We start from the raw sequence: 137,409 nt of genomic DNA, 5'->3' as shown, positions 1-137,409 counted from the left end.
CACTCCTGAATCTCCATGGTCTTCCCAGGCTGGGTTTCCTTGCCCATGTGTCCTTTGGAAAACTCCCAGCCTGGGATTGGGAAGCAAATCTCATGGGTGGCTTAGCTCAGATGTATTTTGGCCCAGGCCCAATCCTATGGAAAATCTGGGTGCAGGGTTCATCTTCTCTCTTTTCGCCTCTTAAGCATATTTTAAAATTAATTGAGCTAAGCGTTGGAATGAAATCATTGCCCTACCTTGAAAAAAAAATACAGACAAATTTTTTTCTTTAGAACATGCAGAAATAGGACTTTTTAGCTAGTCCAAAACTCTCTTTGATACATTTGAGTGTGCAGTTTGCCAGAACGTGGCCTAGTTTAGTGAGCTGTCGAAATGGGAAATCTGCTTGCCATCGCCATGCCCTGGGTCTCTCCCACCACTGATGTGCTCCGTGGTGCCTCCTCTGGAGAGCAGAACATGGCAATTCACCCCCAATCGACCACTCACGGGTCAAAATAGTGAAGCATCTTCTGGGAAACATCTCCTTCTGGAGAAGGTCTTATTGGGAAGGTCCATCAGCGGTTGCCAAAATGCTATTGCTCCCCTGAAAAGCACATTTATTTTTAATGTAATTAAGATCCTTTGGGGTCCTTCAGCCATGATGCCCAACAGGCAGGTGACCTCCTGGAGGATGTGTGTCCGGGAGCCTTGCGTGGGCAGAGGGGCCAAGCAACCAGCGCTTTGTATCGAACAGGTGAATGGGCTCTCTGCAATTAATAAAAACATGAATATAAATTGCAGAAATCTCCACAGCCAAGTAAAGGAGGCAATAATGCAGAAAGAGGAATAAAACCGGGCCAGTGCTCTGAGGGTTGATGAGGCACTCAGGATTTCAGTGGCTCTTGGAGAGTTTATGAATTGGGGTGATGTTTTTCTATTAACCTGGATGAGCAAAAGGATCTCTAGAAGATGAGCTAACAGGACAGATATGGATCTTTTTGGTGTAGGGGCCAAACCAAAAAGCTAGGAGGGGGCTGGCATAGGGAGTCCAAACCAGGCATGCTTTGGAGGTCTCAAAAAACTTAGATTTTTGAGGGCTTTTTAATTTCACTATTTTTAACAAAAGCTCTGAAAAATGCCTTGTCTGGACCCACCCAGAACTGCTCGTGGGACCAGCGCCAAGTTTATGCTTCTGGCATAGGGCTTGCTGTCCCTTTTGTGCAGCAATTTTTCTTCCCACTGAGGTCAGCCACTGAACAGAAAGCACTGGTTGTTTGGAAGCAGAAAGCTTCATGTAGAAAAACATCCAAACGAAATGTTTCAACACTGGGAAACCTTCCCTCCCACCCTGGCCCCACTTGGTTTCCTGCACAGAGCAGCTCTGATGCTCCCCAGCCCCCTCCCATTGCACACCCGCAGCTCATCCCTGTCCCCTTGCTCTGCTCAGGGGAAGGAGGCATCTTCCTACTGTGCCTCCTTCTCGGTGAGCGTTCGTCATGCCCCAGCCCTGCCTCCCAGTGCTTTAGTGATGAGCACGGCCATGGTGTGCTCTCCAGCATGAAGACATCATGCGTTCGATCAGCTTGCTGGGAAGCTTGGTGGGCTTTTTTCCTTTGGAAGTGAAGGAGATACTTGGATTTTTCTTCCCAAGCTGAAAGCAGGTGCCTGCCATGCTTGGCAGGTATTACAGAGGAATACAAAGCCACTGGGCTGGAATTGAGACAGCTCAGGTAATGCTGCACAGAAATCATCCATCCCCATGGAATAATACAGGGCAAACGATTCCCAGCCCATCTGTTCTCTGGATGGAGATGAGATGGGTGGGGAGGAGCACAGGCCGCCGTGGGCTAACTGTGATGCTGGGGGCACAGCTCTGCTTGGGCTCCATGGGGCTGGGGACATCCCGACGTGCAGCGTGCTCGTGGCTGTGTGCTCCTCGCCCTTCGCTTGGCCATGGGACATGGATTGCAGAGCCCCTCTCCGGGCATCTCCTCGGCCTGGAGCCCACAGCAGATTCATGGGGAGCTGGCTTCCCACCTCTGCGTCGCTTTGAAGTTGTTCTCCCTGGGTTGCATTTGCAGGTCACTGCCCAGTCTGGCGCAATCTTCCTGAGCTGGTCTTGCTCATTTCTCTGCTGAGACAGTCCCCGTTGATTGCAGATTTTCTCCTGGTGGAGCTGGGCATAGATGTTACGTTGCCATTAAAGACCTCCTGGCTCCCTTCTCTCCAAATTCCCATGAGCCACAGGCAGGACAAATTTCCAGTGTGTTGGCATGCAGAAAACAACCCCTTGTCTGCCCTCAATGCTCCTAAACCCAGGGAGGTTTTTCTGCCCCACACTTGGGCACTGCTGCTTCACAAACCATGCTCCTGACTTGCATCCTTCTTGTCCTTGTCATCCACAAGAAAGCAAAAGGAGGAGATATCACCTGGATGCATTATCACCCTGCAGTGACTTGGGCACTGCAGGGCGTCCAGCAGCCAGCGGCCGAGATGGATTGGCTGGGATGTGCGGAGCAGAGCCCACGGGAGCACGCATGTCGGCAGCTCTGAGGCCAGTGCAGACCCCACCACCAGCCAGAGGAAAGGCTGCAACAGGAGAATTGGAGGCTGCCCCTCCACCTCTTGCGGTGTCCCTGCCAGCCGGGGCTGCTGGTGCAATCCCAGGCAGTGCGGGTTGGTACCAGCAGGCTCCTGGCACTGCCAGGGCTCTCAGACATGGAAGCAGCTCTGGAGCAGCAAAGAAAACCACGGCCTTAATGGTGCTTTCCATGGAAATGGCAGTTTCGATCCCAAAGAGCAGCTCCGGCCTCCAGCACGGCCCTGCCCAGCAGTGTTTCCCAGGCTGCATGCTGCTTGGCATTTTGTAGTCTTTTCTAGTTTGTTTTTTATTTGTAACAACTGCCTTTATCAGCCAATTTCAGTGTTGCGGCTTTCCCAAGCTGAAGCCTCCAGTGCTGCCTCGGCTCTCTGTCACAGCTGGAGCCATTGATCCTCCGCGAGCAGGATGGGTCCCTCCGTGCCACGTGCCTTTGCCCCAACCCAAGCGAGAGCTGTCCCACTGAGGCTGCTGGGGCACTCAGGAGTCTCTGCTGGTCCCCTGGGAATATGCAAACCGGGGAGCTCGCCCTTCTCAAAGTCCTCCATCTCCACCCCGTGGTATGTGCCACTGCTTGTAGTACCTGCCATGTAGCGCATCTCTTCTGCGAGATACATGAAAAGAGCTCACAGGGATGCCTCGAAACCAGACAGAAAAATTTAGAGAAAAACTACCTTGGAATGGTCTCCTTGATTGCATTTCCATCATCCTCCCATACCAGCTGCAACCTGAAGGAGGGCAGATGTAATAAGCCGTTTAAAAAGTTATATTTCAAGTTAACTAACCTTTTCTGATGCTCCAGAACAGCCCGTGCTGGGCTGAGCCAGAGCCTTGGAAGAAAAGTGTAGTGTTGTTCTTGCTTGGTCTGAACCGGTTCGTTGAGTCATCCTCTTAGTTAATACCTGGCATCGGCACAGCGCGCAGTCCTGCTGGCGGGGAAAAACTCACTCAGGGAAAGTTCAAGCCGTTTGTGCTCCTCCGAACCGGGGGAGCAGACAAAGACTTCTTGTTTCACAAGCAGGGGAGAGGAGTGAGGAAGAGGAAAGCGAGGAAGGGCCAAGGGATGATGAGACAGGGCTGTTGGCCCCGGGCTGGAGAAGAGGCGGATCTGAGATGCCTGCCTGCAGCGTGCTGCTCCCTCAGCCCCAGCCAGCCGGGACACATTTTTGCAATGCTTGAGCTGTGTCAGGAAGAGGCATTCCCCACGCCAGAGGGGTGAGCGCCTTGATGGGGCAAGAGGAGACAAAGCGCCTGTCTTGGTGGGATGGGAAGAGCAGGGTTTTCGGAGGGATATGGGGTCCCTGGAGTGGTGCTGTAAGTGGGGAGAAGCCGGGATGGGAAGAGGGTGCCTGATGCATCACAGGTAGGCAGGGTTTCCTGGGCAGAATACACAAAGCATTTCCCCTGGGAAACCACTGCAGGAACCCTGTGTGCGAGGCTGCCACTGTCCCCCATTTGCCTTGAGAGCCTCTTCCACCTGCCCCCGGCCGCCCCATTCCTGCAAGACGAGGTGGTGGGAGAAGAGCAGCCGTTGAAGGACCCGTGTCCACGGTCATGCAGCACACACACCCACGCAGACCCAAGCTCAGGCACTGCGGGAGGTCTCAGCAGGTCAGGGCAGTGACGAGACACGTGGCATGGCATCAGGCAAGCCAGCCTCCTCCTCTTCACCTCCATTGCTGTCATCTAAGGTGGCAGGTAGGTAAACGCCTCCTGCTCTGCTGACTGACTTGTAAGGCTCTATTAGGAAGGCAAACCTGGTTTAATTAGGGATGCCTTCAAGCTGGCCATCGAGCAAGATGCTGGTGGGTCTCCAGGGGAGATTTATTAGCTCATACTATGGAGCATCACAGAAATTATTAGCCAGATCCAATAAGCAAATAAAGAATCTGCAAATCAGCCGCAGCACTGACAACTTCCTGCATTTACCCACTGCCCTGGAATTGCTCAGGGCAGTGAAGTTGGGTAATTTCTCTTGCCTCAAACTCAAACCAGTGTTGCTATATGAGGAGGAAACCTGCAAAAGCCATGGGAGGAAGGGGAAGGGCTCTGTGAGCAAGGCATCGTGACAGCGGTTCTCCTGGTCACCCCATGCTGCTGCCCCTTGGCCCCTCGTGCTCTTGGATAAGGGTGCATGTAGATGACCAGCTCTGACTTCTCCTCTGCTCCAGCCCATCCCCTTCAGCATAACTGTACCCCATGGGATGGGCACAGCAAGCCGTGGGTGAACTCTGGCTGGGCAAGGGCTAATATAAACGAGTCCATAAAATCACACCACTGCATCCTGTTTTGTCTTTATGTCTCTATTGTCCTTCTCATCTCTACGTACCTGATCATCTGAGTGGAAGTCTGTAACAACTTCTAGACCAGGTTGGAGATGGAGTGAATCATAAAAGTCATTTTGCATCAGCTTGCTCCTCGCATATTGCTAACCTTAAATCCTTACTCAGCTTTGAGCAAGGTTTCCACATTTAAAAGGGGTGTTCTTTTTTTATCCCAGTATGCTTCCCAAGTAGGCCTTCCCCAGTTGCCTCTGTTGGGAAATGAGGCCATTGTGTATCTGCGAGTGTGTGCCCAAAGTGAGTCCACAACAGACTTTTTGGATTTAACGGCTGATAGAAAAAAGAAACATAGCGAAAACTGTTCTCTTGGAAAATGGAAAGTCAAATCCACAGCAATCCAGAGAGGGGGAAGAGAAAATGACCATGAAGCCATCAGGGCTGCGCAGGGACAGCACGACAGCTTCGATTGCTCTGCAGAAAGAGTCTGCCTGGTGCATCTTGGCATGTCTGCCTGGGGAGGGCTGGGTGATAGCAGGGATTTTCCCTGCGTGGAGATTAATTACAGCCTGAGCAGCCAGCCCTGCATTTCAGAAGGGCATTGTCTTGGCGGAGAGGTTGTTATCCCTGGGGCAGGGAGGGCTATGCTGGGAGGATGAGACGTGATGTGCTGGGACCACTGGGTTTGACTTCCAGCTTTGGGGCTGCCTGGCATGATGCTGGACATGTCGCTTAAGGCTCAGCCAGTTGCTGTGTATATGGAAGGTGAATGTCACGCTACCAAATAATGTCTTTTTGGGGGGTTATTCATCTGAAGAGATAGCTGGATGGATGAGAGATCCCTCGTTTAATCCATTATTTTCTTTAAATTTGTATTATTCTTAAGCTCCCTACAAAATCCTCATCCCGCTGGTTTGGGTGCGCTCTGCCACACACCATTTCCCAGAGGTGATTTTGCAGCAGTCTCCGGATTATGGGTGAAAAGGCTGACGGCAGCTGGCCTGGTGAAACCCCCAGGAGCAACGCTCCACTTCATGGAGGCTTTTTGGTGGACAACTGTCTGCTGGGATCTCCTCGCCGGTTTTTAATCCTTTAATGTGGGCTTTATTGAGGCTCTATAGAGCTTAGGTTTTAACGGTGAGTTGAGGAGGGTGTCCCTGCCTTTGTTAAGGCAGTGTTACACCTGGCGCTCCTGGTGCTGGCACGTAGGAACAGTGGCTGGCTCCTCTTTCCCTGCCCACCAGAGCTTATGTTCTTCTCACTTGTGCTGATTTTCTCTTTTTTGTGGTCACTGCTGGCTCTGTGAAACAGTCCAGCTGGGCAAAACCCCACTAAAAGGGGAAAACATTATCCAGCATCTCCCACCTGCAAGGCATTGGGTTTCTCGGGGCTTTTTGTGTAGCTAAAGATGAGACTCCCATGCACTTTACAGCAAGGAGTGACATGAAGCAGGTTCCTCTGATTAATTAAATGGCTGCTTTCCTGGGCTTTCTCTGAAGCCAAAATTGCAACCTCCTGCATTGCAATGCTTGGTCACCTTTGGTGCGAGTCGCTGGCAGGCTGCGGTGGTATTTACAAGGATTTCTTGGGTTTCAGCTTCCCTCTGCCCTTCAGGACAGGCCTTCCCAGAACCCAGGGCTGCCCAGGCTGTTCCTTGGCTTTTGGGGCAATCTGGCAGCAAAATGGGTACAAGGAGCTCCTGATGCATCTGCGTCCCCATCCCCACTCCAGGCTCCCTTCCCTGTGTGTAAGGGAGCCAAGAAGCTGGCAGTGGAGTGTGACACGCTTGCAAAGGAGGGTTTGGCTCTCTGGTTTTTAGACCAGGATCAGCACAAAGCAGGCACGAACCCAGGAAGCTGTGGGACAGGAGCCCCTGCTAGTCACGAAAACCTTCTGGAACGGTGGCAGAGGACACCACCCCAAGTAATGGAGCCATGGAGGGACATCAGCCAGTGCTGGGAGAAACCCTCTCCCTCTTGCCTCAGGGTGGCTTAATTATAAGCTCACTTTGGTAGTTATGGGGCCCTTTGATGTGGGGAGCGCCCCAGACCTCACGCAGGTATCTCGGAGAGGAGATGTCTCCACATCAGCCAGCCGTCTAGACTCCCAGTGCAGAGAGGACTGGCTGGGAGGGTATGATTCAGCTCGGCTCACAGCCGATGTCTGCATCCCACCCAAGGTGACTCTTAATAAAGTAAGTGGCGATGAAATTGCAGCCCTGAATGGAAGCCACGGGGCTGCAAGACGCAGCCAAGAACCCGTCTGTGCCCCGGGCACAGGGCGGGCTGTGGTGGAGCAGGCAGGGCTGGCAGGTTGCTCTGCCTCCGATGGCTGCTCGTGCTCCGTGAATGCTTCCACGGGCTCCCAAATTCACTGCATGGGCCATTTTCCCTATATCCCAAATTATCCCTTTGCATCGTATGCAACGATCAGCAATACCACCCCAGTGTTGGCCAAGGGGGGATTTGTCCCCCAGTTCCCCAGGCTTGAGCTCTGACAGCACCGCCGCAGGCATTTCTCTGCACCGCTGGCCAAGGACAAGCCGTGCCTGGGTTCTGCACAATCTGGGGTGAAACCAAGACTTAATTGGAGCATGGGTGTCACTAGAATAGCTGTTGGCAGGCAGTCAGACTAATTAAAGTCCATTTAGGGGAAGGAGCTGCCTTTCCCATGGCAGGAGGCAGCAGATGAAGTCAGAGAGGAAGGCATGGACAGGGTCACAGATACGGGGATGCTGCTCATCAGACACCTTTGGGGAAGGAACCATTGCTTGTTTAATTACCTGGAAATAAAGGACCATTTCCCAGCTCACACCAGGTAAAAGTGAGCTGATGGCATCACTGGTCTGTAAGGGCATCAGGCGTATGGTCAGCGGAGTTCCTCTGGCAGTGAGCGAGAAGGAGCCCTGCCAGTGCCGGCGAGGGTGTCCAACACAGGGGTATGATAGCAAACACAAAATAAATGAATAAACCTTGTCCTGGCCAAGCTCCCTGTTAGGAGATGCATTTTCTCTGCATGCTGCAGGAGCCCCAGCGCACTGCAGCCTTGCAAAGTCTCTTACAGCCTGGGAGAGTCATCCTGCACCCCTGGGTGCCTCCTTTTCAGCTTTCCCAGTTCCCTAAACCCCTGGCTTTGGGTGCCTCTGCCAGTGTCTGGCAGCCACAGTGTCTCTGGAATGGGGATGTGCCATGCAAATTCCCTGCCCATCTGGGTGCTGCTCCCCTGAAATGGCTAACAGGCAGGATCAGACACCCAACCAAGCTCTGGGGAGACCACAGAGGGGCTCGCAAAGGGCACAGAGCCACCAAGGCTTAGCTGCTCTCCTGACGTTCTCCAGGCTCTCTGATGAGCACCCAAGAGCTTCTTCCAGACTGGTGACATGGAAAGCTGGTGTGGGGGCCAGCTGCAAAGCTCACTGGTAACCAGGCCGGGTTTCCTGGAGGTAGGGTACCTGGGGAGACCTGAGTATGATGAAGCTGAATTTGGAGGGTCCCAGGCCAGGATGTGCTGCTCTGCTTCGCCCCTGGCTCACCATGCACCCCAGGCCCGATCCTGGACATGAAAAATACACCTGCCCTCAGTCTGATGTTGACAGTGTCCTCACCAGCATCTCAGATCAGTGCAATGACCCCACCACGGCCTCCACCATGGCAGAGGATGCTTTGGAGGCCCCTGTTTCTCAGCAGATCCAGCTGCAGGGTCTGCAAAGCTTTGCTTTCCTGCCCTTCGTTGCAGTGCTGGGGCAGGAGGGCAGGATACACCGGGGGCTCTTCCACTCCAGCACTGTTTCAGCAACTCTCTGAGGCCGCCTGAGAAATTCCAGGGATGCACAGGGATGAAGCGATGTGGGACAACAGGTCCTGCAAAGCCAGGGAGGGGAAGCAGAGGAAGGGCTGATAATTCGGCCAGTGGCAAAAAACACAGTTCCTAAATCCAGAAAAGAAGCAGATCAGAGTCTCTCTACAGCTGGCTCCTGTGCTCGGCGGCATCTTCCCCACTTGGTGCTTTTCCCACTTTTGATCTTAAGAGTAAATAAAAACACCTGACAAGCAAATGACACCATTCCCTCCCTGCCCTTCCCTGCCATCTTCAGCGCGGGGATGGCATGTAACCGCTCCCCTCCAGGTCCTGCACCCCTGACCTTTGGGAGACTGCCACGGCTGGAGGCAAAGACTGAGGCTGAGCAGTGATTTCTTCCCCCAGTCTTGGTGGGCTTCGGGTCTGGTGTCCTGCAGACCAGCCTTGCAGGAGAGACTGAAACAAAGCAAACTCTGGCTTTCCACAACTGCCAGACCTTTCCTGGGGAAATGGCTCCATTTCCCCCCGAGCCTGCCCTCAAAGGGTTAGCTTAACCCAGACCCTGATTTCTGTCTCCCACCACTCGCCACTCCCCCCATAAAGAGCCACGTGACATTTATCTTGCCATCTTTCATTAAAATAAACCAATTAAGCAACGCTCAGGAACCTCTGATCCAGGCCAGCTCGGTCAGCCGGCGTATCCATGTTTCCAAAGCATCTTCTCGCCCTGCTTACCCTCACATCAAAGCAAGCTGGGGAGCAGCCCTGTCCTTGGAGCGCTTCAGCAAAGTATGTCAAGAGATTTGGGAACCAGCTGATTTAATGCCAAGGAAATTAGTAACCAAATGAGTTCTTAGCCAAACGGCTCCTCTTCTTGATCTTGGGAAAAGTGGTGTTTAAACTCTCTATCTCATGGTTTTAGACTCAGGAAATGTGATTACACATCTGTCATTATTTTACTCTTCTGTGTTGATGGCTCATATTAAACAAACCACATTCCTGCATTGCTTAGTAATCTCTGCTGTTCCCTTTCCTCGCTGAGGAGACAAGTCCCAGCTTGACATCAATGTACCTGTTGATCAGAGCTCCACTGTTAACCAACCGGCAGAGCTGTGTAGACACCAGCTGCGGGGAGCGTTCGCACCACCGGCCTCTTTTCTCCAGCTTGCTGCAACTTTGCATCTCCCTTTTTTCCTAACCATCATTTGGCCAAAGAGCAGGAGGAGGCGGGCGAGATCCACACCCCGCTGAGACCCATGTGTTTCTCGGAAAGGAGCTCGAGCCTTCCCCCGTCTTCCACCAAGCAGGTAAGAACATGCGCTTTGGGGTTGGACACCAGTCAAAAAGGGTAGGTCCCTCCAAGTAGAGCACGATTCCCAGGGATCCTGGTGCCTCCCCAGCCCAGGAGGACGTGGAGAGCCCCGCGGTCCCTCTGGCTCACAGGGGATGGGTTCCCACCAGCCGCGCAGGAGGAACCTGCCTTGAAACGTCCCACCCCTGCAGGGACACTGAGCTTTTCCCTTGGTGGCTTTATCTTCCAGCTCTGTTGAGATACCCGAATTCACCATGGAGCTGCTGGAGGAACCCGACTCATAGATGTTCCCAGCACCAGGTAGGAAATCGAGTACCTGTTTTTAATGGCGTTGGGCTGCGGAAGGGAAAGGAAAGGTGGTGCAGATGGTGACCTGGTGCTGGAGGGGCCATCTTGGCTGGCTCCCAACTGAGCCGTGAGGCTGCGGCATTGATTGAGAAGCACCTGTCCATGTGTTAACTGTGGCTTCCGAACAGTTGTAGACGATTTCCAGCTGCTGGTAACTCAGCAGAGGATCTCATGGCAATCGTGGTGTTATCAAGCTTTGTCTTCTCCTGGTGAGGACACGGTTGGCCAAGCGTTGGCAGCCGTGCTCCTCAGGGCCGCGTTTTCCTTTATCATGGCATTTTGGCACGAGAGCTGTGCCGGGAACGGCGCATGTCCTCGGGGATGCTTGTGGAGGACAGTGCTGTTCTCGGGAAAACCCCAGGCTCCTGCTGTGATGCCGTTCGGCTGGATCTGCTCGGTTTTCCCTCGGTTTCGTTGGTGCGATCTCCAGCGGTTGCCTGCGCCAAGCCCCAGATTTCTCCTGTCCTGGCAGCTGCTGGAGGGGGAAGAGCTGGGGTGGAGGCAATGTCCTCCCCGTCCACAAGCCCACCATGTTTTTGCCAGGGCTGATTTCCATGGGAGAAGCGAGGCTGGTGCAGCATCGGCCAAGTGCCTCGGAGACGAATCCATTTGTTTTAAAATAACTCCCTTTGTTCTCCGCCATGCAAGATGGAGCATTTTTCTCCATCAACCCCTACAGGACAAGAAGGGAAGGCCCCGGTAAAGGGTGGCTGAAATGAAATGGTGGTGGGAGTGGGAAGGCAAAGCACAGCATGGGCAGCGGCACTGCTCCTTGCCGTGGGAGGCTGGGCAAAGGGCTCGGGGCTGCCGGAGGATTGCCATCCCTGGGCACCTCTGCTCCCACCCACTGCACCCCAGCAGCCAGGAGGAAGCGGGTTCCCTTGGCACGGGGCACCGAGGGCTCACTCTTCCCCATCCGCCCACCCAAGGGTGCTCTTGGGGAGCGGGTGCAGCGCTCTGCCTCAGGGTCAAGGTGGGAGTTGTGGTGAGTCCCTGGTGCCGGGGTCTGCTAACAGCTCCTGCATGCACCATAACCTGGGAAATGAGCTGGGATTGCAGATTGCTGGAGTATTAAGCTGCCTGTAGCTTTTTTTTTATATATATTTATGGCAGCCGTGGCTCGGGCATTTTTGGCAGGCATCAACTCTGGATTGCTCAAACCATTGTGACATGGAGAGCTGATGGCTTCTTTCTGGCCACGGGGATGGGCAGACCGGGTGACTTGCTGGCTGTGCCACTGCGGTTTCAACCCCTCCTCGAAAGCCTGTGGCAATGGGAGGTCCTCCTGGCCACCCCACCGGGACCCTGCTCTCCTGGGCAGAGGGTTCACCTTCACATGGTGCTGGGGCCAGGGCAAAGGATGGGGAACCTCACGGCGATTCAGCGGTGGCAACTGGGGATCCCCACAGCGCAGACTTGACCCACTCTCTGCTTGTGGCTGCCCAGGAGCCAGTGCCACATCGCGCTGGACCTGTGGCAGATTGAGGTCTTCCTGGAGCTCTTGGGCCATCTAGAAATAACCTGCGTGAGGGAAGTGCTGTTTCTTCCGGACCAGTTTCACCCAGAGTCCCCACGGAGCCTCCTGCAGCCCCAGCTCGCTCCCCGGGGAGGAGGCAGCAGTGTGGTGCTGGGTGCGCTGGGCCACCCAGTTTGAGGATGGGGGTTTAGGAGCACTTTATGGCTCACTGCTGACTCTTGCTTCTTTGAAAGTATCTGCAAGGTGCAAGGCTGGCACCAACACTGGCAAACTCCTCCTGTCCCGGTGAAGCTCTGGGCCGGGTACTCTCGGCAGGCAGAGCAGCTCAGGAGAACGCCTGTAGGACGGCTCTTTTTATACAATTAAGAGCTTCTCCAGCTCATTTCCTTCCATGCCCTCACAGAGGAAATCAGCTTAATTAGCAGTCTTAGTGAATAATTAATTTTCTCAAATTTTTTTGATAGCTTCTTTAAGCTGAGAGGGCCTGAGCTGCTCCGGTAAGGCACAAGCTGCCACCGAGCGGCTCCCGGCACCACCGCGGCTCTGCCCGTTAGCCGGTGCCTGCAGACCCCGAGACCCGTTGCCTCCATGACGGGTGGTGGAAACAGCTGAAAAAATGGGGTGAGAAGGGATATGTGGCACAGAGCTGTTTTCCAAGCGGCTTTCCATCTCTGGCATCCCATGGAGATAAACGCGGTGTATGGATGCCCTGGCAGAGCATGGACACGTGGCCCTAAATCCTGCTGTCCCTCCTTGATTAGCCAGCCTATGGAAAGGGATTTGAGGCTCCTTAGCCATAAAAATCAGGTTTATTTTCAGCTTTGCCTCTCTGCTTTTAATAACAGGAGGGTCTGCTGTTGTTTAGACCTGAGCAGAGAGACTTTAATTACTACTTCTGTGCTGAGAAGGATGTAAATACGGACTTGGGGAAGCAGCAGGGGTTATTAAAGCGAAAAAGGCTGTAATTGCTGTGCCCCTCCCTCTCCATCAGATTTTCCTCTCTCTCTCTGGTTTGGAGAGGACCGGCTGATCCAGTCGGGCTGTCTCTGGCCACGGGTTGGAGGCTCTCCCCAGGGATCCCGCTGGCAGGGAGGGGACGTATCCAGCCAGCACCCACCCGAGCCAGGGATTTTATCAGCCCAGCCCAGAGCAAGGAGGGAATCACCTTCATCCAGGCAGAAAAATGCCGTAGAACACCTGAGTTCTGGCATGACCACCTGGAGGTGTTTGCAGTTTGAGGAGCAGGGCAAGCATTTTGGGTGGGTTTTCCTTGGAGAGATCCCTTTGCAGTTAAAGAAACTCCCAGCCCAGCTGTGAACAGCCTCTCTTGGATGCAAACAGTCCCATGGCTTTGGGGTTTTTTTGTTCTTTTTTTTTTTTTTTTAAATCATATCTTTGATTTCATTTAATAATGGATGAATTATCAGAAATATGTGCTGGCAGGGAGCCCGGGTTTTGTCAGGGGGCGAGAGACTTCAGTAAAGCATTGGTTGAAAATATTTTTTTAAAAAATGAGAGTGAGAGCAAATAAAAAAAAAAAAGAAAAAAAGAAAGTTTGTGCCAAAGCCTCCAGGGGTGGGAAAAAACCAACTCAGCTGCAGAACTTTTTTTCTCTCTCTTTTTCTTCTGTGCAGGAGGTGGGACTCCTCTCACCCAACTCAGCCATCTCAAACAGCACAGTGGCAGCTAAACCCGGTCCCTGGTGGGTCGGAGAGGGGAGATGGGAGCCGTGTCCAGCCCCCCAAGGAGCCCTGGCTCCTCCAAAACCTCCGGCACAGCCCCTCGGAAATGGGGGTGCGGAGAGGTGGTGCCCACCAGCCTTGGGCAATGCTCACAACCACATCTAAACTTGCACCCCTCTCCTTGCCATGCACCCAAATAGCGCGTCCCCCCGCCGGGGCAGCACTCCGGGGAGCAGGGGCGGGTGGTGAGGGGGACCTTCGCCCCACGGATGGAGCCCGTGGGGTGAAGCAATCGCACCCAGTCATCGAGCAGGAACGAGGCGAAGCCGGGGTGCTCGGGAGCGGAGGGGAAGGCAGCGCCTCTCCGGCGACGTGCACTGACACGCCGGGCGGCATGGCTGGCAGCACCGGCGCTGCCTCCCCGCCGGGGTCGCTGCTTGGTAAGGCAGGCAGGGCTCAATCCATCCCTTCAAAGCCATCCCTTTGGCCATCGTGCTGGCTCTGGATGTGCTTCCCAGCTTCAGGGTTAGTGTTTGGGATCCCCGCGCTGGTGGTGGTGTCTTCTCCCACGGCCACGGTGGCTTTGGCTGTGCGGAAGGGGATTTCCCACCCGCCCTGCTCTTGGCCAGGACTAAGGTGAAAACAGGGAGACAGGGAGTTGCATCCAAAAGGCCTGGCTCCATCCGAGCTGCTTGCTCCCGCCGGCGAATTTGGCTTCATTTCCCTCAAGAAAGTGATTTCTCTCCTGCAAAGAAAGTGGCGCCTGCATGAGGCAGGTCCCCGCGGGGGATGCTCGGGCCCCGGCAGGTCTGGGTTCGGTGCCTGCAGCCCAGCCGCGTGGCCGGGGCAGAAGATGTGCCCACGCCAGATTTCAACCCACTCTTAGCAGACTGAGTCAGAGTGAGTCAGCCCTCTGGATTGCTCTCCTGCTGCCCCCGAGCCAACCCAGCACATTTATTAGTTAATTAGTTTTCATTTCCTCCTCCTCTCTTTCCTTCCCTCTGCAGCGAGCCCTCTCCCCCGTCGTGCCCGCCCCTCTCTCAAGGCAAAGCAGCAAAGCAAACCCCCATGCTCCAGGGACCTCTAACCCATAAGCACCCCCCAGCATCTGCCCCCCCCCCCCACCCTGAAAGCATCACCCTTGGGCTTGGCTTCCCACAGAGAGGCCCCAGGACACCAGCCCTTGGTCCCCTGCCCATGTGGTGGGTGGCAGAAGGGACCCACGCCGCTCCCAGCAGGAAATCCCAGGGTTTCTGCCAGCTTTTTTCCCTCCAAGACTCATTTTTGGCCCTTCAAAGAACCTCAACTATGTTGTGTTTTTAACTTGTTTTTCTGGCCACTATTTTCTGGCCCTTCTCAGCACGCCCATTTTCCAGCAGAAGGATGCTGGCCGAGGAGCCGGTGTGCCCCGTGATGCAGGAAGGGTGCAGGCTGTTATTTTGGCGTTCCGACAAGTTATTAGCAGAGATGGACGTGTGTTAAGGATTGCAGGGAAGAGGAGGAATGCTCAGTGGCTTTGCAAACAGCTTGTCTCCAGGGCTGATTGTGCTCCATTTCCATGCTCTTCTCTGCTTTTGGGAGGTTTTATCCCTGGGGAAGTGGCTGACAAGGGCTGTCACCCATGTGCTGGGTCCGACAGGCAGGGCAGGTGCTTGGCTGAGCCCTGCACATCAACCAGCCTTGTCCTCCCCGCGAAAACCTGGGCTTTAGGTAAAAACCTGATAAAACCCCAGGTTGGCTAAAAAACCTGCAATCTCATTCTGGCTGCTGGAGGAGAGGGTCCATCCCCCACAGGGGAAGGGGACACAGATAGGGATGGGGTTAGGGATGGCGATGGGGATGGGGATAGGGATGGTGATGGGGATGGGGAAGGGGAAGGGGATGGGGATGGGAATGGGGATGGGAACAGGGATAGGGATGAGGATGGGCATGGAGATGGGGATGGGCAAGAAGAAGGGGACGGGGAAAGGGAAAGGCAGCACCCTCCTGCCCGCGGCTCACCGGCTGCCCACAGTCCTGCGTGCTCGCTGGTTCATCCAGCTCAGCTAATAAGCAGGTGAGCTGCGCCTCGGCTTCCCAGCCTGGGTGGGGAGGATTTTTCCAGCACCAAGGGTTTGCAACTGAGGCATAAGACAGCAGATGGGAACATGCAGGTAATTTTTATCCCCATGAACTAAACAACGTCATTTCACTTGGAAAAATGCATGAATTTCCCTGCTGTTTCCCCCTGCTTTTCGTTCTTCCTCACCTCGTTTCGTACAAGAGGGAAAGAGAGACCTTCAGGAGTTGGGCAGTTTTAATGAGCATGTTAGGTCTGATAGGTAACCGAGTCCATCCCTATGTCATCTTTGCTGGAAAAAAAATATCTCTTCTTTGGCTTTGATGATTAAAGCAATTTATCAAAGGAACACAGATTTTTTTTTTAAGAAGTTCATGCGTAGCCTGGGAAGCAAAGTGTTTATCGAGGTGTTCCTCTGAGGAGGGTCTGCTCAGTGTAAGGCAAAGCGTTTGGGCAGAGGCAGGGGAAAAAGTGCCTTTGCTTTTTTCCCAAATAGCTTTCTCCCTCGTGAAAGGTCTCCCTGAGCACTTGACAGGATCATGCAGCCAATTTTACAAGTGACTTACATTTTCCTGGTCTCCAGGTTTGCAAACCTATCCCTGGGAATTGCCCAGACTGGGGAAAAATGGGGCCTTTGCTGGTTTTCCATATTCTTTGCATAAGTTCATGTGCCGGGAGATCTGATTGCAAAACCAGTCCCAGAGTCAGGGAGACAAAAGTGCAGGTGTTCACACTGAACTTGGCATGTACCTTCTTTTCTGAGGGGTGGTTTAATTTCTTTATCTTACTTACCTTTCTTAAATGTACCTCTTTAAGTACTGAGCAAGCCTTGCTGGGCAGCCAGCAGTGTTAGCAGGGATGATGCGAACTATCTGCTCCCGCAAAATTAAAGGGAATGGCAATGCGAGAACTCGACTTTGGGTGTAAGAAAGTAGCTTGTGCTACGAAAGAGCACCCCAGCTTTGTGTCCCAATTAATTTAAAGCAGCTCAATGGCTGAGGATTGCTAAGCAGGGGTCATTACTGCCATGGCTTTTACTTATTGCAGGCTCAGGGGACCCCATGAGCATAGCTGGCCCCATTGGGACGGGGCTTTGAAGATGGAGGGGGAAGGACTGCTCCACACAGTGCTCCCCATTAAAGCCCCTGGGAATAGAAAACAAAATACATGACACTGCGTTTCCTGCCCTTCCCAAAAACTCCATGTGCAGCATTTCCAAAGCCGCCGGAGGACTGTGGGTTGCCCCTGTACTGGTTGTCCAGCTTCTCCCCAGCCTCTTGCAGACGGGCGCAGGTAGGAGATGCTCAGGGGCAGCCAAACCTTGCTCTAACCCCAACCAAGGGAACGCGGGCTGTGGACACGGCTCACCCCCAGCACCAGCACAAGGGTGCTGCTCCCTGAGCGGCAGCGGGACGCCTCGGGCACGGCACCCACCAGGCAGCACCCCGCCGAGGAGCCAGGCGCTCCCAACAGCAGATAAAAGGGATGGTGCTGGCTGCCGGCTCGTGGAAAGTCCCAGCTCGCTCCTCGCCGCCCAATCTTCTCACCTCGAGCTGTTTGCAGTCATCTTTTCCCAGATTAGTATAAGCAAAGCTAAGCTGGCTGGATGCTGTCTGCAAGCTCTTTCTCGATTGCACTAAACTGCCGCTCCTGTTGGTATTTGATGCTATTTTTAATGCTCTTTCTTACTCCGCCGTGCCACCTAAAGCATTACCAGTAGTGACGAGGCCAGCCTGGCAGGTCTTGGTTGCCTGCGTGGACAGACAGACGCGTCCCAGTGGCCTTTCATCAGCCGGGCAGCGGCAGCAGCAGCAGCATCGCTGCCAGCAGGCTCAGCCCTGCCTCGCAGCCGTGACCCGGCGCTGGGTCAGCCGCGGTGCCAGCGATCCCCTGGGCTCGCCAGTCATGGTAGCTGCTGCCGGAAGGATTACCTGCTTTTCCATCCCCAAATACACATTTTCTAGCTTTTAGCAAAAAATATATAACGCAAGCCCCGAAATACCACTGTACGTAGAAGCAAATGCAAAGGCATTTAAAAAAAATTGACCTGCAGAACATTCATAACCATTTGCATAATGCAAATATATTATTAATTGCCAATTAGTTGTCAAACAGGACTAATGGCACTCGGTGCAGGTAGAGCAAATGCAGCCTGCCCTCTGCAACTAGAAGAACACCTGGTGCTGTGTAATTAAACCTCTCCTCCACGCTCACCCCACCCGGCTGGCCCGGGCACTGCTGCGGGCAGCTTCCCACGCCACTGGGACGGGGCAGTGCCGGGACGGGGCAGTGCTGGGATGGGATGCTGCTGGTCCCACAGATGTGTTGTCCTTTCTTGGTGTCGTTGGGATGCCCGTGGGTGAATCTCGCTCCACCACATGCAGCGAGCGAGCTGGTGTGGGTCACGAAGGAACAGCACAAACCCGGGTGCCGGTAGGAGAGCTTTGAGCAATCACTGCGGATGGTAATTGGGGTGTCTGATGGACGGGGCAGGAGGAGGTGCGGTATCGGCTTAGGCTGGGTGTGAAGCCCAATGCAAAGGAGGGCAGGCTTGGTATTTTTCATGCAACAGCTTAAGATCCAGCCCTGTCATAAACACAAACAGGGGAATGTGATAAAGCATCCAATCCTGCTCCACAGGTAGGGTTGTTTGCTGAGCTTGGTGATGGAGAAATGGAAATGGCCTTTCCTGCCTTGGAAACTGGCCTGACTGTACTTGAAAAATAGGGATTTATCCTTGGAAAAAATATACCTTAAGCATTATTTTCTCTGCCTTGTTTATCCGACCACCTATTAGGATGACTGACTGGGCCGGTACGTGTCTGCAGCAGCATCCCATACCCCTGGAGAGCTAAGAAAACCCCGGGCAGGGGACATATCGCTTCTTGACTGTGCCACAAAAAAGGAAAAATCCCCATCGTGGTCGAGGGCTGCTGTCCCCTGGGGTGGGTGCAGCAGCCAGGGGTCCACTGTGGGAGGGACAGCCCTGCACCAGTACCATCACGAAAAGGCTCTTGAAACCAGAAAGCTGGTGCGGGGGCTCTGTTGGAGCTGACGGAGCCCAGCTGGCCCCCGCCGGGGGCACCCACAGCCCACTGTGCCCCCACCGGCCCGGCTGGTCGGGTGAGGGGGTGGCAGGGAGAGGCAGCGCCAGCCTTCGCCCCAGGGACAGCTGTCCTGGCAGAGCCGGCAGCCGCTGGCGCAGCCGGGGGGTGCAGCCTGTGCCACGCTTATGGGGTCCCAGCTGCTCCAGGGGATGCTGCTGCTGCTCTTTCCTTATATATGGAGCATATGATCTGGGGCTTTCTGATTTTTTTTTCGTTTTATTTTGGGGGGCTTTTTGGTTTGTGGGTGGTGAGCCAGAGCGACTGGTGTCAGGGTAACTCAGGGGCCACCCAGGCTCGCTGGAGCACCGCGGAGCTGGTTAGAGCCATCACGCCCAGCTCTCACAGGCCAAATCCTTCCCTTTTTTCAAAGTTAATCATGGAAAAGGGTGGGGAGGGCTGAGCTGTGGAGAGGGGCTGTGCGTGGGACAGCCGCCCTACCCTACACCAAGCAAGGGATGAGGGTCCCAGCATGACATGCAGGGGAGCTGGACCCCGCTACAAGGGATCAGTGACTCTCCGATTAAAATAGCGAGGGCCAGCCTAAACCACAGACCAAATGAGATGCTGTTTCACATAACATTGCTACAAGTTGCAGTCTGGGCTGTGGGACGCTCGGGTGCATGCAGGCTCCCAGCCCACCTCCAGCCCTTCACAGGGGCAAGGTGACCAGCTCCAGCCAACACCGCTGCTTGATTTTTTGGGGGCCGGGACGCCCCGGCCATGGGGTTGCAAAGCCATTCGCCAGCAGCCAGATCCAGGCCTTGCAGACAGCCTGCTGCCTGCGTCGGCAGCGCTGCTTCAGCTCTGCGGATGCAAAGTGCCACATCAGCACAGATTCCCATTATTAATTAGGCTATGGGGCAATGCAGCATCTCTCTAATCACCAGCGACCTAAAAAGAGCTGCTCCGCCAGCCACAAATGTGTGTTGAAGGGTCTGTGTAAATCAGGGGAGGGGGATGCGCTGCCTTGCCAAATGCAATGGTAGGAGGGGTGTAAATTTGGGGGGAGCCGGCATGGGGGGCTCTGTTATCTGTGACGGATGTGCTTGGGGGCCCCCCCTTCTGTAAAGCGCTGAAATGAGTGAACCCCACCAGAGAGAGGGGTCTAAGGGCTGTGTTTACACGGGGGAGGATGCAAACAGGTGCAATCCGGGTGCCCTGTGCCAGAGACAAGCGTGGCTGGAGATAAGGGAGGCATCTGTGCTGCCTGCTCTGTGCTTTGGAGCAGGACGGGGTGTGTGGGTCAGCCGGGATGGGGGTTGTTGGGTGGGATAAGGCAGGAGGACCCCAGTCCCTCTACCCCGCACTGGAGGGGACAGCACCGAGATCATGGAGGTGAGTGAGCACTGGGAGAGCTGAGCTCGCCCGTAGGGGTACGCACCCAGGACCTGGGCAGGTCTTTTTTTAAGGAGCCTGCTCAGCTGAGTTAGAAAAGCTCCAATATTTCACAGCTGCAAGAGGGCAGGTGCTGGTGGCAGAGCCAGCATCCCAGCTGGGGTGCCTGGGTCCCCGCGGTGCCACTCGCCACCAGCCCAGCCCCGGGGTCAAGCAGCGCTGGGGGAGCAAATGGCAGCTTTGCCACAGCCTGGGATGTGAAGGGCAGGGAGGAAATCAGCTTAATCTTGTTTTTCTGTTATATTTTGAAAAAATACATCTATATGCCAGCATGCTTTCCCCTGCCAGGCCACAGCCCCTGGCCCGGCTCGCTGGGTGCTTGGTGGGAGCAAACCCCCTCCTGCTGCTCTCCGACGGTGTCCCTGGCCCTAGGGAGGTGGCTTTAGCTGCTGGCCACCCCCGCCTCAGCCAAGCAAGGTTATCCCACGCTGGCTGGCCATGCTCTAATATTAGTTTTCCCCTCCTGCTCGCAGCTCCAAAGATAAGTGCGCTTCTCCAAAAGCCAAAAAGAATAAAAATACATGAATCCTAAATACAGCAAGTGCTGACAAAGCAATCGGAGCCAGCAACGGTGCCGAAAGCAGGGTTTTTTGAGAGTGACAGTACTGTTTCCTAGTCCTTTCCTGGGATGCCCGCAGCATCCTTCACTCCTTCGCCTTTGTTTGGCTAAGGCCTTGGGCAAAGAAATGTTGGCAAGGGGCAGTGCTGTACAAACATGAGCCACTGCAGGGCCGAACAAGTAACACCTGGGATTTCTCCCCCACTGCCCGTCACCAGCTTCCAGGCATTTTATTTCTAGTATTTTTTTAAAAGAAAAAAAAGAAAAGTTCATTGGAAATAAGTACCCTGGGGCGCAGAGGCTCTCTGCACGCTGGCATGGTGGGAACCACCATAATCCCCATCCCTACCTCCAGCTCCTGGGATGGATGAGAATCAGGACACTGCATTAATGGGTGTCAGCGGTCTACTCTAAACCTGTATTTCTCAGGGCTTTATATCTGGATCATAAAAATTCAGAGGACGCAGGGAAGAAAAAAATTCACATAAAAAGAGGTAGTAGTCACAGCTGCTTTTGCTTTATTGCGCTCATATAGCTCATAAACAGCTTGGGTTTGCAAAGTGGAGAGCGCGCAGGCCAGCGGCGTGGTGCCGGCTCCTGCTGCTGCCACAGGGTGTTTATGGTGGGAACCCACAGCCCCAAAACCTCCCGGGGATTTTTAGGGTGTCATGAAAACGTGAGCAGGCATGGGAGAGGACCAGGGTTTTGCTGACCAGGGCTTGTGCTGATAACACCCTGCCCAGGGTTATGGGCGCTGCTGTGCAAATACCACCTCCACCGGGCATGTAGGTGAGGGCTGCAGCACCCGCTCTTAGGGTGGAACCCAAAAAACAGGGTAGGGGGGATGCCGTGGTGTTGAGGGGCTGGGGTGTTTTTGGGGGGGCCCAGCTGGGTCCCCAAAGCCACGCTTTCCTCCCTCCCACCCTGTGTCGGCTCCCACACGCAGCCTCTGGGAAGGGTGAGCCTGCACTTTCCCTCCTGCTTTGCTTTGATGAAACCAGAGCCTGGGCTCCCGTTGAGCACCCCAGCTTCCTCCAGCCCAGGGGCGACCAGAGACCCCAGAAGGGGAGGGTGGGGTGGTCCTCAGGGGTCTGAAAACCAAGTAAACTCCTTCCTGGAGGTGTAGGGTCCTGGCTGGGGTCAGCATTAGGTCTGCTCCTCCACCCGTGGGATGCCAGGGCACCCACAGCTCCCAACGGAGGGTGGCCTGGGTACTGTGTTCACCCTGGGGCTTCCCATCCACGTCAGCCGATGCTGGAGGAATCTGGGATGGAAAACATCTGGTCCTCCCCAAGCAGGCTGGTCCCTGGCACATCCCTGAACCCAACCCAGCTGAGGTGTTCCCCCCAACGCATCCGGGTACCCCACATATCCCAGACACGAGGGGAAATGATGTCATTTCAGGGCCATTTTTTTCCAGCAAGTTTAAATCTGGTGGTGCTCTGAGAGGCAGCGCTTTGCCCAAGCCCTGCCTGCCCTGCCTGCCCTGCCTGCGCCTGCCTTCCCATGCCTCTCCAGGGGGGGCTTCACTGGCTTCCCAAGGGGTACGTGCTCTTTGGGGCTGAATAAGTGCATTGGGTGGAAAGCTGGGGTTGATCATTTTGGCGCGGGGCCGTGCCTGCGCCTGACTCACCGTTTAAACATGTTATTTTCTTTGTGCGATTAATTGGGCGTCGCATGTGTGAGCTGGCAGGGGAAACCCGCAGCCAGCCGGAGACTGCACAGCTGCCGCTTCCCGGGGAAATGGCATGTCTGGGAAATGTTTCCACTGAAAATTGCCCTTAAAACCAAAACAAAACGTCGCGTTTCTCTGCAGCTGGTGCTGCAGGGAAGGGAAGGAGGGCGGTGGGTGTTGGAAGCGCTGCTCTGATCTCAGGCACCCTCTGCCTTCGCGCTGGGTGATGGTCTGGCGCCAGCATCGTGCCGAGAAACTTGGCAGCCGGTAATTGAAAGAGCAAGGTTGCCCCCAAAGCAGCGCCCCAGCCACCCCTCTTGCCTGTGATGAGGCGGCGAGCCCCCACCTTGCACCCCAAAGCAGCTGTTTGCACTGGAGGGGGGGTACCCCAGAGCTGGGGGCTTGGGGAGCCCATGGGCTGGGAGACCTCAGCTCATGGTGGTGGGGTTCTGGGCACGCTGGCACAAGGTGCCTGCAAAATAGAGCCATGTGGGCATTGCCAGGGGAGACAGCAGCTGCAGGCACTGGGAAAATGCAGAGTTCCCTGGCTCTATATATATGTTTGTGTGCATACATATATATATATGTACATACACATATAAATATGCATATGCACATGCATGCCCTGCAAAAGGAGCGACTCAAAATACCGCCTCGGCAAATAATGCACCGCGGTTTTGCAACCCCTCCAATGCATTTGCTCGCTTGTCATAGCTTTACAAGGACACTCTGCACCTCCGATTTTAATTCACAGCTAAATAAGTGAATAAATAGATAAAAAAGCATTTGCTGCAACAGGGGCAAGATACTTGCAATTAGTGCCTGAAGCTGTGGGGTTTCAAGCCTTTCCTGGGCGGGGAGCCAGACACGGTGCCCCCCTCCAGCCTCTCCCATGGGTGCTGGTGCATTTGGTGGTGACACGTCTCTGGTGAGATGTCCCAGGGAACGGGCCCGGGGTGCAAACAGCTCAGCAAAGCCCGCGGTTGTTTCTGAGCTGGTGCCCGGTGCTGGTTCACTGTGCACCACACAAATGGCTTTTTTGGCCCCGGGCGGGTGACGGAGCAGTGGGGGATGTCCTTGGGGTGCAGGTGGGGGTGGGATGGAGCAAGGGAGGGGGGAAGGAGAGGCACTTGGTGGAGGGGGGAGAAAAGAGGAGGTGGCCAGAGTGAAGGGCCACAGGGCCGCGGGGACCCCAGCAATGTGCCCGGGGAGCTCGGCTGCAGCAGGCCGGGTCCTGCGTGCCATTAATTAAATTGAAAAGCTATTTGTGAGAGGCCATTGGATAAATATTAGCCAAGCTATGGATATACGTGGAGGCCTGTCAGTCCGTTTCTTAAAAATCAATTTGCATTTGGTCGGGCGTTTAAAGGATGCCGCCGCTGCTTCAAAAGGCAGAGGAATTGCACAAATCCTGCCCTGCGCCGACGGCGCCTTTGGAAGCCTTTGTGCGAGGCACCTGGTGCGGTCCAGCCCCAACGCCCCAGCACCTCACGGCTGCTGGCGCTTGCAGGGATGGTTTTAGGCTGTGTCAGCCGCTGTGTCAGTGACCCCGGCAGGTTCCCAGCCCCAGCTCTGCTGTCTCCAAAGGGGGTTTTCATCCCCCACCGTGGCGTACAGCCTTGGCAAGGGCCTTTGCACTGGCCCCATAACCCCTCGGCGTATAAGAGCAGGGTTAGGTGGATGTCTCCAGCTGCCCCGGGGTACCTGAGCACAGGGGGAGGCGGGATGCTCAGGGTGAGCCCATCACCCATGACGGGGTGCGAGGGGGCTCTGCTTTGCCCCTGCCTCATGCCCGCTGGCACCACACGGGCTCCCGGCCCCTCTCCCCCCTGGCGTCTGTCTGTCCCCCTGCCGTGCAGAGTGCTGACCTTGGCTGGGGCCGCTGGGAAGCCCCGGCAGCACAAACAGCACTTCACAGCAGCAGTAAATCATTGATAGATGGGTGATGGATATATCAGGCCACGGCCAAGCTCCTCGCTGCTCCGAGCTCCCCAGGGTGCTTTGTCCCTGGGGCTGGCGGGGGGGACACAGGTGGCCCAGGCTGGTTTTTCCCTGCTGCAATCCTGCCTATTTATGAAGCGTGAGGCAGAGTTCTGTTTCCCTGGGCAAAGAGGTGCCCACCTGGACCCCCCAGCTACCCACCCTCCCTGGGGATACAAACAGCATCATCCACCTTGCAATGCATGTCTGAAACCTGCGCTGGCAGCAGGCACCTGCAAGTTGTTTTAAACCATGCTGTGCAAAGAAAATCAGCGTGCCGGGGCAGCCCCTGGGGCACGGCGCTGGGGGTGGAGGTGATGCTGAGCCCACACTGCCCCACGCAATGGGGCCTTTCATGTCTTCCTGCACTGGAGTTGTGGCTGGTTTAAATATATTCACGGGAGAGCCTCATCTAACTGGTTTAGGGCATGAGGGTGCAACTGGAGTCGCTCCGGCAGAGGAAGCACATTGGATTATCTCCAGTTTCCGCAGCGCAAATGGGAGGCCGGTCCATGACCCCTCGTGCACAATTCATTCCTGATGTTGCTGCAGTTTGCAGAAGGACAGAGCCAGCCCAGCCCCGCTCCCTTAACCCACCCGGCACTGGCCCCCCATCCTGGCTTTATCCCGGAGTGATGCCTTCCCCTTCCCTCAGCTCCCAGATCCGGTTTGCAGAGAAACGTGTGGCTTTGTAACTCTCTTCCCAGAGTTCACCCTGGTTAGCTGGGTCCTGCAAGCTCGTAATCGAAACCCGCTGGCCAAAGGCTGCGGTGGAAAGCAAGCGCACGCCGGTGAGCGCCAAAGCGGGAGCCAGAGCGCCGGGCTGCCAGGGGTGGGATGAATCTCCCATGCCCCACTCCTCTGCAGGACCCTGATGGATGCCCCCGCACACTTTCACCACCTAAATTGCACACATCACAATTATTTTTCAGCAGAGAGATTCACAGACCAGTTTTCCTCCCGCTGCACCACACTGGTGTGGATTCTCTGATGTCTGGTAGCATTGGAGCTGCCGGCGACCCCCCTGGGCTTTCTCTCCTGTTTCAGGGGACAGGAGCAGCCCTGAGACATCTGTCCCTCCATCAGATGTGACTGAAGTCAGCTGGGTAGCTCTGAAGCTCACCGAGGGAAGCTGGCGAGCAGGCACATAGATGGGCTAAAAATATTCCCCTGCTTCTGTGATCTTTCCTCCCCGTCTAACCCCCCCCCCCCACCAGCCGCTGCCTTTCCTGCTTTGTAACACATTTCCAGGGGCTTTTCAGCAGCTCAGGCAGGCTGAGAGCAGACCCTGGGAATAATCCCCAGGCCCAGAACCCCAGAAAGCCCCTTTAGGTCCCCAGAAAAGGGAATGGATGGGGGAATGGGGATGGGACAGGGGGCATGAGCTTTTCTGGTGGGGGGCTGCAGAGATGCCAAGTGCCGTGCAATGGGCCGGGGGGCTGCAGCAAAGCCAGACCTGCCCCACGGCAAGTCCCTGCCCATCTCACCCCAGGTTTATCGATAACTTGGTAATATAATCCAGCTTGGGGTCCTAGGCCGGGTGAGAAGCTGGGGGTCCGGGGGCGGAGGTGATCCCACCTTCCCATCTGGCCACCCCGAGGAATCTCACAGGCTCTAATCACGTCCGGCTGCTGCAACTTGATGTTAAAGGGGATCCTGGGTTATAAGCAGCTGTAAATACTGCAGGGTAGATTAGCAGAATACAGCGTATCAGCACTACTGGTGGAGTGGCAAGCGGGGAGGGGGGGGATATGCTTCCCCACTGGGATGCACGCTTAGATTTTCTTGAGGTTTCCAATGCTTGTGTATTCAGGCTGAATTTTCTCTCTTTCCGGCCCTGTTTGGTTTAGATCTCACGAAACCCCTTTTTATTTTCATCCTTGCTGACTTCCCAGGCAAAGAGAAAGGATAGCAGGGTAAATAGAGAAGGAGATTTGGGGTTCCAGTTAAATATACTAACGCCCACCCCACCCGCCCCCAGCCAAAACCTAACGCAGCACCCCCTCCGCCAGCATCCCCCGGGTCCCCGGTGTGCGGGATGGCCGGGGAGCTGGGGGTGGTTCTGCATTGCTGGCATTCCTTCCCCGGAGTCGATGGCTGCGTGCCACCGTCCGGCCGCCCCGGCATGCTCAACGGGTTATCCCGCTCCCGGTGTCCCCCCCTCGGCGGCACTGAGCTGGGCTGTCCCCAGGCCACCCACCGGGAAGCTCCCCCTTTCCCCGGGGCCAGCTGGGGATGCTTGGCACCATGCAGGGCTGGGTGCTGCACGCCGGGTACGAGCTTTCCCAGCTCGCTGGTGGTTCAACTGGGATGGACTGGGCTGGATGGAGTCGGGGCTGTTGGGTACACCCAGGCGAATAGCGAAGTGGGGCAGCTGGTTTGTGCCCAGGCACTTAATCATAAACCAAATTAAAGTGTAGGCTTGATTATGTCTCTGTGAAGTGGGTATTTCTGGCATAAAATCAGACGGCATTTGCCTGAGGGGCCCAGCAAACGCCGGGGTTTTGACCAGAGGAAGAACGTTCTCCCCGACACACGGCTCGGGTCCCTCCATCCCGGTTGCTCCTGTGCTGGGGGACACACACGGCATCCCCCCCAGCCTGGATTGGGAGGGAAGGAAGAGCTTCCTTGGAAATCCCCTGTGAAATGCAAGAAATAGAGCAAGGTCCAGCTCCTTGTCGGAGTTTATAGCAACACTCCGGCTGTTGTGGCTCCACGCCGGGGTTTATTATTTATTTTCTTCCCCTTATGGGCCAAGAAACCACCCAGAGCCCAAGCGCGGCCCGTTCACGGTAGCTGGGATTTGTTTTCTTATCTGGTTCAGGGAATAATTTTTAAACCTCAGCTGCAGTCAGGGGCCCTGATGCCGTGCCAGGCATCATCGAGCAGCGGTGGCACCCCTGTCCCCAAACACACCCCACAAGGCTTGCTGCCTGCTCTCCCGAAAGCCGAGCATCATGGGTGGACACTGAGGTCCCCGTGCTGCTGGTCCAGGGTACGTTTTCCTAGCAGGACATCCTAAAAATCATCCGGGTGGATGCCGAGCACAGACAGGCAGCACGCCTTGGGTCGGCACAGCCCCAGGGGATTTGCAAAGGATCCCCATCAGAGCGTCATCCCCTGGGAAAGGGAGCCGGAGTGGGGTGCTGAGACCGGGATGGATTCAGCTGTTACTCTGTTGCTTTGTTTATAATTTTTATCCCATTAGCAAAATCATATGGAAACTCTGTGTGAGATAAGAGAGCTCACACATTTTTGTGACCGTCCCTGCCAGTAACAAAGCAGTTATTGAAATGCTGGGATGGAAGATACTCGGCTGGTGATAATGCAGGATTGCAGCGAACAGCTGCTATTTCCCGTCCTCTTAATATAAATATATCTAATGCGAGAAAAATCTGTATATTTTATGTGAATGGTATTTTCAGTCATAACCACAACACCTTTTTTTTCCCTGAGATACGCCTAGCAATGCAATTAGCTCAGTTAAACCTTGTCCAAAGGAAAAAAAACCAAGAGTTCCATTTATTACATTTTCCATCTGTGTTTCCGCTTCTTGGGATTTTGAGCAAGATTAATTCCAGAATTGTTAAAGAGAAATGTCACCGGAGTCTTTGGGCTTTTTTCCTTCCACAAAGAGGAGAGGCAGACCGGACACTGGCTGACGTCCATCTTTCCGAGCTCTCCCCACATCGGAGCCTGGGGCAGCTCATGCCGAGCGTGGCTTTTCCCAGAGACTCTCCTCCAGCCATGAGAGCATCTCATGTTGGTAGGAGACATGGCATTTCTCTTAGGCTATATAACAGCATTAGCATACGTGCCATCCACGTATGTGTTTATATATTGCCTTGCTGGTATTCAAGAGCTCTTCCTGCTGCTTTATTTAGCCTCTGCGGCAAGGCAGGCGCTGTGTTACTGTATTTCTGTGTTACCCGAGGCCGGGGGGGTGCGAGCGATGGGGCAGGGGCCGTGCAGGACTGACTCATCCTCCTCGGCAACACACACGGTGACGGGGCTGCGTCCCGCTTGCGCCCTTCCCGACCCCTAAAATCTTTTATGAGTTGGATGAAATGAGCTGAACTGCAGCTCTGCCATGTATCCGGCTGTTCTCGTGTCACCTGCGGGAGGGGTGTTTCCAGAGTGAATTTGGGCTGGGCTGGTGGTCCCTGCTCCGTCACGACGCTGCCGGTGTCCTCGGCTGCAGTGGCATTCAGCATGGGTGGCTTCATGGGGACTCGGCACAACACAAACAGGAGCAAGCTGGCAGGTCAAAACGCTCTCCAAATTTCACATGGCATGGATAGGAGCACGAGAGTGAACCCAAAGCCGAGGGTTTTCCAGCCCCGGCTCTGCCGAAAGCCAGGCTGATTTTCTCCATGAGGAGAGCAGCGCGTTGTGTTCCCACTGCCAGTACTGTGCACTTGTATAATGTAATTACCCAGCACGATCTGTTGAGCCGCAAACAGATTTCAGAAACTAGTGTCAGGGTATTCACAGCAGACCTGCTCTTTATTTAGGTCTGGGAACAAGCGGCTGTTCTCTCCCAGGGCCTCGTAGAGACTGCGGGGGCCTCACTGGCCTCGCAGGTCATCCCGAAAAATGCCTATAGACACTTAAAAGTGAGGAATAAATAACTACTCTGAAAACAACCTCACCAGATGGCACTTCTGAAGAAGGAGCGGCTCGGAGATGATTTGCTGCTAATTTATGGTGCTGCTGCTGTTGCTATTCCCGTCCTGGGTCACCTACGGAGAGGGACCCGTGCGTGCATTAGCTCCGTTACGTGTGCTGAGCGGCGGCCGCCTGTCACACGAATGAGCCCAACTCACCTTCAATCCAGCTGCCAGGACATCAGTGGAGTTTTTAACGGGAATGGGATTTGGCCCTAATTCTGCTCCTGCCTCGACCCAGCTCCTAAATACTGGCTTAATATGTCAGCGGCACAGCCAGGGCTGGGGAGACTGGGCTGGGTGCAGGGGGTGCTCGGGCTCCCCCTCTCCAGGGATGCTGGGGTCCCGGCGGGAGACATGTGAGTCCCCTCCCCGAGAGATGCCCATGTCCCCCCAGGAGGATGCTCAGGTCCCCTCCCCGGGTATGTTGGGGTGGGTATGATCTCTGGGGATGGTATATTCCCTGGGGAGGCTTGGGTCCCCCCCCCGGGGAAATGCTCAAGTCCCCCAGGAGCCCCTGTGTCCTCCCCAGAGGATCCTCAGGTCCCTTCCAGGTCAGGGTTGTGTTCCCCCGCGGAAAGACGGGACCCCCAGGATCGGGGAGGGGGGGGGGAACCCCACTTCCCGCCCCTCCTCCGGGGGGAACGCTCGGGTCCCCTCGCCGGGGCCGGGAAGGTGCTGGGGTCCCTCGGGGGCTGCTCGGGTCCCCTCCCCAGGGCTGCCCGGTTCCCCCTCCCGGGGCCGTCCCGGGGCCGGCGCTCCGGCGGGAGGCGGTGCCGGTGCCGCTCGGGGCGGTGCGGCCCGGGAAGGGGCGGGGGCTGGGCTGGGCTGGGCACGGCTCCGCTAGGCTCGGCTCGGCTCGGCTCGGCTCGGCTCGGCACGGCTCGGCAAGGCAGGGCTCGGCAGGCAGCGCGGTCCCCGGAGCCGCAGGTAGGTGCGTGCCCGGCGCCCCGCACCGCGCTCCCGGCCCGGTTTAGCCCGGCCCGGTTTAGCCCGGCCCGGCTCAGCTAGGCTCAGCTCGGCGGATGCCGTGCTCCCGGCCCGCCGCGGCCCCCCAACCCTCCCCACCCCGGGGGGCTGCCGCGGGTGGGCCCGGCGCGGGGTATCGTGGGGCCGGCGCGGCTGCTTGTTGCGCTCGGGGGATGAGTTGGTGCCGGAGAAGTGCGAGAGGCTCCGGCTGCAGGAATGCGAGTCATTTCCTCCGCCCGCCCGCGGGGGGCTGAAGGCGAAGGGCAGCCGGGCGGCTCCGCCGGACCCCCCGCCCGCCCCCGCCGCCCCCGGCCCCGCCGCCCCCCGCCCGCGGGCCCTGCCTGCCCTGGGGTCACGCTCCCCCACGGGCCTCCTCGCCCGTGGGAGCCCCTGCTCGCGGGTCACGCTTGCCCACAGGTCCCCTCACCCATGGGTCACGCTCACTGGGTGGGTGCCCTCAGCCATGGGAACCTTCGCTCGTGGGTCGTACTCACCAGTGGGTCACGCTCACCCACAGGTCTCCTTGTCTGTGGGATCCCCTCACCCCTGAGTCACACTCACCCATGCATCCCCTTGCCCACAGGACCCCTCACCCCTGGGTCACGCTTGCCCACAGGACCCCTTGGCCCTGGGTCACGCCCACCCATGTGTCCCATTGCCCATGGGGCCCCTCGCCCCTGGGTCCCATTCACCCGTGGATCCCCTTGCCCCTGGGTTACACTTGCCCATGTGTCCCCTCGCTCACAGGTCCCCTCACCTGTGTGTCACAGGTCCCCTCTCCAGTGGGGCCCCTTACCCATGGGTCACACTCACCCATGGGTCACCTTGCCTGTGGGACCCCTTGCTTGTGGGTCACACTTAGCAGTAGGTCCCTTTGACCATGGGACACTCTCACCAGTGGGTCCCCTCACCTATGGATCCCCTTGCCCATGGGTCCTCTGGTCTGTGAGACCTTTTTTCCGTGGGTTGTATTCACCCATGGATCACACTCGCCCGTGGGACCCCTCACCCATAGGCCCTGCCATCTTTGGTCCCCTCACCGATCCTCTCATCCACGGATCCTCCTGTTTCTGGGTCACAGCCGCCTCTGGGACCCTCTTGTCCATGGGCCCCACTCACCCATGGGTGCCCCCACCCGTGGGGGTGCTGTCGCTCAGGGTGCAGGTTGTTGATGCCTGCTAGTGCCACTAATGGTCTTCTCCGTGTTTCCCACTGGGGGTGCAACTCCCTGCCAGGTTCTGGAAGCGGCAAGGATAAACCCGTGCAGCTCTTAATTCGGGCTTTAACTGACATCGGGCCCTCGTGGCAGTGAGGAAACTGGGGCTGATGTTTCCCAGGACTGTGCTTCGTGTTCCCGTGTCCTTTGACTCACACGTGGGATTAAGGCGGTGCTGGCCCCGCTGTGCCCCCGGCCCCGCTGTGCCCCCGGCCCCGCGCCGCCTTTGCTGTTGTCTTGCGGTCCTGAATCAGCCTTTTTTTTTCTGCTCACGGCCGATACGTTCCTGGTCAGGAGGGTTTTTTTTCCCCCTCTGTGCCAAAGTCTGCTTTTCCAGAGATGCTTTGGCGTGGCGCTGATGGAGCTGGGCACGCGGAGCTTTGCTGCTCTGCCTAATTCCCGGGCTGGTTTGTGTCGGTGTTTTTCCATGGGGCTCGCTCGCCCTCGCCGATTCTTGGATAGAGCGAGGATTAATTCAAGCTCTTTTGCTTGAAAGTGATGTTGTTTCATTTAAAAATCCCAGTCCCGAAGGCGTATTGGGGTTTGGTTATAGGTACTGGCTTTTTACTATCGTTTTGTAAAGGGGTTTCTTTTTTTAAACTGGGTTTATTCAGGCTCTTTAAACCCAGAGTCTGTAAGCAATTATTCCATTACATGAAAGTCAGTACGCTGAAAAAGATTAATTCAGACCAGATGTAAAAATAAATGTGAATTTCAAATTAAGATGATGTCAGCTCCCTCCTGCTAAAAAAAAATAAAAAAAGCAGCCTTTGGACTCCAGATGGAGTACACAAGTGATGGCAGTGGTTAAAATATCTGCCTGCTTGTTAATTGAGTTTTATGCTTTGCTTTTTTGCTCGCCTGAAAAGCGGGCTTAGGATATTTTTCAAACCAAAAAAGAAAAATCTTTTCCCCGTTGCTGCTGGGCCAGGGAAGTTTATGGAGGCTTTGGCGTGGCCGAAGAGCTCTCCCAGCCGGAAAAGCGGAGAGCAGCGCTGCTGGGGAAGACAAATCCCCCTCTGCCCACTCCGGGATTTAAAAAAAAAACCCACCTTGGTTTGGCTTCGTGTTGCCAGATCTGGAGCTGGAGGCGAGGACGCCACGGACCGCAGCGGGGGCAGAGGGGGCTCTGGGTAGTCCAGGCGCGGTTTTGTGCGTTTCGGCGTAAAATGGAGCTGGTTTTTGGGCTCTCGGCCGTCTGCAGAGCGCTTCACATCCCTTTTTTTTTTTTAGCTCCCCATGTGCATAAAGCACTGTGCGTTTCCGGGAGCGGGAATGGGTTTGGGCGCTGGCCCCACGCAGGGGAGTGTGCCTGGGAGCGGGGCACTGGGGATGGGGCTCCCCAAAAGCGCTTTCCCCCAGGAAGGAAGGGTTTGCCCAGGGGCTGAGCATCTTGCGGGTGCTGTTTTATTAAGAAGGGACATCCATGGTTTGGAAACCTGGGGCTGTGCTGTCTGTGGCGTTGGGATGCAGGGTGGTGACAGCGGCCCTTATGGCTGCTTTGTGGTCCAGAGAGCAGATACTGCAGCCAAGGCCCAGGGCCAAATCCCAAGGGATTTATGGATGCTGCTGGTAGCGTGGGCTGCAGCCGGCCCGTGGAGGGGGAAACGAAGGCGCTGCTTTGCAGCCATGTGCATCCTCCGGAGCGATGCCCGTGGTCCCGAGAGCTGCACCTGGGCACTGGGGAGTTTTGGCTCGTTGCTGGTGATGCCAGGGATGGTTCATAAAGCCCACTGGGAATGTGGAGGGGGATGGGATCCAGAGCCATGTGCCCCATCGGATGTGGGGTGCCCTGTGGGGTCGGTGGTGGCTCCAAGCACTGGTCCTCCCCCCCAGTCTGGTCTTGAAGCAACTGGATGCTCTTAGCAGATATTGCTGTAATCCTGAAGGCTCGGGGCAAAGTTTTCCGGAAGGAAATAAAATGGAAGGGGCTGGTTCAATAGCAGAAGAGGGAAGAGGAAGAGCAGGCGCCGTCCCTCCCTCGCTGGAGCCTGTGCCAGCGACATCCATTTCTGTGTGCATCCCCAGCGGAGGCCAGGCAGCTTTATTTTTTTTAGTGCACCAAAATAAAGGAATGAAGAGGCCTGGAATGGCTCTGCCATGGGTGGCAGGCGGATGGAAAAATCAGCACTTCCAGGCCGGATTCAGCTCTGTGCGTGGCAGAAGGACAGGCAGGGGGAGCGGTTTGCCGAGCTGCCGTGGCTCTGCCTGTGTTTCCCCATGCCCTGATGCGAGGTCCCGTGGGGCTCGTCCCTGGCGCTGGCTGCGATTGCAGCTGCGACGGAAATAGGAGGTGACGGAGGGGCCGTTATCCCATTTTTGGGATGATGCGCTTGGTTCAGCCCTTTGTGGCCATCCCCAGGTGTCCCCAGCACCCGCTCTGCCCGTTGGTGGTGTCCCGTTGCAGCAGCCAAGGGCGAGGAAGAGGGAGGAAGAAGAGGAGTGTTGCAGGCGAGCTCCTGGGGGGACCTTCGTTGCAGAGGTTTTTTGGACACCTCCAGTGCTCGGGGCATATACTGGGGCTGGTGGGGCTGGCCCCCGGCTGCCCAGGCTGAGTTTCCAGCATCCAAATAGCTTTTGTGGCAGATGAAGTAATGTAATATTTATAACTGAGTCCTTTTTCCCAGTGAAGGTCTCTTTCATCTGCCTCTCTTCATTAGGAGGAAACTGTTGAGTTCATGAAGAATTGGAGACGATTTTAATTACGGGGCAACCGCAAGCAGGAATTAATCTAGCTTTTGGGTTAGTAGAGGCTGCATTAAGTGACGACCTTAAAACTTGTAATAACAGCTCACGCATACCTGCGCCCTGTGATGTGGGGTAAAACTGACTCTAAACACTTAAAAACAAGAAATTCCTGCCCCGTGAATTCATCTTCCCATCTCGCTCTGCACTTTGGGCAGCCTCTCGCTGCGGGACGGCCCGTGCCTACGTGTGGATCTCGTGCAGAATCCTTTTCCTCGCTCCTGTGGTGGCTTTGGGGGGTGGAACAAAAGCCTGGCGATGGGTTAGATGGCTGATAGGGCAGAATTTTTTTAAAAAATTATATTTTGGCAAGGGGAGGATGAATTTGAGTGATGGAGAAATGGGCTGGATCTGTTTGGGGGCTGGAGGTTGCAGCAGTCGGCACTGTGATGGTCTGGGCAGGTACCACGGGGGTACAAACCTGACCCAAAACCATGGGTACGGAGACCCAGCTGCTTCTTTTAAGTGTAATTAAATATGTGGAGGTGGGAAGAAATGCTGCGCACCCAAACCAGCCTCACTTCGCGTGCACAGAAGCTGTGCGCTTGCTTCTTCGGAAGAAAAACCCACCTCAGCCAGCGAGTTCAAGCAATGTTAAATCCCCAACCCTGGAATGGCATCCAAATTTGTATTTCCTGTGAATGCCTGGCACACCACTCCAGCACCTCCGTCTAGAACCGGGCCCAGCCTCAGCCTGCCCTCAGCCGTGTTTGCAAGACCCTGGGCTGAATAAATCCACCGCCGAGTCAGCACGGCCCGAGCTGCTTTCCCAAGCTGCCCCGGCCGGCAGGTTTATTGCGTGATGTTTTCTTTACAGCAGAGCTGTGCGACCGGGTTCATCCCGTGGTGTTGGTACCAGGGGCGGAGACGGTATTCCAGCAGCCGGGGCTGCAAAACACGGCGGATCAAGGGATTTTTTCCGCATAGACCCTGGAGTTATAAAGCACGTAAGGGGTTTGCAATGACTTCCTATGGAGTTTTAATGCTCATTTCCCTATAGCAGGGAAAGAGCGGCTGGAAGACCTGGGTCTCCTGGCACTGCAGAGGTTGATCCATGCCCAAGTCCTCATTCCGAGTGTTTTTTCCAGCTGGCTTTGCTCTCCGGATGGAAAACCCCTTGCAAGACTGCCTGGGGAGGAGGTTCCCACTCAAGCTGTGGGGTGACCTGCATCACCCCCTCAGTGCAGCCTTCCAGGGGGGCTCTCCCTGCAATCCAGGCTCTTTCCAGCTCAGAGCTGGGCATGTTTATGCTTCCCATTGGTGCTTGTGCTGGAGCAGAAGCGACTCGGCGAGGGCAGCGGCACGGGGTCCCGAGGAATCAAAGCTGACATTGTAGGAATGAGCAGCAGATGCTCGGAAAGAATTTGCCGGCGTCTGGCCGAGGCTGCTGGAGGCACATCGCCCTGGAAAGGGCTTTTTGTGCCCCGTTGCTAAATCTGCCACGGCTCCAGCTTGCAGAGGGCTGGCAGAGCCCCAGGGGAAGCTCCTGGAACTGAGGGGGGTCTCGCAAAGCCACCAGCCACCCTCATGGTGCCCTACACAGAGAGCGAGGTCGTCTGGTGGGGTGTTATCACCCAGCAGCGGGAACCGGAGCATTTTCTCTACAAATACCAAAATACATGTGGTGGGTTTTTGTTTTTCCCTCTGGTGTTTTGCTTGCTGTTGCAGGTAGAGCCCTGCAGAGCTGCTGCTGAGGGAGATGTTTTCTTTGGCTCCGGCAGTGCCGTCCCCACCGAGCCGCACGATGCCCGTGCTCCGCTGACGCCAGCTCGTGTGTTTTAATCCCCGATGCTCAGGGACCAATTCAGGCTGCAGGAGGAGGAGTAAATATATTGACTGGCATGGGAACGAACAGCCCTGGGATGCCAAGAGCAGCATAGTGCCGCGGGGAAGCTCTCCCTGGGGACACACAAGCTGCATGGCGGGGCCCGATGCCCAGCCCCTGCCTGGTTTTTAAAGGCAGTTTGGAGGCAGTGAGGTGATGAGCTGTGACATCGGGGCTTTTGGCAGTGCCCTGAAGACTTTGTGTCATTTCCAAGTGCTCTTAAGAAGGTGTTTTCCTTGCGAGTAGGGCTGTGGCTGAGGAGGGACCCAAGGAGGGACCCGTTCCCAACTGGCCGCTCCAGCCTCCTTCCTGCAGCAAGGATGCTATGGGGCTCCGGGTGTGCAAAGCTGATGCTGCGGTGCTGCCAGCAGAAAATAACCTCCTGGGCATGGTTTTACCAATAAATCAGGGGTGGTTGGTGCCTGTGGTTGTAGCTTTGAGCTGGCTGTAGCCCACAGAGCTGTGGTGGGAAGATGCTCTGGTGCACTCATCTGCAGGAGACCTTTGGGAGGGAGCAGGGTGCTGGAGGGTGCCCCAGGGCACGGCTGCTTTGCTGGGGACGTGGCGCCCTCCCTGCCGCGGTCCCGTGCAAGTCACTTCATGCCCAGCCCTGCGTTGGCGCACGAGAGCTGCCAGGCGCCCAGCCGGGGCGAGGACGTTTGCCAAATACCTTCAGCCCCATTTTGTTCATCGCTGTGATTTTTAATGAACCTTGAAACCAACCCATCCGCCGCGCTTTTTGCTCCCGCTTGGGGTCAATCATGTCTGGGCATGGCTGCGATGCACAGCCGTGATGCACAGATGCAAAGCATACATGCAATGCACGGCCATGATGCGCAGGTGCAAGGCACAGCCACGACGCGTGGCCACAATGCACGGGTGCAATGCACGCCTGCAATGCGTGGCCACGACGCACAACCATGATGCACAAATGCAGTGGACCCGTGCGGCGCATGGCTGTGATGCACAGCTGCAATGCACAAATGCAACGCACAGGTGCAATACATGGCTGTGATGCACAGATGCAATGCACAGCCACGATGCATGGCCACAATGCATGGATGCAATGCATGGCCACAATGCACGGCCATGCTGCACAGCTCTGCAGGGCCTTGGTGCTGCAAACCCAGAGTGGCACGGTGAGAGAGCATCACCTCTGGATTTCCCAACTTCTGCAAAACCCCAGTAACTACCTAACACAACGTCACCTCGGGGCACTTTTTTTCCCTGCTGTACAAATATGCAAGTTAAACTGTTTTGGAAGCCAAAGGCATTTTCATTTAGACCAAAGCAAATATTTGGTGAAGAGGGAGACACTATACCGTCCTCGGTGCCAGCAAAAATAGTTTAGAGTTTAAGGATCTGTGCTCATTGTGTCATGTGTGCATTTGTGTCCCTGGGGATGGGGGTGGTGTTGTAAAAAGAGCTTGAGGAATACTTGCTCTTGAAAATAAGACAAAACCGAATTGCCTGGGGTTAGTGCTAGGACAGATTCACCTACTCGGCTCAGTATGGATTTAGGCAAATGCTGGGAAATGGCAAGAGACAGCAATTCTCATCTGCAAATCATTGTCAGTGCTTGGTTTGGTTTTATTTAACCCCCATAAAGAGCTGGAGCCGGGGGGATGATACTGGAAGGGATGCGGGGGTCCTGTCATGTCTAACCCCGCACCAACCCCTCGTCTTTCTGCTGCTGGCAGCAAAACCTGCCGCTCCGCCGTGCCGCTCCCCTCCGGCAGAGACGCATTTGCTCCCAGCAGATAAACTTTTTTATTTTTTTAATGATGCCAGGAAAGCCTTTCCTGAGGTTTTTCTGAATCCGAGCCGGGAGAATAAAACTGCTGGGTCAGTTTTTTGGGCTCGGCCGCAATCCTGCGCTGCCCTAACCGCGGCGCCAGGGTTGGGATGCGGGGTGGCTGTGGCTGAGTATGCTCAAGGGTTTTGGGGCGGCCCCTGTGACCCCCACTTCTGGGGACACGGTGGTGGGTGGGAAGGATGCCCACAACGGAGCATGGGAAGCCAGGGGTACCGTGCACGGGGCTCAGCCCCCCTCTCACCCACAGGGATGGCGCCCACGGGGACCGAGGCCGCCCCGGCCCGCCGGTGAGGTGCCCACCGCCCACCCCGAGCCCCGAGCCCGGACCACGATGAACAAACTGACCTTCCACAACAACAGAGTCATGCAGGACCGCCGCAGCGTTTGCATCTTCCTCCCCAACGACGACTCCCTCAACATCATCATCAATGTAAGGCGGTGGGGGGGGCCAGAGAAACACCCCAAGCAGCGACGTTTTCATTGCACCCACCCAGGGGCTTGCAGCTGGCTGCGTTTGCAAGCTCTGGTTTTAATTTTGAGCCTGCCTGCTCTCGCCCTGCTGGGGAAGTGCACACGAGTTATTCACCCTGAAGGCTGCGGCAACGTTTTACGCCCTCCTGCTTCTTCTTGACTCGATGTGCTGCTGGCAGCGCTGTGATTTTCAGCGGGTGACCTGCTACATGGCATCCCACTGGGTGGCACCACGAGGAGCGGGCAGTCCTTCCTCCTTCGGTCCTCGCTCCACGCATCCGTTGTGGTTGGCAATTTGGCCTTGTGTACCCCAGGAAATAAGCAAGAGGGGGATTTGACTCTGATTCGGATGTAGTATTTAACATAAAATTCCTCCACTTTTTTTTTTTCCTTCATTCCCCACCACCTGATACTCTGGTTTCTGGCCCCAAAGCCATCTCCCCGGTGCTGGGCTCGTTGCAGCGAGGTCTCCACCGCTGCCCACTGCTCTCGAGCTGCACCATGGTCCCCTGTGCATCCCATCCCTGGGAGAGCTCTGGTCCTGCACCCCAGGGTGGGAGCCTGCTTTTGGGCACATACATGTTAGCCCCATGGAAAAATGAGCCCCATGGCCCAGCCTCTCACCCCCTATCCTGCTCGGGGACCCGGTGGGGGGGATTGGTGCTGCCTGCCCAGCTCAGATCCCCGGCTGGCAGTGGGGACCATGTGTAGGTTTTTTCTTTTTGCAGGTGAAGATTTTGTGCCATGAGTTACTGGTGCAGGTGTGTGACCTCCTGAGGCTGAAGGACTGTCACCTCTTCGGGCTCAGCGTCATCCAGAGTAAGACAGGGGCTTATGCCATGGGTTTGGTGCCCGTAGCTGGTCCAGCCTGATGCCATCATGGCTTGGCAAGGCATGGTGCCGCTGGGTCACGGGTGTATGTTTGCCCAAAGGTGGGTGCAAATTTACCCAGCCCTTTGGTGGCCTCTTGTTAGGTGATGAGGAGGTTATCACAGAATCCCAGCTGGCAGGGGTTGGAAGGGACCTCTGGAGATCATCCCATCCCACCCCTGCTGGAGCAGGCACCCCCAGAGCAGGGGCACAGGGCCGCGTCCAGGCGGGGGGTGAATGTCTCCAGGGAAGGGACCCCACAGCCTCTCTGGGCAGCCTGTGCCCCTGCTCGGGCACCCGCACAGGGAAGGGGTTTGTCCTCATGTTCAGGGGGAACTTCCCGTGTTCCACCTTGTGCCCATTGACCCTTGTCCTGGCGTTGGGCACCACTGAAAAGAGCCCGGCCCCATCCCCCTGACACCCACCCTTCAGGTATTTATAGGCATTGATGAGCTCCCCCCTCAGCCTTCTCTTCTCCAGGCTGAACAAACCCAGGTCTCTCAGCCTTTCCTCACACGGGAGATGCTCCAGTCCCCTGAGCATCCTGGTAACTCTCCACTGGACTTGCTCAAGCAGTTCCACATCCCTCTTAAACTGGGGGGCCCAGAACTGGACGCAGCACCCCAGATGTGGCCTCACTGGGGCAGAGCAGAGGGGGAGGAGAACCTCCCTCGCCCTGCTGCCCACACGCCTTTCCATGCCCCCCAGGACACCGCTGGCCCCCTTGGCCCCAGGGGCCCGGTGGTGGCTCAGGGTCACCTCGCTGCCCCCCAGCACCCCCAGGGCCTCTCAGCAGAGCCGCTCTCCAGCAGGTCCCCCCAGCCTGTGCTGGTGCGGGGGGCTGTTCCTCCCCAGGGGCAGGGCCTTGCACTTGCTCTTGTTGAATCCCCTGAGGTTCCCCTGGGCCCAGCTCTCCAGCCTGGCCAGCCCTCGCTGGGTGGCAGCACGGCCTTCTGGTGTATCAGCCGCTCCTCCCAGCTCGGCATCATCAGCGAACTTGCTGAGGTTACGCTCTGTCCCATCATCCAGGTCACTGATGAACATGTTGAACAGGACAGGACCCAGCACAGGCCCCTGGGGAGCACCACGAGTGACAGGCCTCCAGCCAGACCCTGCCCCGTTGGTCACGACCCCCTGAGCTCTGTTGTTGAGCCAGGTCTCTGGCCACCTCACTGTCCCTCATCCACCCCACACTTCTTTAATGGAAATTATGGACCCCCCCATACCACCCACCAGTGGGTCGGGGGGCGGGGGCCAGGGCAGGGCTCAGCGGGATGCAGGGGACGTATGGGAGATGCTGATGCCACCTTTGTCCCATCCAGACAATGAGCACGTGTACATGGACCTGGCCCAGAAACTCTACAAGTACTGCCCCAAGGAGTGGAAGAAGGAGGCCAGCAAGGTCAGCGGTGAGGTCTTGCATGGAGAGCTGACGGCAGTAAGGCCACCTCTGTCCCCACTGCAGGTCACTTCCAGGACACGGGAAAATGCTGCCGAGGGGTGGGGGGGGCACCTGGCTGTTAGCCAGCGTGGGGCAGGGGCGCGGGCGTGCGAAATGAAACCCGAATGATGTTCGATGGCCGTCACCCCAAGTCCCACCATGTGCCCCAGCTGGGGACGCGTCCTCCATGCTCCCTACCATGGCGGTGGGAGTTTTTCCCTCCCTTATTTCTTTATATTCCAGCAGAATTTTTAAGGTGTCCTTTTCTTCCAGTATCTAAAATCATGCCTTTCTCTTTTTCCCCCCAAAGTGCCTTTTAATTTCAAGGCAGCGTGCCAAGGGGATTGGTGTGAGGCTCCTGTGCTGGTGCTGAGCTGGGGACTGGTGGGTGACGGGCTGGAGAGGGACAGTGGCAGTGGAGGGCTGCAGACCCCTGGGGGTCTCAAACCCAGCCACCTGCTTCTTTAAGGCCAAATCCCCTTCCTGTTTCAGCATACTGGGGAAGAAAATAGGTGTCAAACTCTAGTTCAGGAAAAAAATGCAATCGGCGTTAGCGAGTGAACTCCTCTGCGGCTCTCACCCCATGGGGGACAAGGGGGTGGCCGTGACAGACCTGGCCCCGGTGAGCCAAGGCGAGGGCCCCGGGGGCTGGGGTGTGACGCTGGGGTCTCTGCAGGAGCCCTGAATATCTCCTCCATTCCAGGGGATCGACCAGTTTGGCCCCCCGATGATCATCCACTTCCGAGTGCAGTACTACGTGGAGAACGGCAGGCTGATCAGGTAGGGTGCACCCACCCGTCCCCACCGCGGCAGGCACCCACCCGGGGCGAGCACCGCTCGCTGGGGCTGCACAGCCTCGGGATGCTGCCTCTGCACCCAAAACCCCTTCTGTTGGGGCTGTTCGTGGCTGGGTGCCGGGGCAGGTGGGGATACCGCCCCCAGCCAGCGAGGAGGAAGCCTTCTGGGGGGCTGGGGACATCGTGTTTAGGGTTTTGTCGCAGCTTAACCCGTGGCACAGCCGGGTTTTAATTCACACGCGTGCCTGTGGCTGTGAAGAATGGCATTGCATCTGTCAGCTTTGACTGTAAGAAAGAAGCTAAAATGGGGAGCTTGAGGTCCTGTTTCAGAGAAAAAACAGTTTTCAGGGTCTTGGGCACGTGGGGACACGATGGCATCTGCAGCCACACAAGGATGCTTTTGGGGGGGATTTACTTTGGCTGTGGGAAGCCTGGAAATTACAGCACAGTGAAGTGGCTGTGGTTTTGGAACACCTAATGGGAGCCCCAGCTTTAATGAACCAGGGGAAAAGGGGACAAATGACTCGGCACCCAGCCCTGCTCCCTCTGTAAGAGCTTCCCACCGGGAGGAAGGTGCTGGAGTAGTCTCCCACCCCCTGGGCTGGGTGGTGGGTGGGTGTCCCGCTGGCTCCCCTCTCCTCCCGTCTCTCCTCTGCTCCCCCGCAGCGACCGGACGGCACGCTACTACTACTACTGGCACCTGCGGAAGCAAGTGCTGCACTCCCAGTGCGTGCTGCGCGAGGAGGCTTATTTCCTCCTCACCGCCTTCGCCCTCCAAGCTGACCTGGGCGACTTCAAGCGCAACAAGCACTACGGGAAGTACTTTGAGCCTGAAGCCTATTTCCCCGCCTGGGTAAGCGTGCCACGACGGGGTCCCTGCTCTAAGCTCGTGTGAACCCCTGCGACGCTGCTGCTGCTGCTGGGCTACTCGGAGGCTTCCCGGGCATCCGGCGTTCCTCCTGCCTCCCCATCTCCAGCTTAGTCCTGGTTATTAATAACCTCTGACAACTGCAGGGCTGCAAATAGCTGTGGGCAGGGAGGGTCGTGGTCCGTGCGGTGGCTGGGGCAGCCCACGCTGCTGCTGGGGATTTCCCTGTGTGCTGCAGGTGCTTGCGGGGCTTCCTGGGATGCCACGTGCCACCGCGGCATCACCCCAGCCATCATCGTGTGCAGCCCCTCAGGCTTTGCAGCCCTTTGGGAACTGCTGTCCTCCGTGCGGGCAGCAGCCGTGAGTGTCAGCAGCTCTTGGGACAGTCCTGGAGGGAAAATGAGGCAGGGCACAGTGTGACATGGAGCCCCAGGTCACCTCTGACCGCAGGCAGAGCTGGGCACTGGGGTAATGCGGGAGTGGTCCCGGCAGCAGCAGTGGCACAGGCATCTCCCAGCTGGGACCCCCTTCGGCAGGGACCCTCCTCCCCGCAGCGAGGGCTCAGCACCACCCTCTGCGGGGTACCCAAAACCAAGTCTGTTTATTACAGACAGGTAAATATCAGAGAGGAGCGGCGAGGGGCTGCACAGCCGTGTGTGATGTGCCCTTGGACCCCAAACAGCTGAACCTCCCCCGTGGTTCCCCACAGCTGGGGCTGCCAGTGGATGCTGGCTAGGGGAAAGTTAATAAAAGTTCCAGGCACCATTGCCCACTTCACGTGCTTTCTGGGTTTTACCCCAAAATCTACCAGCTTCTCTTTTTTTCACACATGCCGCTGAGGAGCAGTGGCCCCGGGGACGTGTCCCCAGCCACACGGGGACCCTGTGCGTGGCTCACCCTGCGCCGGCATGGGCGTCACCGGTGGCGTGAGCTCCATGGGATGGGCATGCGGAGCAAACGTGCTCTTCCCAGTGGGAAATCCTGCTGGCGAGAAGTTGTTGGCTGCTGTATCTATTTTATTTTTGCTTGCAGGTCTCTATAACAGGGCATATTGCTCTGATTTCCCTTTTCCCTGGAAACTGCCGCTGCCCGGGAGCGCCGGGGCTGGTGGCCGGTCCCGAGCGAGCACAGAGCGGCTGCCCTGGACGAGCTTCTCTTCTCCTCCAAACAGGTAGTTGCAAAGAGGGGCAAGGACTACATCCTGAAGCACGTCCCAAACATGCACAAAGATCAGTTTGCCCTGACGGCCTCCGAAGCCCATCTCAAGTACATCAAGGAGGCCGTCCGGCTGGACGACGTGGCTGTGCACTACTACAGGTTGTACAAGGTGAGCCCCGGCCGCGAGCCCGGGATGGGCTTTGGGTTCAGGGCTGCGTCTTATTGAAAGAAGCAACTGCCGATCAATTTCTAAGGTATTTTGGGAAAAGCTGCATTGGAATTGGCACTCACTGGCTGGAAATGAGCGGTCTCGAGGGCAGCGCTTTGCTCCCAGAGGCAGGGAGATGCAGCTTTTTATAGTCCTGCCATTTTCTACAAGTTACGGAGAGGCGAGAGGTTTGCCAGGGTGCGAGGAGACAGCCACGAGATTTCTGGGATCCTATTTTTTGGTATCCCCTCCTTAAGAAATATATGCTGGGTTTTTCTCCTGGGAACAAAGCAATTTGTTTGCTGGGAGCTGGTCCTTTGCAAACCATTTTAAAAACCATCCTTAGATTAAAGAGAAGACTTCGGGACATCACAGGGTGCTGCTGCAGGAGCAGGTTGTGCTCAAGTGTAAAAGCGCCCCAGCTCCATTTCTGAAAATCCTTCCAAATTTTCTGAGGTTAAACTGCTTTTCCAGACCCCTAAGCTGGGGCTTCTGTGGGCAACAAGGGTGGTGGCAGGTGCCTGGGGGTGAGACTGGCAGAGGATGCTAGAGGATGAGACCGGGCAATGTGTGTGCATCATTAATGTGGCACATGCTGCCTGCGGCTGTTGTTGCTGCGCGGGAGATGGGGTGATTAGAGGAGGATACCTGGGCTGGGAGGGGGGAAGCAGATTTATCCACTTCGTGCTGGAAATCATATATTTAAAACCATCTAATTTTTTTCCCCCCTTAGGACAAAAGGGAGGTGGAGGCCTCCCTGACACTGGGGCTGACGACACGGGGCATCCAGATCTTCCAGGTAGGCAGTGGAGTGAGGGCGATGGCTCAGCTCCCTGCCCACTGCCAGGCAGGCATGGGCAGCCCCTGCTGGCACCCTCAGCCAGGCCCGCCTCTCCTCTTTTTGCAGAACTTGGATGAAGAAAAGCAGCTGCTCTACGACTTCCCCTGGACAAATGTGGGGAAACTGGTATTTGTGGTGAGTGCAACCATCCCCAGGCAGAGCATCTCTGCCCGCATCGCTCCTGGGCTCTGATTTGGGCATGGGGTGGTGTTGCACAGACCCCAGGCAGGGTGACTGTGATCTGGGGGGTTAATAGGTGGGCTGCAACAGGGCTGAGCGAGAATTAGAGTATTTTTCTCTCCCCGGCTGATGATCCCCCTCTCCCATGCAGGGCAAGAAGTTTGAGATCCTGCCAGATGGGCTGCCCTCGGCCAGGAAGCTCATCTACTACACGGGCTGCCCGCTGCGCTCCCGCCACCTCCTGCAGCTGCTCAGCAGCAGCCACCGGCTCTACATGAACCTGCAGCCCATCCTGCGCCAGGTCCGCAAGCTGGAGGAGAACGAGGGTAGGTCCCCCCCTGGCGTGCAAATCCCACTGGTGCCAGGCTCCCACCCGGCTTTTCTGCCTGCTCAAGCGCCTGGCCCTTGTGCCAGCCCCGTGGCTGGGAGTGGCGGGGATCTCTGCACCCATGTCTCCCTTGATCATGCATCAGTGCACCCCAGTCCTGCTCGACAGGCAAACCCTCTCCTGGGTGGGCTGGGTGTCCACAGACTCCCCCAGCTGCTTAGGGGTGGCCCAGTTCCTCCCAGTGCCTCAGTGAAGCGCTTCCCAGCATCCCATCTCCAAGCTCAGAAAGCCTTTGTGCCGTCCTCATCTTCCTCTTTCCCCTCCTCATTTTATTCCTCCTCTTCTCCCTCCTCCTCCTCTTCTTCCTCTTCTTCTTCCTGTTTCACCTGATGGTGTTGTTCCTCCTCTTCCTCCTCCTTCTCCTCCTCTTCCATCTTCCTCCTCCTTCTCCTCCTTTTCCTCCTTTTCTTCCCCCTCTTTCTTCTGTTCTTCTTCCTCTTCTTCCTCTTCCTCCTCATCCTCTTGGGAGGGATGGCACAGCACAGAACACAGCAGGTTTGAGGCTCCCACCTCACCATCCCCAAATGCCACTGGGACAGGGCTGACTCCTGGAGTGACACCCTACTGGGCTTGGGTGATGGTGCCCCTGGGTGCCAGCGGGGGGGTGGGGGTGGCCATGCCCATCCCAGGGGGGTCAGGGCACCCCAGGGGGTTGGGGTGCAGGCTGCCACATGCCGACGGCGTGCCACTGGCCTCACAGAGAAGAAGCAGTACCGTGAGTCGTACATCAGCGACACCCTTGACCTGGATATGGAGCAGCTGGAGAAGCGCTCACGGGCCAGCGGCAGCAGCGCCGGCAGCATCCGGCACAAGCGCCTCTCCCGGCACTCCACCGCCAGCCACAGCAGCTCCCACACCTCGGGCATCGAGACCGACCCCAAACCCAGGGAGATGGGGCCCGAGGACGGCTTCTCGGGTGCCGGCGTCCACCGCAAGCTGAAGACCTGCAGCTCCATGACCAGCCACGGCAGCTCCCACACCTCCGGGGTGGAGAGTGGTGGGAAGGACCGGCTGGAGGAGGACTCCCAGGATGATGGTGAGACACCAGCTACCCTGAGCACGGGCTTTTGGGCTTGAGTCTCATCGGGTAATTGGGTTGGAGGGTGCTCTGAAGGTGCATCTCAATGACCTCCTTCCTGTCTGCAGAAATCGAGATGCTGGTGGATGACCCCCGGGAGCTGGAGCAGGCTGGCGAGATGGAGGTGAGCCCCGACATGTGCGTCTACATCACGGAGGACATGCTGCTGTCGCGCAAGTTCAACGGGCACTCGGGTAAGGTGGCGGTGGCGGCTTTTATTTCCAATTCCCCAGTGCAGCTCAAATCTTTGGTGTTCGGCAGAGCAAAATTACCCCGAGGCATCCGTTTGGGACGCTGGGAAAAGCTGTTCACTCAGTGCGTTGAAGCAGAGATGGGGTAAATTTGGTGAAGCTATAAAAAGAAGGGGTTGCCCGGGAAGGGTGCAGGTTTTGCACGGAGGCAGCTCTGTGCAGCCGCCCTGTGGCACGAGGGTGTGTGCCCAGGCACACCAGGTTTTTTTGAGATACCAGGGGACGATGGCAGGATCTGCCCGCAGGCAATGGACATAGTTTCAGTGATGTTCTCAATTGCTGGCCCCTGCTCTTGTTTTCGTGACAACCCATCCCTTGTTCCCATGAGCACGGGCGCTGTTATCACACGTGTGAGCCTGTTTTCTACGGAGCTGTGCCTGCACCCACAGAGTTGCCTGCTTTTCCAGCTTCGTGCTGGGTGCTACTGGGAGGTCTCCGGGGTGCCAGGCTCCCTGGGGATGCCTTTGGGTGCTGTTTTGGTGCAAATTTGAGATGCTTTGTAGGTAAAGCTGTTTGCAAGCGGAGCCATCGGGGCCCTGTTGAGCTGAGGGTGCCCCAAAGCAAGGACAAGCCCCTAGGTGCAGCAGGCACAGATCCCGAGAGAGCTGAGAAGCCTTGAAATAATCTTCGCACCCTCATCTTCCTCTCTCCCCCACGTAGGGCTAATTGTGAAGGAGATCAGCTCCTCCACCTCCAGCTCCTCAGAGACGGTGGTGAAGCTGCGGGGGCAGAGCACCGACTCCTTACCCCAGGTACGTGGTGCTGGCGGAGCTTTGGTAAAACCCAGAGCCCTGCTGGCACCAGGGTTTTGCGTTTCCCCGACGCCCTTGGCTCCCCGGCAGGTCCTGAGGTCTCTCTCTGCTTTGCCCAGACAACGTGCAGGAAACCAAAGACGTCAACGGACCGGCACAGCCTGAGCCTGGATGACATTCGGCTCTACCAGAAGGACTTCTTGCAGCTGGCCAACCTCTGCCAGGACACGGCCCAGAGCTACACCTTTGGCTGCGCCCACGGGCTGGAGGAGGAAGGGCTCTACTGCAACGGCTGCTTGGCCCAGCAGTGCATCAACATCCAGGAGACCTTCCCCGTCAAAAGAACCAGCAAATACTTCTCCTTGGATCTCACCCACGACGAAGTCCCCGAGTTTGTCGTCTGAGCGCCGCGGGGGGCAGGACTGGCTGTCCGCCCTCAGGAGGGGAGGCTGGGGCTCCCTGCCCTGCGCCGGGGGCCGCCAACGCCGCCTTGCCCCCACACCGCTCCCTGCAAACCGAGGCTGTGGAAACCATTGCACTTGGAGGATCATCCCGATGGCGGGCGGGATGGAGACCCCCGGGCATGGCGGAGTCTTGCCGGTGGTCCCCCAGCATCCTTTCTCCTCCGGATGAGTTTGTGCAAAACACAAGTTGTCTTATTTCGACTGGGAGAAACGCAATTCGTTTGAGCTGGCAGAAGCCAACCCGTGTTTTCTCATTGCCTCGTGGCACGGTAGCCTCTTCCTCTCCTTGCCCCCATCCTCAGCGCTGCCGCCGGCTCCGGTGGTGGCTCGGTGGCATCCGAGAAGAGAGGAAGTGCCGGATTATTGTGTTCAAGTCAAGCCAAAGAAATGTAAATACCCTAAAGGCCAGTATGGGGAGGGAGAATTAAGCAATAACCAGCCGGGAATCTCCAGGCAGGGGTGATGTACCATGGAGGAAGGCACGGCCAGCGGCTGCTGGGGCAGAGCATCAACCCAGTTCTTCCAAAACGCGCGCTGGAGGCCAGGCCAGAGCGGTCCCGGCAAGGCGGCTGGGAGCTCTCGGAGCCGTTTGCAGCTTGGTTTTTCTCTTTCTTTTTTTTTTTTTTTTTTTTTTTTGAGAAAAAAAACCTACCCAAGAAAACCAAAAGCAGAGGAGAATGGAAAAGAATAGATCATCTGTAAGGATATTGCAATAATGCATTCCCAACTTCAAATATATAGAGATTACATATATAAATATATCAAGGTATGTATGTTTATATATGTCTGGATCTTATAGACCCATTTGCATTTTACTTCTGCTCTAAAATCCCTTTTATACAAAGGATCTGCCTCTCTTCTTTAATGAACCATATAAACTATCATATTTTTTTCTAAGCACTAAGGTGAGAAAACAGACTTTCCTCTTGAGAAGAATCTGTATGCAACCGCGTTGTAAGTGTGGCTCTTCCCGCTGCAGCCTCCGTTGTGTTCTACCAAGGCTTTTCATGCATCTTTAAGTCTTTTACAGTCTGAACAGTTCTGCTAAAGGATGATGGCGACGTGCTAGAAAAACCCAAGGGCGGCTTCTGAGCGTGTCCTAGGGAAGCTAACCTGCCCAGGTGTAACATTTACCATCGGTACCGGAGGATAAAGCATTACAGCAGCTAATATTCACAGCACAATGCCTTTTTAGTCGATATTTTTAATTAGAGTTTAGCGATTGACAGCCAAAGTTTTGCCATATTTTGATATACCACCTTTTTTTAACTGGAAACTTTTCTTAAAAAAAAAAATATTATTATTTTATAAATAAGCACAATCTTATTTTTATAAGAAATGTTGGGGGAGGGAGCCGAGAAGGGGAAACTGGTACCAAAAGAAAAGGAGCATAGCTATAGGCACAGTGCAAAAAACAAATCGGCGTTATTGCGCTAGGGGAGCTGGTTGGGGAGAGCATCGGGTGCTGCCGTAGCTCTGCGCTACGGGACCTTGGCACCGGCACAGCGTGTCCCCACCCCAGACCTTGATCTGGCCTGGCACGAGGGATTTTATGGGAAAATAATGTAGATAGCCAAATGCGAGCAGGAGGCTGGCGGCCCCTAAAGCCTCTCTTTGTCTCCCCTAAAGCCGCCCGGGGCAGCCGGAGGGATGCTGTGTGGGGGCTCAGGGCTGTGTGCCCCACTCTGGTTTTGGGGGGACCGCAGCAAACACCCCAAAAGCCTCTCTTGTGGGCACCACATCCCAGGCTGGGATGCCGGGGTTTTCTAGCAGCAGCCCCACCCCAGACCCCCCCATCCACGGCCAGGTTTGCGGCGTAGGGGGGTCGGTGTGTGCACCGACAGCGTGGGCCAGCGTGCTGGAACTGCATGGGCTGGTACGGGCAGGAAAATCCCCTAAATTCACCCCCAGCCTCTTTTTTTTTCCCCTCTGCCAGCCCCTGTGAGGCAGCAGAGCTGCAGCACCCAGCTGGGGGGTCCTGCTGGCACCATCCCCCGCCGCCGAGCCCCGGGTGCCCTCCGTGGGACCTTCGCCCGCTACTCTGCAGAAGCACGGAGTTGGAGGGAGCAAAAGGGTGAATTGTGTAACGAAATGCTCGATGCTGTTCAGAAAGCATTGGGGGGGGGGGGGCACAGCTAGACCAGAGCCTCTCCATTTCTTGCCCACCCCCGGCCCCATTATCCTGCAGCCGAACGCGAAGCGAAACATCCCAGCCAGGGTTGGAGCCACGCGGGGGGCTGCGATGGAGCTCAGCCCTGGGCAGGCGGGAGCGGTGCCGGGCGAGCCGGCGGGGCCGTGCCGGGGATGGGGGCACACAGAGGTACCATTTATTCTGCAGGTGGCCGCGGTGGCTGTGCGGGTCCCGCGGGGGACGGGGTGGCTGTGCCCGCCTGCCCTTCGTGCCGCTGCAATAATGAGCTATCTGTCTGCACGAACGAAATAGTCCTTTCTGTGAAAGGATCTTCCCATCAGGGCGATGGGAGAGCCAGTGACTGTGTTGCAAAAGAAAAACACAAGGGAAACGATACAAAACCCCCCGCAGCGAATTATTTTGTACCAATGAAGTTTGTTGTGTGCCTTTTGCAGTACGGCTGGAAATGACAATAAAGTGACAGTTGTTTGCGTTACTTTGACTCTTTAAAGTGCTCCTGGGCTTAAGTGAGTGATGAAACACACGTGGATTTAATGAATGTGTTATATTTATCGTGCTCTCCACTCCAGCATCACTCAGCTCTGGAGAATAGGTTAAGGCGACTCCTGCCTTGGGTTGGGGAATGGATGGGCTGATCCTTTCAGTCCTGGTTTTTGGTGATTTCTAGAAAAGCGGTCCCCGGTTCTGGGGCTCCCGCGTTGGGAGGAGGCACAGGGGGACCTGCAGGAGCCGTCACTGGGGTTAAGCTCCTGAAATAAGTGGGGGCATGGGGGTGGCTGCAGTAAGCGTTGCAGATGGGGGTGCCTGCTCTCCTTGTATCTCTGCTACGCTGATGGCTCTGGCTGTGCAACCCAGTGAGCCCGATGTGGGGTGCTCAGGGGGGTCCCCGACCTGTAGGAGCTGGAGGAGCTCCTAGGGCATCAAGGTTTGAGCCCCTCCTGGGTGGCTGCTGTCATGGAGCTGGGTGGGCCCAGCAGTCCCAGTGGGAAGGGTGGGGGTCAGCACTGCACGGGGCCGGGGCACCCCCTGCTTGCCCTGGGACGTCAGCCCGGCTCCAGCACCCCCAGAGGCCATTAGCCCACAGCTCACTGTGCCCCCTGGCTGGCCCCAGGCACGCCTGGCCCCGGCCAGGCTGCTGAGCAAGGTGTGATTTGCTTTTTTCCTAATGATTCCCCTCCAAAAATGCTCCCCACTTTCCAGAGCAGAGAAGCCCAGCACAGGCATCACCCCTTAGCCTGGATGGGTGATGGTGACAGCAGGGCCCTGGGGTGCAAGGTCTGTGGTGGGCTGGGGGGGGTCATAGCCTGTCCCCAGCTCCCCCGGCCCCCCAACCCTACTCCCCCCAGCCTGGCTGGCAGCTGTGAGCAGCGACATTTGCTGCCATCCTGCGGCACCGCAGCACGGCGAGGGGCTGCGGGACCCGGCTGGGGGCTGCGGGCAGCTGGGGCTCGGCTCCCTGCCTTGGGCAGCGGGAGAGGCAGCAGTCATCAGTGTGATGAACGAGGCCGTCCTCTGCCTCCTGCACCGCACCCCTTTAATCCCCCTTTCTCCCTCCTCTTCTGCTTGGAGCGGGCTCTGCTTGGGGAAGGTGGGATGGGTATTTGGGAGCAGCGCCGGGGTGAGTTTCCCCAAAAGGAGATGCTCCACTATGTTAGAGACGTGACCCAGAGCAGGATCCTGCCTGAGAGCCTGGGACAGCATCCGGCCTCGGGCCGAGCAAGGGGGATGCTGGCAGAGCTGCCGCCTCCGAGAGCTCCTCTCGAGGAGCCCGGTGGGGATTTCCCGAGGCCCCACTCTCTGCAAGTGGGTGGGCAGGGGAGGCTTTTCATTTTCTCTTTCTCAAGTTGATGTTTTTCGGGTGAAGCATGTGGATTCTCCAATGTCTGATAGAGGGTTTGTGCTGCAGCCTTCCACTTCTCCAACACCCAGGGCCACCCTCCCATCTCCCATGCCACTAGCGCTAATTAAACTCCTCAGAAGATAATTAGCCAGCTCTTCTCTTCTTGATTTTGCCAGGTTTGCTGATCCTGGCACCTACTTCCTCCAGCCAGGGAAAGCTGCTGTGGGAGGTACTAACAACCACAGCCTTTCCATGTCCTCCTTCCCTGTTACCCGAGCAGCTCTTGCTCTTGAGTGTATTGATCCTCTTGCATCTAAGCAGCTCCTAACGGCAAAGACACAAGCAGTAGAGAAGGAAGATAAGGGCTATCTGCTCGGTCTGATGTGACAAATTCACTGTTATTAGCAGCAAAATCCCAGTTTTCTACAGAAGATGAAGGTGAAGGTGAAGCGCCTGTTCTCCCTTGGGGAAGCAGCATCGCTAAAGCCTCCTGAGTGGTTTCTCCCAGCACGTGCCACCATCCTGCAGGTCTGGTTGCGACCATGTGCCATGCTAACACTGGGACCACTGAGGCTACAGACATCCCTCAGGAGCCTGGGGCATCCCTGGGACCTGCACTAGAGCCTGCCCACCTTTGCCATCCAACCCCCCCTCCAAACACCCTGGGAGAGGGATGGGGGTGGAGATGTGGGGCTGCGCACCCCTGGTGTGGGGTATCCCCACTGCCCCCTCCCCTGGCACCCTTGGCACCCGTGGTGGAGCGGTGCCAGGGAGCACCCTGCGCCTTTTCTACAGGCTCTGAAAATAATTGCGCATTACCAGCAATTTCCCTTTGTCCTCCAAAAATAGCCCTTGTCCTCAGTGAGGCGGGTGCTGACCATCGGGCGGCCGTGGGTCTCGGGGCCTCATTGCTGATCCCCGCTAACACCAGACATTTTCAGGGCAGCTAATTGCTTCACGCAGGAGGGAGGAGCACGACGGGGCGAGCAGCTTCTGGGAGGGGGGCTGCATTGTCTGCTACTAAGTATAGCCTCCAGATTTCATCCCTGGCCTATAAAAACCCTAAATTTTCCTAAAACCAGATGTTGAATGGTTTTCTGCAGGAGCCGGCAGAGCGAGCCAGCCCTGCCACCCATGGGGGGAGAGGGAGAGGGGTCTCCCCTCCCAGTAGGCTGTGTTTAGCAAAGACTAGTACCCCAGCTACACTTTTAAATTAATCCTCCTCCATTTGAAGGCATCTGATGGCTTGGCCCCCCACTGCTTCTTCATCTCACCACGGGAGAGGTCCCCAGGGGGAGAAAGGTCCTCCAGTTCCCATCCTGGCGTGTCCCCAGGCAGCCTTGCACCCACGCTGGCCTTTTCCCTGGGATGCTCCCTGGTGCTGGCAGCCCTTCCGCTGCTCTGCGTTACCATTTCACAAATCTAAGCTTTCACACACACACAAAAAAAAAGCTGCACTTGGGCCATTTCATCTCCAGTCGCGCCGCGTCCAGATTTTGCATCTCCTGCCATCATTTCGCGGCAGCCCGAGAGGTCAAAGACTTGGGACTCATAGGGCGAACACATGCAAATGCCATTTTTATGCAGCCAACTGCAAAATGCACTGAAAAAAAAGGAAATGCAGTAGTATCGTCTTTTTTTATATATAATTTTGCCACCAGATCAAAATGGGTGGTGCTTTCTCCTGCCGTTAATGCAGCAAGGGCTGTCCCCAGGCATGGGCTTTGCAGAGCATCCTCCTTTCACCAGCCCTTTCAAAACAAGTGCTGCTGGACGTACCCTCTGACATCACCCCAATCAGGCGCCGATGACTAATTGGTGATAAATACAAAAATATCCCATGTGCAGGTGTCTCTTTGGGCCAGGGACCTTCTGCACCCTGAAATTATCATTGGGTGCAACGCTTTTATTTAATGCAGCATCGCACATCCCCTGCGCTGTGTTCAGGGTTGGTGGCTCAATGTGTCCGGGGTGGGGGGGCCAGCCCCAGCCCCGTGCTGGGTGCTGCCCAGGGTGGGTGCCAGGCCCCTGGGGCCAGCTGCAGGTGGGCTCTGTGGGTGCCAGGGTGACGTGCTGGGGCTGACCTCCTCCGTCCCACTCGCAGGGCAGCGAAGGAAATCAGTCATCGAGTGTCGCTGTGGAAATGGGAGGGGAAACCCGGTTCATGGCAGCCAGCGCCTCTCTGCCAGGAACCCTGCGGAGCTCGGCCAGCGGAGGGGTGACACACAGCCCCCCGTGCCCATCGCTGCCAGCCCCGGGGGTCCCACTGCCACCCTTTGCAGGGTGCCTGTGCCTACCGCCGCAGGGAGCTGCATCCCGTGGGACCCAGTGGTGCTGCCGCAGGCACAGCTTGCAGCGCCGTGTTTTGGGGGGCATGCTGCCCCCCACCTCTGCCATGCCCCCTGCCCCAGCCTGGCCCAATGAACACATTAATATACTTTCAATATATATAAGTGATACGGGGCCATTGAGACCTCCAGAGAGCGGAGCTGAAGGTATAGCCATGAGCACACAGCTGGGCTGGCTGCAGATATTTCGGGGTGCAGATGGAGAAAAGGAAAAGGCCACCTTATAAAAACCCAAGCAGTGCTTGTCAGCTCTCTTGTGCTTCTGAAATCTTCCACCTGAAATCCTAAACGTTGGGCAAGTGGGCTCACACTGATGAAAAAGAAAATATAAAATACTGAGCGCTGGGTGTTCCCCTGATCTGCGCCCTGGAGAGGCAGGTAGAGGCTCAGATGGGAACTTCTGAGCTGGGAAGGACCCAAAGGGAGCAGACAGGGGGCTGGGGGTGCTGGAGGGGCGGGTGGGGGCTCACTTAGTCGGGAGACCCCACACCAGGGCAGAGGTGTCACTGTTAGGGGGTCTGGGGGTAGGAAGAGGGGATCCAGGCATGGGGCATTTGGAGCTGTGAGGTGTGGAGGGCAAGAGAGGGCAGGGAGGGGTGCAGGGGGGCTGTGGGTGCGGGTCTGTGGGGTGCAGGGTGTGCGATGGGGTGCAAGGTGGGTGCAAGGGTATGTGTGGGTGTAGGGTATGTGATGGGTGTAGGGTATATGATAGGTGCAGGGTGCGGGATGGGTGCAGGGGGGTGCAGGGTATGCGATAGATGCAGGGGGGTTGTGGGGTGCAGGGTGTGGGATAAGGGGCAAAGGGGGTGGCTGTAGGGAGTGTGGGTGCGGGGTATGTGATGGGTGCAGGGGGGTGAGGCGTGGAGGGTAAGGGGCAATGGCAGTGCAGGGTATGTGATGGGTGCAGGGTGCAGGATGGCTGCAGGGGGGTGCGGGATAAGGGGCAGAGGGGGTGCAGGTGCAGGGTATGTGATGGGTGCAGGGTGTGGGATGGGTGCAGGGGGGTGAGGGGTGCAGGATAAGGGGCAGAGGGGGTGCAGGGTAAGGGGCAGAGGGGGTGGCAGGGTATGTGATGGGTACAGGGTGTGGGACGGGTGCAGGGGGGTGCGGGATAAGGGGCAGAGGGGGTGCAGGTGCAGGGTATGTGATGGGTGCAGGGTGCGGGACGGGTGCAGGGGGATGTGGGGTGCGGGGTGCGGGATAAGGGGCAGAGGGGGTGGCAGGGTATGTGATGGGTGCAGGGTGCGGGACGGGTGCAGGGGGATGTGGGGTGCGGGATAAGGGGCAGAGGGGGTGGCAGGGTATGTGATGGGTGCAGGGTGCGGGACGGGTGCAGGGCGGTGCGGGGTGGGGGTACAGCGGGTGTGAGGGTTGTGGGGTTGGCGTGTGTGGGGTGCAGGATGGGGGGGCAGATGGAGGGGCGGGCAGGGCCAAGGGGCACTGGGAGGGACTGGGGCAGAAACGGGCAGGGACGGAGACAGAGGCCAGGAGAGGGACGTGGGGATGGGCAGAGCCAGGGAGAGGGACCGAGGCAGGGAGAGGGGCAGGAGGCTGCGGGGTCTGGAGAGAAGCGATCTGCAAACCCCGGGGGTTCGGAGAGAGGAGAGGAGAGAGAGCAGGAGGAGGAGGAGGAGGAGGAGGAGGAGGAAGTCGGGGCCGAGCCGCTTCCTGTAGGCAGAGGGATGAGCGCAGACAAAGCTGGGTGGGGACTCGCTGCTCGGGGCTGCTGCTGACCACCCTCCCCCTGCCTCCAGCCCGCATCCCTCCCTCCGTCCCTCCCTCCTCCATCCATCCATCCCTCCATCCATCCCTCGATCCATCCGTCCGTCCGTCCGTCCCGCCGCCGCCCGCCCCGCGGGGGACTCGGGGCAGCACCGCCCGCCTCCAGGTACCACCGGGCTCACGGAGGGAAGGCGGGGGGCCGGGGCTGGGGGCACTGGGAGCACTGGGAGGACTGAGATTGACAGCACTGGGTACACTGGAGCTGGGCAGGGCGGTCCCCGGCCCCGGCCACCCGCTGCCAGCGGCCCCCGCGGGCCCCCGAACCGCTCCAAAATCAGCAGAAAATCCACCCACCCCCCCCCAAAAAAATAGCTCCCCGAGGGCCAACCCCCGCATCCCCCCCGCCCCACGGGGACCCTCGGGTGGCGGTGGCACCTGCGGGGGGGCGCGGGGGTCTCCGTCCCACCGGGGGAGCCGGGGGAAAGGTACAAAGAGTTCAGTCTCCCCAACAAAGGTTTGATTTAGAGGGTTTGATCCTCAGTTAATCAACTGATTTGCCACCACAGGAAAGGCTTTTTCCGCGGATCAATGAGGCGTAGTGTTCTTTTTCCATTTTTTAATTTTTCTCTCCCTGGGAAGGAAGGGTGAGACTTCCCCAACCCCAAATCCTCGTAACAACCTCAGGATCTGCCCCCTGCCTGGCTTGGGGGGGGGGCGGATTTGGGGGTGACAGCCATGCAAGGCAGAGGCGCACCCCGCGCCCCACCCCGCCATCCCTGCGGCGGCCGCCCTCTCCCCATCATTTCCATCAAAATCCTTATTTTTTTTTTTTCCCAGCGGTGGTTTGTGGGGCGAGCGCTTCGGGTCAAGTAACCCTGGGAAAATCACCAGGAAGATGCGCTCGGGGAAACCTGGTCCAGGGCTCACTTGCCCCAGCGGGAGGGGAATCCAGCAAAAAAACTTTTGCTTTCTTGCCTCCTCAGTGGAAAATGGATTTATATTTACGGAAAATCTTGAATCGCAGCAATCCCTCACCCATTACTAATGAGTTACTAATGAACTTAAAGCGTACAACCCCAAAGGGCAGTGACTTGGAGCACATATTATCTGCCACTGCTGCACCCGCTGCCTTGCAGGGCAGGGGATCGCTGCAGGTCCGCTATGTTATTTATTTCCCTGTTCCCCTCCACACTCCCAAATTACCGAATAACCAGCAAGCCTGTGCTTCCCAGCCACGAGAGGGAAATGGGCCGGGGCCGTGCGGGTGGCAGCGGCACGTACCCTGGCAGCTGGCTGGGGCCAGGCACGGAGGGTTTTTCCTTATAACTGGATTTCCCTGAATGCAGCTGGAGCATGCGATTTTAATCCTCTTTTCTGCCATATGGCCGCTGGCTGGATTGAAATATGACTCAATTAATTATTGCCAGGAAAGCCCCAGGGTGAAGCCTTTCTCCAGGAGGATGTTTTGAGGTGCTCCTGGGGTTATAACGGGGCTTTTCTCGCCCCGTGCTGTGGGGTACACGGGCACGTGGCTCAGCCCCATCGTGCCCTAGCTCCCGTGTTGGCCTCGTGAGGCCAGGCATCAGCCACGCTGCTCCCTCAGCACCGCTTTTGGTGCATTTTTTGGCATTTTCAGCCTTGCATTTGCTTGCAAGAGGAAGTGGGGGCTGCTGCTTTCTGCCGCTGGCACCGTGTGCTGCTGGCTGCTCACCTGTGACACGAGTTTGGCAGTCTCAGCATCACCTGGATGACAATTGGAGTCAGCCTCACCTCCGAAATGGCAAATCCCCAGCTTGGGGGTGCCCACAGGCCCCCCCACTGCTAGCACGTGCCCATTCTCTCTCCCATGTCCCCTGGGAGCTGCTAGTTTTGCTCCCAGCGGTGCACGAACTGGCGCTAAGGATGCTCGTTGTATTTTCTCCGGGCTTCTTGCAACCGTCAGCCGGTGGAGGCAAGAAGGGGCCCCACAGGGCACATTTTGCATGCGGGCTCGGATGAGTGGCCATACCACGGCACTGCCGGCCCTGGGGCGGGGAATATAACGGGTGGGCATAAGGGTCTGGCACGGGGCTGCCTCACGGCACTGGGGCTATCATTTTCCACCAGAGCAATTTTAGCCCACTTGCAGCACCAGAGTTATCGAGACGCGGAGCAGGCAATCCCAGCAGGGCACCCAATGGGATTCCCATGGGTAGGTGGCTGCGAGTCGGTGACAAAGCTCAATTATTATTATTATTATTTTTAATCCCCAAGCCAACCTGCTGCTTTCTACCCTGCGCCAGGGCGGCCATGAGCAGAAAACACCATAAAAAGCCAAATTTTGCAAGGGTGGGCAATACCTTCCCACCCGGTGGCCCCACAGATGTGGATGTGCCCGCTGGGCTTGTAGTGCTTTGGCCTCCAAACGGTGACATCTGAGGCAGCACTTCTTTTGAAATCCAGTGAGTCACCGAAGGAGGACAGCCAGGCGCCGGCGCAGGCTGTTACCATAGTAATTAGGGCTGGTGAGCCAGTGCCGGAGCCCAAAGACCCCCCCGCACCCCCGAAAAGCGCTGCTTGGGGGTGGCCGTGCCTCCCCATCCCGCGCGTCGGTGCCGGGATGCTCGAGGCCAGCATGCTCGTGATGCCTGTGCTGCTGTCGAGGACCATGGGGCTGCACCACCTGCTCCCTCCCACTGGCCTGTTGCCCCGTTTTGTGTTGGAAATAAGGTGTTTGCTCCGGTAAAAGCACTATATTTGGCACAAGTTGCATCGGTTCTCAGCGTGACTCCTCCAGGGTTTCAGCGCTGCGCGGGATACGGCTGTGCGCGATCGCAGCCGGCGCAGAAGCGGGAGGAACGAGCAAAGGGATTAGGGTGGGTTTTCAATTTTTTTTTGCTTTTCAGACTCTTTTCTCGCTGTTTCTTCCCCTCTGGTTTCTTACTCAGTCTCTTTGTGGGGCTGCGGCAGCTGCTGGGAGGAGGGATGGGATGAAAGGAGGAGGGAGATGCTACCCCACGCTGCAGGGCAGGGCGCGGGGTGCAGCGTGGTTCATGGGCAAAGGGGATTTTGTGCTTGTTCTTGCAGAGTTTTATTACCTGCTCACTTCTAGTGGAGCTTCGGCCCTTCCTCATGCCTAGTTTTCTCTTCTGTGCGCAACACGCATGGCGCAAACATCCCCAAAGCTGATCCATTAAAGCGCAGGAGCAGCCTTGCCCCCCAAACTCATGGGGAGGAGTGAAAATGGGGGCTCCTGCTTCTGCTGCTCATGGGGGAGCGCGTGACGGCGGCGGGGAAATGCAGGCTGTCTCTCCCAGCTCTCTGCACACGCTTGGCACGAGCCGTTTGGCACTCGCCCCGTTCAGAGGCAGCTCGGAGCTGGGGAGAAGGACAGGCTCCACGGATTTGGCTCCGTGGAGGAACAGGGTTTGCTCCAAAACCCATCCAAAGTTGCTGGGACGGTGTTTATCGAGTCTGGGCTTTGGGTCAGGCCAGTGATTAATTAATGGTGTCTTCGATCAGAGCCGTGCAAGCGAATCACCAGCGTTTTGCGGGCTGGGAGGAAGCGGGAGCTGGATGCAGCCAGCCCCTGGGCTGGGCGAGGATGTGCGAGGGCAGAGCCGTGCCAAGGCTGAAGTCTAAAATCAAACATCTCCTGCATTTCATGTAGGTATGGTGGACTTTAAACACCAAACCCAATTTTTCACAGGCTCAGAGGAGGGGAAAAAAGATCCCTGAAATGGCAATCTACCAAACCTTAAAAAATCACCACCTTGCTATTCGCATGCAGTTGAGAAACCCTCAAAAATTCCTGGCCAGCAGCTGCGCCAAGACCTGCTTATCCTACCAAACACAATTAGTTTTCACCTTATCTCGTCCTTCCCTTGCTTTTCACGCAGCAATTTTCTTCTCCTGTTGTCCGTCGTCATCGTTGTAACTCGGTCTGATTAGTTTATCCAAGGAAAGGTCCAGGCATGGCTGGATTGTGGTCGGTGGGTACCGGCATTGCGGGAGGTCTCCAGTAGTGGGTGATGCTTTCATCTAGCATCCAAAAGCCTGCTGAGATGCAAGGAGGGGTTGGTTATTCTCAGGGGTGCTGATGTGAACCCCAGAGTGCTGTAGCTGGCGCGGCAGGGCACCCTGGCAGCTGGCGCAGGGTGGAGGTGCTGCTGCGGCGGATAAGCTCCTTTAGCTGAATTGGTGTCTTCATTTAACAGGTTTATCGTCCCACCCTCGCTTGATTTCCTGGGGGCTTTGGGAAGGAAAGTTGGCTCTGTCCCTCCCGTGATGCTCCCTATGAGCGGCTCTGCTGGCTGGGAAGATCCTGGCTGGGCAGCTGGGTTTGTAAGTGGGAGCGACTTGGGTGGGAAGGAGCAGCCTTGCTGGAGCCTTGTAGCTCATCAGGGATCCTGAGCATCAGTGCTCCTTCCTGGATCCCACGCAATCCCCCTAAAGGGGAAAAATCCCTGGCACAGCGTGGAATATTCCCACTGCAAACGCCGCTGTGGTGCTGGTTTTACCCCATGCCATGCTGTTCGGCATCCCTCCTGCTGCTGCCTACAGGATCCTCCAGACCAGGGCTGCTAGACCCCAGCCCCAAAGCCTGGCTGCTGCCTGCTGGGGCCTCGGCTGCCTCCCTGAGCTGCCTGTGTCCGTCCCCGCGGGCAGAGCCACCAGCTGCAACAGGGGACCGCGGGGACGTCGGTGCCCCGTGCCACCACCAGCGCCTCTGCGCAGAGACACAGACCTAATTATAGAAGATGCCCAGAGTAAGTCGGCGCCGAGAAACCCCTTTCCTCCGCCTGCCCGCGCGGGAGCGGCTCAGCAGCCCTGGTGCTCCCCTGGCTGGCACCTCAGGGAAAATAGTGACAGGGTTTGGGTGGGTTTGTGTGCTAATTATAGCCGGGTTGTTTCAGTGCTGTTGTGCCTCTCTGTGTCAGCCCTGCCGTGTTGGGAAACCTGCGCTATTCTGGTGACAGCACAGCCGGGGCCGGATCGGTCCCCGCAGCATCCCCGGCATGGTGGCCGAGAGGGCTGTCCTGGCCCCGCACCTCCTCGGGGCTGTGAAACCGCCATGACATGGGAACTGGGGAGGGAGTTCACCGGTGGTTTGGGTTTTATGCCAAGTTGCAGCGAATGCGAGCAGTGCTTCAGCCCTGGGCTTTGTGCAAGGGCAGGATTTGTGCTAACGCTGACACCCAGGTTTGCTGAATCTCTTTTAATAAAAACCATTCTTGGCTTATTCGCCAATAACCAAACATGGCGTTGAGTCCTCGTGGCTGTAGAAAACCAGCAGTCATGGTGGGACTGGGACACTTACGGCTTGGGGGGGGTTTATCCCCAGCCTGGGGACCTGGGGACAGGCAGGGTGTCCCCATGTACCTGTCAGCATCTGCAGGGATACAGAGAAGGTGTGTTTTCTCTCTTGCCTGCTCCCATCTGAGCCGTGTCCCAGAGGAGAGACCGGGAGCTGAAGCTGGGTGAGGCACAAGAGCATTTAACCTGTTGCAGCATCCCCCCGGGATGGCAGCGTGGGGAGCACTGCCAGGCGTCCGAAGGTCACAAGCCTGAGGCCTGATCCCCTTGAGGGCTGTGCTGAAGGGATGCTTCAGGCTTTGGTCACCTTAAAATCCCCCTGTAGCTGTGAATTCCTGCAGACTGAGTGCATCGCACTAACTCTGAATTTGGAGGAGTTGTGCTTTTTGGGCCATTTTGGGTAAGAAAGCACCATTTGCCGGCAGATATGAGGTGCTCGGTATTGATTGAATTCCTTTCTGGTCTTTGGTTTTGCTTTGGAGTAGGTGCAGTGAAGGGAGGAGAGCAGGGTAAAGGAGGAATTGGGAGTCGGGGAATGGATCTGGAATGCAATGGGGTGCCAGAAACATGCCTTCACAACCCCACTGTCACCGGGGGGTGCCAGGAGGGTGCCAGCATGTCTCTGCATTTAGCAGGCATCATCATTAGGGCTTTGTTACAGTTACAGCTGTGATGCCCAGTTTGGGGTAGAGCTGGGGTGAGAAGCACGCACAAGATGAGCTTTGGGCTCTGGGCTTGTCCCTCCCTTTCCTTGACAGCATCAGGTGGGTTTGGGTTTTCTAAAGGGCTGAATCCAAACCGAGCTGTAGCATGGCTGCCTTGGCCTTGGCCTTGCCTTGGGGCTGGGCTGGATTGCCTCAAAACCCCCGCAGTGAGTTGTCCATCACCCACGGGGGTTGGAGAAGAGCAGGGTGGTGACTGCCAGCCAAGTCGGGATGGGGGGCCAGCGCTCCAGCTTGCTCTCCCTGCTGCTGTCAGCAGGAAGAAGGCAACATGTGAGCCGTTTCAAGGCAGAAATCACCTTCCAAGAGTTTATATTCTATTTCAATGTGTTTCTTCTCAACCAGACTTTGGGAGGAACAGGCAGGTGTCATGGGTGCAGGATCCATCATCTGCTTGTGGGGCTGGGGCTGTGTGCCCTGGGCTGTGCACGCAGGGGACACTGTGGGGCAGGAGACGTATGGGGGCTGAACTGAGGAGACCACCTTATCCCAAGCTGCTTCTTTTGGTTTCACACCTGCACCATTCTGATGGGGATTAGTGTGTGCCCAGTGTCTGCAGTCATCTTCTCAGGTCAATACAGTGTTAGTGACTCCTTATGTACGGGCCACATCCAGCCTGTTGAGGTTTATGGCTTTGGGGGAAGGTTGAGTGTCCCTGGAGATCACTTTGGACTCATGGAACCCAGGGGCACCATCTCCTCGCTGTGTTGCTGCTCCCAAACCCTCAGATCCTCACTGCCTTTCGCCTCTTGAAAGAGTCATCTGAGATGGAGGGACAGCAAGACCTTGGTCTGAGTCTCCTGAGGACCAAAGCACCAGGAGAAATGGTCAATGCCCATTTTTCTAAGGCGCTATGGGGGCATGGGCAGTCCTAGTGCTGGTACCTGTTAGGGGGCAGTTTATCAGGAGTGTTTCTTCTCTGCAGCCTTGGGGATCCCTGAAGCGTGGCCTGAACGTACCAGGAGCTGCACAAAGCTTGTTAGTCATCCTGGAGGTGAACAGACTCAATCTGCTGGTTGTAAACCTCGTGACATTTCCTGCCCTTTCTTCTTATCTGACAAAACCAGACCTCTCGTGATCTCCATAAAGTTTCTCTTGAGCGGAGCTGTGCTGTTTGCTGCTCTGACCACAGCTGCCCGTGGGAGGTGTCTTGGGCTGGCGCTTTCTCTCCACCCCTCAGCAAGGTTCCCGTGAGCCCTGAGCTGCTGCAGGAGAGCAGATCTGTTGGGTGACACGTCCTCCTTCCCAGGAAGGTGTGCAGAAAACATCTGACCATCGCATTTGCATGGTGGAGACTTCCTCACCCATGGCCCCCCATGTACAAGGAAGTTGGGCTTTGTCCTCATGGTTGGGGTTTGGCTTCTTTATCTGCTCTGGAGGTCCTGCTCCATCGGCACATCATGCAGTTTTATCTCACTTGCGTTATGGTTGCGTGGGCTCCTTGGCTTATATCGGCCCTTGAGTTTGACCCATGTTGGCAGGAGCTGGATGAAGAGTGTGAGGTGATGGTTTTCTGTCCATGACACCTTGAGTGGGGTGAAGGACTGGGCTGGCTGGTTTTGCAGATCAAGTTCAGGCCATTGATTGCCTGTGCTGTGAAGGTGTGTTATGGAAGAAGTCTCTGGCTGTGGTTTTGGCTTTCACCAGGCTGGGAGGTGTTAGCTGTGAGAGCTGGTGGCCATGGGGAGAGCTGCCCAGGATTTGTGCCACCTCCCTTCACTTTCCTGTTGTTTTTGGGATCCCTCAGGGGCTTTCCAGGGAGCAAACACTGATTTTGGTGACAGAATATCCTGGTCAATGACTTATCTAGGTTGGAGGGGGCCTCAGGAAGTCTCTGGTCTCACCTCCTGCTTGGAGCATGGCAAACACCATGGGCTACCCATGTGCTGTCCCAGCGCTGTCCCCATGGACATTGTATGAGTCCATGTGGGTCCAGGTGCCCCCAGGGTGTCGTGCAGCAACATGGCCAGGTCTTCCCCATGTCTCTACGTGCCTTCTCAGGGACCTTGTACCCCCTTGCTGGGTCTGCAGTGGTTCGGGGTCCTCAGTGGGGGTCATCAGCCATCCACAACCTGTAAACCTATTCGGACCTCTTCTAATTAGTCATCAGGACTGTGACTGCTGCTGGAGCAGCTCTGCTCACGCTGGAAGGTGCCCAAGCAGATGTCTCTCACCTTGGATGGGAAAGCATTGAATGCTGACCAGGTCTGGTGGTGTCCCTCCGTTTGTGTAGGACCTTGCAAAGAGGCAGCGGTCTGGGGGCTGTGCCGTGGGGCCAGAGGTCCAGCGTGCACCAAGGGCAGTGTTTCAGAAGGGCTTTAGGTTCAATTATTCAAGTCACGCTGACTGGATTGCGTTTCATCCCTTGTATTTTTAATATCATGGAGGCATGATGGTGTTTGTGCGGTGCTTGCAGGGCTGGTACCATCAAAATACGTTGCATTATTTATCAGCTGATTTAATATAATTGCTCTCAGCCTCACATCTTCGCTTGGGGGGTTTGTATTCATGTCCGGTGCTTCCCTTGCTCCCCAGCTAACACCGGTGGGGGGGGACCCTGCCTCTTTCCTCCGCACCGTGAGAGAAGGGAATAAAAAGATGATTTTGATGCAACAACCCAGTCTGATTGAGAGGTGCAAGCAGCAAATAAGGGAGGCACTGTTGTTTTTTTTTTTAAAGCCTAAATCTAAGCCCTGTGTGAGCGTTTCCCTTAATTGATGTAAAAGTTAGGCTGGCTGTGAATCGATGCTGCTCCTCTATCCTACCTGGAACCGAAACCCGGCCCCCCAAAGAGCAGCTGCCTTCGTTGATTTTCATAGCTCACGTTGGGAAATATATAGAAAGCAACTGCACAGCCCCGTGCTGAGCTTTCCCAGCAGCCAGGTAGGCAGGGAAAGGCGCTTGCCCTTGGGAAGGCAGCTCGCAGAGCAGCGGGGCCCAAATGCAGCAGCTCCGGCTCGTTTGGCAGAAGGATTAAAGCTTCGGGAGCGGGCACGGGGAGGGGGATAAATGAAGCACGTGGGGCCCATGGCATGGCCCGGACAGATTGATCTCCAGCACAGGAGGTATTGATGCATGGCTGGGGAGGGTGAGCCAGCATGAGTAACGTGAGCCAGCATGAGTAACGCCGTCTTGTGCTGCTTAATACAGGGTTTGCACTGTTTCTTTGGGTTTATGTTTTTTTCCCTTTTTTTTTTTTTTTTTTTTTTTTCGCAATGCTTGATATTGCAAGTGTAAAAACACCGCCCAGGCTAGCAGCTCTGGGGTGGCTTTCTCCTCCCGTCTGCGTAATATCAGTGTTTGCTGAGCATGTGTCATTTCATGATATAGCCAGAATAACGTGTGGTGGTAAAAGCAGGGCCGTTGACTCAGCAGGAAGTGTGGCAGGGATGCTTTGCATGCATTTGAAGGGGAAAATGGACTGGTTCAGGGATTTTGGGCTCCATGGGAAAACCAAGATGTTGTATGCGGAGGTTAGTAAGCGGTGAGAAAGGATGAGGATGGGGACAGGCTTGGCAATCCAGGGAAATAGCGTGGGAAAGGCTCTGAGGGCACAGCCTGGGAGAGAAAAGCAACTGCTGTTCTGCAGGAGCATCGTGGCCATGAGAAATGCAGGTGGGTCAGGACTTGAGCAAAGGGAAGCTGCCGAGCCCACGGCCACGGTGCTGCTGCACCTCGATCCCCCTCCGCATCCCTGTCCCAATTCTGCCACGATGGCTGTGCCCTCCTCTCTTCATCGCATCGGGAAGGACCCAGGTGTACTCGCTGCCCCTGTAACCGGGTCCTACTTTACACCAAAATGCATTAGGTTACAGGAAAAAAAGAGGCAGTAGCAGGCCGCAGAAGTTAAATTTAATTGAGATAATATGGGTCAGCTCACCGACCGAGGACCGAGCAACCTACTTCTCCCCAGCCAGCCCCAGCTAACCTGGTTTGCAGCACCGCCACAGCTCTGCAGCCCTGCCCGCATCCCTGCCGTGGACTGAGAAACTCCCCCTGGTAGCCTCAAGTTTGCCAGCGGGGAAGTCACAGGCCACAAAATGTCAGGGCCAACGCAAGCCACCGTCAATTACTTTTCAAAGTTATTGACTGTGGAAATACAGAATAGCACAAGGATGGTTTCTTTCTTCTTTTATTTTTTTCTTTCCCCCCCCCCCCCCCCCTCCCAGAAACCTGCTAAAATCGCCCACGTCTAGTGGTGATCCTCCACCTGCAGCTTGGGATCTGGCCATCAGCAAATGCTTTACTCATTTAACGGGTATCTTATTGGTGCCGTAGCGCAACAGCTTTGTAGTGAAACCTTTGCAGGGTACCTGTAGCTGCAAGATACAGGGTTTTACCCCACACGCTGTGCCTAAAGCACGCCAAATCTCCGAAAGTAATTACAAAGCTCTCCCATCTCCACATGATGCGTCCGCTATTTGAGTAGTGGCTCTAAAGGCACCAGCTCTGGATGCTGTGAAAAACCTGAAAAAAAGAGATAAAGAAGGGGAAAAAAGAGCTCCCAGCTTTGCTGCTTTGATGGCAGGGATGGGAAGAGAAATACCAGGCAGCAGCGCAGGGGCTTCGCTCTGCTGTAGCAGATAGGCTGTGACCTGTTTGCTGTATTTGAAGCTTGAAATAGAGCCTTATGAGTAATGTGGTTCAGGTGCTTATCACTAATTAATTAATTCTTTTTGTACAGTGGATACCTAATTAAAGCAGTCTAAGGTAATTCCTGGTGGGGCTTAAACTAATGGGATGGTTAACGGGGTTGTTTCTTTGCTGATGTAACTTGTTGGGTGATTCCCAGCGGCTGGGAAGGGTTATTAGACTTCATGTGAGTGTTACTTAAAATAAAATTCTAATAAAGGTTTGGTTTGGGTGAAATCATCAGAGAATGATTTCTCATTGCAATGATTTCTGCAGATGAGGGCTTCACCTGCTGCAGAAGTTATCTGGGCAAAAAGGCACGGCGAGGCTCTTCTGTTCGAAGCTAAAGGACTGGTTTTGGTTTTATTTTAGCTGGGCTGAAAACTGCTTTGCAGAAGGATGAGCCCAGCAGCCTGGCAGCGCAGCAGGAGCTATTGCAAAATCCACATGCTCCTTCCAATTTCCTGGTGTCACGAGGAGGTTGCCCCCTAAAAATGTGACATTTTAAGCAAATCAGGGCAACTCAGCGGCTCGCCCCAATTCCTTCGGGGTGGCTGTACCCCACCACACTGGCGGACAGGCGGTGGGTAAATCACCGTGGCCTTGAATTCAGGGTGACTTTGCGTGAGGCTCAGGGTGGGTTTGTCCCTTCGGGAGCAGTGTTGACACAGTCAAATATCCAAATCCTTTTGCAAATGTGATGCTGGGTGAAACGCCTCTGCCTTGCAGCGCTCCCTTCTTCTTGCCTTCGCTTTCAGACCTCATTTCGCACCTTCCCCTAAAGGTCTTTATCTTGACCCTGGCAAGCAGGATGTTAAAAACTGAAACCCAAGAATGGATCAGTTAATTAACATGAAATAACAGCTCTTGGCTGCTTCCCTTAATTAAGGGTCAGGAGTTCAGAGCTGTATGAACAGATGTTGGACTCCTTTTCCTGGTACAGGAGCTCGTAGCTTCCTCGGCAGCTTTAACCATCTCTCTTTTGTCCTGGGACAAGAGGCAGGGAACTGGGATTTCTGAGCAAGGTGTGTACAAAGAATTTATTTCAGAGTCAATGTGAGTTGGCTTTGGGAAGGAATCAAGAAGTGAAGGAATCGAGAAATCATAGCTGTGATGATGCTTCTTATTAAAGGGTGATTTTGGTTTTCTAGAGGTCTTTCCATGGGGAAAAAAGAGCTCTTTTTTTGAGGGTTTCTGCCCTTTTCTGGCCAGCTGGAAGGTGGTGCATGTTTCCTAGACCTAGAGTCTCCTTTATAGCAGACACTTCTGCCCTGTGAAGTAAGGGACTACCCAGCCTGCTGCCACTTCATCGGTAGGAAACAGGTTTTGTGGGGTGGATTTCGGTATCCAAGAGATGATTGGGGTTTCAACGGGAATTTTTTATTTGGTCGATTCATTCATGCTTTTACCATAGAGTTGCTGCTCCATGGATGCGTGGGTGTTGGTAGTGCTCGGTCATCACCAGCTGCCCCTGATGCGGTTAAATCAGGGTCACTCCAGTCTGGGAAGCGTCATTCCCTCTGTGTTTTGCCAGGCTGAGAATAATCCTGAAGAGGGGGATTGCTGTGTTATACAGCGTGGGTACAGCGCATTATAGAAGGGGAACTAGTCATTCCTTGGCCATTGCTGCAGTAGAAATGCAAAATAATATACTCGAGTTTTTTCAAGGATATTGGCGTAGTATTTTAACTGATGTTAAAAGGTGCATTGCCCAGGGCTGCAGGTAGTGCTGTTGACCTGGAACACCTCTGCTACGAGGACAGGCTGAGAGAGTTGGGGTTGTTCAGCCCAGAGAAGAGAGGGCTCCAGGGAGACCTTCTTGTGGCCTTCCAGTGCTTAAGGGGGACTATAGGAAGGATGGGGGCAGCCTCTTTAGCAAGGCCTGTTGTGACAGGACAAGGGGTGATGGCTTTAAACTAAAGGAGGGTAAATTCAGACTAGATATAAGGAATACATTTTTCATTATGGGGGTGGTGAAACCCTGGCCCAGGTTGCCCAATGAGGCCAGTAGATGCCCCATCCCCAGAAAACATCCAAGGCCCGGCAGGACGGGGCTCTGAGCAACCTGATCGAGTTGAAGATGTCCCTGCTCATGGCAGGGGGTTGGACTAGATGGCCTCTAAAGGTCCCTTCCAACCCACACCATTCTATGACCTCCAGCCTGGCCTGACCCCTGTGCAGGGGAGAGACCCTCCAGCATGGGAGAAACCTGCGGGCTTGTGATGCCCCAAGGCTCAGTGGCCACTTTTTCAGGGGTTTTGTGGATTTGGCGGGGAGAAATCCAGGCAGCCGACTTATGGGAGGATACGGGACCACAGGAGAGCCCTGCACATTGGTTTGGGGGGGAAGAAAGGTGACAGCTTTGCTGCTGCGACAGCAGGCATGTCCGGAGGGGAGGTCTGCACTGGTGGGTGATGGTTGGATGGGCTCCCATGAGCTCCTTCAACAGAAAGGACACCTGCAGCAGCCTGGGGCGAAGCGTGACCCACCTGCACGTCCCTCCTCAGCACTTCTCCTCTCTGCCTGATTCTCCCCTTCTTCTCTTTTTCTCTGTTTACTGAGCTGTCTGTGTGTTGGAGGTACTTTGGTCTATCTGGGGGACTTCAAAGACTGTGGATATGTCTCCATCTTCCAGGCAGACTGGGAGGTCAGTGATGCCCCAGGTAGCGCAGGTACTGCTTTGCAGGAGGCAGCCAGTGGGGCATTTCTGAGAAACCCTGGTTTTCTGGGGAGTCCTGGTGGGTTTAGGGAATTTCTGAAGCTGCATATTCTCCTCTCAGGCAAGTTTTGTAAAAATAAAATGCAAGCAACTGAGACTATTAGTGTTTTTTTAAATCTGGGTAGGATGAAAGCTAAGTGCAGCTTGAACAGGGGAGCAGCCGTGCCCTTTACTGCAAAGGTTTTGCTGCAAGACCACCTGGGGTTTTGCAGGGCAGAGGGTCTCTGTGTTCCCACTCCCCTCATATGCACTGCAGCGAGCCTTCAGCCTCCTGTTGGCCTCTGGGTGTGTTTTAACATTTTGTTAAATTTTAAAAAAAACCAAACAACCCAACCAAAAAAACCCAAACAACTGAAAAAAACCCAACCCTTAAATCATTTTCATTTTCGGTGAGGTGCAGCAGTAGCGTTGTTCAGCCCCTGTGGAGGCCACAGAATTGGAGCCTGTGCTTAAACCCTCTGCTGCAGGAGAGCCCGAAAGGCGGTGCTGGTGCTGGTGTGACAAGATACGTGCCCTTATCTGTCCCTTCTGGTGTGTCACACCAAAACATGACAGCCAAGGCCTTTTTATTTCTGTGCTACGGCATAAGCAGGTAGCAAGGAGCCCGGCTGCCCCCCCGGCGGGCATTGCCCCCGGGAAGCATTGCCACGAGCGTGTGTGGGTGCTGAGAGCACGACGAGGGGCTGACCGGAGGTCAGAAGCGAGTCGGCAATGACTCACGGCAATGACAGGTATTTTTAATCTGGATGAAAACTCAGGCCATGAGAAGAAGGTGATGCTCAGCTGCAGCTTTGCTTGCCTGGACCGCTGGACCACATATTTGGGCATCCTTATTCCGCAGTGTTTGGCCAAGCTCCCAGGGCACCCATCCTCCCAGTGCCTGTTCTGCGCACACTGCTGGGTTTGTCCCTTGTGCATAAAAACAGACATTCTTTCCCAGGGTTTTCCCGCAAATGATGATGGGGTGGTTTTTCCTTTTCAGGGGTACATCCCCAAAGGCCCTGGGCCAAGGTGGGGGCATCGCACGGCTTTTTGGCTTGCTGGAAATCTCCAGCTTCATCAGCTGGGGAAATGCTGCCGCCGTTAAACCCCTGACCTTCAGCACAGGGATCTGCACCCTCGGCAGCGTTCCTGCGGTGCCGGAGCCTTGTTCTGACCCCGGAGCAGGTCGGTGCTCCATCCCTGCAGTTCCTGGCCAAAGAGAGCCACCATTTCCTATAAACGGTGGCAGGAGGGACTGAAGCAGATGTGCCAGGCTGTGCTGTCCGGCGGCTGGTCCTTCACCCCAATAATCTCTCAAAGAAAAAAAAAAAACAAACTTAAAAAAAAGGAAGTCGAGGTTGGTTTCTGTTTGCCTTCGTTGTGAACCGTTAGGACACCCGTGAGAAAATAAAAAGCTGAGATTCTCACTTTCGCATAACACCCATGGCACAGTGACTTCTCCAGGCAAAAGGGACAGCCCTGTGAGAGCTGGGATGTCCCCGTGGGGCCAGAGCCACCTGTCTCCATCACCGCTGCCCTGTCCCGCTCCTCTCCAGGTCTGTATGTGCCTCTTGGGAAGGAGGTTTCTCCTGGAGCCTCAGCCTGGACAGGCTGCGCTGGGAAATGCTCAGCTCTCCAAATGGATGGATGTTGCTGAAACCTTTACTGCTTGCAAAATTCATGGAAAAGCGTGCTGTCGACTGGAGATATTAATGAGGTCTGGGCTTCAACTGCAGTCGGCTCCAGCAGCACAAGGTGGATGGAGGGGACATCCCCATCCACGCTCTCTGCAATGCCAGCTCTAGCACTGAGCTCTTTATTCTATGCCCCAGCAAAATTATGGAAGAGAAAAGTCTTTGCAGCAGCTCCATCTCACTCCCTATGCTTTGCATTGCCTTGATAATGAGGTTTACCAGCAGAGCCAGGGCTGGCTGAGCCAGCGGCAGGCTAGGTCTGACCCCGGCTCTGCTTTTGGGGTGAAATATGGCTGAATAGGCTAAGACTGGCAACAGATTTGCACCCACCCCGACTGCCACAGAAGCAGCGGGAAGCCAGGCCAACTGCGGGGTCGGCACCGAAACCCGCCACCGTGGGCAAAACACCAGCATCAGGGCCGGAACGGGCACCCATCCCACCTCGACCCTGTTTGGCGGGAGGGATTGGATGCTGGTGTGGTAACAAAGCTGTTTCCATGGAAACAGGCTCATTTTCCACTCAGGCACCTTTAAATTTATTTATTTATTTTTTTTGCCAGCATGTCTCCGACCTGTGAGCTGCTTTTTGGTGATTTAAGCACTGTATTGGGCACTGGGCGTTAAAAAAGGATGTTGTAAAATGGAATAAAATCCCCGTGGATGGGGACTGGGAGCTGCGGCTGTAACCACTGCTGAGGATTAAGGTCCTGGGCCCCAGCAAAGTGGTGTGGTGGGACCCTGCAGGCACAAATCTAGCTTGTAATGTTTTCTTTGCATAAGGAAATAATGAAACGCATGGATTTTGGGTGTATTAAGGCTTCTTTCCCAGCTAGGTCTGCAACTGCTGTCAAGATCAATGCAATTACACCAGCTCCCACCCCCTGGAAACACGGCTTTTTGCTATTTTCTTTTTGTCTGTAATATTTTTATATTTTTCTGTGTATATTTAGTAATTATTTTTCAGCCGATCTGCCTATTTTTAGCAATGGCTTTTAGCAAAAGCAACAGGATGGCTTGAAAAGCCAGCCAGCTCTGCGTGAGGGATTCCCACGCTCCAGCCGGCCGGTGACCGTCAGCGCTGGCTGGGGGGGGGGGCGATGGCATGGCCATACGCTCACTTCTCTGTTCTGGATGCCGCGTCACACCTGTTTTCTGGGGAGGAAAAGCAGTTTTCAGGAGAGACCGCTTGCCTCAGTGGGGACTGTGGTGCCCCTGGGATGCAGCGAGCTGGGCTGGTCTCAGCCACTGGGGTGCGCAGGGGCCAGGAGCAATCCCAGCATGGATGAGAGCCGGAGCAGATCCTTCCATTACAATTCCCAGCCTGGCACATTTTCTGGACCAAAAAACCCCTGGGTGATGCCTGTCTGGTAGGAACAAACCTGAGCCCTGCGCTCCCCAAAATCCTGGCTACCCTAATGGGGTTCACCCACTTGGTTACTAACTGGGTGGAAAATAGTGGTGTATCAGTGATGAAAAGCATGGCTTTTTAATTGAAACCAAGAAACAGAGAGGCGTCTGCTTTCACTCTGAAAAGGAGCTGTTCTTGGTGGTGGGTGATGCCATGCGGTGCTCTGGGGAGCTTCTCTCGGTCTTTATGGTGGAGGAACAGTGAGGTTTTGCCCTGGCAGATGTCAGTGTTTTCGGTTTCTTTCCTGCAGAACAACCGCTTTTCCTTTCGGTTTGGCTGGGAGGTGTGGGGAGAATGGTTTTCTGCAAAGCGGAGAAAAAACACAACTGGGAGGTGAAAAAAGGCGAGAAAATTGGGCGACAGGAGAGGATGTGATCCACAGGTTTAAAAGCGCAGAGGACCGCAGTTGGGTGGGCAAAGGCTGCAGACCCCCTAGAGAGGCAGGAGGTGTCTTGTGACACCTGCAAAATCTCACCCGATGCCCATTTGCTTTGCAAGGATGCCCATGTCCCAGCCAGGGTTAGCGCTGCTGCTGAACAGTGGTGGACCCAACCCAGTGCAAAATATGCTTCAAGATACCCCTTCTGTAATGATACTTGCCTATTTAAGGTAACTGGACTAAATAATCGCCCTTAAAATGCCATTTAAAAAATATTTATTAGAATTCTGGTCTCCACCCACAGGCAACTTGAGATAAATCCCAAGAGAGAGGGGAGGGAAAAAGCTAGGGGAGAAGCTGGGCTCAGGTTTTGTGGGTTTTGGGCTGGTGATGGAGCCGGTGCAAGGCGCTCAGAGGCTGGGACCCCTCTGCCCAAGCGCTTGCTCTGCAGCCTTTCGGCACAGCTCTGTGCAAAGCAGGCGGCAGATTGTGCTGACGAGGAGCTGGCAAACGAAGGCTGATTACTCTTGCAAGCAGGGCTGGCAGCTGCGGGATGCCAGAGCCCCATAGGAGCCCAGTTTGGGAGGGAGGAGTAGGATGGCAGCTTAGCAGGAGGGCTCAATTGCTCCGGTGTCAAGAAATGCTCCTTTTGCAGTGGCTTTTTGGGTTGTATATGGCATTTTGCCTCGCTCCTTGGTGAGGTGGTGCTGTGGCGAAGCAGCTTATGCCTGGCTGTGCCAGGAGGCAGCACCAGTGGCTCACTGGGCCAGAGCTGGATGAGGAGCAGCAGGCATTAGCAGAGTTGCAGATGACACCAAGCTGAGTGATGCGGATCACTAACCTGAAGGACCAGGTGCCATCCAGAGGGACCTGGACAAGCTCGAAAAGTGGGCCCGTGTGAACATCATGAGGTTCAACAAGGCCAAGTGCAAGGTCCTGCACCTGGGTTGGGGCAATCCCCAGTATCCATACAGGCTGGGGGCTGAAGGGATGGAGAGCAGCCCTGCAGAGAAGGACTTCGGGATATTGGTGGATGAAAAGCTGGGCATGAGCCGGCAATGTGCGCTCACAGACCAGGCGGCCAACCGTCCCCTGGGCTGCATCCCCAGCAGCGTGGGCAGCAGGGCGAGGGAGGGGGTCCTGCCCTTCTCCTATGCTCTGGTGAGACCCCCCTGCAGTGCTGCGTCCAGCGCTGGGGTTCTCAGCACAGGACAGACATGGACCTGTTGGAGCGGGTCCAGAGGAGGCCACAAAAATGATCCGAGGGCAGGAGCACCTCTGCTACGAGGACATGCTGAGAGAGTTGGGGTTGTTCAGCCTGGAGAAGCGAGGGCTCCAGGGAGACCTTACTGTGGCCTTCCAGTGCTTAAAGGGGGACTATAGGAAGGATGGGGGCAGCCTCTTTAGCAAGGCCTGTTGTGACAGGACAAGGGGTGATGGCTTTAAACTAAAGGAGGGTAAATTCAGACTAGATATAAGGAATACATTTTTCATGATGGGGGTGGTGAAACCCTGGCCCAGGTTGCCCAATGAGGCCAGTAGATGCCCCATCCCCAGAAAACATCCAAGGCCCGGCTGGACGGGGCTCTGAGCAACCTGATCAAGTTGAAGATGTCCCTGCTCATGGCAGGGGGTTGGACTAGATGGCCTCTAAAGGTCCCTTCCAACCCACACCATTCTGTGATTCTACAAAATTAGTTTATCACTGACTGTCTAGAGGCTCGGGGTTGGAGCGAAAGCAGGCGCTGGGCTGCGCACTGGCGGGAGGGATGGGGGTCAGCACCTCCGTGCCGGTTTGCTCAGGGATGGGGGGGATGGGAGAAGCACCAGCACTCTCCCCTGGATCAGAATAATATTTAAGGGGGGCACAGGATCCATAGATATGCTGGGAGGACAAAACGCATCCAGAAAGCAAGACAGACGTGGTTAGCTTACTGGGATGGAGGAGGCCTGGTTGGCCCTTGGCCCAAAGCTTTTAACACAGAGCAAATTAAAGTCGAACCTCATCCCCTTGGGCAGCAGCTTGCTATGTGCATGCTGAAACAGTGACAGCGGGCAGCTCACGGGCTGGGTTTTGTTGCTCCACATCATGGGTAAATGCTGAAGATTTTGGCAAAGCCAGAGCAAGACCAAGAGCAGACACAGCTGTAAATGCTGATCGGTGCCCCAATGTCAGAGGCGTCCCTCCCCGTTTGCCCAACTAAATCCCAATTTTTGGTGCCTGTTTTGGCTGGGTACCACTGGTGAAAGAAGAAAATGTCATTCATGTATGTCACTGGCTCTTCATTAAACAGACACAACAAAAAAATTAGGTGTTTTTTTGGAGCATAGGTACCAGCTAGCAAAAATCAGCAGCAAAACTTCCGAGCCCAGACATTTATTGCAAGGGCTTTTGCATCTTGTAAATGAATTCAACATGCAGTAAAATATCTGTGACCCCTCTGCACAACAGACAAGTATCAAAACAACCTGGTGAGATCCTGAGTTGTAATTACAGTGCAGAGCTCAAAAGAGATGATATCCATGTACTGTACATGCTAAACATCATTAGCATGAAAATAAAATAGCATCCTTACTCATTAACCTGTGGGCTCCAAGGCAGGAGTCCTATTATCCAGGCACATGTGCCATTAGGCGGGTGAAATAAGATGCTCTCTGTATTCCCTTGTGAGTGCCATTAAACCCCTTCCTTTGCAGGCAAACTTTAGCACAACAGCATCGGGTGTGAGAAGAGCCCTGGGACAACTGGGAGATCAGGAAATACCAGGAAGCACGGTGATTTTTGGCTTTAAGGTGCCGATTTCGATGGCCAGGGTTAGGAGCTGAGCTCTGCTGGGCAAAGGGGACTCCGCTAGGGAATAAGCTGCCTGGAAAGATAGTTTCCTTCTAACAGCCATCCTCAAATATTTTGGCATTTAACTCCTATCTGAGGATTTATATACTTCCTGGGGTGGTTTTAATTTGTCTGAAGTCTGATGCTCCTGGCATCTACCCACTAACAAGTATTTTCTAGTTCAGCATGGGGTTCGGCGGCAGGGAAGCCCACACCTTGTTGGGTCTTGGGGAAGAGAAATAAATCATAGGGTCACAGAACGGCTTGGGTTGGAAGGGACCTTTAGAGGCCATCTAGTCCAACCCCCTGCCATGAGCAGGGGCATCTTCAACTAGATCAGGTTGCTCAGAGCCCTGCCCAACCTGGCCTTGGATGTTTTCAGGGGTAGGGCATCGACCACCTCTCCGGGCAACCTGTGCCAGTGTTTTACCAGCCTCATGGTAAAAAATGTTTTCATTATATCTAGTCTGAAATACACGTATTGCTGTGGTGTGGGGCAGCGGCACCTGCCAGGGTGTAGTTAGGTTGGTTGCAATTAGTAAAGAGGCACTGGGGGTTGAAGGAGAGGAGGATGCTCTAGCAGCTTGGCTTGGCTTAAATCAAATCCAAATGAAAAGGCATGGAGGCTTTGCATTTATGGTGAGGTATCCTCATGCTGGGATAACAAAAAAACTGCTTGAACAGCTTTGCTGCTGCCCGAGTGATGCCTGGGCTGTTAGAGGGGTTGTTTTTCAGTGGGGGATATTCATGAGCTCAGTTTGAAGTGTCACCTGCTATTGTTGTTATTCACATCGAAGGAAGCACACCCAGTTGCTCACAGCATGGAAATGCTATAAAACCTTCACTGGCCCCAAAACGGCTCAAGTTCAGGTTTCTGCAGAGGGGCTGAGTGCTGGTGACAGCGGGGTCCTGCGAGCTACAGGGTCCCTGGCATCATCCCAGCAGCCCGGTGCTCGGTGGGGTACTCACACAGCTGTCCTCTCCTCTGTCCCAGTCTTCTCTGACCTTGTTTTTGGGGCTGTCTTTTCCACCTCAGTGCCTCTAGAGCTAGATGTAGTAAGAGTATGGGAGGGTTTCGATGCATGAGGGTGGTAGCAGGGTTGGATATGTACACTTTTTTAAACATCCAGGCTGTAGCAGCCACAGAGAGGCTCTCAGCAATCCTCCCCACTCCCATGCCTCCTTCCATGACATTAAACTTCACTCCCTAAGTGACTCTGCCACCAGAGCAGCCACAGACCGCAGTCCTCTGTATGAAATGCCACAACATTAGATTAGATTTAGATTGGATATTAGGAAAAATGTCTTCACTGCAAGAGTGGTCAGGCATTGGCACCAGCTGCCCAGAGAGGTGGGGGAGTCACCGTCCCTGGGGGTATTTAAAAGACGTTTAGACGTGGCACTTCAGGGCATGGCTTAGGAGGCCTGGGGGTGTTGGATTGGGGGTTGGACTTGAGGATCCTAGACGTCTTTTCCAACCTTAATGATTCTATGATGATATGATTCTAACATCACTGAGAATATTTTCAGATAAAATAAGAATAATATGCTGCATTAAAAAAGTCTCCACAGGCTCCAAACCATGCAATGGTGCCTTGGGTGATGTACACCTTGGTGATCCTGGCCACCAAGGATCCTGATCCTTTTCCCACCAGCCCAGTGCCGGCTTGCCATGCCAGTAACAGGCTGTCACCGGCACCGCCATCCACTTTGTGGCTTTGCAGGGAGAACCGAAAGCAAAAGCAGAAGAAACGCACCCTGGTAACCTGCTGTTCAAATGCCTCTCCAGCAAAGAAACTGGGGGAGAGCTGAGAAAAACCAGTGCGGAAACAGCACAAATGCTTGAGCTAAAGCTCAAGCCGTGGTGCGGAGCTTTGCCCGACGAGGGCAGACCCAGGCAGGAGCACAGGCTGTCAGGGATGCTCGGTGGGAGCTGCAGTGAAGGGGGAAGGATTTTGGCAGCCTTCCCCAGGGGATGCTCTTTCCGCCCAGCCACGTGCTCTGTGCACCAGACAGTTAAATTGCATGCGGCGCTCGGCATCCCCTCTCACTGTGCATCCTACCGCGTGCTCGGATGTGCCGTGGGGCTCGCCGCAAGCCGGGGCAAGACAGCTAAAAACCTGGCTGCCAACAGCCCTCGGATAGTTGCATGCTGATTTGAAACCTCTTCCTGTGCCGAAAACCTTGCTGAATGCAAACAAATAATGTCGCTAGGGGCTGTGCTTGGAAGGCACGGGAGGGGGGAGATACGGAAGGAAACCCACAGCCTTTCTGCCTCCCCAGCAGGGTACGGGACTCGGCGTCTGCGTTTCCTGAAGTCATAAATAATGTTCTCATCGCGTTGACTGGCATCACACCAACCTAACCTGGCTCCTTGTTTGGTTTTTTTAATATTCTTTTTATTTAAAGGTAGTGAACGGCCAAGAGGAGCAGATCTTCCCCTAGAGGCACAAATCACTGGAGAGACCTGCTTCTGGTAAAAAATAACTCCTCGTTGTGCTCCCCAATGGGCAGGGGGGTGGCTGGGGAGGGGTCTCATCCCAAAACCCCAGCTGGCTCCGGCACAGCTCGCTCTCTAGTCACCTCTGAGCATGGGCACCTTGCTCAGTGCCAGGTTGCTTTTTTCTCTAGGTCCCAGGATGAGCTTGCTTCCAAACACCCTTATATCCCCCGAGATGGGCTTGAGCTAAAGGTCCCCACAGCTTTTCAGTGTCCTCCCTAAAACACCACAAGCCCCTCATTTTAGGGCTGTGCCATCCTTGTCCCACCACCCAAGGGGCTGGCGGGGGGCTCACTGTGCCCTGCTATTGCAGAACATCCCCCAACCCCCCCTTTTTCGAGCTTGCAGGCAGCCCCAGCCAGGCAGGGGCCGGCACAGCACAGCCGTGCCTCTGGTGTAAAATACTCGGTGCTTGTGAAAGCATCAGCTGCTGGATGAGCTGAACACTGGGTTTCTGGCTGCCGCTGCCGGAGCTTGCGGCTGTTATAAGGCAACGGAAAAACATCCGTGATCGAGATGGTGTGGACTTAATGAGTGTCCCCCGCCTGCTTGGGGTAGAAATATCGAGAAACAGGAAACTCCAGCATCCTGTTTAGCATCTCAATGTTCGAGCTGGCAGCAGGGACAAAGCAAGGGAGGCCAAGGGACACCGGACGCTGGGCACCAGCACAGGGCTGGATGATGTGCCTGGCTCCGGGCAGGGGAACGAGCCTGGCACGGCAGCTCTGGGCAGCGCAGGCCTGCCTCGGGGGAAGCCTGTTCTCTGATTTCCTTTTGCCTTGTTGCCACCACAGCCGTTCATATAACAGCAAAAGCTAAAGTACAGCTTAGCTGGGGTCCTGCTGCTGCAGACTATGCTCTAGAAGGTCCTGGTGCCCCCTAAGCATGGCTTATAGGGCACCCACTGCTCTGGGTACTATAGGGAGGGCACAGGAAGGTACTGCTGGCAGTGTGTCACTATCCGTATCCCCACAAAGGCTGGCGGCTCACTGCCTTTGTATAAACATAGGATTAAACCCCGGCTGAAATGCACAGGTCTGCATGTCCCATCTTCACGCCCTCATTCCCACAGCTCAGCTCTAACAGCTTCACCCATGCAACCCCAGCCCATCGTTTTGGGGTTTTCAGGGCTGGGAGCAGCTCTGCCCAGCCCAAGAGTTCACCCACGTGTGTTTGTGCCCGCAGCCCATCCAGAGAGCACGCCTGGCCTGCCCATGGCTAGCAACAACACTGCTAGCATAGCGCAAGCCCGCAAGCTGGTGGAGCAGCTGAAGATGGAGGCCAACATCGACAGGATAAAGGTAGCATGGCTTGGGGGTTGGCTGTTGGCTCAGAGGGATGCTGCGAAGTGATACCAGCTGCTGAAAAGTGGCTGCCAGAAACGCGTTGTGGGAGCCGGGATGCAGCAGTGGGGCAATGTTTATGGAGGATGCTTGTCTCAGTGATCCCAATGGCCGCGGCTGAAGGAAGCAGGAGATGCTCATCTGTTGAAGGCAGCTGGAAGCATCACCTGGAGTGGATGGGAAGGAGTAGCTCTCCCCAAGGCATCTCGCCCTTCTCGGGAACATGTTAAATTCATGCTGTTTGTCACAGTTGCTGTTAAAACTGTCCTTTGGGCAGTGCTCGGTGCTCAGCCTCGAGGTTTGTGGGGAAACTCTGAAAGCAACGTTGTTCTGAAGCCTCTTTCCTATGGAAAGCCCAGTCCTTTCTGGGAGGCGTGTCCTCTGCTCTGACTGCTTCTGCTCTAACCCGGTGGAATTGTTGTTTCTGGGCATCTGAAAGCTCATCAGCTTCAAGCCTGAGGTCCCAGGAGATGTGTCTTCTCCACTGAGGTGGTTTTGGACGAGTCAGTCTCAGGGAGAGAGGTGCTCCGGGGCCGGTTGCTGGCTGCTGCCATGTCTGGGTGCTTGCAAGAAAAACCTCACCTCTCGGAGCCAGGATGAGCTCCAGTGGCTTGGGAGCTGCCACTGTGTCCAGAATAAATAGCCAAGCAAGTGGCTACAGGCAGAAAATGTTGCTGTAGCAGCTGTGGATGACCCTGCCGAGGGATAGCGGGGGAGAGACAGTGGGGATGCAGCACCTGCTGAAGTCTGTCCTCACTGTGATCAAGTTGGGTGAAGGATGTGAATGGGTTAAGGATGTGAAGGATGCTCATGGGTACATGTGTGACAGGCGAGCTTAGAGCCCAGAGATGAAAACGGAGCCCCACCGCAGACTTGCTGTCGATTCAGTAAGTTTGCAGATGACACCAAATTGCACAGGAGTGTCGATGTGCTCGAGGTAGGAAGGCTCTGCAGAGGGACCTGGACAGGCTGGATCGATGGGCCGAGGCCAGTTGTGTGAGGTTTAACAAGGCCAAGGGCCGGGTCCTGCCCTTGGGTCACACCAACCCCAGGCAACGCTGCAGGCCTGGGGCAGAGGGGCTGGAAAGTGCCCGGCGGAGAAGGCCCTGGGGGTGCTGGCTGACAGCCGGCTGGGCATGAGCCAGCAGTGCCCGGGTGGCCAAGGAGGCCACCAGCCCCCGGGCTTGTGTCAGCCCTGGTGTGGCCAGCAGGAGCCGGGCAGGGATGGGGCCCCTGTGCTCGGCACTGGGGAGGCCCCACCTCGAATGCTGGGCTCAGGTTTGGGCCCCTCGGGACAAGAAGGGCCTTGAGGTGCTGGAGCGTGTCCAGAGAAGGGCAGCGGGGCTGGGGCAGGGTCTGGAGCACAAGTGTGCTGGGGGGCGGCTGAGGGGGCTGGGGGGGTTTAGCCTGGAGAAGGGGAGGCTGAGGGGAGCCCTTCTCGCTCTCTGCAGCTGCCTGAGAGGGGCTGGAGTGAGGGGGGGGCTGGTCTCTGCTCCCAGGTCACCAGTGACAGGGCGAGAGGGAACGGCCTCAAGCTGCGTCAGGGGAGGTTTAGGTTGGAGATTAGGATCAATGTCTTTCCTGAGGGAGTGGTCAGGCCTTGGCACAGGCTGCCCAGAGAAGTGGGGGAGTCACCATCCCTGGGGGGGTTCAAAACTGTGTAGATGTGGCACTTGGGGCCATGGTTTAGGAGGCCTGGGAGTGTTGGTTAGGAGGTTGGACTTGATGATCCTAGAGGTCTTTTCCAACCTTTATGATTCTGTGATTCTATGATTCTCGTATTCACTGGTCGCATCTTTGTGCAGGGTATGATGCTGCGTGCCCTGGGTTGGGGATGCTGCCACCCAGCCCCACCGGTGGGATCTCTTGGGGTGGAATGTCCCCAGAGCAGCCTGTCCCTAACATGGGACTCCTTCTATTCCAGGTGTCAAAAGCAGCAGCAGACCTGATGGCGTACTGCGAAGCCCACGCCAAGGAGGACCCTCTATTGACCCCCGTCCCGGCCTCAGAAAACCCCTTTAGAGAGAAGAAGTTCTTCTGCGTGATCCTGTAAACCCTCGAGGAGCCTGACCGGCACTCAGGCCACCCTGAACACTGATGTAGAGTTTTTAGGAACGGGGACGACCTGCTAGTCCACAGAATTTAAACAAAAATAAGTAAAATACGTGACCTGGAAGCTACAGAGATGTGCATGTTTAAAGAACCTGGCCACCTTTGGGGGAATAAGATGATCTGCATTGCGAGGCAAAAGATCTGAAGTCTGTAGAGTTGCCTAGAAAGAAAAAAAAAATATGTAAAGAATAAATTTGTGTCACTTTTCTGCTCACAAAATCGTTTGATTGTTCCATATTTAAAGCACCAGAGCTGTGCTGAGCGAAGTAACTGCTAAGGATGTGTATAACCTTCTTGGAATGATATTGATGATTTCTTTACAAAATATTATTTTATATTTAAGTTGTCAGATATATAGCGGCAGGTTAGATGACTATGATGTTACTCAAATGTTTGGTCTTGTGCTTTTTAATTTCTGGCAGTAGCGTAGCAGAGGGGTTGAGCGGCCGGCAGCTCCGTGTTTCTAGTGAACCCTACTTGCTAACATTTTGTATATGGTTAGCTTCGGCTCTGCAAGTAAAAGTGAATCATGTGTCGTGGTTGGTGCTTCATACTCCTGTGACGACGTTCGGTGGTAATGCATGAGAGTTTATCTCTGTTCATCTGCTCCAGACTTTTCTTTTCTATCATTTGACACCACGTGCTGGTGGGAGAAGCTGTAGGGAAGAAACTGAGGCGAAGCTGAAAGCAAAGACAACTCGTGCGATGCCTTAGACATGCCTGAAATACCTCCTGTGTTAGGGTAGGTTCCAGCCCCCGGGCATGGGGGCTCGGGGTGGCCCCCGCCCTGGGCGTCATGGGGTAGCTAGAAATCTGAAAATCAAAGTCGACCACTTCTTTCTGGGTCTTTCCTCTTCTCCTACACCTCTGTGCCTCTGCCCTCCTCGCTTGGTCCGTGTCCTGCTCTTTCGGCTTCCTGGCAGCATCTCCTCCCCTTGGGGCTGGGCTGGGATGCTGCCCCGTGGCGGGATGCTGCCCTGCAGTGGGATGCTTCTGCCCCTTCCCGCGCTCACTGGCTCTCCTGTTCCGCCCCGCCGCGTTGGGCAGGGGAGCAGCCTGGGGAGCTGTGGGGGAAGCCGTGGGGGCCGCCCCTTCATTGGAGGTGCCTGAATCCTTGTTTACACGCAGCCTGAGCTCTGTGTCAGGCTGGGGAGTTAATCCCAGGTCCGGTTCATTTGCCATCAGCGTTTTGGGGGACACCCGCCACTTTTTTTGGCTCCGCCTTGGGTGAATACTTTTGCGGACATGGCTGGCCTCTCCTTTCCGCTGATAAACACCTCCCAGCTTTCCCTGCTCATCTACACTCCTGGGAAACTTTGGGAATCATAAGTTGGGGATTGTGTACAAAATGAAGTGGGTGTCACATAGGGGCTTGGGGGTCTGCAGTGACCCCGCTAAACCGTAGTTCTGAATCAGGTATCAGCTTAAAAATCCCTGTGGATTCAAGAGGGCAATAGTCTTTAGGTACTTTTCGGCGAATCTTTCTAGCCCGTAACAAGTGCATTTTGGTTTTTCTACCTTTTCATACTCTTTTTCTAGTCTTCTACAGAGAAGACCAATTGTTACTACACTGGACTCAAAACTTTTGGCATCTGGGAACGTTTATATGACACGAGTAACCTAGATGGTCCCAGCCCTCCCGCGGCGGCTTTCGGGCCCCCCTAACCTCCCAGTTTTGATCTTTTTACCGCAGCTCACGTAGCTTTAGGATGAAGGACACATGAAGTCATTTGCTCTGCAGCTGGTTTCACTCTTGGTGTTACAAGGCAGACGTGTAAATACCCCATCCCGGGTTTGTCTTTTCTTTTTACCACTGATTTACCGTCACAGAGTGAAGCGCAGCTGGTCTGACCCGGGATTTGCGCCCCAACCCTTCTCAAATGCTGTCGTGAAGTGGTTTGTAATAATTTTTTTAACAACTTGCGTATTTTACAATGCAAATTCTTAATAAATTAATAAAGAAATAAAGCTGCATGAAGAGTGGGGGGTGGGTGGGAATTCTGAATTAGCCTAAACTACTCATTGAAGGTGTTTTACATTGCTGGTCTTTATTTTATGTTGGTAGTGGTGCTGACTTGGTGTGCTGCCAGGTATTTCACCCCAGTATTTATATTTACACAGATACGCCTTTGTTAGCCAAGTAGAAATTGCCTGCCAAGATCGTTTCACCCCCCTCGCAACAAAAATACCAATCGTCTCTCCATCCCGATGCTGTATTTCCAGCGTGGTATCAAATGACATTCAACTCTACCCCGAGGCTTTTAAAGAAAAATATCTGGAGTACTGGAAGAGGACTTTTTTTTTTATTCTGCCAAGGTTGCTGGTGGCGGGGGCGAGGCCGTCTCTCCAGTGCCAGCCTGCCGCTGCCAGGGTTTTTGGGGAGGGGGCGGTTATAACCGAAAGCCAGTGCGGGGAGGTCGGCGTTGTGATGTAGCACATCCCCATCCCACGTGGTCTGTGTACTCATTGGAAATAAAATTTTGGATTTGTTTCAAGCCTTTGGAGACAATGCTCTGTGCTTGCTGGCTCCTGATGGGGGGAGGTTTCCTACCCTGGTCGTGGCTGGGTCCTGTTCCTGGTGGGATCAGGGGGTCTCCCCGCCAGGACGTGGTGTTTGGAAGGAGCTTTCATGCCCATCAGTCAGGGAAAGTGAAGCTTCTCAGGGCTTCAGCCCCCGCTGAGCCGCAGCTTTTTGTTCCTGCAGGATGAGCCAATGCCAGGGTGGGTATCAGGCTTGTTCAGGGTGGGACATTGCTCCTTGCTCAAAATCACCATCGCTCAGAAATTGAGAGACACCTGAAAGCTCTGGTTTTGATGTCCATCCCTTCTCCCATGCTTTCCTTCTCCCATCCCTGGCAGTGAGTACACTCTCCCCAGAGCCATCTCCAGCATGCCCAGCACAGGATCTGTCCCGCTGTGGTCCAGCCCGTAGCCCAGAGCAGAATGGCCTCATTCGGGGCTGTTTTGGGGAGGCTCCGAGGGGCTGAGCCCCGTCCTTGCTGCGGTGGGAGGCTGGGGAAGGGGTGATAGAGAGCAGGACACTCTCCTGCAAGCCCAGCTTGCACCCAGGCTGCAGCAAAGCAAAGCATCCCCACGCATCCACCCCTCACACCCACCTCCCTTCGCTGGTGCTTAGAAAGACGCCCTGCTCCTTCCAAATTTACCATGCCCTGAATTTTCTCTCTGGTTTTGTAGGCCCCTTGTAGATGAATGACTTCCCAGCTAGGTGGACAGCTGCAGTTTGAGGCTGTGAAGTCTCAAACTCTGCTCAGATCATCCCTGGGGCCTGAAGCAAGACACCAGCGTGGGTTTTGCAATGAAACCCATCGCTGCTGAGCCCAGCGCAGACACCACGTATGTATTTCAGCCTTCAGCATGTTAAAAGCATCTCAGTGAGTGGCAAACGTTACCCACCCCGGGGAGACTTTTCAGCTCTGGCGGGCTCAACTCTCAGCTCCCCATCACTTGCTGTGTCCACCAGGCCAGATGAAAAGAGAAAGCATTGGTGTCACTGCAAAGAAGCGAGCCAACTGTCGCTCCCGCGATGCCTTGCCTGCTCGATATGGCAAGGCAAGCGATGCTCAGCTGTTGCCGTACCTTGGTGGCTCTCCAAGGCTTGCTCTGTTTCATCCTCACTTCCCCAGGCTTCAGCTCCCGAGCGGCAGCACCACCGTGCCAGCAGCATCTGCGGAGCCGGAGGAGCTGTGGAGCGCCTGGGGAAAGCGTAGGTGAGATGTTGCTCCCTGCACACCACGCTGCTGCCTGCCCCGCACACCCTGACACCGGCCCCGTACGGCTCGCTGATGAGAATAAGCCCATTTGCACTAATTGCACGCATTAGATTCAAGCCCGTTAGCTTTCCAGCATGCAGTGGGAAGAGAAGCACAACTCCTCCTTCCATCCCCTGTCATGGGGGTGGCCTTGCCCTGCGGGACTCACAGTGTGTTGCTGCAGGAGGGGTCAGACCTGCCAGGGAAGGGGAAGATCCCCAAACCCAGGGCGAAACAGGAAGAAGTATGAAAGGCAAGGGCAGTCCTGAGGGTGACGATGGCAGGAGAGGCAGAGGAAGGGTGGAGAGCCCCATCCTGCTGCTGGCACAGGACTGTGCTGTGTATTTGTCCCCCCACACCCAGCAGAGGTTTCACTACCTCCATTGTTGGTCACCCTTGCTGGGGCGGACGACGTGTGACACTTGCATGGCCGAGGACAGGTGCCCTCAGATGGCCACACACCTTGGGGATGGTCCCAAGCTCCTTTTAACCTCGCTGGAGCCTTTGGTGTCTTTACTGCTTACTTGCGTGTCACGGCTCCTGCATGTGTCGGCGACATGCTGAAGCGCTCGTGGGCTCCGGCTGCAAAAGCCGAAGGAGGCAGAGCTGGCTCTCTGCCTGCTGCAGGCAGCGCCCGGAGCCCCTGCCCTCTGTTAAACCACTCCAGGAATGAGCCGGAGGAGATACAGTGAATGGGAGAGGAATGGTCCTAAAGCAGAAGGGAGCCAAAACCACCCCCCCAACCCATTCCTTCCTGGGGCTCCGGGTGGCCGTGGCGGGGTTTGGCTCAGCCCCGTGCCACCCTGCCATCGCGGCGCCGCAGTCGGCGGCTGCGCCGGCTGCCAGCTGGAGCGCTTGGGAAGGGCTGGCGCGGAGAGAAATGTCAGGATGAATATTGCATCGGCTCATCGCGCTGTCAGCACCACGTCTGCAAAGTGTCACCCGAGCCAGGGAGGGGTGGGGGGGAACGGGGGTGGTCTTGCTCCCAACCCGGGCTCATTGCCTTCTCCAGGCAAAACCACCCCAAAAAAACCTCCTTAACCAGGCATCCTTCACCTGTTGCTGGCACTGTGCAAGATGCCACCAGAGCAGAAATATTTCCTGCCCAGAAACCACTTAAATCCCCTGGAGATGACCCAAATATAGCTGGGAGTAAGATGACGAATGGCAGCCGCAGCATTCACATGGAAAATGGTTTAATTGCAAGCTGCACGTGGCACAGAAAGGAGAGGGGGCTCAGGCTCGGCAGGCGGCCACGTCCCATGTCCGTCCCTGCCCAGAAACCCCCTTCGCTGCTTCCCAAGCATCCCAAGATGGAGGATGACAGCTCTGGGCTGGGGCAGATCTGTACGAAATCAGGATGGCTTGAAGACTGTAAAAAACCCAGGTTTCTGAATTCTGCAGAGCAAATGTCACACATGCATCGAGAAGGGAAAACAAATGCCCCTTCTCTGGTGGGTTGAGGGTTTTTTCCCTCCAAAAAGGTCAGTTTTTCATAAAGGAAATCACAGAATCATTAAGGTCGGAATAGACCTCTAGGATCATCAAGTCCAACCTCCTAACCAACACCCCCAGGCCTCCTAAACCATGGCCCCAAGTGCCACGTCTACATGGCTTTTGAACCCCCCCAGGGACGGTGACGCCCCCACCTCCCTGGGCAGCCTGTGCCAGTGCCTGACCACTCTGTCAGTGAAGATGTTTTTCCTAATATCCTATCTATCTAAACCTCTCCTGATGCAGCTTGAGGCCGTTTCCTCTTGTCCTAAATCGTGAGGTCCTAATTTCGTGACGGACTTCTTGGCATCTGCACCGCCACGCTGCAGTGGCGTGAGCGCGGTGGTAAAAATAGAGTGAATAGGGGTGGAATCACCACCCGCCCTGAAGCCGAGAGCAAAGCCCACCCTTGCTCGGGAGGCTGCGACCCCGTGTTCCCCACGGCCCTGGGAAATGTCCTCGGGGGCAGCAGGCCCCATGGCGCTGCTTGAGGGGGGCACGGTGGGGCCCAGAGCCAGACCCAAGGGCCACCAGAGTGTGCCCAGGAGCTGGGGGTGCCCATCCTGCCCCAGGGAGGAGGGCACTGGGCTGAGACCCCCAAGGCCCTTCTGCCCCTCAGGCAGTGCCAGGGTGGCTGTGGAGCAGATATGGGGTGGCTGAGGGTCACGGGGGGCCTGCGTCCCCCAGCCCCACATGCAGCTCAGAGCAGTGCTGTGGGGCTGCCTCAGTGCTCCCCAGTACAGCCCAGTGCTGCTCTGTGCAGCACAGTGCTCCGCAGTGCAAGCCAGCGCTGCCCAGTGCTTCCCAGTACAGCCCAGTGCTGCCCAGTACAGCCCAGCAGAGCCCAGTGCTGCCCAGTACAGTCCACCACTCCCAAGTCCTGTCCAGTAGAGCCCAGTGCTGCCTAGTAGAGCCCAGTGCTGCCCAGTGCTCCCCAGTATAGCCCAGTCCTTTGCAGTACAGCCCAGTGCTTCCCAGTACAGCCCAGCACACACCCCACAGCTCCCCAGTACAACCCAGTACAGCCCAGCACACACCCCACAGCTCCCCAGTACAACCCAGTACCGCCCAGCGCACACCCCACAGCTCCCCAGTACAACTCAGTAGAGCCCAGCGCACACCCCACAGCTCCCCAGTATGACCCAGTACCGCCCAGCGCACACCCCACAGCTCCCCAGTACAACCCAGTACAGCCCAGCACACACCCCACAGCTCCCCAGTACAACCCAGTACCGCCCAGCGCACACCCCACAGCTCCCCAGTACAACTCAGTAGAGCCCAGCGCACACCCCACAGCTCCCCAGTATGACCCAGTACCGCCCAGCGCACACCCCACAGCTCCCCAGTACAACCCAGTACAGCCCAGCACACACCCCACAGCTCCCCAGTACAACCCAGTACCGCCCAGCGCACACCCGACAGCTCCCCAGTACGACCCAGTGCCGCCACCGCACGCCCCACAGCTCCCCAGTACGACCCAGTGCCGCCACCGCACGCCCCACAGCTCCCCAGTACAACCCAGCGCCGCCACCGCACGCCCCACAGCTCCCCACCGCGGCCCTGCACACCCACGCCGCACGCCCCAGGCCCCGCCCCAATCCCCGCCCCAATCCCCGCCCCAGGCCCCGCCTTCGCCTCAGTCCGCCCGCCGCCGTGTCAATAAAGCTGGACGTAGCGCCGTTTCCCTTCCCGGCAGTCCCCTCCTCCCTCTGATTGGTAGTAAAGGCTGCCGCTCGACGCGCGCTGTCCAATGGGCGGGCACAGAGGGGGTCGGGGGGGTGTTCCTTCCCGTCCGGCCCGGCCTGAGCGGGGCGAGCGGCTGGGCCCGGCGCTCAGCGGAGCCGCCGCCGCCATGTTCCGCCGCAAGCTCTCGGCGCTCGACTACCACAACCCGGCCGGCTTCAACTGCAGGGGTGAGGGCCCGCGGCGGGGCTCCGCCACCTCCCCACCGCCACCCGCCGCTCTCCTCACGCCACCGGGGGGGGGGGGGGGGGGGCGCGAGGAGGGCGAAGGCCGGCGGGGCTCCGAGCTGCCGGCCGTTCCCTGGGCCCGACGCTTGAGCCGCAGCGCGGTGTTGAGGGGGAAAATCCCCAGTTCCCGCCGGGAAAACCGGGGCCCTCCGGCGTGGCGGTGGCTGTGCGGGGTTGGTTTGGCGGCGGTGGCTCTTTGAGCGTTGTCTGGGAGCGGAGGGAAGGGAGAGGCGCGATCGCTGCTGTTCCTGGCCTTCTCCCGGCAGGAGTCTGGGCTCACGGGAGACACGGAGTGCCCCAGAGCGCCCTCGGCTGCCCCGGTGGCCCCGGGGCTGGTGGTCGCGGTAGCCTGGCGTGTCCCGTACACGAAGCAAGGCAGAGACAGGGTGGTAAATAAGAGCGGTCTGGTGACATGGTTGGCTCTGTTTTCTACTTCACCAATACACGTCAATGCTTTGATTTTTTTGCAACACTTCTTTTTGCTTGAAAGGGCCCTGTAACAAATGTGTTTATCTAGTGTCATCAACTATAAGCTTCAGGGCATCTGTTTAACAGGCTGTCTTTCCTTCAGTGCTTCTGGGAGACTCGCTTCTCTTTCAAGAGATGTTGTCTACTGGCATCTTCTTTTGTAGTGGGGCTTAAGTTCCTTTTGGCTGACATTCAGGTCTTTTTTAAGGTTCATTTCATCAGTGTAGAACTTTTAAAAGGTCTTACTGAAAGCTGTCCTTCACCTGTGTTGCAACCATGTCTCTGTTTCTTACAATGCATTCGATAGAAGTAGGGCACTTGTATCAGTTAGAAGATACTTTTGAGAAGCAAACATACCACAGCTGGTGTTTGAGGGGCTGGCGGTACCCCAGAGCTGTGATCTGCTGTGTCCAGAAGTGAATTCCATCACTGAAGCGCAGGTGCAGGCTAATTGTTTCGTCCAGTACGAATATCTTTGTTTGGGCCACAATCTTTTATTATGGAATTCCAGCTCCCAAATAGTGAGATGTTGGGTCAACAACCAAGAAAAGTTGAGTCAACAATGGAGGAAGAAAATGTCTTTGCACGGTCACGAGTTGCATGTGCTGCTCTTTGGAAGAGACCGGGGAGGGGGTTACTGCTACATGTAACGTGTTTGTCCAGATAACAGGGTTAGGAACTGAATTTCTTTACCATTGTTTTACCTTCCCGTCTTCACTTAATAGGTTATAACTATATGCCAAATAAAAACAGTCTGTTGGCTGGTGCCTTTTAGTGCAGTCAGTCAACCGTAGCCAATTTGAAGTGACTTGGAAAATGAAAAACGCCCAGTGTTGAGTTTTGGTCAGAGGTTACCCTGCAATACATGATTTTAGTGTTCGAGGTATCTTTCTTTGTGGTAAAATATGAAAGCGCTCAGGGACACCAGTCTTTTCCTGAAAAGCGGGTTCATTTGCCCGGTGTGCAAAAGGTTGCTTAGGGGGAAGTTTCATTTTCTTTGGGATATCACCAGTATTTGTATGAATTGGGTCAAGGCTTAAGGGCTTGGTTTTACCTTTAACATACTGGTTAATTCTTGCTTTGTTTAATTCTCCCAACAGATGAAACAGAATTCAGGAATTTTATTGTCTGGCTTGAAGACCAGAAAATCAGACACTACAAGATCGAAGACCGAGGGAATTTAAGAAACATACACAGTGATGACTGGCCCAAATCGTTTGAAAAGGTATTTTGTTGTTTCAAACACAATTTTAAATTATAAAGATGTCTTGTGTAAATGACAATTAATAGCTGCTGTAGTTGTTAAAGGTAAATTACTCTGAATATTTGTCCTGTCTCTGAACTTTTACATTTCTAGGAATTTAAATGTATTGCTGAAGCCAAACTGTAGGAGTTACTAAGACGGTAGAACTTTTTGCACACAATTTTCACTCAGCTGTTTTTGCTATAGGTGGTATCTGCCCTAATCTGCTTCTTGCCTGATTTGATTCAGCTCTTAAAGTAGAAGGAAACTGGACTACAAATAAACAGCTTTTTCTGCATTAATGATTCTTATATACCAGAAGGAAATGGATTAGGCTAATGCACTCGTAGGCTTTGCAAGCATGTGGAAGAAAGCTACTGCAGCTCATCTCTGCACCTCCTGTTGTTTCAGATAGATCATTTTTCTGCTGCTAGCACAAAGCATGGCAAGGAGCCATCGTTTTGTGAGTGATCTCCTGTGTGCTCGTAAGCATTTTGAGTCACCACAGGGCTGTTGAGCTTTCCCTCTTGGTTCCCGTTTCCTTTCTCTCCAAAGAGCCCTGCGAGGAGCTGAAAATGCTCCTCTGTAATGCTCAGTGCCCGTTCATCTCGTGTTTTTCTTTTCCTCTGGGAAGCGCTGGCCTTCCTTGCTGCCCTGGAGGATTGGAGTTGCAGTGCTCATGCTTTGCAGTAGGGAGCCTAAAACATTCTAATATCACATACATAAATGTGTGTGGTATTAGAGTTACCAGCAGCTGGAACTGTTGTGGTATCAGTGGTATCTCTTGGCTTGCCCAGACTGTCGTTCTCTGCCTGCCTGCCAGGGGAGCCCTGCCTGTGAGCACTCTCCAGCCCCTGGTGCCCTTTCCCTCCATGCTGCTGCTGCCAGAGTAGAGGCTGTGTGGCAGCCCTCTCCCCTCCCTCCAGCAACGAGGCACAGCAGAATGTCACTGTGTCATGGGCTTTGGGAGTCTTGGCAGCAGGTTGGGTTTATAGAATCATAGAATCATTAAGGTTGGAAAAGACCTCTAAGATCATCAAGTCCAACCCCCAGGCCTCCTAAACCATGGCCCCGAGTGCCACGTCTACATGTTTTTTGAACCCCCCCAGGGACGGTGACTCCCCCACCTCTCTGGGCAGCCTGTGCCAATGCCTGACCACTCCTTCAGTGAAGACATTTTTCCTAATATCCAATCTAAACCTCCCCTGATGCAGTTTGAGGCCGTTTCCTCTCATCCTGTCTGTTACTTGGGAGAAGAGACCAACCCCCACCTCACTCCAGCCCCTCTCAGGCAGTTGCTTGATCCTGTGTTCTAGCTTCAGAAGAGCAGAGGCAGTGTCCCAGCCATATTTCATTCTCTCTTGTACACAGTCCCTGAGAAAGGGAAAATTACATCTGCTACCCCTCAGAATCCTCTGATATCAGTATTATGAAAGCCTTAGGTAGCATCATTCCTGCTTCAGAGGGGAAGTCTTTGCTGTAATTTTTTGTCTGTCCTACCCCTTTCCCTCACCTCCACTTACGGTGTAAAACAAACAGAGAGCAAAGAAAAGGGGTATTTTGGTTTCTCTGATTGCAGCCTGACCATGAATAATGTTCGTTAAAAAGCAGGTGCCGTTACTAAATGGCAGACTGTAGTTAGTGGTGGATGGAGCACTCTGAAATGTCTCAGATGGATCAGATGCCACAGCAGGACATTTCACAGTGATGCTTCTTGTTAATAAGTATCTTCTAATAACTGTAAGGTCTGCGGGAAAGTGGCTGTTTGCAAGAGTTCTGCACTCATAGTGAATTCATACAGGTCAATAATGGTTTTTTTTCCTCTTTCTGCTCTGCAGTATATGAAAGATGTAAACTGTCCTTTCAAAATGCAAGAGCGACAAGAAACAGTGGACTGGCTTCTCGGCTTAGCGGTTAGGCTCGAGTATGGAGATAATGGTATGGGTGAATATATTTAATATTTCAAAATGGGAGAGAATTGTGGTTTTTTCTTTTTAATTTTTAAGACAAAGGCATATGTTATTTTCTTAAAAAAATAAAAATATAATTTCATCTGCCAGGTTTTGCACTGTATTCAGATGTGAACTGTTTCTCTTCAGCTCCCGTGGGACAGCACAGTAGCATACTTGCATTTATTACTTTATTTCTGGATATAGCAAAACCCCATTGTATATATTTATACCCTCCTCCCTGTGGGATTGCCTTTATGAGAACTTACTCTAAAGTATATTAAGTGCACTTTCTTTAGTACGACACTTATTGGAATAAGTTATTCCTAGACCCTTGCTTCACAGGGAGTAGATCCTGAACCCTTGGGAACTAGGGCAAGGTTATGAAAAAGTTAAATCTCAACAGTCAGCAGCAGTTTCATTTCCTTCAAGTGAGAGTGCAGATACAAATGTAATTACTGGTGGCAAACGTAATAATAGCCAATAAACTACTGTTTTCCATTACCTTTAATTCCTGCAGGGCTGAGCTCTGCCCAAGATGAGGATGGGATATAAATACTTGCAGGCTGTAGAGCTGGTTCTCAGTCCCTCGTGCTGGAGAAAGTGAGCTGCCTGTAACTCGGGGTACATGAAGATGAAGGAGCCAGGAGGTTCCATCCTCAAAAGGCTTGAGATCCCTCTGTGTGTGTTGCAGATGAATGCTGCAGCAAAGCCTTCACTGGAAATGTTTTACTCTCGATCAGAACCAGCTTCAATCTGTAGCTCTCAAGCCCTACCTCTGCCGCTGATTGAGGCAAAGGACCAATGCTAGCTGAATTGGTGGATTTTCATAGTAGTAGAACTGTGAGATGCAGCTTGTTCAGCCTTCTGGGATGAAGACTGTAGGAAGAGCCTTAATCAAGAGCATAATGCCCTACGTAAGCGTGGAGTGTGCTCTGATGCTGCTCCTGGATGGCATGTATGCTCTCTGCAGGTGGGAGCTGCTAGGGTAGCTCACTGGAACGGCAGCCTTTGGGGACTGTAATAGGGAGCTCCAGAACATCGGTGTACAAGCCCAGAAGGCTCTTGGGCAAATACCACAGCCCCAAAAATACAGCTATAGCAAGCTGTAGCTTGGCACTAAACTTTTTACTAGTTATTTTTGTCATTAGCTCTAACGGTGTTCATGTTTGCTTTGTAATTGAACAGCTGATAAGTACAAGGATTCTACCCCTGATGGTGCTAAAAATACTGACAATACAGCAAAAAACGCAGAACCGCTGATTAACTTGGATGGTAAGTGTGCAGCAACCTACTCTACGGGGGCATCGTACGTGAATGTGCTCATGGCCTGTGTGATGTTCTTTAGATTTAAGCTGTTACAGTACTGCGATACGTACAACGTTTTAAAGCCCCGTTTAAAGCTTTAGAAATGCAGGGTTCATATATTGTTTTACAGCTGGCTCAAGCTGCCTCTCTGTGAACAGTGTTTTGAGAGTTACTCTGAGTTGTTTGCACTTGTCTGCATTCCTACCAAAGGAAGGAGGAGCTGCTCCGTGTGAATCCCAAGTAGCTGGATGTGCACTGATGCAGAGCTTTTCCTAGTAGGGAAAAGGGGGAAGAGCAGAGAGGAGAATGTTTCCCAGCAGAAAGAGGTGCCCACAGGATTGATCAGATATGAATAAATCGGGAGGACTCTTAGCAGGCAGTGAGGAAGCAGCTTAACAGCTTTGCCATGAGGGCTTGCTGTGGGTTTGGGTGAAAAAGTAAGGTACCTCTTGACTACAGACTCTAATATATCCTCAAAGACTAAAAAAGCTAAGGAAACCTGATGCCAGACAGTTTACTTCAGTACTGTTACGTATTGCATGTTGGTTTGGTCTTCCCCAGCTGTACCTCTTGTAATTATTTTAATTTTTTTTTGACCGCTAGATGCATTCACAATAAATAGAAGTGGTGGAAAATACTAAAATTAGCCCTAAATCCCTCCAAGTCTTTTCCCGTTGCTCTTTCTGCAAAAACACAGCTAGGAATCAGTCCTGCCCTCACCCAGCAAGCACAGTTCTGCTCTGCAGTGATAGGATTTATAAAACAGAATACCTTAGTGCAATTGGCTTCATTTTCAAAGACTTAATGCTGGTTTCCTTGTGCGGTAGGACGCGTGCAATGTGCTTGGCACTGAAAACAATGCTCTTTGTGCCTGGATGGTGTTCTGGGACCTGGTTAGGAAGCCTGGTGCACGCTTCGAGGGCTTTGTAGCCAGACTAAGTGGTTGCTCGCTGCTGCGTATCCGTGATGGTACCCATCCTTGAGAGCAATCCAATACCATGGAGTCAGGAAGCCAATTCTGACTTTTGCAGCCAGTTAAACTAGCATATACTTTTAATGATGATGATTTTTAATGATTATTTTTACAGTGAATAATCCTGATTTCAAGGCTGGAGTGATGGCTTTAGCTAATCTGCTCCAAATTCAGCGACACGATGATTACTTGGTGATGCTTAAGGTGAGTTTCACAGTTACCAGACCTCCTTTCTTCCTCCTTTTCCCCAGTGGCTGATATGTGTATAATAGCCTGTGGTACACAGGTACTGAAAACTATGACTTTTTAGGCACAAACAGGAAGTAAAACTCATTCTGTATGTGCCTTCTAAAGTAGATAAGAACACAGAAATCATGGAAATTGATGCAAGGGTAATTACCTTGGTAACCAGTTCAATTGTAGCTGGGTTCCTGAAATTCCAACACTGAGAATCGTTCAGAATTCAAAGTGCTCTAGGTTAGGTGAAGCAGTGCTTTATGTGGTTTTAATGAACGTCAGAAATAGTGAGGAGCACGCTCAAAGGAGAAGATTGTATTCTAGTGCTAGAAATTAGGAGAGAAACTTGCAAAATATAGAGGCTAAGTGATGCACAGGATGTTTTAAAAGCAACAGCCTAGGGAGGAACCACAGTTAAAAACTACCTCCTCCTTGACTTTTGATCCTGTGAACTGTTTACTTCTTGTCGTTACTCAAGTCAGTTTAATTTAGTCTTGACAACTAATCACGGCTTCTAAATGCAGTAAATAGATGCTTTAGAAAATTAACTAGCCTTTTTTTATGACTTGGAGAAAATTGTGACTTAGTGGTGGAACTCTGTAGTTATCTATAAGTCTTGGGTTGAACCTGTGTTGTTCACAGGTTCAACCTGGGTTGAACCACTGTATTCTTTAGGTACTGAATTTACCGGTACTGTAGCAACCCTGAGTACCCACTTGATCATGGCATAGTATGGAAATAAGCTTAGTTTTATTTAGCACCAAAATAAACTCATTTCACTGAAACCCCCCAATTATGTCTGTCCAGTCCAGAAGCTGTGATATTTGCTACATTTATTTTGGAAAAACTAAATGCTGTGGGTATCAAAGTTTATATAGTTTGTGTAAGTATAACAGGTATACTTACACAGCATGATCATGTTAGCCTTGTCTCCTAAGGATTTAACAGCTTGCAGTCATCCCATCAGCCACTTTCGCATTCTCTCCGGCATGGTATCCTTCTTTGCCTTCCCAAAATAGCTTTTGAACCCTTAATCGGTCTTTAATGAGCAGTGGAGATCTTGTATATCAAACCCCTACCAAAAATGAACCCCAAACCCCACAAAAAGCAGCGAAAAGGGATATCGGATAAAGAGATAAGAGCCCCTGCGAATGGTGATGTTGAGGATCTGCAGCCTGAGCTCAGCCCTGATTAGGCTGAGTTCCTTCAAGTTGTCTTATAGGATTGTCTCGGCTAGCAAATCTTATGTTGGGTCATGTAATTTGGTACTAAAAAGTAAAAAAAAAAAAACCAAAACTGCAGAATGTGTTTTCTGCATGAATGTATTGACGTTTTTGTCACTATTTCCACTTCCCTAGTCTCACTTTTTTTCAGAGGTGGTTGGACAAAACCACCAGCCTGAATTTTTTTTTGCTTTTAATTACAGTGAGAACAGATACCTGCAGTGGCAATTCGTGTTACCTGAACAACGACAATGCTAGTTTTCAGGGTTTCATGGTAGCAGAATGTGTCAGTGAAACTCTTAATTCTGTGCAACGATAAGCAGGTTTGCAGTGTGGATGCGGAGAAGTTCTGATCCCTTTTCAGGCTTGGACGCTCAGGAACGGATGCTTAGGGAAGGCCACAGGGTGCATGCATGCCACAGACGTCTGGCCAGACCTTGGCCAGAGTAAGCAGAGAGGTATTTGGAGTCCCATTTTATTAATTTAAATCTGGCAAGTTGATCAGAAAGCATCGCTGTTACACAGTCGGATGTCCTTTTTCTAATGCAAAAGGCACTTGGAATTCTCTTACACAAGGTCTGGCTTCACTGCTGGAATTTCAAGTTAAATTCCAAATCACTCTAGCTAAAGGAAGTAGCCTCAATAAAAAGAAAGATCTCTAGAAGCATTCAGTGGCAACTTTCTAGTATGATCTCAACTTGAATCGTGAACAAAACTGGGAGAAGTCTTGGGGGAGAAAGATGAAGCGGTAAGACTGCTTCTGTCACATTTGGCTCCTCATCTGGGAAAGTCTGAGGAATGTGTTTGACAGACCCAGTTCCTTCTGGTGGAAGTCTGCCTGCATGGTATTCCTTCAGTTATTTTTAGAGGCATTTACAGCTGTAGGTATCAGTAACTGATAACTCTGATACGATTTCATGCTATGTACTGGAGCCAGTTAAAACAGATGAGCAGCAGGATTGTTAAAGTCAAGGCTGTTCTTGTTCCTGTGTCTAAAAATAATTCCTTTCTACTGTCTTTTAAAACCCGGGTGGGTAGCTTCGCTCCAGGCTTCTCTGCATGTGGAAAACAGTTCAGCACCTACTAAAAGATGCCATTAGCAGGATCTCCTCCCTGAAGAAGCTGTATTGCTGCAGCATTAAAGGGGTGCAAGCTCAGAAAAAGAAAAATGGTGCTGCTGCTTTGGGATCGCGATTGGCTGTTCTGGAAATCGCAAGCTTTCTTAACAGTTCCTTGTATTTTGCAGTCTCTGGCTGGAATTAAGTGTTTTATGTCCTTGTCTCTTCTGATCAAGCTGCCTTCCTGCAGCCAAAGAGACTACTCCTGTGTAGGACACTGCTTGCAAAGACTAGTGCTATTTGAAAAGGTTTAAGGTCTGAAAGAGTTTTCCAAAATGTCTTTCACAAAACTGGGTTTGAGGTTATGCTATGTTATGGCATTGGCTCCTTTTCCCTTGGAATTGCTGAGAAATGCATCAAGACATAAATTGATTGCTCTTGCCTTTGAATGTTTTTCCCAGGCAATTCGCATTTTGGTTCAAGAGCGCTTGACGCAGGACGCCATCGCGAAGGCCAGTCAGTCCAAGGAGGTTTGTATATACGCTGCATGAGTCGTGTGAATTATTCCACATCGAGTAAAGAAGTGTAGGCATAAATGTCTGCGATCTCAGTGAAAACCGGTTCTCTAAATACTTGACTTAGGAGGGTGGTGGAAACTTGCTTTATCTTCGCCATCCTGATTCTAAAATACCCAGAGGATTATGGAGGGTATACAACGCTCTTTTTGGTTGAATACAAATATATGTACCTGTCTGATAGACCGTGTGTTTGCTGGAGGATTACCCTTACTGTCAGTGCAGCAGGCCTACAGTTTGAGAAGAAATGTAGGACCCGGCTTTTCCTTGGAATCAGCAGCGTTGGCTGGGTAAACAGGTTGAAACATGCCTTGTGTGGAGTGTTTTGCTTCGTACAGGCACTTGGTCTGTGTTTAGGAATGGGATGTTGGACATCCAAGTCTTGCCCCCCAGCCTTCCCCAAAAAGAGAAATGATGAAGGAAACGTCTGCACTTAAGCCTCAGATTTTGCAGAATTATTTTCTAACCGCAAGCTGTCTGTAAGATGTTCCAGGGGATGACTGTGGTTTTTCAGATTGTCATTTCTTAAGCATCCCAGTTCTTCAGCTCTTCTCTCCAGCACTTTGGCACAGAAGCTGCTGGCCCTGGGTCTTGGGCGCAGCTGGGGAAGGCAGCCTTTCTCGCCCTGCAGGTGTATGTTTAGAAGCGTCCCTGCTAAAGCGACTGGATTTGGTCAGAGAGTGCAAGTCCCTTCAGCTTTTCTGGCAGCTGCTCAGAACAGTCCATGCTTTATTTATTGTCATAACATGGCTGATGGTGTTTGTTAAGTGGCAATCGCAGGTGCTCTGACTTGCGCTGCGGTTAACTGCCAGAAGCATTGGAACAGTAAATCAAAGCTTTGGTCTTGTATATCCATAAAACTGTTAAAAGAGCAGGCCGAGACTGCCATATTCATTTTAGGTTCTGTAACTAATGTTAGTTAAAAGCTGCTTTTAGTCGTTGTTTACATAGCTGCACAGCTGACATGTGGGGATCAAATTGGGATTTTCTGTGTGTTTGGAAGAGCTAGCTTCTCTGAAGAACAGTGATATTTTTTTTATGACAGAATTCTTCATATTTGAGGGGTCCTCAAAGTGTGGTTGGGTCTGAGGCTGAAAGGTCACTGTGTCACTGAATGTGATGTATGTGACTGGGAGTGTGCTCTCATCAGGAATGCTGAATTTCAAGTGGGGTGGGGGAAAGGCAGGGGTTTGGATGCAGGAAAACAGTTTTATCTGTGCCAGTGGCAATCACCAACGTCATAATGTACCAGATGAATGAAGAAAGTATCTTAAAAGCAGAGGGGTTAGCTGGGTTGCAGGATAGAAGGAGAAAAAAAATAAACCTCTGCTGCTGATTTTGGCTGGCTTGTTAATGGCCAAAATACTAGCCAGTGACACTTTGTATATTGACCCTGGAAACAGGTTGTAAATGTCTGACTGCTGCATGGCAGACGACTTCATATACAAAATATCATGAGTTGTGTTCTTGGCAATATCAAGATAGAGTGGGGAAAAGATGAAATAGATACAGAAATGTTCTCTGACTGAAGGATGTATACGAGGACTGTGCCAAGGATGCTTAGACAGCTGCGCTTGTGGTTTAAATGTACCAAATAATACGAGATTTATCGTGTTGGGTTTTTGAGGTACAGTTTTTAAGATAAGACATTATGCTTTTACTTCTTAGATTATATTTTGAATGCCTGGCAATTCAATGTACTTGGCGTCTAGACAGGAATCAGGTTTATACTGACAGACTCATAGGCTGTCCTGGGCTTTCCTTGCCTGATGAACATATCCTAGGGAGCATCAAACACAGCAAATGCCTTTCAGGATCAATTTAAAGATGCTCCTGAAGGCTATGCCTGGGGCATATTTGAAAGCACAATGAAGTGGGTATATTTCCCCTTTACTCTGATATCTGGAAACTCTTTTTTTTTTCCTTCCCCTCCCAGGGAATCTAGTTTTACTGTTGACACTTCTTGTTACAGGGGAGACGCCTGCGGTGCTCAGGCCCATTGCAAGAGTTTGGTGCAGCACTTCTAAATCAAGTTTTTTTGGGGAATGATGCTGTGAAATGAAGTAGTCTGTGTAGTTACAGGTTGAAAGGTGCTCTTTGCTTCTCTCCCTGTTTGAAGCTGCTGTGCACCTGATTTCTTAAAAAGTATATGTATGAAATGTGATATCGCTAGAAACTCTTTGAATTGGCATTTTTAACAAGCTGCTTAAATTTTAACAATGCAGATGTATTTTTAAGACTGCAGTGGAACATCCATTTTACTGTAAAGGCCGTGGAGAAGAACCACTTTTTGAAAACGGGTTATTAGAGTTGGTTTCAGTCAGCATTTTGTATTTAGCTTGTACTGTTTTGATCAACTCAGAATTTTCTTATGTGTATATAAAAGCTTTTAAAAGAATCCTAGTGTTCAGAAGGCTTACAGCCCCATCATTGTAGAAACTAATGGTATCGAACTCAAATGGCCTTGTCGTGCAAGGCAAATGAGGTGGCAAAAGCAAATTCTAAGATTTGCATTGTTTAATACTACGTGCATGTTGAAACATTGCGAGTGATTGTTTCGCTTGACCGCTCCTCCGCAGCTGGACGGGGGAGAGAGTGAAGAGAGCAATGTTTATAACTGGCCATTAATAAAACTTTTCTTTGCAGTGTCTGAATAGAGCAAGCATTTAGAAAATGGAACGTTTAGCTTTATTCCTAAGCTTAACATTGAGGAGGATGCTTCTGGGGATGTTGGTGGAGGTTGCAAGCTCAGTGCTTGAGCAATTCACTTGGTTACAGAGAACTTCTACAACTCTCTCTAAAATCGGCCAGTGCTCTGAAAACTGGCAGCTCTTTAAAGGCAATAGTTTCTAAGAAAGCCTGGTTTGTGTGTGCTTTTTTTGTTTGCCTGGGTAGCGATGCCGCTGGATTGGGTGTTCTCTCGCAGTACCGTTGTTAGCCTTTTAAGGATTGAATGTGGGCAGTGTGTATCCAATGGGGTTCGCTTGACAATTAGGGGGATTATTAAGCATGAAGATTTTTCTTCTTTATTAATACTCTGGGTTTGACGTTTCAGGACACAAAGGCACTCGTGTAATCAAGCGTCATGACTTTTTGAAACTGTCACACATGTCTATATAAGCAAAACTCAAGTGACCTCTCCTCCAGAGTTACGAGCTGCAGTCCTCGATTTTAGTTTCCAAACATGCAAAATGACATCTCTAATTACATTCAAACATGTTTTTTTTCTTTTTAAAGGGTTTGCCTGTTGCTTTAGAAAAGCACATTCTTGGTTTTGACACAGGAGGTAAGCAGTCCTCTTAATGTGACTTTTAAATAGCGATATCTGCCTTTGACAAAGCATATTACTGCCAAACATGTAGATAATGTGTACAGTAAAAAAGCCTGTAGTGGAAAGAATTGCTCCCTGCCAGCTTGTTATTTACGAGCACTCCTGAGCATTTTGTCTGTTCCAAAACAAGCATAAATCTTAGCTGTGGAATATGTTGTTTCAGAATACTGTTTAAATAACAGATTTTAGTGGCAGCCACGTTTGCAAGTGGAAGGAATGCATCGTTACTGTCGGCTTGTAAATCTTGCTTCTACCAGCAGAGGACCTCTGTGCTGCTTCCCTGTGTGTTAGCTGCATAATTTACCTGAAATCGAACCCGAGGCAGTGCGAGTTGGTGTGACCTGACAGATTATTTTGTAAACAATAGCCAGGTGACCTGGGCCTCCACTAGTCTGGCTTCACTTTTGCCCCATGTACACCTAAACTATTACTCGGAATGCTTCGTACCGACCCGACTTGGCCGTGGATTTATGGCGAGGGCTGCAGGAAGCCGAGCGAGGTTTTGCAGAGCATCCTGTCCCTCTCTAGCAGCAGGGAAAGTTGTTCCCTACTTCAAATACGAAAACCACAAGCATAAGTGAAGTGCAGAGCACTGACTTAGATTAATCTTTTCTTAAGACCTTTATGTCAGATGAAAATCCCTGATACGACTTCTCTGTCTGCATCTCACCCAGACGCTGTTCTCAATGAAGCTGCCCAGATCCTCCGACTGCTGCATATAGAGGAGCTCCGAGAGCTGCAAACAAAAATTAACGAAGCGATTGTAGCAGTGCAGGCGATTATTGCTGACCCCAAGACGGACCACAGACTGGGGAAAGTCGGGAGATGAACAGAGAAAAGCTTTGTCTCTTGTGTGCTTAGTACAGTTAGGAACCATGTACAACTCCGTACAACTCTGGCATGCAGTTTGAAATGGTATTATTTTACTGTTTTAAAAGAAAACAGGAAATTGAATTCTGACTTCTAATGAATTATCATTTTTCTTTAAATAAACAAAGCTGGGGAAAATAGACAAGTTGTTCTGATTAGCGATATGAGCGTTTTCATTGTGTTTGGCTTTGTGTTGAGAAGGGACTGTTACATAAAGGCCCTGCAGATTCCTCTTTTGCTGCGGTCCTGCCCTGTGATCAGCGTTGCTCCTGGCGGGCTTGCTGCTTCTCCGTGTTCCGTAACTGAAATATTTAAAAACTACATCCAAAGGGAAACTGAAAACAACCATTTTATTCAATTATTGAAGTAACCTAGAAAAAGTGAAGCATTACAACATAAATGGTATTTCTGAACATGGTCTATGAAGGCACTTGGGAGAACCAACAAGCATGAACAGATCACTTCTAGCATATTCTTCTAATATAAATACTAAAAGACATGCATTGAGGCAGTGGTGAAAATACAGAATTGTCTTCTGGAAAAAATTCAATGCCTTTGCCATATCACGTAACTGTTCTGCACGCTTTTGGAGTACACACAGTCTCTGTCCTCAGGGCTGTGGATTACTTAGACCCAGCAAGGTACTGCATCCAGAGCTTCCCATATGCGCTTATTTTTTTGGTCAGGTTGTCAAAACTATTAAAAATTAATCCATTCTTCCAATATAAAAAACCCCATTTGAATAAGAAAGCTACATTTTAAATCTGCTTGCATAAGCAAGAGTTAGAGTAATGGCCTAGGAGTCACAGGAACTGGGTTTTTTTGTAATGTATCAATGTTTTTCACTTTTAAAAAAATACAGTAGTAAAGACCTGAGGTATAGCTTCAAAAAATACTTGATAATCTTTTGCAGGAAGGTAGGTCACTTCATTGGCCTCGGTTAAGGGCTTTTCCCCCTTAGTTGTATGCAGTGACAGTTTTCTGGGTCTGAAGTTCTTTTGGGTGCAAAGATTGTTGTTTCTCGAAATAGCAGTTACTATTTCTTTGCTGCAGAAAGAAACAGGTATCTTTAGCATGTCAAGCGCATCCTAGGTGTCAGACAGTCGAGAGGGGGTGGGTTTTGTTGTGTTTTACCTCCAGGGCAGTAGGGATAAACTGCAGTTATTCCATAGAGATGCGATCGCTGCTCTGGAAGATACTCGTCGGTGAAGGAGCCAGTTTCTTTATCGATAGCTATCACACCGTCCCTGGTGATGAAAGGGAGAAGTGTTTTATCCATCTTGGAAACCTGTGGGGTTTTTCCCCCCCCCATCTACATGCATTTAAGAACAGAGGGAGCTAGAGAGGCGGGCCTGGACGCCTGCAGAACAAGTGGAAAGAAATTTGACCTATAAAATCTACATCCAGCTCATTTAATGCCTTTCTCTTTGGTGCTGCAGAGTCACAGAGACAGCCTTCCAAGGCGAGATTAGCTCCCTAAGAGTCTTCTCCAAGCATGGCAAGCACTTAAGTGTTTGTTGTAATCTGCAAAGATTTGATTGAAGTTTTGAGAGCTTCCAGCTGGAGTGGGAATAGAGGCGAGTTCCTGATGCTGGGGGCCTCGGGTGGCAGGGGAGAGGGAAAGACTGAGGACAGAATCTTTTCTTTGACTTAAACTAGATTCAGAAACTTGTGCTAAGTTTTTATTTAAAAACAAACACCCAACAACCACTATTCCTGGCCCTCCCAGGAAGCTGGGGTTGTTTCTAAACAACCTTTCTGCGCTGAGATTTACAAGCGGGTGTTGCTGAACGTGGCACTGCAGGAGATCCAGGGCTCGGGACCAGGGAGCAGGCTGGGGGTGGCGTTTGTTTTTCCCCCCCTCTGGCTCAAAGGCCCTCCCAGCTGCTCGCTAGCCTGACTCTGGCAGGGAGTGGCAGAGGCTGACTTGCGGCTGTTCCGGGGAGCGGAGCCCCAGGACCTGCTAGCTCAGCGCTCCCGGCCATGGCAGGCAGCGGGTTTTCTTTCCTTACCGTCTCCAGTCCGTGTGGTAGAAGTGATTGGCGTAACTAACGACGCTGAAGGGGTAGTTGAGGTTGTTCTGTATGACGTGCCGGCCCGTGCCGTCAGGGAATGTGCACTCCAGGTGCTTCGTTCCTTTTCAAACACAAGACAGTTACCAGGCCACAACACCCCACACCAAACACATTCTTTGTATTCACCGATTTCTGAAACAGCTTCTCAGCCTAAGGCTGTAGAAGCAGTTTGTGGTGCGAGTCCCCCAGCCCCATCACGCCAAGTCCTCTGGGGCAGGATAGTGGGAGGGGGTAGAGAGGATCGCAGGTAGCGATGGGCTGAAGACGTACATAGCTGTTTTTCCCCTCAAGGCTTAGCGTGTTGCAGACTAATCCGTCCTCGGTGAAGTTACCTGCGTCTGCCCAACAGAGCAGCTTGGAGAAGGGGTCGAACGTCAGGCCGTTGGGCAACCCGATGTCCTTGTTCACCAGGACCCTCCTGTTGGCTCCGTTGACAGTGGAAGTTTCGATTTTGGGCGCTTCACGATTCCAGTCCGTCCAGTAAAGGTTGCTTGGGAAATAATTACATAATGAGCAAACAGGACGCACAACAGTAAGGAGTGGTAGGCGATTATTGGCTTTCTCTTCGTTACTGGTTCGTGTCAGGAGAGAGGCCTGGTTTTCCCCTTAACGGTGCCTGAAATAAATCTTTATTTGACTCAAAAAAAATCTCTAGAAGAAAACCAGAATTATGTCAAACATGTTTACAACCCAAACTGTAGCTCCTACACGAGGGCGAGTCTTAGGAGTAGCACATTTTGTATCGCAACAGCACCCCAGAGGCGCAGCTTGTGTTTTCAAACGCCAGGCGTGTTTCAAAGCTTTTAAAAATAATGTACATCCTGACAATGCAACAGCAGGTTTAGCCAAATCCTGGGTTATTAAATAAAAGAGGAGGTGGGGAACAGAGCCAATCCTTCCTCCGGGGTGTGCGACGTAGGAGAGCTGCTCCCAGGGTCAGGATGGGGCCTTGGCACCGCTGCCTGTGCTGACCCTCCTCTGAGGGTCATACCTTATCCCACCACAAACAGCCCCTCTCTGTTTTTTTCCCTAAAACATGGCTCCTACTGGAAATCTGGCGAGTGCTGTCCTGCCAGCACCGTGCAAAGCCCTGCGTGCAAAGCCCTGCATGCAAATCCCTCCAGAAACACTGCTGCTCACCCTCGGACGGGGTCCACGGCGATGGCCCGGGGGTTGACGAGCTCCGTGTCGAAGAGCACCTGCCGCTCAGAGCCGTCCAGCCGGGCTCTTTCGATCCTATCCAGGCCGCTGTCTGTCCAGAACATGGCTCGACGCAGGTGGTCCACTGCCAGCCCCTCGGGGCTGATGAGCCCTGCCAGAGGGATGGATGCGGTCAGCGGCTGGGGACATGCGGCTCCCGGACTCGTTGCGGTGTCCTGACCCAGCCAAGGGACGTGAGCGCAGACGGGAACCCCAAAGCGGGGCAGCCCCAGCGCCGCCATGGGCACAAAGTGGCGCAGAGGCGCTGATGTGGCTTTGGGCAGAGGTCACTGGTGATGGGAGCACACCTGAGGTGATAATGGTCTCTGGCTCGGCGCCTGGCTCCAGGCTTGCCCGGCTTATGGTCCGGCCGGCCACATCGGTCCAGTAGATCATCTTCTCCCGGCAGTCATAGTCGATCCCCACCACAATGGAGCCCTGGGAGAGGGTCACAGGGTGAAATCCTGCCTGGGCCACGGCCAGGAGGCTCAGTGAGCCCCCTTATCCCACCAGCCGGCATGGGGAGCTGCCCGGGGCGCTCCGCAGGATGCAGCGATGGGGAATGACGCTCAAATTCCTTTTAAAACCCAACACCAACAGGCTCCTACTGCACACCCCCAGCCGAATCCTGCAGCAGAGATTTTTAGGCCAGCTGTCACAGGCACCCACCCACGTCCAGATGGGTTTGAAACCCTTTGGCTGATGGAGAGACAGCTCCAACAGTGAAGCCAGCCCAAGGAATGACCTTCAGGATGGGGAAAGGGAATACTTGGCAAGGTGTTTCAGTTCCCTGGGGTGCAGGGAGGGTCATGGCCCAGCTTTTAGCGTTCCTCTCCCTCGCTTTGGCCTGGCTGGAGATGCTCATGGCCACGCTCCAAGAGGAGTCCAAGGAAAGGAAAAGACAAGTTTTGCAGTGGAGACATGCAGCTGGCAGCCTGGGACTGATGGCTGGGGGAGGTCTGCAAGCACCTACGCTCCAGCCGGGTTGTGACCTGCCCCTCTGCTGCAGGATGGCTGGAGGAAGAGGTGAGTGCGCTCCTCCTCCATCTCAGCGCCAAGGCAGCCAGCACGGCCAACATCCCCACAAACCAACATCAGCCTTCAAGAGGTGACTCCCTCAAACCATCACAGCTCAGCCAAGAGCGGTCCGGGGAGATGCGAAACACAGAGCCGCAGAATCAGCATGTCCCTAACTCCCACCAGTGGTCCCGCACCCCGACCCCGGCGCCGGGGATACTGTACATGCAGGGAGAGCAGGGTCTTCGCCGCCTCCTTCTGCAGCCGCGTGCCATTGAGCGGGAGGTAGCCAATTTGCTGTCCCTGAGCGTAGAGCAGAAAGGTCCCTGTGGCCGGTGGGGACACGTCAGGCCGGGGTGAGGGCCGGACGCTGGGCGGCGCGACGCTGGGGAGACCTGGCGCATAAATGGGGCGGGGGGACACACACAACACAGAGAGATGGCTCAGGGACCATTGTCCCCTTGGCTCTGCACCCCAACAGGAGCAGGGTGCAGCTCCAGGAGCTTCTGCTGTGCTAGATGAGGTGGGGCGGGGGGTCACGCACAGGGTGCCGAGCTCTTACATGGCGGTGTGCTGCCAGGCTCCGAGCGCGTGCCCTGGATCTCCCTGCCACTCTCGTCCACACACCAGCAGTACCCGCTGTCCCCGTGGCACTGCAGCGGGGTGAAGTCGCCCCCCACATCGCACTGCGGCACGTACTGGTCGCTGCGGGGGCTGCCCCCGTAGTGCTCCAGCAAGCTCTGCCGCCAGCGCTCGCACATGGTGCGGGGCCGCTCCGTAGGCTCTGGCACAGAGAAGGCAACCGTCAACCCTCCTGTGATGGATCCCACGTGTAAGCCGGGGTGCCCTTCCATGCTAAGGATCCTGGGGTGCTGCAGGGAAGGGACAGCATCCCCTGCTCCCCCAGGCACTGACCTGGGCTCCCGCAGCGAGGCGGCGTGCGGCCCGGCGCCGTCCGCGTGCCGGCGATCTCCTGCCCCGCGGCGTCCACACACCAGCAGTGCCCGGTGCTGCCGTGGCACTGCAGGGGCCGGTACCGACCCTCCTCGTCGCACTGGGGCACGTGCCCGTTGCCCACGGGTGAGGGTCCCGGCAGCACCGCCCGTGGGTACAGCTGCTCGTGCTGGCAGGGGGTCAGCCGCTGGATGGACTCTGCTGGCAGCAAAAGCCCCCCCAGCCTGGGCTCAGGGGTTGCCACGCAGGTCCCCTGGACCTGCGTGGCACCCAGGTTTGTCCCTGCTTCACCCAGGGCTGCAGGTGCTGGGTGATGGTCTGCCAGCACCGTCTGGCCTCATCCCTTGGGCCGGGGGGGGTCAAGGCTGCCCCTCTCCAGCCCCCTCGGTACCCCGTGGCTGTCCCCTCCATCGCAAGATGACACTGAAGGTGCCCCAATGGCCACTGCCACTATAACGCTGTGGGCCAGGGCACCCTGAAGACCCAGGAGCCCCCCGAGGTACCCAACCACCCATTTTGCAGCATCTTGCACCCAAGCCATGGCAGAAGAGTCCCTGTTTGGGTGGTTGGGTCCCCTGCGCCCGCCACAGCCCTGCTGTCCCCACTCTGCTTGTGGCTGGGGCCAAAGTGCTGCAGCCATGTGGGATGGGCAAGGCTCTGCCTGCTCCAGCCCCCAGCTCTGCCACCCAGCACAACCCACACAGCAGCCAGGGCATCTCCCGGGTGCCTGCTGATCCCATCGGGATACCGACGAGATGCCGAAGGACCCGACCCGCCTCCCCTCACCCCCCCAGGCGCTGCAGGGTGACACTGACCTGGGCTCCCGCAGCGAGGCGGCGTGCGGCCCGGCGCCGTCCGCGTGCCGGCGATCTCCTGCCCCGCGGCGTCCACGCACCAGCAGTGCCCGGTGCTGCTGTGGCACTGCAGGGGCCGGTACCGACCCTCCTCGTCGCACTGGGGCACGTGCCCATCACCCACGAGTGAGGGTCCCGGCGGCACCGCCCGTGGGTACAGCTGCTCGTGCTGGCAGGGGGTCAGCCGCTGTGTGTTCCCTTCTGCAGCCGGGAGAGCCAAAACGGCAGCACAGTGACGATGGGGGAAGCCACCCCGGGCAGAGCCAGCATGGGGGTGAGCCGGGCAGCCTTACCGTGCGTGCACTGGAAGCCGTCACCCTCGTAGCCAGGCTGGCACCGGCAGGAGAAGGAGCCTGGCGTGTTGTAGCAGGTGGCAGCTGGGTGACACGGGTTTTCAGTGCACTCATCCATGTCTGTGAGTGGGGAGGATGGGGGTCAGCCGGGCAGGCAGGCCACCCCAGCAGCTGCGTAGTGCCACCCTGGCAGGCACCCTGGGGTCCCTCCCATGCCCCCGTACCGGAGCAGACGATGCCATCACCGGCGTACCCGGGAAGGCACTCGCAGGTGGCGCGGCCCCCGGCGTGGGGCAGGCAGCGTGCCCGGTCCCCCGGTGCGCAGGGGTGGCTCCCGTCCTCGCAGGGGTTGGTCGCCGGCACCAGCGCTGCAGGGACAGGGGGTTAAGGAGGTGGCTGGGGTGAGCCCCATGGGGCACAGATGTCAGGAGGACCCCGAACTGTGTGGCCGGCACTTACGCACGCACGCCTGCCCATCCTCCGCCAGCTGGTACCCGCCGCGGCACTCACACCGGTAGCTGCCGGGCACGTTCAGGCAGACGGTGAAGGGGCCGCACTGGCTCAGGCCCTCCGCGCACTCGTCCACTTCTAGAGGAAGTACAAGAAGGGCCTTGAGGGGCTGGAGCGTGTCCAGAGAAGGGCAGCGGGGCTGGGGCAGGGTCTGGAGCACAAGTGTGCTGGGGGCCGGCTGAGGGGGCTGGGGGGGTTTAGCCTGGAGAAGGGGAGGCTGAGGGGAGCCCTTCTCGCTCTCTGCAGCTGCCTGAGAGGGGCTGGAGTGAGGGGGGGGCTGGTCTCTGCTCCCAGGTCACTGGTGATAGAATGAGAGAAAACAGCCTCAAGCTGTGCCAGTCGAGGTTTAGATGGATATTAGGATCAATGTCTTTCCTGAGGGAGGGGTCAGGCCTTGGCACAGGCTGCCCAGAGAGGTGGGGGAGTCACCATCCCGGGGGGGGGTTAAAAAATATGTAGATGTGGCACCTGGGGCCATGGTTTAGGAGGCCTGGGAGTGTTGGTTAGGAGGTTGGACCTGATGATCCTAGAGGTCTTTTCCAACCTTAACGATTCTGTGATTCTATGAAGGGGGAGACATTGGGTGTCCCAGCAGTGGTGGGACACCCCGATTTTTGGGGTCTGACAGCTCCTAGCCTGGGGGAGATGTCCTGCCCCAAGCTGCCTGTCCTATGTCTGCCACTTCCTCTGTCCCCACAACACTCCTGGAATGCTTCCCCAGGTGCCCCAGACCCTGGCAGCCCCCCAGCACTTCCCCCCCATGATTCACCCAAACCCTTCAGGAGCTCCAGAAGCTCTTAAGTCCATGGGTGCTGCAATGCTGTGGCACATCCCAGCACGTCAAATGGCAGTGGCCACCATGGTGCCCCATGGGGGACAGGGTGCACTGGAAACCCCACCACCACCCCCCTCCCGCAGCCCCCGGCTCACCTCGGCAGCCCCGTCCGTCTCTGCGGTACCCAGCTGCGCACTCGCACGTGTACTCCATCCCTGCGCCGGGCTGGCAGCGTGCCGTTGCCTCGCACGTGTGCGTGTTGTCGTGGCACGGGTTCACCAGGGGATTCTCGGCATTGTCTGCGGGCAAGGGAGGGCGTTAGCAGGGGAACAGGCCTGGGAGACACTTGTATCTGACACAGGCATTGCCGCTGCGCCTCAGCACCCTCATCCCATGCAGGGAACCATGGCTGTGTCACCCTCATTGTAGCCCCCCCCACAAGTGCTTGAGCACTTTGGCTCAAGCTGCTTGGAAAAAAAAACAAACCTCTCTTTTGGTTGTTTTTGGGCAAACCGAGCATGCCCCAGCTTTGGGAGTGAGCAGGAGGCAGCAGCATCCCCTGGTGGGGGCTGGCACCCTGAGGTGGCACCCCGGGGTGGGTGCTGGAGCTCACCTTGTGCCGAGCCGATGCGGGCGGCGAGGGCGTAGCGCAGGACGTGCTCCTGGCCGTCGTAGAGGGTGAAGGCACGTGCCACGCTGAGCTGCTGCCGGGCGGGCAGGCGGGCGTGCGGGCAGCCGGCGAAGGTGATGTTCTGGCGCAGGCGGTAGGACAAGGTCTGGTTGGCAGTCCCCGCGGCCAGGACGTACTCCCGGTGAGCAGAGGACATCACGGCTGCCGGATGGTGAGAAAACACCCCCGGGATGGGGGAGAAGCGGCTTTAGCATTGCTGCCTCTTGGATTTTGGGAACCACAGTGGGGACGGGGTGGTTTGAGGCTCCTTCAACACAGGGATAGTGTGTGAGAAACCAAACCTGGGGCTGAGCATGGGCTCTTACCTGAGCTGGAGTAGTAGTAAAACTCCTTGTAGGGAGTGATGTGGACAGTGACATTCTCCGGGAGAAATGGTACTTGGCCCTGGATGTGTGTCTTAAGGCTTAAGTAATTGTCCGGCCCCAGACCCTCAGCTGTCTGAGTGACATAGACAGTCTCCTCGCCGGGGTAGAAGGTCACCTCCAGGCTCTGGGTGAATTCAGCACCTGGGCAGGAAAAGGGAATAGGAATTCCGTTGCTGGATTCTTAAGGAATACATCCCCAAAGCATCCTTCCTTGCTCCTCTGGCACACCCGCAAGGGCTCACAGCAGGGAGGCGACAGCCAGCTGGACACGGGGAGGTGATGGGAGGAGCCGTGGGGCTGCCCTAAACCCCTACCTGCACCCCTCATCACCTGCCCCAAGCCACACATCACCCCGTATCTGAGCCAGGCCACCCCATCAGGAGCCGCATCCCTCGGAGCAACAGGGCTCGGTGGTGCATCCTGGGTCCCCACTCACCGGTGATGCTGAAGCCATTCTCGGAGCCGGGCTCCTCCAAGGCGAAGAGCCAGGCAAAGAGCCCGCCGATGGGCAGGAGGGGCAGGAGGGCACGGGCAGCGGGCTGGGGCACCCCACTGATGGCCGTGTAGGTTCGGCCGTCGCTACCCACAATGTAGGCGTGCAGGTCGACGTCCTGGAAGCGGATGGATGCCCGCCCCACCATCAGGCTTCCGCTCACCTTCCCGTTGAGGCGATGCACGGCCCCTGGGCAGAGAGATGGACACCCCTGGTAGTGGCTGCCCAGGCACGGGGTGCCCATTGCCGCCACCCACCACACGTACCTTCAGGCAGGCACTGCCGCCCGTTGCCGTAGTAGGTGGCCCGGCAGTGGCAGCAGACGCCGGTGGCGTAGTCGGTGCAGAAGGCGTGCGGGGAGCAGCGCCCGTGGTGCTGGGCGCACGTCTCCTTGCTGGCTGCGCTGTAGGTGAACACTGGAGCCAAGGGGAGAGGGTTGGGGACATGGTGACAAATCCACCCCTCCTCGGCATGGGTATCCTGCCTCCTCTCTCCCAAAAACACCGTCAGGAGCCAGGACAGCTGGCAGTGGCACTTCCCAAGAAAGCCGCATGGGATGCACACGGGAGGCTCATGGTTTTAAACCTGTTGCCTGATTTCAGGCAGATCTGACAGAGGGTGAGAGATCAAGTTCCTGCGTATTTTTGGGAGACAGCCAGCCAGGGACAGAGCTTTGGTCCCCGGGCATGTGCCATGGCAGCTCCCCAGCTGGGGGGACGGCAGAGCCAGCCCTGGCCCCATGCCGGGACCTGTTCCCTGAGCTTCCCGTCCCCTGAGCTTCCCTCCTTGCGAGGCAGGGCAGAGCAGCAGCAAACCAGGCAGGCAGGGACGTACGGCTCCAGCAGCCCCTTGGCAGCAGGATTTGGCTGGGAGGAGAGGAGCTGGAAGGGCAGCAGCTTTGCAGGAGCAATGCCAGCCCATGCTAGCTCCAGCCCCAGCTGCTTGGGAAGAGATGAGCTTGCAGAGAAGAGGCCTTTTTAGGGAGCCACCCACCACGAGACATCCCTGTTCGCTCATCTGAGGGGCTGCGGCCACTCACCGTCAGAATTAAAATGCACATCTTCCTCCACGCCAACGCCGTGATGCCCAGAGCTGTAGGAAGAGGGGTTGGGGAAGTAGCTCCGCTGGGTGCCACGGTCCCCATCGGGGTGCAGCCAACGGCTCCGCTCCTGCCCCGAGGACACAGGCAGACCCTCGGGGACGATGCTCAGCAGCGCCGGGGCACGGGGTCCATGGTCAGGATGCAGTGATGTGGCCTGCAAGCCGTGCTGCGCTGGCAGCTCCGTGGATGCATGGTCTGCATGGCTGTAGAGTGCGTGGGTGTAGTCGGCAGCACCGTGGGCACGGGTTTTGGGGCTGGCTCCCCCGCCGCTCCCTGGCTCCACGTGCTCCAGGGAGGCTGTGCTGCCCACGTGGAAGACCCACACGCCGGGTACCCCCGTGTTGCTCTCCCTGCGGGACAGCAGCACACACACGTCCATCACAGCTGCGGTGGGAAACCCCCCGAGTTACCCACCCTGCTCCGCACCCCCCCTCCCCAAATGCAGCTCTGAAAAGCTCCTGTGCATGTGGGGCTGAGCCCCCCAGTGCAGCCCATCACCCCCAGCTCACTCCCCTCCTTCTTACAGGCTTTAAAAGGCTCCTGGGGCTGGAAGGAGGTGACCCAGCTCCCCCTGCCCACCCCACACAGCCCCCCAGGCACCACGCACCGCTCCAGGTGCCTCAGAGCCTGCTCGCTGCTGGCCAGGCTGTGGAAGAGCCCGTCCCTCTTCGGGTCATCGCCGTCTCCCCAGCTGAAGCCCACCCTGGCTGGCAGCTCCAGCTGGACGTTGTAGGACTCCTTGGGCCGCGTCCCCAGGAACTGGAGGCCACCATCAGGGTAGAGGAATATGGCATAGGTGTCCTCATCATTGTAGGCTATGACAGCCTGGAAGGTGTTGAGCTGCCAAAGGGAGAGCAGGACAGACGGACGTCACAGGAAGGCAGGACCCCAGTGGAGGACTGAGTCAGGGAAGGGACTGGGGACAAAACAACTGCCTCCTCACACACCACCATACATGTAAGCACCCTGAAAGAGCCCTCCATCAGCCTGCAGACACCTCCCGGGGAAGAGCAGGAGCAGGGGCTGCTCGTGCATGGCCAGACCGTGGTGTAACATGCTGGGAAGGTGCTCGGCCTCCTCCATGGGAGCCCAAGACACAGCCAGGCCACCCCTTCTCAGCTGCATTGGTGCAGGGGTGTCCCTCGGAGCTGGCACACAGGTTGGTGACAGCCCTATACCATGCCCAGGAGCATCCCTGGCCACGTAACCCAGGCACCGGGTTGGCCACACTGCAGCCTGGGAGCCCCTCGTTCCCACCCCCCCCTCCTGTCCTGCCCTGACACCAGCAGCCCCCCTCCATGCAATCAGGACCAGAGGAAAACCCGCACCCCCCTGCTTCCCCCTGAGAACAATTTTAGCTTGGTTTCCTCAGGAAAAAACATGCATGTCCTCCCACCTTCCCCACACCCATACGTCCCGCTATAGGCACGCTGGCTGCCTGCCGTGCCAGACCTACGAGCCTTGGGGCCATGCCAGCCCCGAGTGAGCCTGCGCGGCAGAGCGGGACCGCAGCAGTAACCCACGGACGGGCAGGCTGCGAAGCGAGCACAACCCTTACGAGCCACTGGAGAATACACACACACACACATCACAGTCACCCCGAATGCAGAGAAACCAATGTTTGCAGCATTTGGGCCAGCCCCCCCACCCTGCAGAGGTCCTGCTCTCTGAATAAATACAAGAATGCAGCAGCAGCCCTTCCCCAGGAGCTGCTGGTAGCAGCAAACAGGGAAAAATTGTTAAATTCCCAGTTCCACCGCCAGAGCAGCGGGCAGGATCCGGGGGGGAACACCGCCCCCCCCAGCCCAGCCCTGCTTGTCCCCACAGCACCAGCCCCAGTTCTGGGGCACAGGGCCCCCAGGGCATCGCAGGGTTTCCCGGCGGCCCCATGGGATATAAAGAGCCTTGTTGTGCGCGTCACACACTCGGGCATTCAGAGATCCCATGCAAAGGCGGCCAAAAAGCTGTGGTGGGGAGTGAAAAAAACCCCCCTCCCCAGGGCCGGATTCCTCTCCCACGCAGCCAAACTGTGGCGGCAGCTGTGGGTCTCGTTTTGCCTTGCGGCGGGCAGCGAGGGGGGACCCAGTGGGTGACAACACGGGGCTGGCACGGCGGGACACGGGGCAGAGAGCGAGGCGGGGGCAGCCCCTGGCTCGCAGCCGGCTGCTCTCGGCAAAGAGCTGCAAAGGGCAAATTCCAGCCCAAAGGGCAGTTTTTGCTGCCGTAAGAGCGGGGTCAGCTCTCGCCCCCACTCCACAGCCCTGGAAAGTGTCACTGCAGGGATCAGGAGCATGTCCCCACGGAGCTGGAGGGGACAGGGCGCTGCCGGCAGCACTGCCAGACCTCCCAGCAGGGCAGGACCCCCAGGGCAGGGGACCAGGGTGCCTCTAACCCCCACCACCTCAACCCAGGTTTCTGCTTTTGAGGCTCAAAAAGGACAAGCCGTGACTTTCCAAAGCAGGGGGGGGTAAAGGCTTCGAGGTAAATCCAGGTTCTGAGCAGCAGGAGGGCAGCGTTTCAATAAATGGGATGTTTGGTAAGAAAAGAAGTGGTGTTTGGGGAGGTTTTTTAGCAGTTTTGGCTAAGGGGGAGTTCAGCGAAGCACAGGCACAAGCTGCATTTCGGTGCATCTTGAATGAAGCTTTCCCTGGAGCTGCTCATTTCCAAGCAAGACCGGTTTCATTTCAAAACCTGATCCAACTTCTCAGAGAGGAAAAAAAACCAAAAACGATTGGGAAGAGGAGGCTGCGTTTTTGACGGCTGCAAGGTCGCTGTGAGGCCCCTGATGGCATCTCTTCAGCTGCTTTCCCAAGTTTTAAATTAGAGGAAAAAATGTGGGTTGTTTCCTTCCAAACCTCTGTTTCTTCCCTTGCTTGGCCAATGCTCTCAGCAATCCGCTACCGAAGGGCCCCGGAGCAGGGGGTGGCTGGTGGGGACGGCTCCCGGTGCCCCACAGGCTTTGGGTTCAGCCCACCCTACCGCGGCGAGAGCCCGTCACCCATCGCACCAGCTCTGGTGGTGCGATGGGTATTCATCACAAGAGCTTTTCTCTTGCAGCTCTTCATATTCAGCTCATTTCAAGAAGCCCGTCCTGCCAGCACATCACCTCCTTGGCACATCACAAGCCTAACGTGACAGCTCCTGTCCCAGCAGTGGATCCAGCATTTTCGGGGAAAGGCAGTGCTGTAGGTCCACCCACGCAGGAGCCTTATCAGCCCATGGGTGGAGAGCTCAGGTCCCTGACCTGGTGGACCACCTACGAGCTTGTTTTCCAGGCACAGAATCAACCCATGGTAGAAACTCCGAAGCCGATCCCTCGCTGGCAGCATTAATCGGCGTGCGGGCAGAATGAAGGACCAGCCCCAAAGCCACCAGGAAAAGGTCAGGAGCACGATGGGTGACCTGGGTCACGGCTTCCCCCAGCTGCCCCTGGCCTAACTTTGCCCTGCAAATCCAGAGCCACTGGCGCTGTAAAGCTTTGCCTAAACAGCCGGCAAAAGCCAGAGCACCTCCCACCACAGAGTTGAAGGCAACATCTAAATTTCTTCTGCCCATCAGCAAAGCTGACAGACCCACCACCGCCGCAGCTCTGAGCAGAGAGGAGAAGCTCCATGTCTCCCCCGGTGCTCATCCAAGACTGGACCCACCATCCAGCTGCCCAGAAAGACAAGACTGAGCATTTTGGGTGCTACAGAAGGAAGGCACATCCTCTCACAACACATAGGATGGACGTCCAACCTCAGCCCATCAGCCTCACCTTCTCGGAGGGTTCAGTGTCCTGCGAGAGCTCCTGGTAGGCGCCCACATCCTCCCAGGTGGCGATGAACACATTTGTGGGCACGAAGGAGCTGGCGGTGCGGGGGAACCCAGCCTGGATGTAGCCCGCAGCCAGGTCCAGCACGTCTGGAGAATCGTCTTGCCGGTAGTAGATGTTCCCTCTGTCACCGGAGGTGTCGAGGTCGGCCAGGAAGGGAGCGATGACGGGGAAGTCTGTAGGGAAATCGTCATCCACGTACTGGGTCTCCCTGGGGAAATCCTGGGTGGAGATGACCCCGTTGGTCCCCACCTGCAGGGAGAGCAGCACAGTGTGCTCAGGAGCTGCAGAGGTGCCTCTGCCACCAGTCGCCCTGCCATGTCCCCCCTCCCAGGTGGAGTGGGGCACAGGGCTGAGAGCCCTGAGACCGCGTGGCCCCATCCGGCCAGGGAGAAAACAAAGACCTCAGGTTTCTCTGTCCCCCAGGGAGCTGCAGAACTCAGGGGCCATCCCAGCTGCAGCTGCTACTGGCGGGGGAACAGCTGCAGAGGAGAAAGCCCTCTTGTTCCTCCACAGCCGGAGACACCGGGCAGGAGACAGCGGGAGCAGGGTGGAGGGGGGAAAAGGGATGGAGAAAAGGGATGGACGGAGAAAAGACACGTGCGGTGGTGCTGGGGTGGCGTCAGCAAAGTCACGTATGGAGGGGCAGGGGTGGGGAGAGGGAGTAAGGGGAGATTGGTGTCGACGGGAACGGCTGGGGGGAAAGGTGGAAGGGTGAAAAGCTAGGAGGAGGGAGGGGTGGTGGGATGGTGGGATGGAGGGATGGTGGGAAGACGGAGAGACAGGGAGGGATGGAAGGAGGGTGGAGGGATGGGAAGGATGGGAGATGGAGGGACAGAGGGAGATGATGGAGAGGAGGAAGGGGGGCTGGAAGGAAGGCCGGGGGGAAGGAGGGCAGGGGAGGGGGGCCGGGGCCAGCCGGGACTCACGTAGAGGCGGCGGGCGGCGCGGCCGTAGAGGCGCAGGGTGCGGGGCAGCGACACCCCGGGCGAGCTCTCGTCGTCCCCGGGCCGCAACCGGGCATCGCCGCGGGCCGGGCCGTGGGGCAGCAGTCCCCGGCGGGACAGGGCTGCTCCCACCGCCAGCACCGCCGCCAGCACGGCCAGCTCCGCCACCGCCCGCATCCCTCCGCCGGTGCAGGGGACCCCCCCCCCAGGCACCAACCCCCCCCCCCGCCCCGCACGGCGCCGGGCGGACCCGACGGGGCGAACCGGAGCGGACCCGACGGGGCGGCCCCGACCCGCCGGAGGGAACGGGAGCCGCTGGGGCGGGACGGGGCGCGGCCACGCCGCCATTGGATCCCCGGCCCCGGCCAATCGGGTCTTACCCCAAAATCCGCCCCGGGGCTGTAACACACCCCCCCACCTCCTCCCATCCCTCCACCCCCTCCGGGCTGGGTACCACGGTGGCATCCCCTGGGGGATAGGGGGGATCCCCCCTCTTCGTCCCCCGCCGGCTCCCCGGAGCCCTGCACCCCCCCGCCCTCTCCGCAACCCCCCCGGAGCCGGGCCCGCAGCCAGCCGGGGTCGGGGGTCGGGGCGTGGGCAGGGGGCCCTGGCTGCTCCCCACTCGATCCCCTCGGATCCCGCTCCCTTGAGCCGGACAGAAACGTGACTCCTTATTCCCCAGGGGATCAGGGAAAGGCGGGGGGGGGGGGAGGGGGGGGGCGGGGGGGTTGGGGGTTTGGAAAGCTGGAACATCCACCCGGCCAAAATATGTCGTGCAGCTCAACTGGCACGTTGTCAGCAAGCGGAGGCGGCCGCGCCACGGGCTCCCCACGCACGGACGATGGCCCCGGGCGCGGGGTCACCACTGCTTGTCCTTTCTCAGACCCATCTTCCGCCATCTCCATCCAGAGAGGTCTGGAAGGACTGACGCTTTGAGGACAGGCAGCCAGGAGGGGGTTCCTGGCTTTGATTTGGGGTGTTGGGGTGGGGGGGACCCGCAGTGGTGGAGGAAAGGACACCCCCAAATACAGGCAGCCGGACTCACTGAGCGCTCCTGGAAATCCAGGCTGGGAGAAGCCAAAAGCTCCAGTCCATCTTCCTGGAGCACTTCCCTGGCCCCAGGCCAGTGTATCGCGTCTATCCCAAAATATATACATGCCCAAGGAATGTCAGATAACAAGGAGAGAAGTGTCAAACCCCATCGGCTGGCGAGAGAAAGAAATCAGGGATGCATTCATGGCATTCCCAGCAGGAATCCTCACGGGGGAAGCAGCTGGACACCCTCCGCCCTGTCCCTGTTTTGTAATGGGGACATGTCACTGCGGCCCCTGTCCCCTCTCCATCTGAGTAGTGTGAGAGCCGCCGCAGCCAGAGCATCCTGGAAAGCAGCTCCCACCCGTGCCAGGGCTGGGGACAGGCTGTCCCGGCGAGCGTGACCACGGGGGCCGCATCCGGACCCCCCGAGGCTGCAGTCAGCTGGCCGGCTCCAGCCCTTGGAGGGAGACTCCTCGCCTGGCCATGGAAAATCGTTAGGGCTACAAGGGGGGTTCAGGCCAGCTGGATGCAGTTCACAGCCTTCGAGGAGTTCCCTGTGCCAAAAAAAAGTGGCTTTTTTTTGAAGCTCAAGCACCCTCCGGGGCTCTCTGGGGAAATCAGGCACCGTGAGGGGCCGGCAGCCCCTCTGCCTGGTGAGACCCCTACCCAGAGTGTCCCTTCCATGGGGAAAGCTGGCATGTGGTGGCACGTAGGAGGTGGCGATGGGCAGAGGGGGCAGGAAAGGGGGGAGGACAGCCTTGCTGCCCCCTGGGATGCTGGGGGGACTATTCAAAACACAAAGCTAGCTGTCCCCAGTGGGATGGCAATGTTGCAGTTACAAAATGCCTTGCTACCGCAGGGGATTCGGGGGGGTGATTTGCAAGCTGCTGTGGCTGCTGTCCTGAGACATTTCATTAAGACACTTACCTTCTAACATATCTTTTAAGGGGTAAATTAACTTGGGTTCTCAAGGGAGGAGCTGCTGACCCCACATGTTCCCTGCACAGGGTCCAGCCCCAGGAGAAAGGGGCCCTGTGGACCCTGAGGACCCCCTGCCACCTGGAAGGGGCAGCTGCCAGGCTTTGTGCACAACCTTTAAAATGCTTAAAAATGCTTTTTACCACCCTTTCAGCAAAACTGGCACCACTGAGTTAAAAAAAAAAAGCAGCAGCTGGGAAGAGCTGGAGTCATGCCCTGGCCTCCGGAGCAGAGTCCCTCTGGTGTGGGCATCCCTGTGGCTTCAGGAGCAGCTAGGAGCCTCACTGGGGGCGAGGATAGGGATGGGAATGGGGTTGGGAATGAGGATGGGGACAGGGACAGGAATCGGGAAGGGGATGGGGACAACAATTGGGATGGATACATGTATAGGGATAGGGATGGGGATGAGGACAGGGCTGAGGATGAAGATGGGGATGGGACAAGGATGGGGTTGGAGACGGGGATGGGGACAAGGATGGGGATGGGCATGGGAACAGGGATATGGATGGGGATGGTGAGGGGACAGGCTGTGCTCGCCCACACCATGTGCTGCAAAAGAAGATGCTCATGGGGTCCAATCCCTGTAATCACTTCCATGTGCCCCAGCAGAGCCTTTGGCTGGGGGGGGTTAGCTCTTCTCATAGCTTGGGCATAAAAAAAAAATCAATAGGCATTTATTTGGCAGTGTTTTGTGCAGAAACAGATGTGTTGAAGTTGGAGGAGGTGGAGGATGCTCTGCGGGACAGGGAAGGGGAGGGCTCCTGCCCCCGCCACCACAGGCACCCGCTAAACTGGGCAAACCAGGACAAACCACTCACTGCCCAGCAAACCCCCCGATGTGCTCCTGCCACATGCAGCTGCTGGGGCGGGGGGCAGCAACCCCCTGCCCTGTCAAAGGCTCGCCTTCGCCCTGAGCTCCCAGCAAGGAGGACGAAGGGCAGGAGAATCCCTGGCGTGGAGGCTGTTTTGGGCAGGAAATCCCAGCAGCCTCTTCCCTGAGGCCTGGCAGTGCTGGGAGGATTGCTGAACTGCTGCGGCTGGTGGAGATAAGGGAAACAGCAGGAAATGTGCATCTCTCCTGGGGTGGCTGGGAAAGGAAACTTGATTCCTGGTGACTGGAACGGGGCTGGGGGCTGCGGCAGAAAGCCAGTGCTTGCAGCATGCACCAGGACCATTCGGCGCTTTGGGATGTCAGGCAGGAGCAGGGGTGGTGGGGGGCTAGGGTAAGAGTGTGGCCCTGGCAGTCTCCAGCATGGGGCCTGCCTGCAGTGTCCCGCTGCCAGCTGGGTTAGTGGGTCACCATAATAATGCCCTCGGAGCATTTCTCTTCCTGGTTATCAGACACCAGTCCTGCTTGTGGTCGAGCTATTTGGCAGGAAGGACAACAAATTAGTGCCTTAAATATCATCCTAGTAGGAAAGGACTCTCACAGGGGAGGTTGTGCACATCTCAGCTCCCTGAATCAGCATGCACAAGTTTTTTGGCCTCATGTCCTAAGAAAAATAGATATCTATGGGTTTTTTTCCCTCCCTTCTTAATAACTGGAATCAGCTGCCTAATTTCAGTCAAATCCAATAGTAGCATCTCTGAGGGTCTGTAAAACCATAGAGAAGAAAGAAAACCCCTGCTAGCTGCCCCCTTGCCTGACAACATGGGCACAGCTGTTGGGTTTGAGCTCAACCCTTACAAGCCAACTGAGAACCCACAACAGGTGCACGGCTGGGGTGAGCCTGGCTTGCCGTCATGCTGCCGCAGGAACAACCTCTGTGTTGTACCAGTGGCAAAGGGGGAATTGCTGGGTGGCCATGCCCCTCCCGTGGGGTGGCTCTGCTCCTCCTCGGGCTGTGTTGAGGGACCTCTCCTGGTGGCTCCATCCATGGGACCGCAGCTCCCGGCTGGGCTTGCTGCCTTCCCCATAGTCACAGAATCATAGGATGCCCTGAGCTGGAAGGGACCCACAAGGATCACTGAGCCCAGCTCCTGTCCCTGCACAGGACAGCCCCAAATTCACACCGTGTCTCTGAGGCCTTGCCCAAGTGCTTCTGGAATATCGCCAGGTTGGTGCCGTGATGCCTCCCTGGGGAGCCTGTGCCAGGGCTCCACCACCCTCGGGGGGAAGGACCTTCTCCTAATGCCCAGCCTAACCCTCCCCTGGCACATCTCCCTGCCATCCCCTCGGGTCCCGGCGTTGGGCACCAGAGAGCAGAGACCAGCCCTGCCCCTCCTCCTCCCCTCGGGAGGGAGCTGCAGAGCGCCATGAGGCTGCCCTCGGCCTCCTCTGCTCCAGCTGAACAAACCCAGGGACTCCAGCCGCCCCTCGTACTGTTCCCCTCTAAACCCTTCCCCAACTCCGTGGCCTCCTCTGGACACTCTCCTGTAGCTTTATACCCTCCATGTCCTGCGGTGCCCAACGCTGCCCACAGCACTCGGGGTGAGGCCACCCCAGCGCGGGGCAGAGCGGGACAATCCCCTCCCTTGCCCGGCTGCGATGCAGGGCTCGGTGCCCCCCAGGGCACGGCTGGCCCTCGGGGCTGCCAGGGCACGCTGGTGGCTCGCGTTCAGCCTGCCATCGGCCAGAGCCCCCAGGTCCCTGCAGAGCTGCTCCCCAGCCCCTCGTTCCCCAGGCTGTCTGGGCAGCCAGGGCTGCCGAGCCCCAGGGGCAACACCCGGCACCTGCCCTTGTTAAACTCCATACGGCTGGTGATTGCCCAGATCTCCGGTCCGTCCCGATCCCTCTGCAGGGCATTTCTGCCCTCGGGAGTGTCAACAGCTCCTCCCAGTTTTGTATCATCAGCAAACTTAAGTGTTCCTTCCAGTCCTGCTTTCGCGTCATTTACAAAGAGATTAAAGAGCACCAGCCCAAGATGGATCCCTGCGGAGCCCCACTAGTGACCGGCCGCCAGCCCGATGTAACCCTATTTACTATGACCCTTTGAGCCCAACCCATCAGCCCACTGCTCACCCCCTGCGTTATGTGTTTATCCAGCTGTGTGCTGGGCATTTTGTCCAGGAGGAGACTGTGAGAGACGGTATCGACAGCTTTAGTGAAATCCAAGATCACATCGACTGGCTTCCCTTGGTCAACTAGGTGGGTAACCTTGATATAGAAAGACATTAAGTTTGTTAAGCAGGACTTTCCCCTCGTGAGCCCGCGCTGGCCAGGACCAATGTCTGCGTTCTCTTTCAGGTGTTTTTCAGTAACTCCCAGAATAATCTTCTCCATAATTTTGCCAGGCACAGAATTGAGACCGACTGTTTCCTTTCCCGGGAGCATCCCACCGGGTGCTGACAGCGGGGAAGCCGCGGCAGCCGGGCAGATTCTCACCAGCACAGGACCCAGCTCTTGACATTTCCATTTTTGGGAACGGTTCTCATTGACTTTGGTCTTGCTTCTTTGAATAAGCTTCACCTCATGACTCATCACCTTCTCACCCTCGCCCACCACTCCCATGCACAGGGACACCCTTCCCCAGCGAGCCTGGACCAGGAGATACATCAGGACTTGCTCAGGTGCATCCTTGAGGATGCACGTGTTGCCCACGTGGGTCTGGAGGCCACCAGCCCCAAGCAGCAAGATCACCCACCGGATACCCAGTGATCGCAAGCCACCCACCCCCATCCAGGGTTTCTGACTTGGACATGGCAGCCTGCCGCAGCTGGAGTGTTCTGGGAGAGAGGTTGTTCTTACAGAGAGCTGGGAAGATGGGGTGTTACATCACAGGTGAGTCCATAATATGGTAAAAACAAGGATTTTTATAGAAAGAGAGGAGGACTTCTTGGCCCTGGGCAGCCTGTTTGGAGCAGAAGTGTGGGAAAGCAGCTCCATGCATGGAGAGGGGAAATAATTAAAGCACTACTCTAAAAAGCGAGATAGCAAGTGCTGAGCCCTCCCAGCGGGAAAAGTAGTGGAGCTGGGATCTCCCAGCACCCCAGGGACCCAGAGACTCGTGGGATGGAAGCGCTGCTCCCACGAGGAAATTATTCCTGAGGCTTGTGAGCCCCAGCCCAAAGGACTGCTCCAGGTTTTAGAATGCATTTTAAGACATAAAGGTAAAGAAATAGTTAGTGGTTTGTTTGTTTTGTTGTTTTTTTTTTTAATAGCTGGGGCTCTCCTTCCTTCCTTCTTCTCTCTAAATTTTGCCGCAAAGCTGCTTTTCGTACCGCAGCTGCCAGATGAGCGTGCCGAGCCCTGCGAGCCCCCCCATGCTGCCGGTGTGCCGGGAGCTCGGCGCAGAGCTCGCAGGGAGCTCGCGAGCATGCCTGACGCTGACTGAGCCCTGCGCACCGTTCCCCCAAGATTAGCCACAAGTTCCTTATTTGGTCCGGGCTCCAGCAAACTCCCTGGCAGAGGGGGTTTCATCTGCCAGGGAGAGCAGCCTGGATGGCTTTGTCTTCCATGCTGGGGCTGGGAGCATCTGCCGGGGCAGCAGGGAGGGAGGATGTTAAGAGCAAAGATAATATCAGCCCATCGGTGTGGCTGTGCTCCTGTGTCCCCGCGGCGGGGGGGTCTCCTGTTTTCCCCTGCAGCACAAAACACAGCAGGGACAGATTGCCTCTCCCCATCGCACCCCGCAGCAGGTCCAGTCCTGCTGCATCCCCATCCCAGGGCTGTGGCCCTGGGCAGGCACAGGACCGAGCTGATGTAGCTTTGAGACACTTCCCTGGGTGTTTATACCCTGAATCAGTAGTCCTCTGCAGAATTAGGCTTTATGTGATGTATGAATTAGGTGTCCCTGGGACATGCTCACCCTAGCTGGGGGTGGGCAGGGAGTCCTGGAGAAGCTGGGACCCCATGGCTTGGCCTGGGAGCACCATTAGAGATGGGGTCTGGGTGCTGGTCACCCTTTGCCCAAACAGCTCTTCCCATGGATCTAACCAAACCTCTCTGCAGCTCATCTCTCCTGCCTGATCCCCTCAGGCCTCCAGCCCTGACCCCTGCAGCACCCGAACGCTCCGGGGTGACTAATCCCAGCAATTAGCCTCGTTCCCTCTGTTTATCTGCTTCCTGCCTTTGTCTCCCCCTGACAGCCTCTCCGAGCAAATATGCTTTTAGCCACATTTTCCTGGCTCTGGCTCTCCCGCCAGCCTTTGTCCCGCAGAGCCTCTCCAAGCTGGGTGAAGAGGTTATTTTCCCCTGACACGTGTCCCTTCCATCTGCTGTGATCAAACCGGTGACCAAAAAGAAAGCACCCAGCAGCGCTGAGGTCACTCCAGCCCCCAGCAGCGGTTGGGGCAGCTCGAACTGGAGGCAATAGGATTTGTTCTTTAAATTGAAGACTGCTGCGAACCCAGGGGCGTTTCATGCTATAAAGGGATTTTTAGGGCTGAGCGATCCAGCTAAATGGGGACAGAGTGCTCAGGCTAGTCTAAAATTCAATGGGAAATAGCAAAACACATGGGAAGCACATTTGGGAGCTGCCTTCTCCCGTTCTTCGGGACAGGCTGCTCATCCGCAGGGGAGCTCTGCGGACCCACCGAGTTTCAGAGGGATGTAAGCTCCCACATGTAGGCTTTACCAGCCTCCCATGCCTAAAGAAGCAACCCAGGCTGCTTTAATTTAACTTCTTTTTTATTTTTATCCCCTTACATTTTCTCTTTTTTTTTCACTTCAGGGTCCATTTCTCTTTAAAGTGACCTTCAAAACCTACCAGGATATTTCTCCACATAGGTATGCGCTGTTCCGCAGCGGGTCTAACCCTGCCGAGGGATGCCTGGCTTTGCTTGGGCTTCTTGGGTGCTTTTGCCTTGACGTGGGTCCCTTTTTGTCCAGGACACAGGTCCCTTTTCACCCAGGACGTGGGTCCCTTCCCCACAGCAGCTGGGGTGCTCCGAAGGGCGAGCAGAATGGAGGGCGGGAACACGAGGCCCGGGCAAGAACTGAGGGGTTTCTCATACAACCCTAAGTGGGGTGCTGCACCCAGGGAGCTGCAGCTACAGAATAACTCATGGCTGGATGCAGCTCCTGGGGCAATGGTCCTCACCCCTTCGCAGCGGCTGGGTCAGTGACTGAGCGAAGTAAATCCCTTTCCTGACCCCGGGCCGGGCTCAGCCCCTGCCCCGGGAGCAGAGCCGCTGGAACAGCCCCAATTTAAAAAAAAAAAAAAAAAAAAAGAAAAAAAGAAAAGATAATTTTCCAACCGGATGCTTTCCATGGTGCAAGGCAGGAGGGGGGGAGAGGGTGGCAGGGGGGAGTGGGACCGGTGGAGCATGTTACACCAGGACCCCTCCTGCCCCACAAGCATACCCACCCACCCCCCGGGTTGCACAGGCACACGCCTGTGCGCATCCAGGCCCTCCGCACTGCGCACACACACACAGACGGCAGGACACACAGCCTCAAACACACGCTGCAGGATCCCCCCTTCCTTCCTTTTCCTTTTCCTTCCTCCTTTCCTCCCTCCCTTTCTCCCTCCATTCCTCCCTCCATCTCTTCCTCCCTTCCTCTTCCTCTGTTCCTTCTGTCTTTCCCTCCTTCCTCTTCCTTTTCCTTTCTTACTTTTCCTTTTCCTTCCTCACTTTTCCTTTTCCTTCCTTTTCCTTTTCCTCCCTCTGCTCCTCCCTCTCTTCCTCCCCCTTCTTTCTTCCCTCCCTGCCTTCCTTTTTCTTCCTTTTCCTTTCCCTCTTCCTCCCTTCCCCTCTCTCTTCCTTCCTCCCTCTCTTCTTTCCTTCTTTCCTCTCTCCCTTTCTTCCTTCTTCCTTCCTCTCTCCCTCTATTCCTTCCTTCCTTTTCCTTTCTTTTCATTTTCCTTTTCCTCCCTCCCTCCCTTTTCCTTTTCCTTCTCCTTTTCCTCCTCCTTTTCCTCCCTCCCTTATCCCCCCCCCCCCCCCGCAGTTCAGCCCATCCTCCCCCCCTGGCAGGGGTCCCCCAGCCACAGGACCCCCTCCCACCCCCCACCCCCGCCTGAGGAAGCACCGCAGGGAAGCGCATGAAGCAGATGCCCCGTGACTCGTCCTCGCTTGTGCTGGAAACACCACCGAGCTCAAACCACTTTCCTCGCTCGTTCCGGTCATCGCACGGCTGGGCCAAACCCTGCCCCGGGCTTTCGGGGCTTGTGCAATCGGGGAAACATTTCTCCACCGCCCCCTCCTTGCCCAACACCTTCCCAACCGGGGCCGCTTGCTTTCTCCCCCGTATTTTTCCTCCCTTTGGCAGAGCTGGCAGGACCCGGCCGCAGCGGCAATGCCGGCAGCTCCCCAAAGCGCAGCAGGAGGAGGTGGCCACAGCACCTGGACCCGCTGACCCCCATGGCCTGAGCCGGCCGCTTCCCCGTGGCTTTTGCCAGGTTTCCCGGCCGGCCAGGGCTATTTTCTCCTCGGGGGCGAGCAGCGCTGCAATAACGCAGCTGGAAACAATCGGCAGGGTTTCTCCTGCCTGGGTCACTTGATGACTCAGAGTGGGTCTGCGTTCCCAGCTTGGAGGGGTTCTGCACCCAAGCACCACCCCACCACCCCCCAAAAAAAACCCTACCCTCCCAGTGACACGGTCACGGTCAGGATGAGGGGACACGGGGACCAGCCCTGCCTGGTGCCAGGCTGCCCCCACTGCCACTTTTACCTCTATCATCCGGTTTAAATCGGGGCGTTTGGGCACGTTTAAGAGACATTCGGTGCATCTTCCCAGCAAACACAGAATCCCAGGAGGAAAAGCACCAGGGCATCACCAGCTTGGGCACAGGTGGGTGCTCCTCATCCCTGTGCCTCAGCCCCCCGGGTGCTTCCCCAACCTGTTGCTGCATCCTTTGGGCCATGGTAGCACCCCCCTGCCCATGCTGGGGAGCTGTGAGCCTAAATCCAACCACCTGGATAGGAGTGAAAGGTAAAAAGTCTGGTGGGTGTTTAGTCTGGGGAAACAGGAGCTGGGGAAGATGTGGGAACAGTCAGGAAAGGACAACGGGGAGGGGACCAGGCCCCCTGGAAGGGGAGGGGGCTGGGATGGGTGAGGAAGCACCAGCTAGCAGTGATCAAGCGCTCCCGGGCAGGGAGGAGGTTGGCTTTTCTCTGCAGGACCCTCCCAGTCTTGTTTTCTCTCCATGAGAATATCCAGCAACAGCTGCCAAAGCCACGTTCCCGGCCAGCTGCATCCCTCCATCCGGCTCCCCGGCACAGCGCCGCCTGCCAAAACCCTCCCCATCTAACGGACTCTAAATTAGGTTATTCAGACACCGCTACAAACACTTCCAAAGGGAGCGCTGGGCTGGAAGAAGGCGAGAAAATCGCAGCGCGGCCGCCTGAGCCGTGTTGCTGACGAAGAGCAGACAGACACGGCTCCTCCAGGCAGCAGCGGCTCTTTGGGAAAAGCCAGGCTTGGCAATAAGTCGGCACGGTGGCGGAGCAGGCACCCGCTTGCTGCATCTCCCCGCAAGCCGGATGGCAAGGAGAAGCCACACGGGGTCAGCAAGACTTTTGGAAAAAAAAAAAGCCAACCCTGAAATTCCTTGTGGCTGCTTCAAAATTTTCCAGCTCCTCATTTGTCTTCTGGGTTTTGCAGCATGCTGCTTTTTCTTCCGCTTTGGGTTGGTTTTATTCTGGGGTTTTTTTCCCCTCTCTTTGTCAGGAATGTGACCTGTGTGAAGAGGGTCACATCGGAAGCATGACGAACACAAGAGGTTCGTCATATGTGGTGACGAGACTTTCTCAAAATCACCCTCTCCTCCCCCCTTCCCCCCAAAATAGCTGCAATTTATGCAAATCAACAAAAAGAAGAGCTAAACAGGGACTCGGTGCATCTGGCTTCCCACACTGGTTTCTCTCCCAGGGGAGATGAAGGAGGCAGATGAGTCTGCGGTTACACTCCTGGCTGCACACCCACCTTGGCCCCAGGTCTGGCTCGATGGCGCTGGGGGCTGGATCCCCCTCGGCAGAGAAGGACGGCCATGGTGCCGTGCTCAGCATCAGACCTTCCAGAAACAGGGGAAGGAGCAGCCCCCTGCCAGGCTGCTCTGCCACCCCCAGCCACGGCCGGGCTGGGCCTCCTGCACCCAGCACCTCCGAGGCACAGCCGGAGCAGGAGATAGTCCCAAAAAGCCTTCTTCATCCCAGCCTTCCCCCATTGCCCCATCACCAAGCAGCATGAGGACAGGAACAGCAGTGTCCCCTGGTCCTTCAAAGTTTCCAGCCAGCTGGTGCATGCAGGGGCATCACCTGCCCCCATTAAGGGGTGGGTTTCATCACAGTTCCTCCTCTTCCTTTTCCCAAGCAACCCATTTCTGCTGAATTCTGGCAGGCTGGTGTCTGTTGAGGGACTTCCCAGTAGCGATGGGGAAGCCCAGCACGTTGGTCTCTTCTCTATCAGAGCAGACTGGTGGTGACGTGTCCTTCATGGGACGTGTCATTCATAGGACGTGTCCTTCACGGGACTTGTCCTTCATGGGACGTGCGGTGCCATGGCTCGGCCGCCAGCGTTGCCCTGGGACCTGCTGTGCCCCTGTGATGGGAGATGGCATCCCCTAACGCCCTCAGGGCAGGAAGGAAAGCAAAGCCCAGGTGTTTCACATGGAGAGGTGGCTCCTGCGGGTGGAGACAGCTTGCCTAGGGTGGGTTTTTGGTTCAAGGTGGCAGGTTTCTGCTCCGAGCAAGAAGAAGGAGTGGAGATGCTCTGCCCACACACAAGCCTGGAGCAAGGACCATCCTCCTTGGTGTTTGCAGCAGGGCTGGCACCAATTGCTCCAGGGAGCAATTCCTTGGGAGTTGGTAAATCAGCTCTCACGAGCTGCTGGGCTCTTCTTCCCAAACCTGATCCTGGGGAAAACCTGAGGGATCCCACCCAGCCTTCCCCTTACTCTATGCTGCCGGGATCACCCCAAAAGGAGGATCCCAGACCGGGAAAGAGCTGCCGAGGAATACACTCACTGGGGTAGTGGCAAGCTGCCTGCTCGTCCTCCCCAGCAGCCTCCCCAGCTTGTCACCCGCGGGGAGCTGACAACAGGCCAGGGTGCTGGGTCTGCTAAAGAAGGCAGCGGATGCATTTTCAAGGCGCTGGCTGGGAGGATATCTCTCAGTTTGCTTCCCCAAGCAGGTTGTATTTCTTCTCCCCAGGGCCCCAAGCAGGAAGCAGCCACTGGGTTCACGTTCAGTCCTAGCGAGGGCAGCACTTCAACACCACACGCGTGCAAGTGACAAGCTGCAACGAGTTTTATCTTGATTTCTTCCAGAACTGGGGTTCTCACCAGCACAGGGCACCAGCCACAAAGTCCCTGCCCTCTCTGCTTTAGAAGGCTTGAAGTCACCATCTCCCCTCATGCACCACGAGAAATACAGCCCATCACTAAAACATGCAAGGGCCGACGTCTGATCACCTTTCCCACACCTCCTGTCATCTTGATACTTTCTTGTGCTCTGTGCATACTCACCCAGAGAAGCAAAAAGGGGCCTGAAAGCAGACAACTGTGGTTTCACACTTATTCATCATCACATGTACCTTGCAAGCTTGCAGTATGTGTTATGCAGCAGCGTTTCTGTGGCTAGAAAGGCCACAGAAGCCACTTCTTTTCCTGGAAGAAGCTTTGGGGGCTTCTCCTGGAGTTTGCTTCTAGGATAGCGGACTACTGACATGGGCACGGAGGGGCTGGGAGCCCTGCGATGGGGCGGGCTGGCAGCAGGACGGGGTGCAGGTAGAAGTGATGCTCAAGAGAAGGCTCAAGTGTGCGATGTCTCATGAGATGTATGGAGGCACAGATACCCCGAGGAGCGAGGGCACGTGGCATGCTGCTCCCCGAGGGAGCACGGGGTGCTGGGCAGCAAAATACTCTTGGGGGAACTCTGTTCCCTGCCTTACCTACTCCAGTGGAGCAGCTGGGCTTGGCCCCAGCCCTATACCCCGTAACCCACCAGGGGCCTGGGCTCAGCTCCCTTACCCATACCCGCCCCCCCCAGGGGCCCCCTTACCCGTAACCCCCCCCAGGGGCCCAACCGTGACCCCTTACCCATAACCCCCCCCCAGGGGCCCCCTTACCCGTAACCCCCCCCAGGGGCCCAACCGTGACCCCTTACCCATAACCCCCCCCCAGGGGCCCCCTTACCCGTAACCCCCCCCAGGGGCCCAGCCCTGAACCCTTACCTGCAACCCCACCCCGGCTCCTGTAACCCCCCTTCCCAGGGACTCACCCGCGCCCCCCGGAACCCCCGGGCCCAGCCCCCTCGCCGTCGCTCGCCCCCCGCCCGCAGCCGCGGGGCTCCCGGGGGAGCGGCGCACCCCCCCCCCGCCCCGCAGCCGCCCTCCCTCGGCCCAGGGCGGGCCGGGCGGCGGGAAGGGGCCGCCCCGGGGGCCGTGCCCGGCCCTACCGCACCGCCTCTCCCCTCCCTCCCTCCTCCCTCCCTCCGCCGGCGGGGGCCACCCGCCCCGCCGGGCCAGTCGCCGCCGGCAGCCGCGGCGTAGCCCGGTGCGGTGCGTCCCGGTGAGCTACGGGACATCCCATCCCGGTACGGCTTATCCCGGTACGGGATATCCCGATGGGGGAGGATTACCGGTGCCGTAACAACCAGTACATCGAGAGCGGGCAGTCGGCGGTGCCCGGCTCGGTGCTGTTCGCCGCCGGGCTGCTGGGCAACGTGCTGGCTCTGCTTTTGCTGGGTCAGCACCGGAGGCGCTCCCGGTCCCCCGGTGGCCGCCCGCCGCGGGTCTCCGCTTTCTACGTGCTGGTAAGCGGACTGGCAGTCACCGATCTGCTGGGCAAGTGCTTGCTCAGCCCCATCGTGTTGGCAGCCTACGCCTACAACCGCAGCCTCAGCGAGCTGGGACCAGGAGGGCGCACGGAGGACGAGCCGGGTGTCCTCTGCCAGCTCTTTGCCTTCCTCATGGCCTTCTTCGGGCTGGCTCCCACCCTGCTGCTGCTTGCCATGGCGCTGGAGTGTTGGCTTTCCCTGGGGCATCCCTACTTCTACCGACGGCATCTCACCCGGCGGCTGGGTGCCGTGTTGGGGCTGGTGGCGGCGGGGCTCTGTGCCCTTTTCTGTGCCCTGCCGCTTCTGGGCTTCGGGGTGCCCATGCAGTACTGCCCCGGGACGTGGTGCTTCATCCGCATGGCCGGTGACGGGCCGCGCGACCTCGGCTTCCCCGTCCTCTACGCCAGCTTGATGGGCCTGTTGGTGTTGGCCATCGGCGCCTGCAACGTGAGCAGCATGAAGCACCTTTACTGCATGGCGCGGCGGCAGCCCCACCGTGGCCCCCCTGCCACCGCTGCCCCTCGCATGGAGGAGCTCGACCACCTCATCCTGCTGGGGCTCATGACCGTCCTCTTCACCATCTGCTCCGTTCCACTCATTGTGAGTAATCCCACTGGCCCCCTCCACCGGAACAGCCCCCCCGCCCCCTGCCCCCAGGGGCTTGTGTGGTCATTTTGGCCCTCCCTGAATACCCACCGCCCCATCCCCACAGGCCAGTCACTGCATTAACCCCCCCGGAAAACAATTCCCCCTCACCGCCGCCTCCTCCCAAGGAGGTTGGATTGTTGCTTTGGTCCCCTCTGCATAGTCTCTCACCCCGAGATGGAGGGAGGGGGTCAGGTCATTGCCTAAAGCTCCTTGGAATAGCCCCCCCATCAGCACCACTCAGTCCCGGGGGCATCAGGTCGTTGCTGTCGCCCTTGGAATAAACTCTGGCACCATCACCCGCTCCTGGAGATGTCGGGAGGGGAGGCTTATTGTTTTAGTCCCCTCTAAATAACCCACCACTACAGCCCCATCCCTGAGGGTCAGGTTGTTGCTTTAACCCCCATGGGATAAGCCCCCCCCCATCACCACCACTCTGTCCCAGAGTTGTCGGGAATGTTGTGTCATTACTTTGCCACACTCTGAGTGTCCCCCGCCCTGTCCCAGGGTCTAGTCATTGCTTTAATCCTCATGGAATAAGCCCTAGCACCACCCCCCCATCCCAGGATGGTGGTCCTGGGGGTTAGTTCATTGCTTTAACCCCCTTGGAATAAAATTCCCCCACTATCATCACCCTGTCCCAGGGGGTCGAGTCATTGCGTTGCCCTCCTTGGAATATCCACCACTAGCACCATCCCATCCCAGAGATTACTTCATTGCTTTAACTCCCATGGAATAACACCCCCATCACCACCACTCTGTTCCAGAGGTGTTGGGGGCGGCGGCGAATTACTTTAGCCCCCTCTGACTATCCCCCACCCCATCCCAGGGGTCTGGTCGTTGTTTTAACCACACTGGAACAACAAACCCCCCCTGCCCCATCACACCCCCCCCCCCCCCCCCGTTCTTCTGGGGTTGCCCCAGAGGTGTCGGCGGTGTTGGGGGGGTTGGTTCATTGCTTTACCTCCTTGAAATAACTCCCCCTCCCCAGTGTCTATTCCTAGGGAGGTCGGATTATTGCATTAGACCGTTCAATAACACACACCCCATCCCCACTCACCCCATCCCTGAGGTGCTGGGTGGATCCAGCTCCCTTTGAACCGCACCGGATGTCCTGACTTGCGGGAAATACTCCCTGAAATCCATCCCCTTCTTCCCCGGGGATGGGGGTCCCACTGGTGGGGTGGTGGGGTGGGAGACCCCCAGCATGACAGAGCCCTTGTTGCCCCCCCTGCAGTGCCCAATATCCCGGGGCCGGATCCTGCAGCACCGCCTTGCTGTCGCCTGCTGTGAGCAGGGCTGGTGCCACGGCAGTGGCTATCCCAAAATCGGGGGCGGGGGTGCAGGTACTGCCACTGCCCTAGGTGACAACTTCCACCTCCGCTCCCTGTCCCCTCTGTCATGCTCTGGAGCCATATCATGATGCACCAGCCACCAGCAGCCCTGGAATTACTGGGCTCATACTGGTTTTGTAATAACCTCAGCAAAATCCCTGTGGTCCTCAAACAAGCAGGGCTTCAGTCTGGATCTGGAGGTGGAGGAAGGACCTTGAGCCAGCAAGAGCCACCGTCTGGCTGCGGTCCAACCAAGTTATCCAATGGATGCCTGGTCTGATACCCATCGGGGGGGAGGGGCAACACAAGTGGGGTGTCCCAGCCTCGGGGGCAGAGCAGCACCCACCACCGCAGCCTGAAGAGGTTAGATGCTCCCTTTAGCTGTGAAAAAAGCCCAGGTGCCAGGACCAGCTCTCCAGCTCTAACCTCCTGGTCCTGATGGGGATGTGATGCCCCAACTCCCAGTTTCAGGGTCTGCAACCCACAGTATGCGCCGATTCAATGCATAAGGATATCGGGGGTTAAAACTTCTCTTGGTGCTCCCATGGGAATAGTTTTCTCTCAGCTTTACCCCAGTAGTGAGACCTTTTTTCATTTTTCCCTATTTCTTTGTTTTTTTAACAGATCCGGGTATATGTGGGGGCATTTGCTGCCGATTTCAATGAGAACGCTGACCTCAGTGCCCTGCGGTTTCTCTCTGTGAACTCCATCGTGGACCCCTGGGTCTTCATCATCTTCCGCACCTCCGTCTTCCGTATGTTCGTCCGCAGGCTTTGCCGGCGGCTGAATTCCCGGAAAGCCACCCTGAAAGGACCTGGCCCGGGAAGGGATGGCCAGTTCTGCTCCCTGGGCTGGCGCAGGACAGACACCCCACAGCTTAGTTTCTCCTGAGCGTGTGGGTCTTGCAGAAGCTGGCAGCTGCTGGTGAGGATGAGGAGTGAGCCTTCAGCCCCGCATCCCCACTCCGGAGCATCTCGGGGCAGCACGAGGATGTCGCAAGTGGGGACGGTGTCCGGCTTGCAGTGAGGGGCGGGCACGAAGCGTTTCTGCCCCCTCCCTGGGGATGCATTTTGCCCCAGAGAAGAACCAGGGGAGCTCCCCGGAACCTGTGAATACTTTCAAGCAGCAGCACTTTGTGGAGGGTTTTGGGAGCGCCTGGCTCCAGGAAAGCAGGATGGTTTTGGCATGTGGTTTCAGGGCAGCAGGGACGCACAGGGAGGAGAGTTGTGTGTGTCCCCATTAAATAAAAGTGGTTTGGAGCCCTGCTCCATCGCCTTGTCCTGTGCGTGATCCCCTCCCACGCCATGGGAGGCTATCTGGGGCTGGTTTGGGGTGTCCCCAGCCTGGGCGAGGGGGTGTGAGGGAGCCTTTGGGGTTGTGGAGACGCAGAAACTTGAGCAGCGGCTCATGGCCACACCAAGGAGCCGCAGGTCTGGTGGGGTCCCTTCTTGGGATACCCATCATCTCTCCCCAGCACATCCATCATCCCTCCCTGGGATGCCCATCGTCCCTCCCGTAACCCTGTATTCCCTGAGCAAGGCTGTGGTGTCTCCGCAGCAGCTTGCTTTTCTCTTGCACATTGATTCCTCTAAGTGGTAATGTTGCATTTTTGTTACTGAGATGGCTTCCTGTCCGGCTATAATTATTTTAATTTGGTATTTATGATGATCCTGAGCCCTAATAAGAGCAGTAATTGAGAGAATACAGAGCCTGGGATGTATAACCTCACTGTGCAAGCAAGTAAGCAAACAATCATTTTAATGAAAAATCCATTTCCCCTCAACCACATGGATTAACTGAATTTAATATCTGCCTCAGGTGACCATTTAGGCCAAAAAAATGATGATGGCCAAAGTCCCCATCTGCCTAGTGTCCTTGGAGGAGACAGGGCAAATATTTATCTTCCTCAATTTATGTAAGCCTTGCAAGGTATGGTCATGCTTCTGCCAGTTCTCACGTGATATTTACTCTTGGTGTCAAATGGATTCTGTTTTGAAGGAAGAAACTAATGGAAATCTATCTTGGTGCTTTCTGGAGGTGACCTGGTTGGGCTGGCTCTGGCTGTTTGACCAGCCACACTCTCCTGGCTGGAGAAAAGGGTAGACCGGTATTTGGGGATGTATTTGGGGGACCTGCAAGCTCCCTGCTTGGTGCCTCTCATCAGAGTTTTCTAAGGAGAAAGAAATTAAATGAGCGCTGGTCCACCTATCGGTTTCATGTTACTGGCACATTACTTGGAGATGGCTCACGTGGGACCACAGAGTCAACAGCCTGAGCCTGCGCTGTGGCTTTCACCTTCACCGGACGTGTTTCACCACAGCAGGATGAAGGTCAGGTGAGATAGCAGCTCTGCAAAATCTTGCTGTTGTCCCACCTGGCATGGTATCTCCTCCACCCCATGGATCCACGCACCGCTCGGGGCAGACAGACCAGGCATGGCCAGGCTAGGAGCGTGCAGCAACGTGAGCCGTGGGTGCTCGGTCTGTGCCCAGGCTGGGACAGGCTATCATCTGCCCATGACCCCAGCGAGGATTAACTCCTGAGGAGCTACCCAGGAGAGGTCCCTGCCCCACAATATGTGTATTTAGAGCCCAGGGCAACTGTGCTCCACGGAAAGCAGCCATTAAATTTAAAAAACCACCCAGGTTCTTTATTAAGGTGCATGAATACAGACTCCATCTGAGCGCTGAGATGATGAGCACACCGTTGTGTCTGACCCCTCCATGAGTTTATCATCAGAGGAAAGAAATCATGGAGTCACCAAGAGCAGTGGGGGTTTGCAGGCTGCTGGGGTAACCCCTGCTGTCCCTGCATCATCCCCACTCCCCTGCTGGGCCTGTGCACATCCCGGTGACCTTGACACGCTCATCTGGCTTTGATGGTGCTTTTAATCTGTGTTGTGCCCTTCCTGGTGTCCTACCTGCTCTGGGAGCAGACTTAGAGTCTCCAGTCGGCCACCGCTGCCTCTGGGTGGACTGAGCTCTGGCTGCAGCGAACAAGCTTTGCACCTGCTGCTGAATGCCAGGCTGCCCTCCGAGTAGATAAATCACTCCTTGGTGTGTTCCTGGGGCCTGGGACTGCCGTATCACGGTCCTCTCCAGAGATGGCAGCACGTCCCCAGCCAGGGCTGGGCACCGAGCTGGCCTGAGCATGCTGGGTACAACAGCTGCAAGGAAGGGACTGCCACTCTCCACCCCAAATTGCTCCCTTGGACAATCCACTTTTTAATGGCCAAACACATATGGTTTGGGGCTTCAGGAGTCACATCAAAGCTCAGAGCCCCTTCCTATTACTGAGCTTGGAAAAAAAATGAAAATAAAATGAAAATAAAATTAAAATTAAACGAAAAAAATCCCTGCAACATGCAGTTTAGTTGTAAATGTTGCTAAGCAGGAACGAAAAAAGCCCAGAAGCTCAGGGCTCTCCAGCCAAATGCTGAAGAGCCTTCCCTGATTGCATCCTCCTCCCCGGCTTCTCGTGCTGCTCAGTCATTCCCTGCGGGCCCCCGCCGCACCAGCTTGCTCCTGTGCCAGTGATCCCCAAAGGGATGGACCTAATGCTTAATGGAGGCCATAAAGAGACACTGCTGGGCTCCAGGCTGTGGCTCACACCAACGACGCTCTTTTTGGAGCTGTTGCGCCATGCCTGCTGCCCCATCCCATGCTCACGGTGTCACCAGCATCACTTAATCCTGCATCCTGCTCCTTTCCTGGACATAAATTGAGCATGGTTGGATTTATTTTTTTTTAGCTCATGAAATCCAGGCACAACTTCACTCATTTCCCGGCAAATTGTTCTTGCAAAAAGCCTTTTTTTTTTCCTTTTTTTTTTTTGTCTAATTGTCTGCCTGCATTTTTCAGCCATTCTGGAAGCAGGAAGGCACGTGCCTGGGCAGGCAGCAGTGCTGGAGCTGCCAGGCACCCGAGCCAGGGCTCTCAGCCTGCGGGGCTGTAAGACACAACCAGCCGGTGAGCAGTTTGATATTTTTTTTAACCCATGAACCCAGGTGCTTGCACAGGATGGCAAGCCAAGGCACCCAAACCTGGACCTGCCGTGCCACTGCTCAACCCTGCTTTCCTAGGGTGGCAAGTGAGGCTTCTGGGAGCACCATTGTGGGAGATAAGGGACGGGGCTGGGAAGGGTTTGGAAGAAAAATTATGTCTGGCTTTGCTAAATACAAGTCAGATGAGTTTTTGGTTTAAAGGGGTTGTAATATAAATATAATATCTAAATAAATATAAATAAAGATCTAAAGGGTGGATGTCAGGAGGATGGGACTAGGCTCTTTTCATTAGTGCCCAACGGCAGGCCAAGGGGCAATGGACAGAATTTGGAACACAGCAAGTTCCCCCTGAACATGAGGACAAACCCCTTCCCTGTGCGGGTGCCAGAGCAGGGGCACAGGCTGCCCAGGGAGGCTGTGGGGTCCCTTCCCTGGAGACATTCACCCCCCGCCTGGACGTGGCCCTGTGCCCCTGCTCTGGGGGTGCCTGCTCCAGCAGGGGTGGGATGGGGTGAGCTCCAGAGGGCCCTTCCAGCCCCCACCGGTCTGGGATTCTGTGAAATACACCCTCCATGTGCAGGAGGACTGGTCTTCTCCCTGCCCACGGTGCCAAAGCTGTCCTTTAAAACCAGGGATGGAGCAGGACCCCAGTGCCCTACCTAACCATAGGCAGCAACCTCCAGAGGTTAAGTCCTCTTCACTGCAGGGTTTTTGTGAAAGTCATGCAACTTTCCAACAATCCCAGATTTTTTTTCTCCAAGTGGGTCAATGCTGGAAACCTTCTTTTAGGGAAGACAATGCCAACGACCCTTGGGAGGACATATGGTCTTTGTTAGAGGCAAGGCACTCGAGATAAACATGGAAGCAAAAGGAAGAAAACAAATAGACTTCCCAAGAAACAAACAGATTATACCAAGTGGCATGTTCCTGGTTTTGAGCTCAGAAAGAAGGAGAAAAACAAAAAGCCCAGCTATTTTCCTATTATTGCAAAAATATCCCATCAGAGGCGACTGTCGGTTGAGAAGCCTGAAGCCCCAAATGGGTATTTAAGGCTCCAATAGCTGCCAGGAAAATGAGCTCCAGAAGATTCCAAAACCCTTTCCTGAGCTGTGACACAGAATGCCAAAAAGGAGCGGGACACTGGGAAAAGCCTTGGAGCAATCACCCTGCGCGGTGCCTTCTGCTCGGAAAAGGTCTCCAGACGAGCAGACTGCAGCCTCCGTAAGCTGCTCCCATGGATCAGGCCAGGATTTGGCCTC

The 137,409-nt window shown here is 55.5% G+C and overlaps 5 protein-coding genes and 1 long non-coding RNA gene across 12 annotated transcripts; 4 read left to right on the top strand and 2 right to left on the bottom strand.

Annotated features, from left to right (window-relative positions):
- The first annotated feature begins 29,730 nt into the window (after window positions 1-29,730).
- On the top strand, window positions 29,731-49,881 carry FRMD6 (FERM domain containing 6). 3 transcript variants are annotated; one of them, XM_064461137.1, is made up of 14 exons: window positions 29,731-29,846; window positions 37,735-37,917; window positions 38,687-38,777; window positions 40,151-40,293; window positions 40,973-41,049; window positions 41,733-41,919; window positions 43,106-43,261; window positions 44,034-44,099; window positions 44,208-44,276; window positions 44,473-44,647; window positions 45,410-45,745; window positions 45,856-45,981; window positions 46,699-46,790; window positions 46,910-49,881. In XM_064461137.1, exons 2-14 carry the CDS (start codon window positions 37,819-37,821, stop codon window positions 47,192-47,194), a joined length of 1,902 nt encoding a protein of 633 aa, XP_064317207.1. In that variant the 5' UTR covers window positions 29,731-29,846; window positions 37,735-37,818; the 3' UTR covers window positions 47,195-49,881. The 3 variants fall into 3 exon arrangements, with proteins under 3 accessions (XP_064317207.1, XP_064317208.1, XP_064317209.1); XM_064461138.1 differs by having other exon boundaries at window positions 29,731-29,850; XM_064461139.1 differs by having other exon boundaries at window positions 29,732-29,846; window positions 40,151-40,230.
- A 5,278-nt stretch (window positions 49,882-55,159) lies between these two features.
- GNG2 (G protein subunit gamma 2) lies at window positions 55,160-83,432 on the top strand. 2 transcript variants are annotated; one of them, XM_064461135.1, is made up of 4 exons: window positions 55,160-55,482; window positions 77,390-77,456; window positions 78,666-78,781; window positions 80,748-83,432. In XM_064461135.1, the coding sequence occupies exons 3-4, from the start codon at window positions 78,695-78,697 to the stop codon at window positions 80,874-80,876; spliced, it is 216 nt and encodes a 71-aa protein (XP_064317205.1). In that variant the 5' UTR covers window positions 55,160-55,482; window positions 77,390-77,456; window positions 78,666-78,694; the 3' UTR covers window positions 80,877-83,432. The 2 variants fall into 2 exon arrangements, with proteins under 2 accessions (XP_064317205.1, XP_064317206.1); XM_064461136.1 differs by lacking the exon at window positions 55,160-55,482 and adding an exon at window positions 62,813-62,835.
- A 4,521-nt stretch (window positions 83,433-87,953) lies between these two features.
- RTRAF (RNA transcription, translation and transport factor) lies at window positions 87,954-101,549 on the top strand. The gene is made up of 8 exons (XM_064461134.1): window positions 87,954-88,112; window positions 89,738-89,862; window positions 91,719-91,818; window positions 93,018-93,104; window positions 94,226-94,314; window positions 97,090-97,158; window positions 100,441-100,489; window positions 101,209-101,549. Exons 1-8 carry the CDS (start codon window positions 88,052-88,054, stop codon window positions 101,361-101,363), a joined length of 735 nt encoding a protein of 244 aa, XP_064317204.1. The 5' UTR covers window positions 87,954-88,051; the 3' UTR covers window positions 101,364-101,549.
- Window positions 101,550-101,735: 186 nt separating this feature from the next.
- NID2 (nidogen 2) lies at window positions 101,736-116,797 on the bottom strand. Of its 4 annotated transcripts, none has more exons than XM_064461130.1 (22): window positions 116,477-116,797; window positions 115,491-115,799; window positions 112,341-112,573; window positions 111,671-112,083; window positions 110,898-111,047; window positions 110,575-110,820; window positions 110,079-110,279; window positions 109,696-109,914; window positions 109,238-109,381; window positions 108,257-108,385; window positions 108,022-108,165; window positions 107,798-107,917; window positions 107,466-107,705; window positions 106,612-106,851; window positions 106,259-106,510; window positions 105,922-106,091; window positions 104,988-105,117; window positions 104,620-104,791; window positions 103,812-103,969; window positions 103,417-103,540; window positions 102,539-102,651; window positions 101,736-102,451 (listed from the first exon to the last, which is right to left on the bottom strand). In XM_064461130.1, the coding sequence occupies exons 1-22, from the start codon at window positions 116,669-116,671 to the stop codon at window positions 102,441-102,443; spliced, it is 4,113 nt and encodes a 1,370-aa protein (XP_064317200.1). In that variant the 5' UTR covers window positions 116,672-116,797; the 3' UTR covers window positions 101,736-102,440. The 4 variants fall into 4 exon arrangements, with proteins under 4 accessions (XP_064317200.1, XP_064317201.1, XP_064317202.1 ...); XM_064461131.1 differs by having other exon boundaries at window positions 106,612-106,848; window positions 116,477-116,796; XM_064461132.1 differs by having other exon boundaries at window positions 106,259-106,480; window positions 116,477-116,795.
- Window positions 116,798-126,317: 9,520 nt separating this feature from the next.
- Window positions 126,318-127,593, bottom strand: LOC135315076 (uncharacterized). Its single transcript, XR_010374531.1, has 2 exons — window positions 127,317-127,593; window positions 126,318-127,070 (listed from the first exon to the last, which is right to left on the bottom strand). It is a non-coding gene; the product is annotated as an uncharacterized LOC135315076 (long non-coding RNA).
- Window positions 127,594-129,804: 2,211 nt separating this feature from the next.
- PTGDR (prostaglandin D2 receptor) lies at window positions 129,805-135,499 on the top strand. Its single transcript, XM_064461129.1, has 2 exons — window positions 129,805-130,768; window positions 132,772-135,499. The coding sequence occupies exons 1-2, from the start codon at window positions 129,956-129,958 to the stop codon at window positions 133,036-133,038; spliced, it is 1,080 nt and encodes a 359-aa protein (XP_064317199.1). The 5' UTR covers window positions 129,805-129,955; the 3' UTR covers window positions 133,039-135,499.
- The last annotated feature ends 1,910 nt before the right edge of the window (window positions 135,500-137,409 follow it).

The sequence above is a fragment of the Phalacrocorax carbo genome, chromosome 9, assembly GCF_963921805.1.
Source record: "Phalacrocorax carbo chromosome 9, bPhaCar2.1, whole genome shotgun sequence".
Taxonomy (NCBI): Eukaryota; Metazoa; Chordata; class Aves; order Suliformes; family Phalacrocoracidae; genus Phalacrocorax; species Phalacrocorax carbo.
This window is presented reverse-complemented; position numbering and strand designations above follow the sequence as displayed.

Excerpts from the sequence above, each read along its gene's own strand:
- FRMD6 (XM_064461137.1), top strand. The coding sequence starts at position 37,819 with ATGAACAAACTGACCTTCCACAACAACAGAGTCATGCAGGACCGCCGC. Across the intron at positions 43,262-44,033 it reads ACTACTACAGGTTGTACAAG|GACAAAAGGGAGGTGGAGGC; the intron begins GTGAGCCCCGGC and ends TTCCCCCCTTAG. Across the intron at positions 44,100-44,207 it reads GGGGCATCCAGATCTTCCAG|AACTTGGATGAAGAAAAGCA; the intron begins GTAGGCAGTGGA and ends CTCTTTTTGCAG.
- GNG2 (XM_064461135.1), top strand. The coding sequence starts at position 78,695 with ATGGCTAGCAACAACACTGCTAGCATAGCGCAAGCCCGCAAGCTGGTG. Across the intron at positions 78,782-80,747 it reads CCAACATCGACAGGATAAAG|GTGTCAAAAGCAGCAGCAGA; the intron begins GTAGCATGGCTT and ends CTTCTATTCCAG.
- RTRAF (XM_064461134.1), top strand. The coding sequence starts at position 88,052 with ATGTTCCGCCGCAAGCTCTCGGCGCTCGACTACCACAACCCGGCCGGC. Across the intron at positions 89,863-91,718 it reads GGCCCAAATCGTTTGAAAAG|TATATGAAAGATGTAAACTG; the intron begins GTATTTTGTTGT and ends TCTGCTCTGCAG. Across the intron at positions 97,159-100,440 it reads AGGCCAGTCAGTCCAAGGAG|GGTTTGCCTGTTGCTTTAGA; the intron begins GTTTGTATATAC and ends TTCTTTTTAAAG.
- NID2 (XM_064461130.1), bottom strand. The coding sequence starts at position 116,671 with ATGCGGGCGGTGGCGGAGCTGGCCGTGCTGGCGGCGGTGCTGGCGGTG. Across the intron at positions 115,800-116,476 it reads GCGCCGCCCGCCGCCTCTAC|GTGGGGACCAACGGGGTCAT; the intron begins GTGAGTCCCGGC and ends CTCTCCCTGCAG. Across the intron at positions 103,970-104,619 it reads GCCGTGGACCCCGTCCGAGG|CAACCTTTACTGGACGGACT; the intron begins GTGAGCAGCAGT and ends TTATTTCCCAAG.
- PTGDR (XM_064461129.1), top strand. The coding sequence starts at position 129,956 with ATGGGGGAGGATTACCGGTGCCGTAACAACCAGTACATCGAGAGCGGG. Across the intron at positions 130,769-132,771 it reads TCTGCTCCGTTCCACTCATT|ATCCGGGTATATGTGGGGGC; the intron begins GTGAGTAATCCC and ends TTTTTTTAACAG.